This window comes from Gorilla gorilla, chromosome 16 (genome assembly GCF_029281585.2).
Source record: "Gorilla gorilla gorilla isolate KB3781 chromosome 16, NHGRI_mGorGor1-v2.1_pri, whole genome shotgun sequence".
In the NCBI taxonomy this organism is placed as follows: Eukaryota; Metazoa; Chordata; class Mammalia; order Primates; family Hominidae; genus Gorilla; species Gorilla gorilla.
The window spans coordinates 31133028-31236288 of NC_073240.2; the positions used below are offsets into that span (position 1 = coordinate 31133028).

General features: G+C 39.2%; 1 protein-coding gene, 1 long non-coding RNA gene and 1 pseudogene across 3 annotated transcripts; 2 read left to right on the forward strand and 1 right to left on the reverse strand.

Annotated features, from left to right (window-relative positions):
• Positions 1 to 14805: 14805 nt before the first annotated feature.
• On the reverse strand, positions 14806 to 87912 carry LOC129527169 (uncharacterized). Its single transcript, XR_008672143.2, has 6 exons — positions 87772 to 87912; positions 87221 to 87654; positions 71725 to 71829; positions 58204 to 58368; positions 23458 to 23641; positions 14806 to 15384 (listed from the first exon to the last, which is right to left on the reverse strand). It is a non-coding gene; the product is annotated as an uncharacterized lncRNA (long non-coding RNA).
• On the forward strand, positions 26439 to 27955 carry LOC129527168 (serine/threonine-protein kinase 25-like; annotated as a pseudogene).
• Positions 87835 to 93962, forward strand: LOC115933315 (endothelial lipase-like). Of its 2 annotated transcripts, none has more exons than XM_031007062.2 (3): positions 87835 to 87985; positions 91494 to 91642; positions 93641 to 93962. In XM_031007062.2, exons 1-3 carry the CDS (start codon positions 87835 to 87837, stop codon positions 93944 to 93946), a joined length of 606 nt encoding a protein of 201 aa, XP_030862922.2. In that variant the 3' UTR covers positions 93947 to 93962. The 2 variants fall into 2 exon arrangements, with proteins under 2 accessions (XP_030862922.2, XP_055219926.1); XM_055363951.1 differs by having other exon boundaries at positions 91542 to 91642.
• The last annotated feature ends 9299 nt before the right edge of the window (positions 93963 to 103261 follow it).

The window sequence follows — 103261 nt, forward strand, 5'->3', positions numbered from 1 at the left end:
TTGGCAAATGCCCATCTTCTATTGCTTCTCTGGCTCTTAGAGAGAAAAGAATACGTGCACAAATGTAGTGAAAAGAATGGGACTTGTCAAGGTGTTTTCAGACATAGAATGTTGAGAATAAAGATAATGAATTGGAGATATTAAAAAGAGACAGCCTGACTTCTTAGGGAGGGTTTGCAATGTCAATGGGCAATCCAAGGGTCTTTCCTTTCTGAATCCACAAGCTAAACTTGTCAGTGCCCCAGATCTGATGAGCCTCAGGGAACTGACTAATGTTTAGAATAGAGTATCTATTTATTACTTTTCAAGCAAAGCTTTTATTTCCTGTGAACATAATAATGGTGCCCACCACCAAAGAACGTTTTTCTTGGTACTAAGGTAATGTGCTACAGACTTTGTAACCTGAGGTTTCTTAGTGAATAGACTCAGAAGAAATGGAATCGGGTGACCATGTGGGTACTTTCTCCCGTTCACAGAAGAGAGTAGGCCACTTTAGTGACCAGAACATTCTCATGTGATAGATAACTGCTACAACATTGTTGTTCTTTCGTGCCGCTTTCCTAAACTCCACATAGTTCTTACTCCTGTTTTAGATTCATTAATTTAATTGTTTAAACTACTCTTATAAAAATATACCCTCTAGCCACCTTAATTGGATCCCCATAAGCCCTCTTTAGTGTCTAGAATGTGGAAAACTCAAGACCATTAGATACTTACGTCCATTGCCAATCTCCTCCATTAGTATAAATCTCAGGTGCTACACATATTCCCAAGTTTGATGCTATCTTCTCGTAGTCATCGTGTATACCAACTATAGGCACATCAAGCCTCTCTGAACAGTCTGACCTGACAGTCAGCTTTGAAATAAAATTAGGAAACTCATTAGCTAGAGATTGTTTATAGGGAAAGAAAGTTAATATAACACGAAGTTGTGAAACTATTTCTGTAGATAAGAATCAAAGAAGAAATGAAGTATAGAGGGAGAGACTGACATGGCATTTTATTTTGGTCAAGAGAAAACACAGGAAGAAATATTTCCTGGGAGAGAAGCTGTGTTTCTGATGTATCATTTTCATTAAGGATGGCAATAATTTGAAGGACCCATGTAAATTAAGCCTTATTATTTTAAAACCTATTTTAATAATTTATTTTAAATCATCCAAGGGTAATATGGCATGACTGGAATTCTGCTTATCCCAATTATGGTTGTTCTTTATGTTATTAACATATATCTAATGAGCACTCACTATATACAAAATGGGTGTTAGGCCCTATGAATAAACAGAGTAAGATGGTCTATTTTTTATGGGACATTTGCTCTAAACCCTATAATAAAATAGTCACACAGCAGAGGGTGATTTACCACCAAAGGCCATAAGTGGGTAATGCACTCCACTGTTGGGAAGGGTTGTGAAAATATTTTGGAGGTCAGAAGCTGCATAAAGTAACATGAAGTCTGGTTAGGGCAGGTAATCAGTGCTATTTACCTCCTAGAAGGGATGGGGTGTTTTCTTCAGGCACAAGTCCTTGCTAGGGTCCTTAAGTTTCCAATAGGTTCCTATTTTGAATTTGACTACCTGTGCAGGGCCACATGCTCTTCACTCACATGGGCACACAGATGCCTGTGTTCAAGTACTTCCCAGGAGTGCACTCTGGAATTTATAGCTGTCCAATAGTTATTAAAATCATAACTGAGAAAAGCAATATTCAGCATGGATTTCGTAAAGGATATGCAATTAATTTTTTCTTTTGAAATGTAAATATTTTCTTCCAGACCCAAGAGAGGTATGAATCTGGATTGAATAATAATGGTGTCCTCAAAGATTTGTACTATAGGGTGAATCGTGAGCCTATGTTGACAAATATTATGAGAAACAGCATTAGAAACACCTTGTGGGGCTGTGGAGAGAATATGCCTGAGGATGTCTTGTATTGTATGGTGCAAAACATGGAGGAAAAATCTATTGAGCATGTTGCTTCACCAATAGTCTAGCCTTGCTCATTGGACACTATATGTTTAGCTATTTCAGGGTTATTTGTCCCTCCATGATGATATGAGCAGGAGAAGAGAGAGTAATGAAAGGTGAGATCTGCTACTATTGTGAATTGGTCACTATATGAAGGGACATAATCATTAATGACAGAGGACTTGTTTAAGATGAAGAAAATGAATCTAAATGAAATTATTTCTACTTACCAGATGATATGACTTAATTAGTCCAGATCTGCACTGTCCAAAATGATAGCCACTAGCCACATGTGGCTATTTATATTAACATTTCAACAAAGCAAAATGAAGTAAAGTTAAAATTTCAGTGCCTCGGTTATACTGATAATACCGCTGGTGCTCAATTACCACATGTGACTATTTGGCTACCACACTGGATAGCACAGATACAAACATTTCCTTTATTGCATAATGTTATATTGGATAGCACTGGTTGAGATAATAACAAGGAATGAATGACCCAAGCAATTAAATCAATGGTCCATTTTGTAGAACAATTCATCAGGATGTTGTATACCCTATTCCTACTTTGCTCATCTCATTACATTATTATTGCTTTGACTGGAGCTAGTACAAATAGGTCACATTTACTTAATTATTTTAGAATAATATTTCCTCATTAACCAAATACATGAGCTCACATTTATCCTTCCTTCCTTCCTTCTTTCCTTCCTTCCTTCCTTTCCTTCCTTCCTTCTTCCTTCCTTTCTTTCCTCTCTCTTTTTTGCTTGCTTTGCTTCTTTCTTTTATTGGCTTTGTAGAATATCCAAATTTAGTACATCAGCATTGACTCTGCAACAAACTGTAGAAAAATACTAGCTAGAAAAGTTGATTGAAATTAATAGTTGAGGGAGTCTTTTGAATACTTTGCAGACTTAAACTCTTCCTATTCTTTTGTTTTCTATTAGCACAAATAACCAAGAATTAGTTGTAGTTTTTATTAAAGAGAAAAATGAAGTAAGACGCTGACAGATGGAGAGGACAAAGACAGAGGCAAACAGATAAACAGATGTATCAAAGGAGAGACACTTATTGAGGGCATTCTTTGAGTCTATTATTAGACTGGGTTATTCCTTTAATACTTAAAAACCCTTTGAAATAAATTTTGTCCTGATTTTATAGATGAGAAAACAGGCTCGGAGAGGGATTTCACTTGCTTAGTGTTCATATGACTGTAGATGATAGTGCTAAGATTTGAACTCAAACTTTCTTACTTCAAGGATCATGAATATTCTATTCTATCAATCTCTAAGCCATTGTCTTTTTTCCCCTTATCACTGACAGCAAACTCTCCATGTCTTTTTGTTGTCTTATATTTTCTTTTACCTCTTATTTCTTCCTTGAATTGTTTTTATTCAAGAAGTTTTTGTCCTCTTTATTTGAAAATAAAGAGTAATGTGTCAGGAAGATTTTTTACCTGTTTTCTAGAGTAAATCTTTTTCTGAATTGTATTTTACCTACTTTTTGCTCTTATAGCACTTCCAATTTTTATTGGAATATTTATGCAATGGCCCATGCTGTTTTATTTCTAATTGTTACTTATCCTTTTTAGTGGGAGTGATTTTGTTTGTCTTTGATTTGTTCACTTGACATGTGGGAGTGGAATGAGAGGAGGGAACTAAGGCAGCAAGTTACTTCCGTTTGGTCTCCTTGTCTCCAAACTCCTCATTAAATCTGCTGCATTTTCTGTTCTCATGGACACATGTTCTTTCGAATTTTGACATTCTGGTCTTAAAAGTGAGAAGTTTAGTGTAATTTTCAGTGAAGCTGAAATTAAATCTTGTGATTTAGTATGAGCAACATATACATATATACTTAAAAGAATAATGTAATGAAAACAATTGCCCATTACTCAGTTTAAGAAACAATTATTTTCAGAACCTTCAAAGCTCCTAATGACACTTTTAAAAAAATCCCATTTCTTCCTTCCCTCAGAGAACCCAATCCCTTGGATTTTGTGGTTATCATTTCCTTGCTTTTCTTTATATTTTATAATGCATAAATATTTCCCTAAGTAATATATCTATATTTATATATAGGTATATTCCCTAAGTAATATACCTATATCCCTAAGTAATATTTGGTATTGCCTGCTTTGAACTCTATGTAAGTAGACCCATATTAAATATATGCTTCCGTGATTTGCTTCTTTCACTCAACATCATCATTTTGCATTTCCCACATGTCGAGACATAAAACTGTAGTTTAACATTGCACATGTGACTACATTGCATGAATAAATCACTTATTTATTAATTCCAATGTTTTTGTTTGTTTGTTTGTTTTTGTTTTGAGACGGAGTCTCGCTCTGTCTCCCAGGCTGGAGTGCAGTGGCCCGATCTCGGCTCACTGCAAGCTCCGCCTCCCGGGTTCACGCCATTCTCCTGTCTCAGTCTCCCAAGTAGCTGGGACTACAGGCACCCGCCAACAGGCCGGCTAATTTTTTGTATTTTTAGTGGAGAGGGGCTTCACCGTGTTAGCCAGGATGGTCTCGATCTCCTGACCTCGTGATCCGCCCGCCTTGGCCTCCCAAAGTACTGGGATTACAGGCGTGAACCCCCGCGCCAGGCCTCTTTCCACAGTTAATGGACATTTGAAGTGCTTCCAGTGTTTCTCTTTAAACTGTGGACTGTGCTCTTTTGAGTATGTTTTCAGGTCTCTATTTGCAAAAACAATCTCTTGCTAGAGATTTTTTTTGAAATATACTTAAGAGGAGAATCGCTGGGTTGTAGAATGTGCCATCTTCAACTTTATTAGATAATGCTAAACAGTCTTCCAACATAATTGTACTAAACTATAATCTCCGCAGTAGGTGAGAGAGCCTGTTGCTCCACATCTTTGTCAACATTTGGCATTGATAGACTTGTTGAAAATCAATTGACTGAGGGAACTTAAAGGACAGGTCAACAGGTGCAGCAAACCACCGTGGCACACGTATACCTATGCAACAAACCTGCACATTCGGCACAGGTATCCCAGAACTTAAAGTATAAAAATAAAAATAAATCCGGCCAGGCGTGGTGGCTCACGCCTATAATCCTAGTACTTTGGGAGGCCAAGGCAGGCGGATCACGAGGCCAGCAGATTGAGACCATCCTGGCTAACACGGTGAGACCCCGTCTCTACTAAAAAAATAGAAAAAAATTAGCGGGCCTGGTGGCGGGCACCTGTAGTCCCAGCTACTCGGGAGGCTGAGGCAGGAGAATGGCATGAACCCGGGAGGCGGGGCTTGCAGTGAGCGGAGATCGCGCCACTGCACTCCAGCCTGGGCGACAGAGCCAGACAACATCTCAAAAATAAATAAATAAAAAATCCCTTTCTGCTTAAAATATATATAAAAAGAAAATCAGTTGACTGTTAACCAAAGGGTTTATGTCTAGACTCTAAATTCTATCTGATTGAACTATATGACATCTTCTTGGCAGTACCAGGCTATATTTATGACTATAGCTTTGTAGAAACTATTGGCCAGGCGTGGTGGCTCACGCCTGTAATCCCAGCCCTTTGGGAGGCCGAGACCAGTGGATCACGAGGTCAGGAGATCGAGACCATCCTGGCTAGCATGGTGAAGCACCGTCTCTACAAAAAAAAAAAAAAAAAAAAAAAAATTAGCTGGGTGTGGTGGTGGGTGCCTGTAATCCCAGCTACTCGGGAGGTTGAGGCAGGAGAATGGCGTGAACCTGGGAGGCGGAGCTTCCAGTGGGCCGAAATCGTGCCACTGCACTCCAGCCTGGGTGACAGAGCGAGACTACCTCTCAAAAGAAAGGAAAGAAACTGTTGAAATTGGCTCCACCTACTTTGTTCTTCTTTTTAAAGGTTGTTTTGGCTACTCTAAGTCCCTTGACTTTTAGGATCAGTTAGTCAATTTCTGCAAAGAAGTCATCTGGGACTTTAATGAAGATTACATTGAATCTTTTAGATCAATTTTGGGAATATTTATTGCCATCTTAGACAATAGTCTTCTAATCTGTGAACATGGCATGTCTTTCCATTTATTTATTACTTTTTCAGTTTCTTTCAACAGTACTTTTTAGCTTTTAGAGTATAAGTTTTACACTTTTTGTTAAGTGTATTATTTTTATTTTTGATGCTATTGTAAATGAAATTGCTTCTTTATTTCATTTTTGATTGCTCATCGTAAGTGTACAGAGATAGAATTGATTATTGTGTAATGATTTTTTGTCCTGCCTACTTATCAAACACTTTTGTTAGCTCTGGTAATTTTTTAGTGAATTATTTAGGATTTTTTGTAATAAATCATGCCATCTGCAAGTAGAGACAATTTTAATTCTCCCTTCCCAATATGGATGTCTTTTATTTAATTTTTCATCTAATTACACTGGCACTGACCTTCAGTACAATGTTAGATAGATGTTGTAGCAGATTGCTTTTTTTGTTTTTTTGTTTTTTTGTTTTTGTTTTTTTTGAGATGGAGTCTCACTCCGTCGCCCAGGCTGGAGTGCAGTGGTGCAATCTCGGCTCACTGCAAGCTCCGCCTCCCGGGTTCACGCCATTCTCCTGTCTCAGCTTCCCTAGTAGCTGAGATTACAGGCGCCTGCCATCATGCCCAGCTAATTTTTTTTTTTTTTTTTTTTTTTTTTGTATTTTTAGTAGAGACAGGGTTTCACCGTGTTAGCCAGGATGGTCTCGATATCCTCACCTTGTGATCCGCCGGCCTTGGCCTCCCCAGGTGCTGGGATTACAGGCATGAGCCACCGCGCTCGGCCAACTAGCAGTCCCAGTGTTGGCTACCGCCCCTCCTGCAAGAAGCTCAGATGGCTTAGACAGCAGGCAGCCACAGCTGTGGTGATGGCTACCCCTCTGCCCGGGAATGCAACAGGCTTAGATAGATTCTAGCTGAGTGGCTGTTGGGAATTTGTGCGGCTCCATGGTTGGGATCCTAGGCCCTGGTAGTATGGGGTCACGAGTGGGATCTTCTGATCTGTGGGTTGCACAGTTCCATGGAAAAAGCATGGTTTCCCAGGTTGGGTAGCACACTCACTCACCGCCACTCTTGGCTGGGGGCTCCCCTCCCCCATGTGGCTTTCAGGTGGGCCATCTCACCACACTGCTCTTCCTTCCTCTGGGTGGGTCACACCAGCCACCTGGTCAATCCTGATGATAGAACCTGGACACCTCGGTTGCCAGAGTAATTGTATCACAGGTGAAATTTCCTGTGTTCTTCTGTGTCAATAACTTGTGGGATAGGGGTTGATAAAATTCTCTTGCATTTTAATGTCTACATCCTTGTGGATGATTGGATCTCTGAGACATCAGCTATTTGAATATATTTGAAGTGACACTATGTGTGGAAAGCAGGGGTTGGAGTATGGTGGACGGGAGGTGAGGATGGAAAATTTGAGGTGAAAACAAAGAATATGAGATAGAAAATAAAAGATCAAGACTATTTAGGATATTTGCATCATATTAATGATTTTGGATTTTAAATCTGAGAACAATGAAAAGTCACGATTGCAAGTTTTTTGACTTAATTCACATTTTAAATATTGTTCCTTATGCTTTCACCAGTTGGTTTTTATGGCTTTCTTCTTTCATTTCTCTCCATTTGTCCTTGCCCCCATCACTGCTTCATTTCCTAATTTAATCATCACTTAATTGTCTTCTCTAATTTTAGCTCCTTTTCTTTTGCTCGTCATGTTGTTAGTGCTGTTATGTGTTATCTCCTTTGTCAATTCTTAGAGAGAAATAAATCATAAATTATTTGAGAAACACTTGGGTATTTTCTAGGCTTCGTGATTTATATTTTACTTGGTTCAATATCTTTTCCTCAGAAATTTATTTATATCTGTTCTGTGTAGTATATATATTTTTAATAATTGTCATGAGTTTTACGTCATTTAATTAGTCCTCTCTACATTTTATCAGTTTTTACTTTAGTATCTGTGTATTGAATGAATTGGATAAGGTGAAATAAAAAGTTTAGGGAATAGGTGTTATTACTTTATCAATTTGTGCCAGACCTTGCAAAACTGGCATATAAACCTGATTTTTATGAACAATTAATGTTGTTCCCAGATCAAAACTCATTTTAATGTTTAATAAAATTCTTTTTTGGTAATATTCTTTAAAGAGCAGAATACATTCAAGGATAAATAATTCATTATTATAGTAGATTTTTAGAAAGAGTGTTTTCCTAGGCCTTATCTTTTTAATAACCAAAGTCTATACTTGTATGAAATATAGTCTGATTATGCTCAGCATATGAAATCTAATTTTTTTAGCTACTGAGTGTGGAAAAAAACAAAAACATATGCTTATGTAATTTTGTCTACTGGTATCAGAAAGTTGGCCAGTGCTAATATATTGGTTTGATTATATGGATAAGAATGCCATTGACCATTTTTTAAATATCAGAAACATTTATTCAGCTAAGACATGATTCTCTGGATGCAGTGTTAGCACACCATATTAAGAATATTATTTTTATCTCTGATTATTTCGCCCTTATCTACTCATTTAATCTTCAGCCTTGCTGTCTGATTGGTCACTGGCATTCACAGAAGCAAATCACATGCTGTAGAAGAGGAGCTGAAAAACCCCACATTGCTCTATAAGTGGTTAGGTTTTCGACCTCAGTGTCTATTTATAGTCTATCCTTCTCTGACACACTGGGACCCAGGAAAGGGTTGACAATAGCTAGGGTAGTTAACCAATGGTGCAGCCCTTCATATTCCTGTAAAGAACTCAATAAGTCAATGGTTAGGCTCAAACTCATCAACATGAAAAAAATGCTCAATAACCAGCCTGGACTATGATTGTTAATTTAGCAATGATGTTTTGAATAGGAATTTTAATCGTTTTAGTTTTAAGTAGTAGATGAGATGCTTGCCCTTATTAAGCCAGGACTTAAAGATTTGAGAAGTGGTAATGATTGGTTAAAACCTGGCTACTGGTGCAGAATTCGAAGGAAATAAGCTTCAAATGTGAGGCACTAAGAACATAGAGAAAAACTGAGAATGCCATAAAACTATAACAAAGGCAGTATGCAAGGCTAAATAAAGCAAAAAAGCAGAATTGCTTTGGGAAATGAACAAATTTTCTTGGATTTTAAGGAAAAAGTACCATAGATGTTTAAATATTTTAATAAACAGAAAGACAGAAAATAATCAGTACTGATGACTGTATTTTATCCATCTCAGTGATTGAAGTGAAATGCCCACACCATTTGAAGTTACATTTTTTTGTGCACTGATACAATTATAGCTCATTGTAACTCTGAACTCCTGGACTCAAGTGATCCTCCTGCCTCAGCCTCTCGATTAGTTGGGACTACAGGTCTGAGCAAGTACATCCCACCTAAGTGAGTTTTTATGAAGAGCCAGTATGATTAGCAGCAGCCTTTGAAAATGTCATGTCTTCTTTGTAAATTTGGTTTACTTTTTTAATTTTTAGTTTCTGTGGGTACATAGTAGGTATACATATTTATGAGGTACAAGAGATATTTTGATACAGGCATACAATGCATAATAATCACATCAGGGTAAATAGGGGATTCACAGCTTCAAGCACTTATTCTTTCTTTGTGTTACAAACAATCCAATACTCTTTTAGCTATTTTAAAATAGACAATAAATTATTGTTGACTGTAGTCACCCTTCTCTGCTATCACATACTGGATCTTATCCATTCTATCTAGCTTTGTTTCAAGTTTCAAAAACCATATACTTTATCTTTTTCATTTTCTATTTAAAATTTCTTTAAACTTCAGTTTCAAAGAAAATGAAAACTATATTTTATTTAATTTTATTTTCACTTTATTTAATTACTAACACTGCAATATTTAAGCAATGTACTTTTTATCTCTTAAAATTTATGGTATTAGGTTTTGACTAATAGTTGTCAAAACATAAACTATTAACCATTTCTGCTGCTTCATTATTTTATTGAAAGTAAACATTTGAATAGCCACATTAAGATGACATGTTTTCATATGAAACTACAAAGCCATTTTCAAAACTTTATCATGTTTATGTTCTCACTCATATGTGAGAGAGTTAAAAGTTTATCTCATAGAGGTAGAGATTAGAATGCTGGATACCAGAGGCCAAGAAGAGAGGGGGTAGAAGGTGAAGAGAGGGGGTAGAAGGTGAAGAGAGGTTCATTAAGGGGTACAAACATATAGTTAGATAGAAGGAATAAATTCTAGTGTTTTATTGCCCACTAGGGTGACTCTACTTATCAATAATTTGCTGTACATTTCAAAATAGCTAGAAAAGAAGATTTGAAATATTCTCAACACAAATAAATGATCAACATTTGAAGTGATGGATATCCCAATTGCTCTGATTTGATCATTACACATCAAAGTCACCTGTAACCTACAAATATGTACAATTATTACCATAAATAAAATAAAAATAAACAAAAAGACGATCAAATGTTAATGTGAAAATATTTTGCAGTCTTAGGAAATGACTTGTAAATAAGAGCATGATCTTCCATAAGCTGAATTTTCTTTGCAATGCAGTGGCAAGTAGATTGTCAGTGCCAAGATCTTTTGGCATTTAGAAACACAAAAAGTGACTTGAGGGCAAATTGATTAATTTTATCATATAGTTGCTTTCTATTTTTTAATTAAAAGATTTAAAATCTATCTTAAAAATGCAAATCTGAAAAAATTGGTAAAAAGCTAATTTTATAATGATGAAAAATTTAATATCGAAGTAGCTTATAACATATATTAGGGTGTCCATTTATTTTAGAATGAGCGTAGGATAGCTTGCTATTTGTTTGAATATGAGACATTTATTATAAATACTACTTCATAGAAAGTATATTTGATAATATTTATTTATTTATTTATTTTGAGACAAGAGTCTCGCTCTGTCATCCAGGCTGGAGTGCACTAATGCGACCTCGGCTCACTGCAAGCTCCGCCTCCTGGGTTCAAGCGATTCTTCTGCCTCAGCCTCCCGAGTAGCTGGGATTACAGGCTCATGTCACCACGCCCAGCTAATTTTTTTTTTTTTGTATTTTTAGCAGAGACGGGGTTTCACCATATTGGCCAGGCTGGTCTCGAACTCCTGACCTCTTGATCCGCCTGCCTTGGCCTCCCAAAGCGCTGGGATTATAGGTGTGAGCCGTCGTGCCCGGTCGATAATTTCCATTTAGACATAAAAATGATTAATAAAATGATAAAACAATACTCTGTGAGATAAATTCAAAATGTTTTTTTTTGGAAAGTAGTAATATTTTACTTAATATCTACTTAGGACTCTAAATATGAATCGGGGAAAACTAAACACTATTTGTTAGTGAGTCCTTAAATATAAAAGCTGTATTAGTGGGTAAGTGTAAATTAAGACCGATGTTGAAAAATAAAATAAGGTTAGAACCAAAGAAACTTTCAAACAACATTACTTTTCAGAAGTCATGATATTTCAATAACAATAATTTATTTAGACACCAAGAAATCACATAATCACAAGGAAAATGTAAATATACAATTTTCAATACAAAAGAAGTAATGATAGGGCAGAATTACAAAAGTAATATGAGAACTGTTGGAAAAACATTAATTTTGAAATTGTTTGCAGAGGAGTAAAAATTTGTTCTATGGCAAGAGACTAAGACTTAACCAGGCAGAAGGGAGTGTGATGGGGATATTCATTTTAAATATTTATACATTGTGAGCAAAAATGCAGAGAAAGAAGTAAACACGTTCCATTGATTAAGGAAATATTTATACTATCAAAATGTTCATTGTCTGCTGGGTTAGAATATATAACAATTATAAGTCTGAATAATTAGTATATTGCATGTGCATAATAAGAAAACAAATCCAACAGAAGCAGATTCATCTATTCAATGCACATTTATTTATGCAGTAGTTACTGTATTAGACCCTGTGGACACATCTGTCAGCCAAAAAGGCAGGGCCGCAGTCCTTGAAGCATATATATCTATTCTTCAGTGTTTGCTTTTACCAATTTTATGACCAAAAATATGGAATCTGTGACATGTCACGCTGCTGTGTTGGAATCAGGCAATAGCAGCTAAGAACAGTAATTAAGATTTGGTGAACATCAGAAAAATGCAAAGCAACATCACAATGAGATATTACTTCACACCTGTTAGGATGGCTGTTGTCAAAAACAAAACACGTGTTGGAAAGGTTGGAGAAAAATTGCAACCCTTTACACTTTTGGTAGAAATAATTGTAAAATGGCACAAGTAATATGGAAAACATGGAGGTTCTTCAAAAAATGGAAAATAGAACCACCATGTGATTCAGCAGTCCTACTCCTGGGCATATATTAAAAAGATCTGATGTCAGGATCTCAGAGAGATATCTACATTCCTATGTTTATTGCAGCATTATTAACAATAGCCAAGATATGGAAATCACCCAAATGTCCATTGACAGATGAACGGGTAAAGAAAAATGAAAATGTGAAATATATGTGCAATGGAATAAAATTCAGCCTGAAAAAAGGAAATCCTAACATTTGCGACAACATACATGAGTCTGGATGACATTATGTTAAGTGAAATGTCAGTGACAGAAAGACAAATGCTGAATGACTTCCCTTATATGAGATATCTAAAATGGCCAAGGTATAGAAAGGAAAAATAGAATGGTGACTACCAGGAGGTAGGAGGAGGACGCAATGGATTATTGTGGTTCAGTAGGTATAAAGTTACAGTTACACAAAATAAGTAAGTTCTAGATATGTGGTATACAGCATGATGCACATAATTCAAAGAACAGTTTGTGAACTTAAAAATTTGTTAAGAGGATAGAGCTCATGTTAAGTGTTCTTACCAAAAAAAAAAAGGACATGGGAAGACCTTTGGAAGTGACGGATATGTTTACTACCTTAACTGAGGTGATGGTACCATGGGTGTACACTTATATCCAAACTCATCAAATTTTATACATTAAATATGTGTGGTTTTTAAGATATACCAATTTTACATTCATAAATCTGTAAAAAAATATGGTGTAACTTTTTTCTCTGCTCTTTAATTCTGAAGAATATATTACTATATGTAAAGGAATTCACAGAGAAGAATGAAAGGTTATATTTCTCATATGATGATTCCAGCTTAAATAAATAATATGCCAATAGTGACTCTCCCATTCAGCCGTTCTAAAACTTTTTATAAATTGTTTGGCCGCTTTGTGTTTCTTCATATGAAAACAAAAATAATATAGTTGTAAAGGTTATGAAGTAAACCTATGTAACACTTTTACAGCTACGCTTGGCACATAGATGTGTTGGTTATTATGGTAAAAATAATTTGGTGATAATAATTTCGTCGTGGCTTAGTTTGCATTTTCCTGATAAACAATGAGATTGAACCTCTCTTCATACGTTCATTAGTCATTTGTTTATCTTGTTTATTTGAAATGCCTATTTGTTTCTAGTTCATTTTGTTATTACATTTATCGCTTTTATATACTGAAATTTTAAATACATTTGATGTGTGAATCCATTGATCAGTATAAGTATTTCCACTATATTCTTCATGTTTGTGTGGTTTGCCTTTTCAATTTTTTAAAGTTTTTGATTAACAGAAGTTCACAATTATACTGTTTTCCAACTTTCAAATTTTAGGGTTAGTTGTTTTTGCTTTTGTTTTCTTGTATTCATTTTAGAAAATCTTTGCACGCCCTCAGTTCATGATGACATTAATTGGCTTGTCTATCTTTGAGCCAGTACCATACTGTCTTAATTCCTGTGGGCCTAAAAGTCTTGGTATCAAGTAGGGTACTTCTCAATTTCATTCTTCGGATGTTTTAGTTCCTATTGGGCTCTTACTTACTTGTCCATATAAAATTAGAATTATTTTGTCAGTACACACACACATGCACACATACATTATCTTTCTCTCTCTTCTAATATTTTGTTTGGGATTTCCTTGAATGTGTAAACTAATTTGCAGAAAACTGACATTTTTACACTATTGAGTCTTCCAAACCACAAACATCAAATTTAATTTATACCTCTATTTATTTAGGCCTGTTATGATTTTGCTCAGTTAAAATTAGTGTTGTTTTATTCTTGCATAACTCTTCCTAGATTTATCCTAGATGCTTGACTGTTTATAGTAATAATCTTTTGAATGATATATTCTGTTTGTTGGATGCTTTTATATAAAAATTGATATTTGACATGAGTGTGTCTGATAACCTTGCTAAAAGTTCTTATAGATTTCTATAATTTATAGTTTTTCTTGGATTATTCATATAGACCATAATGTTGTATATGGATCAAGACAGACTTATTTCTTTCTTTCCAACTTCCTTTAATTTTTCTTTCTTACTTTATTACTAAGAGCTCCAGGCCAGTTATAAACAGAAATTATAATTCGTGGTCTCAGGGAAAACATTCAGTAAGATCTTTTTTTTTTTTTTTTCCTTGAGACGGAATATCGCTCTGTCGCCCAGGCTGGAGTGCAATGCCACGATCTCGGCTCACTGCAAGCTCCGCCTCCTGGGTTCCCGCCATTCTCCCGCCTCAGCTTCCCGAGTAGCTGGGACTGCAGGCGCCCGCCACCATGCCCAGCTAAGGTTTATTTTTGTATTTTTTAGTAGAGACGGGGTTTCACCGTGTTAGCCAGGATGGTCTCGATCTCCTGACGTCGTGATCCGCCCCCCTCGGCCTCCCAAAGTGCTGCGATTACAGGCGTGAGTAAGATCTATTAATGACTATAGCACATGTAGTGATGTCCCTTTTTCACCTCTGATATTGGTGTATCTTTCTGTTTAATTTTGGTGGAAATTTTTTACAATTATACATTTTCAAATAACAAACATAAGAGTTTAGAAAGATTTTGTACAATTTTAAATTTGATTTCAATATTTCAGTGTGTTCTCAGTCTCATTTATGCTCTTGTTTTTTACGCCTTTCTATTTTTAACACCTTGAGCCGGATAATTAGGCTGTGTCAACGGTTCAATCTTTCCAATTGTTAAGAACTACAATTACATCTTTTCCTCTACATAAGCTTTAGCTGCTAGCATAATTTACAAGATGTTGTATTTTTATCATCTTTAAGTAAGAACACTGACTAAATTTCAAACAGTTTGAGAATTTTCTAAGTTAATTGTTGATATTTAGCTGAATCTCCCTATGACATGGTAACAGCTTCTGTAGGTTTATTCTTGAGATTTGTTGAGACTGGTTCCTCATATTTTAAAATAAATTTGATGGCGTGTTTAAAGACTCTATTTAACAAGCTCATAAGCCTATAGAGCATCTTTTTGAGTCTCATATTGTCTGGCAGTTATTGATTCATTTTATATAATTTTGCTAGTCTCAAACCAGCCATGGTTTAGTGTAGAATTTCTTTCTTTCGTCTTGTACATTCTGTCTTCCAATATAAACTTTCTTCAACATCTGCCACTGACTGTATAATAAGAAATAATAATTTCTGGTAAGATAATTTTAAGATTAGTAGGTTACAAATAAAGAGTTTATCTTATTCATGACCATTTCCTTTTCACAACATATCCCTTTACTTAGAAATGCAGCATTTTAGATCTAGACAAGTATTTGACAAACTATAATTTATCTGTTTAAATGTAAAAGCATTTAAAAGTTTTAAATAAAAGTTACATAGAATCTTAGTACTTGATATGGAAAAACATAAGTGCAGCCACTGTATGTGAAGTGAAGAGAGAGGGTCGAATATTCTGGATGCTGAACCTTCATATTGACCATCCTGAGGTGCCTTTAGAAGCACCTTCCAATAATCTCATTGGAAATCTAAGAAGCAGAGCTGAAAGCGCCCTCATACAGTTCATCTTCCGTTAGCAGAGGATGCAGCCCAGAGAAACTGTTTCCATTGTCTTCTACAGAGTTGGTTTGTGGACCACTTTCATCTAAACTTTATTCTCTTAAATACGTTTATCAAATGTTCCACCATTGTCTAACTGTTTGCAAAGAAATAAGAACATATCATTGAAAAAGCAAAAGAAGTAAATAAATATTGTAATCTATTTTGTTAGAATGGCTTGCTGATCTGGATATAAAATTATCTCTCTTCTACCCCAAATTTCCTTTCCTGAAAAAGGTGACATTACAGAAAAATGTACATTTTGGAATAAAAAGGTTAAGATATTTCTAATAACACTTATGCGTTATGGCAAGGTAAATTGAAATTTTGTTAATTATACCATGTTTTTCAACTTTCTTTACCCAAATCTATTTTGTATTTCAAAGCAGTCAAGTGATGAGTAAAGACAAAGTCAGGCTAGCTTCTAAGGCTGTACTACAATTAATCTAATATTAACTGAATACACAATGCAAATCTTATGCTTCCTGAAAATAAGTAATATAATTTCATATATAGACAATTACAATCAATATAGTGATGCTAAGTTATTAGCCAAAGCTTAATTAATTGAGTTTATTTGTAAACTCTTGTAGTTCATAATGGAATTTTAAAGTTTTGAAAGTAGTTGAAACACTGTGCATAGTTGTCACTTTGAATGTAATCTATTTATACTTCTTCCATTTATTTACCATTATTGAATGTCAAAAAGAAATGTGATAGCACTTTGCTTAGCCAAATAATTTTTGTGCCAAATGTAAGTTATTTGTCAGTAAGTTGTACTAAATTGTCTAATTAATTATGCTTGCGTTGACTCTTTTCCTGGGAGGGGAACAGAAGTGAAAAAAGGTTTAAAGTGTTCAATAGCCAAATCTGTTGGTATTTGGAAAATATTGAAGCTTTTTTTTTCATATAAAGAGGCAGAAAAGATAAAGTAAAAGTAAAGAAAAAGAATGAAGAGGATGAAAATAAAAGAGAAAGGAACAGATATTTTAATTAAAAATTAAATGATATCTAAGGGTATTTTTTATTTGTAGTAAAGCACAGAAGATAAATTAAATGTATGAATTATGCTACATTTATATACTAATTTATCTATGATTTATTGAATAATTACCATGTTCCCGGCACTCTGCAGGTTGATAAGAATGAAAACAGTGCCAACGAGGAGTGCACCTTCTTTTGAGACACTGGCAAGTCAATTGGCAAACATGATACTGTTTAGTGAGGGTTTTAATAAAGGTAAAAGAGAGTACATAAGGGAGATATTCTTAGAGTTCTATAGGTTAGAAGTACTGTATGGGTCATAAAGGGATCTGCAGGGCTCTGTTTCTTTCTGGAAGCTCCTAGAAGAAAATCCATGTCTTTCCTCAACTGTATTATTGCCAGAATTCAATTCCTTGCAGCTGTTGAACTAAGGTCTCTATGTTTCTCCGGTTGTAAATTGTGGACTATTGCCAACTTTTAGAGGCTGCCACATTCCTTGGCTCCTAGCCTACTTCCTTTCCCCCAAAACCAGCAAGGGTGGGTGCAGCCCTTCTCACACCAAATCTCTCTGACTCACTTTTCCGGCTTCCTCTTTTGCTTTTAAAGGCTCACATGATGCGATTGGCCCCACACAGTTAATATGAAATAATATTCCTAAATCAATGTCCTTTGCCTTAATTATATTTTCTTTTTGCAATTTTACATTACATATTTTCAGAGCTGGAGATTGGGAAATCGGCATCTTTGGTTATGAGGGCATTATTCTGCCGATCACAGGTACTTACAAACTAGTGAGAGATGGGCAGACAAGGAAGCAGTGGGTAGGTATCTATACATTAAAGAATAAATTGGTCCCGAGGAAAGAAAAAAATGAGTTTAGCAAGAACATTTTTAAAAAGTGGTTTGTAATTCAGAGAAAAAGAAATGACAATTTTGGAAAAGTGTCTTTCCAAGTGATATCGATGTCATGAAAAGCTGAAGAGATTGTCAGCTGGAATGAAGTGTCTCCTATGCCATGGTTGGGTATTTCAGCTTTATTTTAAATGTAGCAGAAAACCATGGAAACATTTTAAGAGATAAAATGCCATTATATACTCATTGTATAAAAATTACTGACGGCAGCATGGGAAGGAATGGCAGGGGAGGGTCAAAGCTGGAGAAATAAAAGTTAAGAGGATAGTACTATAAATGAGAGGAGAAACAGCCGATCCTGGGCAGTGACAGTAATGACCTTGCAGAGGGGAAGGATTCTAACAATATTCAGGAAATATAAGGGAGAGAACCTGGCAGAAAATTGGATGCGGAGGAGAAAGTTAACAGGGAAGAACAATAATTTCAAGAATTCTAGCTTTGAAAGCTGCAGATGCGAAATCAAAGTGTCAGCTCATGTGCTTTTTAATGTGTGCCTGAAGAATTGTCATAATTAACCCCGAAAAGACTGATGTATTCTGTGATGATCTGGGAGTGGTTGTTCCTCAAGGAAACTTCCATTGAAACTGAGAGTTCGCAGGCAGTAAAAAGATGCGGCTCAGTCCTTATAAAATCTAAACCATTGTTGTTCCCAATTAATATCATAACATCTCTAAATCTAACTGACATAGACCTTCACTGTGCTAAGAGTCTAAAATCTTGAAGTTTAAAAGGTGCAGAGGAGGTACTATCAATAAATGAGAACATCTTTGGTATCCATAACCCCTCACATTGAAAGAAAGCTATAACTAGTGTAATAATGAAAAAATTAATTGGAAATCATGAGTTACACAATACATATTTTCTAACACTATTATTCCTAACCATAACTTTATACTATAACTGCGCTTTTTTCCATGAAAAATTCTCATGAAGGCCCATACAAAACAATCTAGATACTATTTTGTTTCTATTACTAATATCTATTAAAAGTAACTAGTGCTCCTTGAAGCACATTTGATTATGTGCCATGGGACAAGAAAAATAAAGGCTTGGGTCTGGAAACTCTTATAACAGTTCAAATTTTAGGATAGTTTTGAGGTTTTCATACATATTAAAGCCATCTTAAAGGGGCTATTACTGGGCAAGTGGTAATAATTAAGTAGATAATGGAATATTAAAATTATTAATATTTGACCAAATATTAACGTCATTTGAATCAGCTTACAGTGATAAAAATCTACATGTTCAAGAGCATAAAGTGCGAGACAATCTATGTACTTATAAAGGAGAAAAAAGATGACAATGTTAGAATAATTATGTTTTTGAATCGTCTTCATACAAAGTGACATTCTATACATATGCACTTGATTATGGAACATGTAAATATATGCATATATATGTGTATACATATGCACACATATACAAAGGAAACTGTAAAAACATATAAGTACAAACACTACAATTGACAGAAAAAACATCATCAAAAGCTGAAGAAATGCTGCAAGAAAAAGGTTTACAGTGGGTGCAACTGTTGACTTTCACTGGTGGTCACACCAAAAGATCAGTTAATAAAATGGTCAAAAAGTCACTATTCCAAAAACATAAATGTCAAATGTGTCAAAGAATAGACTTGTGACTTGTGTCACACATCCCCTTACTCTAGAATTGAGAAAACTTCAAAATCACTTTATAAGTTTTTTTAAAAAACTGATGTTCCATAATAAATTTCAAATAATACTGAGAAACCTTGTTAGTATATCATTAAAACATGGCCTTATGCTAGTTCCCGGCCAAGGAAAATGTAATTAATACATCATTTTAAGAAAAGATACCAAATTTCAAAATCTACCATTTATATCAAAGACAGAGACATAAAACCCATGATATAAAAACTAAAACTTCATTGCATTAAGAAAAAAAGCTCAGGCTCATATTGAATGCTATAACTTGCAACAGTCTCATTGGACTAAACATCTCTATCTTGGCTTCTACTTAAGGATCTTCCCTCTAGAAATCAAAATTTTATTATTTCGGTATGGTATTATCTTATTGTGTCTTGAAAGACAACTAAGGGTAAATGTAAACATAACATACAGTAGAATAAATGAAACCCTAGGAATATGTAGAAACGGCAAATAAAAGAAGCTGTAACTATACGATACCATCAAGTTGATGTCGTAAGCACTTCATCACTTTGAGCTCCATCTCTGCCTCCTCAGTTCAATAAGAGCATGATCTGCTCAGAATGCGCTTCTCTGCACTGCCATTTGGAAAGTGCCTTCCGGCACTGCCTGCATTTCAACATCCAAACTGTGCCGGTTGGCTAAGTCTAGTCTTAGTTATTTTATCACGTCCAATAGCAGGTGTTTTCTCCAAAACAATTTTCCAAATTATCTAACAGCTTTAGTGCATCAGCTATACTCTCTAAAAGCAGGCCTTTCACTTGTCTGTCTGGATGACACTCTATTCTAGTTTTATTACAAAGTTTGTAGCAAATAGGTCCTAAGGAGAATTTCATCCATGTGTGAGGCAAGGGCACAGATAATATTATTCATTTTAAAAAAATACATTGGAAAGCTCCTTTTTTGTTTATCTACACACTGAGGGTGCAGGTTTTCTTTTTCTCTGCATTTACATACTGGGAGATAATTCTCCATGTGTACCCTCCCTTTTTTTTTTCTTTTTCTTTTCTTTTCTTTTTTCTTTTCTTTTTTTTTTTTGAGACGGAGTATCACTCTGTCACCCAGGCTGGAGTGCAGTGGTGCAATCTCGGCTCACTGCAAGCTATGCCTCCCGGGTTCATTCCATTCTCCTGCCTCAGCCTCCCCAGTAGCTGGGACTACAGGTGCCCGCCACCACGCCTGGCTAATTTTTTTGTATTTTTAGTAGAGAGAGGGTTTCACTGTGTTAGCCAGGATGGTCTCGATCTCCTGACCTCGTGATCTGCCTGCCTTGGCCTCCCAAAGTGCTGGGATGTGTACCCTCCCTTTCTACACATCTGCTAACCAGAGACACTGATTGCTTTTGTTTCAGACTACTTTGCTGTTTGTATAGCAAACAATCTTGGAAGATAGAGATAGTGTTTCCCTCCAGAGCAAGCAACAGGCATGATTCCCTGATTCCCATCCTGTAAAAGATGTGCATTTCCTAAGAAAAGAGTTTCTCCTTTGTAATTGAACCCATTGTGTGTAATTCTCTCTGGGCATCACACTGTAGAAATTTGAGCTTATGGAACAGAAGGCAAGAAGAACCTGCTCTTCTGACTACTGCTGTCAGAGTGACCAACTAATTTACTTGCTTTCATCCAAGAGGGTCATGTCTTCTGACAGCATTCATGAAACTGTGAGGCTAATATTTCAGCTTGAAAATTGGGTAACATCTCAAACTATTCACTGTTCTTGACAGTTTTGTCTGTGAGATGGGGACACTGGCAGAAATATAGCTTTCTAGGAAAGGAAGAATGAGACCTTGTAGGCCAATTAAGAGAGTTTGAGAAAAGTCCCTGTGAATTTGTATTGTGAAGATAGAATAAATCTTGTGGTTATCCACATAATAAATGGTCCTTCACTTTGATGCCTGTTAATGAGGGGGAATTAAAAACAGTAACGATGGGCTGAGTACTGGAAAGTAGATTCAAAGGCAGCTCCTTGAATGGTACCCTGATTGTTGCTAAGCTTCCTCTAAGTAACAGGGCTTTGTCACAAATGTAGCAGTCAGCCCTATGGCTGCCTGGGTGGGCAGAAGTTTCTGATCCGTTTTAGACAACAATTACAGAGAATACACCTACACTAAGAACCAAAAGAGGAAATTTGCAACCATTATGTGTAAACCCAAGTCACTCAACAACTCCAAGGTCCAATAGGCACGGAGAAGGAAATGATACATACAGATATTGAAATAGAGAGATACATAGAGATCATATTTATGCTATTTAAATATATTTTCAAGGGCTTCCCTTAAAGTCTTTCTCACAGAGAACAAAACTATAGTGTGGCTCCTCAAACTGTTGCAAGCTCCCAAATTTTAACTGACCACTCTTTTATTAACTGCCATTCTCTTTTATATGGATTTAGCCATAATTAAATCACCATTTTCCTTAATGTGAAACCGAAGTCTCCCAGAAATCTCAGCAAATGTTCCCAGGTTCTGCTCCTCTCAGACAAATCAACTGTCTACACCTCCATATGTATGTCCAATTCTCTTTCATTTTCCATGGCTCATGGCTCCTGAATGGCATAGATCTTACTTGGGGTGCCCCATCAATTGTGAAGAAAATGTTTTATTCAGGGAGGTCGTATTGGCTATACTCTTCTTGTATCCCTGACTGATGTAGGTTTCCTTTGAGACCCTGACAGTTGTAATGTTTCAGCTGGAAAATCCAAAAATGTAGGAGTCATCAGTGTCTCCTCTTTTACCTCACCAAAATAATCCAAGTTCTAGTAATTTAACCTTATTTATGACCTTAGCCCCTCATTTTACCAAACCTGATGTAGTGTAGCAGCCACCACAGAATTGCCCTTCATGCTTCCAGACTTGCTGCCTAAAGTCTATCCTCCATCGTATCAGTCTTTTCTCACAATGTTATAAAGAACTGCCCAAGAATGGGCAATCTATAAAGAAAGGAGGTCGAATTGACTTATAGTTCCACATGGCTGGGGAGGCCTCACGAAACTTACAATCATAGTGGAAGGGCAAGCAGCCACGTCTTAGATTGGGGCAGGCGAGAGAGACAGTGTGTAAAGGAGCAACTGTCAAATGCTTATAATACTATCAGATTTCATGAGAACTCACTCACTATCACAAGAATAGCAAGGGAGAAACTGCCCCCGTGGTCCAGTCACCTCTCACCAGGTCCCTCTCTTGACACATGGGGTTATGGGGATTATAATTTGAGATGAGATTTGGGTGGGGACAGAGAGCCAAACCATATCATCCACTCTCTACAAACAAAGCAAAATAAAACAAAAAATCCAAAATATAATGAAGCAGAAAAACAGATTTTCCTAACATAAAAATTATTTTTCAGCCTGATGTTTATTAAGAGCCCCAAACATCATTGGGTATAAAGATCTAAATCTCTAGTGCAGTCAACAGCATCTTCCACGACCTGGCATTGATCTTCTTATCCAAGATTCCACTTGTTACACCCAACACCTTCTTTATAAATTCAAGCGCAGGTATATCATGCACTTTGCACTCACTCTTGTGGTTCCCTTGTTTCTGTCTAGTTGTTCTCTCTGCCTAAAATTTTGTTTATTGAATAATCCATAATCTATTTTGCTTTATGGTGTTTATATTGTCTGTGTCTCATTTGGGGTATGACTTCTGCTTGAACTCCTTCCTAGGAATTTGGTTGGTTGCTCACTGATGTTTTCCATGATACACTATAAGTGCTTTTAACATGGTTGCTATCACTCTATATGGCATTATTCTACTTATTTGTTATACCTCTTAATACGTGACAAGATCCATGCAGTCTGAATTTACCTCTGAAAATCACCAACCAACAAATTTCAAACTCAATGTAAATACTCAAAAAATGCTTAATGAATTAATTAACAAGCTATTGTATCTCACATTACTATTTCAATTATGTAGAATTATATGTTTATATGGTCAATTAAAAATAAATATAGTAAATAAATTGTCAGTTTTTGGTGAAGATCATTGAGTTTTGTATTTTATTTTATACTGCTCTTGCTTCAACATTACTTATGCAAAAATTACCTGTAAAAGCATGACGCTAACCTTTTATGAGCATACAAATAATGAATACTTCTTTTACACACAGTTAGCAATTGCATTTTTAGATTAGTTGGCTGTCACGTTGAAAAGAGCACAGATCTCAGATGATGGGATGCTAAGCAGATAAGAAGAAAGGTTGGGCAGATCTTCACAAAACATTACAGATCCAATGGGCTGTACTGGAAACCTAACAGGAAGCAAAGAGTGAAAGAGAAAGGAAAAAAATAGGAGATTAAAAAATGGGTGATGGGAAACATTGTTTACTCTTCTATACCATCTAATTTTTCTCTGTGCTGTGGTGCTTCGGAGAAGACAATTGAAAAGTAATGCGGTTTTAGAAGAGCTGCAGCACCCACTAACTGAGGGAGAAAGTCATAGCCTAATGAAGTAAATGGGTTGGCAAAGAGCTTATTAGAAGAGGGTGAAAATGGAACAATTTTAAAAGCATTTTTAATTAGAAACTAAAGTTACAACATGTATGGATAAAGAGAAAATTCTGAAAATAAATTTAAAACTGTAAATCCATGCAACATTTGCTTTTAATGACTTAATTTTAAGTAATGAATTCACATGCCATTAAAATAGAGCAGAGTAGTAATTTTAATGGATGATCCCAGGAAAAAATAAAAGTGAGTATATCTCTCTGCAAGCAAATGTTAAAATTTCCCCTGAAAATGACAAAGAGAATAGAAAATATTCCCATTTGACCATTTTACATGTTTCTGATTCATTCCTTTGTTATGCTCTATTTTTACATTTACCCAATATGTTTTATCTTTCCTTCACACTCTAACAATAAGATTAATGTTAAGGCTTTAGTTTATGCTGCAGTAGATTTTATACAAGTAACAATGAACAAAACATATTTGAAGGATTTTCCAAACATTGTTTTCCATAATTTTCATCTAAGAACTATAATGTTAAAATTATGCTAAGAAATAGAATCACTTTTAAAATCATTGTAAACTCACTCTTATTCTTTATTCACTGCTTTAGGCTGTTACTATGAATGTCTACAAATTATAAAATTTACCTTTTTAATTTTAAATTATAAGATTATTACATTAATAATCTCCCTTTTTCACATGTATCCTGATCATTATCTACTAGAACAGCAAGAGAAAGTTTGTCTATTTTTACTGTACTGCTTTTATTTTAGTCATTGTATAATGTCAACCATTCTGAAATAGCTAATCTCCCTTCTAAATTTAAATATATTTTTCTCTCTTATTTACTGATGACAGAATATGCATCTATGTCCTTCTCTCAATATTATCTAGATTTTTCAGTCTATCTCCCTCAAAATCTTCCACTTGGGCATTTTGTCATGAGGAACAGATTTAACTCAAGGACATTGACTAACACATGAGAGATGTGGATTTATTTAGTTGATATCCACTGACACCCCACACCCAAACTAAAACAACAACAAAAACAAAAATCAATAGATTGGGAGCACACAACAATGTGAGTATATTGTATAAGGATAAATTCATAATTGTCATTTATTGATGTCATTTATTGATTCATTCAACAAATATTTATCCAAAGTTTAGAATGGCTTTAAGTAGAATGACATTACATAGAATAAATAAAATGGCATTATTCAATTTATTAGTTATACCTCCAAATACACAATAAGCTCCATGCAGTCTGAAGTTACATTTGCAAAGCATCAGCCAATACATTTCAAACTCAATGGAAATACTCAGAAAAATGCTTAATGAATTAACTAACAAATTGTTGGATCTCACATTACTATTCAAATATATATTTGTATATTTATATAGTCAATTATAAATAAATTAAAAATAAAAATAGTAAAAAAAAGTTGATTGTACTTTGGTGTGACATCCTCATGGGGCCATCGCTGTTGCTAGGTACAGAGCTAGCAACTCTGTTGTGCCTATGAGGATGTCAGTCAAAAGTACAATGAACACTAGGATAGAGGAGGTGGGTAATACAAGGACCATCCATAGAAGGGCCAGCATGCCTAGTTGTTGGATCGGAAAAAATTGAAAAGTCCTAGATTATGAGCAGTTGATGGATAGGTCAAATAGGGCAAGAAGAAAGAGAAATATTTTAACCAGAAAGAACATGATTGAAAGTGTAAAAATCAGAAAAAAGAAGTAACCCAGACCATATTTGTGTGGTTGGCTTAGAAACGGTATGACAGTGGTGAGTCTAGGTAGTCTAGTATTACATAATAACAATTTATAGGACTCATTAAACATTAAAGCTTCAACCTAAATTTCACAAGAGGCCAGTGAAGGAGGGCTGACAATTTATATTTTGAAAAAATTCACCCAGGATGCTCTCAGGTAAATGATTGAAGACTGTCACTCATCCGAATGAGACATAACAGTTGCCTGCACTGTACCTGTGGGAACAAGGATGGTAGGAAGAAGTGGAGGATCTGAGAATCTTTAAATGGTGGAGTCAAACTGACTCTAGTGATTTATTGTTTCAGAATGAGAGATGAATAGCTATGCCTTGATTTTGACATTAGCAATTAGATTTACGTGTTGCCAATTACTGTGAAAGGAAACTTAATTGAGGAGTTAAATTTGCTAAGTAAGGCACTGCATTGAATTTAAACAAGAAGGTAGTTTATTGGTATTTAAACTTTTCAAATTGCATTAACATTTTTGCTAATAAATGCCTGTCTAAAACATGTGATGTAACTTTCTCTGATGTCTTCATGACACTTCAGCATTAGAAGACAAAAGCTCTAAAAGCCACCATGTGAATGGTAAGAGTGTCTGGTTAGGGGGGCGGGGACGGGAGGGGCGGCGAGCCCCCGGGTGCCTGGGCCTTAGGCCCGGGCGTGGCCGGGCCCCGGCGGCCTGGGGGTCTCCTGGCCCCTCCCCCCCTCCATGGAGCCCGCTGCCCCGGAGCTCGGTCTCAGATGACTGAACTGGGCACCAAGCGCTCCTGCTGTCCCTCGCAGTGGACTGACGCCGCAGGGGCGAGCTAGCCGGCTCCGCACCTCTCTGCGGCATCCAGACGCCTCCTGGGGCTGCGGGCGGAGGGTCTGAGGCGGCGTGGCCATGGCTCACCTCCGGGGATTTGCCAACCAGCACTCTCGAGTGGACCCTGAAGAGCTCTTCACCAAGCTCGACCGCATTTGGCAAGGGCTCATTTGGGGAGGTCTACAAGGGCATCGACAACCACACGAAGGAGGTGGTGGCCATCAAGATCATCGACCTGGAGGAGGCCGAGGATGAGATCGAGGACATCCAGCAGGAGATCACCGTCCTCAGCCAGTGCGACAGCCCCTACATCACCCGCTACTTTGGCTCCTACCTAAAGAACACCAAGCTATGGATCATCATGGAGTACCTGGGCGGCAGCTCAGCACTGGACTTGCTTCAACCAGGTCCTCTGGAGGAGACGTACATTGCCACGATCCTGCGAGAGATTCTGAAGGGCCTGGATTATCTGCTCTCCGAACTCAAGATCCACCGAGACGTCAAAGCTGCCAACGTGCCACTCTCGGAGCAGGGGGACGTGAAGCTGGCGGACTTTGGGGTAGCAGGGCAGCTCACAGACACGCAGATTAAGAGGAACACGTTCGTGGGCACCCCCTTCTGGATGGCGCCTGAGGTCATCAAGCAGTCGGCCTACGACTTCAAGGCTGACATCTGGTCCCTGGGGATCACGGCCATCGAGCTGGCCAAGGGGGAGCCTCCAAACTCTGACCTCCACCCCATACGCGTCCTGTTCCTGATTCCGAAGAACAGCCCACCCACACTGGAGGGCCAGCACAGCAAGCCCTTCAAGGAGTTCGTGGAGGCCTGCCTCAATAAGGACACCCCGATTCCGGCCCACGGCCAAGGAGCTCCTGAAGCACAAATTCATCACACGCTACACCAAGAAGACCTCCTTCCTCACCGAGCTCATCGACCGCTATAAGCGCTGGAAGTCAGAGGGGCATGGCGAGGAGTCCAGCTCTGAGGACTGACATTGATGGCGAGGCGGAGGACGAGGAGCAGGGCCCCATCTGGACGTTCCCCCCTACCATCCGGCCGAGTCCACACAGCAACCTTCACAGGGGGACGGCCCTGCATGGCTCACAGAAGCCTACGGAGCCCGTCAAGAGGCAGCCGAGGTCCCAGTGCCTGTCCACGCTGGTCCGGCCCGTCTTCGGAGAGCTCAAAGAGAAGCACAAGCAGAGCGTCGGGAGTGTTCGCTGGAGGAGCTGGAGAACGCCTTCGGCCTGGCCAAGGAGTCCTGCCCCGGCATCTCAGACAAGCTGATGGTGCACCTGGTGGAGCGAGTGCAGAGGTTTTCACACAACACAAACCATCTGACATCCACCCGCTGAAGCGTGCTGCTGTTCAGATAGGAGACAGAAGGTCCTTTGTTTTTGTTCTGAGCTCCATAAGAACTGTGCTGACTTGGAAGGTGCCCTGTGCTGTGTCGTGCCTGCAGGGACACGTCAGATCCTGTGGGCCTCACATGTCAGGTCCCCAGGTCACCGCCTCCTTCCACCCCTGCAGTGTGCTGTTCTGCACGTCAGGGACGCCGTTCCATATGCCCACTGCCCTCCTCCCTCTCCTGGCCCAGCAGTAGAGCTCACGGGGCTCCAGCAGCCGGCGTGGCCCTCATGAGCTACGCCTGGGTCTTCTGCAGACTCACGCAGCCCTGTGGCCGCTCAGACCGAGGCGCAGAGCAACTACCAGGGCAGCTCTGCCTCCTCCTCCATGAGGTGGGGAGAGGCAACAGGGCAGCCCCCAGAGGAGTGCCCTGGCCGCTGTTCTCCCGGGGCCCATGATGGCCATAGATTGGCCTTGTGGTGTTGGATCAGGTACTGTGTCTGCTCATAAGTACTTGTGTCATCCAGAATGTTTTGTTTTTTAAGGAAATTGAATTTACTTGTTTCCTGAAATATTCTGAGGTTAATATGCTAGTTTTCATAGAACATTGAGAGGCCCCTGCACTTTCAATAAAGACCTGACATGGAAAAAAAAAGAGTGTCTGGTTAATAAGACTTAAGGGGGATAGATGGGCCTACTTGGCAAATGACACAAAACTAATTTTAATTCATCACATGGTGTGGCCTATAAAAAAAGTCAAAAAAATACGTCCAAAATCTCCAAGAGTAAATATTTAAGTCAGATATAATTTCCAGAATCAAGAACTAAAAGGCCTATCTCAGTTAACCCTAAATACATATATAGTAGTACATGGACACAACTTTAATTGTTAAATCTTTGGACAAAATATAGAGAAAATTAAAATCAGTAAATGAATTGCCTTTGCCCCATCCCAAAAATGGAATAAAATTCTTGATGCAGGATATTTCTCAGCCACTTTGCCAGCCAGAGACCTCCCCAGCTGTTGACACCCCTGCCCAGGCCTTGCTTGGCCCTGGGTTCACCACAGGAGGTGCACCTCCCACTCAGCCCACCAGGCCATGCTTGGCTTGTGCTCTACATGGATACCATGACCACCGTGATGGTGCACTCAGCCCCCGGTGGAGGGTGTGTCTGGATGAGTGAGTGCCAGGTCCGGCTGACCACTCCAAGTGCTGGCACAGGTGCACACTCCATGCAGGGCTTGTGGCTGAACCAGCTGTGTCGCAAGTGACTCCTCCAGGGGACTCCGACATCCATATGAGGGTAAGATGATGGCACCCAAACAACAATTAGGGAAGGGTAGGTATATGTACAATAGGTGAAGTGCGGGGACCAATCAGAGGAAAGCATGTCAAACAGGAAGAGAGGTTCTCAATCCTGTTTATAGATTTTTTTGAGACTTGTAGCTTGGGTTTTAAACTGTCTTTGACTTGAAAGTGGAGTTTTACTGGGGACCCTCCCCTATTTGCCTAGGAATGTTGTTGCCTCCTGCGGCTATCATTCTAACAGTGTTACACATTCTGCTGAAAGAATGTGAACAGGTTGTACAATAGAATTGTTTTCATTGGGAACAATATACTCATATTATTGTTTGTTCTGTATATACTAAACATGCTTCTGAACCACAAACATGTTTGATTACTCAGTATGATTTTAAGAAGAAGTAACTACAGTGTCCTTTATTATCAGCAGAAAGTATTGGAAAATCTCCTATATACTTCAATATAGACAAATGCCATTATCTCAAGAATACAAAATTGGAAATTAACTTGTGACAACTATAAACATATTTCCAAAGAGTTCCAGTGCAAAATACATTGGCACTATTTAAGTTTACCTTGGACCTGCTTCAAGGAGATTAAATATTTTACGTTTAGATTCTAACTATTTAGTGAAAAGCTCCTAAATGTTGTATATAAATCAGCATATACACAAATGTTAGTGTTTACTGAAGCATACCTGTTGCTTAGTCCTCATAACAGTTAAAAATATCTTATGAGTTTATGCCAAGACTTCCTTTAAAATACCTATTGCTTATTAAACTCTGGGGTCGTTTATTTCAAGAAGCAAAGTATGACACACATTTTAAATTTAGACAGACAAACTTCTAACAGACTGTATTTCGTAAGAACAACCTCTGTCTCTCTGTAGATCTCTAGTCTACCCATCAGTGGTAAACTGAATAAAGAAAATGTGGTACACATAAACGTGGAATACTATGCAGCTATGAACAAAATGAGATCATGTTCTTTGCAGGGTTATGGATGGAGCTGGAGGACATTATTCTTAGCAAATTTTCTTCATAAGTGAGAACAAAATGCAGTATTTTGGGAGCTAAATGATGAGAACACACGGTCACAGCAAGGGGAACAACACGCACTGGGGCCTATTGGAGGATGAAGGGTTGGGGGAGGGAGAGCATCAGGGAAAATAATTAATTCATCACCAGGCTTACTACCTGGGTGATGAAAGCGCCATGACACACGTTCGCCTACGTGACACACCTGCACATGCACCCCTAAACCTAACACAAAAGTATTAAAAAACTGTAAAAAAAGTCTTAATGTTTTTCTACAGATGGTTTTCTACAGATTAAAAAATAAATGGTGTTATAGATAGTGAGTCCTGCTTTTGGGTCTTTGATTAGAATACTTAACTGAAAATTTTCAAAAAACCTACATTTATTACAGTAGTATTTCCATGTAAATTTAAGTGTCAAGGAAACTTTCTCAGTTCCAAAAAGATACATTTTTTAAAAAGTAAGTCTTATTTAAAAAGACTTAAATAAGTCAGAAATGAAAGTGGAAACATTACAAGAGATACCTCAAAATAAAGGATTATAGGGAATAATAATGAGCAAATATCTGCCAATAAATTAGATAACTTAGAGGAAATAAATTCCTAGAAAACTTTAAACCCACTAAGATTGACTCAGGAAGAAAGACGAAGCCTGAAAAGACCAATAACAAATAAAGAGATTGAAGTAGTAATTAAAAGCCTCTAAACAAAGAAAACTTCTGGTAACTTCATTGCTGAAGTCTACCAAATGTTCAAGGAAGAATTAACTCAGTCCTTCTTTTTTTTTTTTTCTTTTCTGAGGCCGAGTTTTGCTCTTGTCACCCATGCTGCAGTGCAATGGAGTGATCTCGCCTCACTGCAACCTCCGCCTCCCAGGTTTAAGCTATTCTCCTGCCTCAGCCTCCCGAGTAGCCTGGATTACAGGTGCCCATCACCATGCCCAGCTAATTTTTGTATTTTTAGTAGAGACGAGGTTTCACCATGTTGGCCAGGCTGGTCTTGAACTCCTGACCTCGGATGATCCACCCACCTCGGCCTCTCAAAGTACCAGGACAACACACGTAAGCCACTGAGCCAGGCCAACAGCAATCCTTCTTAAGCTCTTTCACAAATAGAGGTAGAGGGAATACTTCCAAACCCATTTTATGAGGCCAATGTCACCCTGATACCAAAGCCAGACAAAGACATCACAAGGAAGGAAAATTACAGGCTGATATCTCTGATGAATATAGATGCAGAAATGTTTAATAAATTATTAACAATACAAATTGGACGGCTCATCAACAAGATTACATATCAAGACCAAGTGGGATTTATCCCTGACATGCAAGGCTGAATTAACATACAAAAATCAATCAAAGCAATACATCATATTAACAGAATGAAGAATAAACCACAAATGATTATGGCAATTGATGCAGAAAAGCCATTTGACAAAATTTAACATTCTTTTATGATAATACTCAACAAATTAGATAAAGAGGGACATTTTCTCAATGTAATAAAGGTCATTTATGAAAATCCCACAGCTAACATCATAATCAATGGGGAAGAACTAAAAACTTTTCCTCTAAATTCCAATACTAGGCAAGGATATTCACCCTGCCTACATTTAGTCAATATACCATTGGAAGTACTAGCAACAGCAACCAGACAAGAAAAAGAAATAAAAAGCATACAAAAGGAAAAAGAACGAGTAAAATTATCCTTATTTGCAGACGATTACACAATCCTATATGTAGAAAATACTAAAGAATAGACAAAAAATCTGTTAGTATTAGTAAATGAATTTAACTAAGTTGCAGATATAAAATCAATATACAAAAATTAATTTTATTTCTGTACAACAATAACTGTCTATATGACACAGCAGTCCCTTTTCTGAGTATATACCTAAAGGAAATGAAATTACCACATTGTAGAGATACCTGCACTTTCCTTTTTCTTTCTTTTTTTAAAATTATGCTTTAAGTTCTAGGGTACATGTGCACTTTTTATGGCTGTATAATATCCATTATTTTTTCATCCATTCATCCACTGATAGTCACTTAGGTTGTTTCCATATCTTGGCTATTGTGAATAACTTATTTGTGGTATCTATAAAGTTTACACTGTAGAAGCAGAGATTGGAAAGTTGGTTGCCAGGGGCTGGAAAGTGGTAAGGAAAATGGAAAGACTGGTCAAAGGATACACATTTTCTGTTATAAAATTAATAAGTTCTGGAGATCTAATATACATTGTGAATACAGTTAATAATACTGTATTGTGTACTTGAAGTTTGCTCTTTGACGATTTTATATACATATGTAATGTAATGTTCCCAAAATCAAATTAATAGACCCTTCACTACACAGTTGTGTGTGTGTGTGTGTGTGTGTGTGTGTGGTGAGGACATTTACGAGTTGCCCATTGTACTCCTTATATATGTACATTTTTGTATAAAAGACAGGGTCTCACTCTGTTGCCCAGGTTGGAGTGCAGTGACATGAGCATAGCTCGCTTCAGCCGTGAACTCCTGGGCTCAAGTGATCGCTGCACCTCAGGGTCCAGAGTAGCTGGGATTACAGGAATGAGCTACTATGCTCAGCTAATTTAAAAAAAATAGAGATGGGGATCTCACTATGTTGCCCAGGCTGTTTTCAATCTCCTGGCCTCACGCGATCCTCTCGCCTCAACCTCTCAAGTGGTTAAGATTACAGGTGTGAACTACCAATTACAACTCTATACAATTTTTATTTGTCAATTATACTTCGATAAAGCTGGGAAAAAATAAAGGTTAAAAAAAGTAAATGGGAATATATAATATGTACATAATATGTAAACCACAGCTAGAGAAACAGACCATAAGATGTAGTAGTAAAAATGGCAACTATTCTTTCTTTGGCACACTAACATTTCCACACTCAGTCTTGGCAGTTTCAGAGATGGGGTATCAAGTGAGAGAGATACCAAGTTGATTATTTAAAGGAATTTTTATAGCTTTTGAAATTAGTGCCCTACTTTTATGTGACAAGTAAAATATTAGCCCAATGAAAGCAAAGATGAAATTCAAGTGTCCCCAAGAGGGGGATGAGAAACTATTTGAAAGAAAACCAGGTTGGCATCAGACTGCTCATTACTACCACTTGATTTTAGGACCAAAAAAATGATAAAAAATTCAAATTGTTGTGGGAAAATATCATTAATCTAGAATTATTATTTCCAATAAAACTCTGTTAGGAGTGAGAGGAAGATTACAGATTTTTTTAAATTCAGACTACAAAATTCTTTGAATTCATTGATTGAATATATTATCCTCCACTCCCTATAAAAACAGAAAATGTGTATATGTATACGCACACATACACATGGGTCTATTAATTTGATTTTGGTAACATTACATTACATATGTATACATAGATGTGTGTGTATGTATACATATGGTTTAGGAAAAAAATGAAGCTACAATGCACTGAGAGAAACATACTTAATGAGATAATTAATTCCCTACAATAAACAGTGTGATTATGAAACTGGTTTATTGATGCAAATGACAATATTTATTATATTTTATTTTTTCCTGGCCTAAACAGTATTGTTCACTAAAATAAATTTTAGAACATGGTAATTCTAATGACAGGGCCCAGTAACAGTTGTCTTATGGCCTTTATTTACTATCAAATATAATACCCAAACAATGTTTAAATATCATCCTCATTGCCTTAGATTTTCTGCTTGAGACTAGACCCATTAGTAATGTGAATTGTTTGAGTCCTGATGAACATGATCTGTTCTTGAGAGCCAAGCCAGGCTCTGCTGACTCAACCAAATATTACCTATTCACAAAGAAAGGTACATGTTGACTCTTAAAATTTGTTTAAGAAGTCTGAAAATGTGTCAAATGGGATATCCACTTAAACAACTTGTCCACCTATAATTCAAATGGATCTGTTTCTCTTCAATTCATTAATGGAGACCTAGACATGGAGACATATAAAGAACACAGGATTCCCAAAAAATGCAAGTGTCATTTCAAATTAAGAGATGTTTGCCAAGTTCCTTCGGTTTATTTTTTTACCTTTAAAATAATTTTTGATACCTTATATTTGCACATATTTATGGAGTAAGTGTGAAATTTTGTTATGTGCACAGAATGTGCAATGATCCAGTCAGGATATTTAGGATTTCCATCATCTGAGTATGTACCACTTGTATGTGTTGGGCACATTTCAAGTCCTTTTTTCTGACTATTTTAAAAAATATGTATGTTTATTGCGGCACTATTCACAATAGCAAAGACTGGGAACCAACCCAAATGTCCATCCATGATAGACTGGATTAAGAAAATGTGGCACATATACACCATGGAATACTATGCAGCCATAAAAAATGATGAGTTCATGTCCTTTGTAGGGACATAGATGAAGCTGGAAACCATTCTCAGCAAACTATCGCAAGAACAAAAAGCCAAACACAGCATGTTCTCACTCATAGGTGGTAATTGAACAGTGAGAACACTTGGACGCAGGAAGGGGAACATCACACACCAGGGCCTGTTGTGGGGTGGGGGGAGGGGGGAGGGATAGCATTAGGAGATATAACTAATGTAAATGACGAGTTAATGGGTGCAGCACACCAACATGGCACATGTATACATATGTAACAAACCTGCACGTTGTGCACATGTACCCTAGAACTTAAAGTATAATAAAAAATATATATTTATAAAAAAATACAATATGTTGTTAACTATCGTTGCCCTACTCTATCATCAAACATTAGAACTTATTCCTTCCATCTATCTGTATGGTTGCATCCATTAACCAACCTCTTTTCATTCCTGCCACCCTCACCCACAGGCACTCTTGCCAGTCTCTGGTGTCTGTCATTACACTGTCTACTTCCATGTGATAAGTTTTTTTAGGCTTCACATATGAGTAAGAAAATGTGGTATTTGTCTTTCTGTATCTGGCTTCTTTTACCTAAATGATAACCTCCAGTTTCATCCATGTTGCTGCAAATGACATGATTTCATTCTTTTTTATAGGCAAATCGTATTTCATTGTGTATATATGCCATATTTTCTTCATTCATTAATGGACACTTAGGTTGATTTCATATCTTTGCTATTGTGAACAATAGTGCAACAAATATGGGGGTGCAGATGTCTCTTGGATATAGTGACTTCTTTTCCTTTGCATAAATACACCGTAGTAGGACTGCTGGACTGTATGGTTGTTTTATTTTAGGTTTTTTTTTTTTAAATCTCCATACTGTTTTCCATACTGACTGTATTAATTTGCATTCTCACCAACAGTGTATAACATTTCTCTTTTTTCAACATCCTTGTCAACATTTGTTGTTTTGTCTTTTTTTAAACAAGCCATTTTAACTGGAGTAAGATGATATCTTATTGTGGTTTTGAGCTACATTTCTTTTGTGATTAGTGATGTTGAACACTTTTTCATACACTTGGCTATTATGCCTCCTTTTGAAAAATGTCTATTCATGCCCTTTGCCCTTTTTTTTGTTTTTTTTTTGAGACGGAGTCTCGCTCTGTGGCCCAGGCTGGAGTGCAGTGGCGCGATCTCGGCTCACTGCAAGCTCCGCCTCCCGGGTTCACGCCATTCTCCTGCTTCAGCCTCCTGAATAGCTGGGACTACAGGCGCCCGCCCCCACGCCCCGCTAATTTTTTGTATTTTTACTAGAGACGGGGTTTCACTGTGTTAACCAGGATGGCCTAGATCTCCTGACCTCGTGATCCGCCCGCCTCGGCCTCCCAAAATGCTGGGATTACAGGCGTGAGCCACCGCGCCCGGCTGCCCTTTGCCCGTTTATTAATGGGATTATTGGTTTGTTTTTGTTTCTGTTTTTTACTACTGATTTGAGTTCCTTGTATTTTCTGGATATTAATCCCCTGCCAAGTGAGTAGTTTACAAATATTTTCTCCCATTCAAAAGGGTGCCTCGTCACTCTGTTGATTATTTCATTTGCTTTGCAGAAGCATTGATTTTAATATAGTACTATTTGCCTATATTTGTAGCCTGTGATTTTGAGGACTTAGTCATAAAACTTTTGCCTAGACTAATGTCATGAAGAATTTTCGTTACGTTTTCTTCTAATATTTTTAGTAGTTTTGGGCCTATATTCATCTCGAACTGATTTTTCTATATGGTGAGAGATAGAGGTCCAGTTTCATTCTTCTTCTGGTTATCCAGTTTTCCCAGCACCATTTATTGAGGAAGGTATCCTTTCCCCAGTGTTTATTCTTGACAGCTTTCCCAAAGATCAGTTGACTGTAAATATATGGATTTATTTCTAGATTCTCTATTGTGTTCCATTGGTGTATGTGTCTGTTTTTATACCAATACCACGTTTTTTTATTCCCTGTGGCTTTGTAATATATTTTGAAGTCAGGCAGTGCAATGCCTCCAGCTTTGCTGTTTTTGCTCAGTATTCCTTTGGTTAGCCAGGCTCTTTCTTGGTTACATGCAAATTTTAGAATTTTTTTTTCTATTTCTGTAAAAAAAAATTGGTGTTTTGATAGGGATTGCATTGAATCTGTAGATTGCTTTTTGCAGTATGTCCATTTTAATGATATTAAATTGAAGAGGACACAAACAAGTAGAAAGGCATAGCATGCTCCTGGATCAAAAGAATTAATTATTCTTAGTTTAGACATGCAGCTACCTTATGCTAAGGACACAATAAACTTGACTGCCATTACAACAAACCGCAAATCTAGGCTACCAGGGTCTTTAAGACCAAAGGAGTGCTATTCCTTATTATACTCAAAGCCGTGTGAGAGGGAAAACGTGTTGTGTTCTTTATCTCTCACAGTGACTATGGGAAGTCAGTGGGAGTTGTTTCATGTGGATAATTTAAGAAATAAAGCTTTCAGTGGCTATGTACTTAGAAATGGGATTCTGTGATAACACCTAATATTTTACATAGTTAAAACCGTTTTTTTCCTTGGAGAATGGATATTAAAAGTGGAAGAAGGGGTGACTTTTTACTGTTTGTCTTATACTTGCTTGCAGTATGGATTTGATGCCATAAGCTTGTGTTATTTTTTATGTTTATTAATATTGGTATAATAATTTATCATTTCCAGTATTTTCAACAATTCTGTATATCTTCTATAACATGTTTTTATATTGGATCATAAAGCTCTTCAATAACTATATGCACTTTTGTTTATCAATCATTAGCACTTAATTTAAGTACTTGTGTATACAAAAATAACAGAAAAATAAAATTGAAAAAAGGAAGGAGGGGAGATAGAAAGGAAGGGAGGGCTTCTAACCAAATGGCTTTGGAAAGAATAAATCAGTCAGTCCCAAAGTGGTTTCCTATAAATATGTACTTTTCAAACACCATGCTTAAAGCACAATGATTGAGATTACATTAATAAAATGTTGATTTAAAAGTCCTAACAGTTATTTGCATGAAGAAAAGCATTCAAGATGATATATAGTATTTTATGAATTCTGTTGTTGTTTGTTAATGTCTACAATGCTCAAAACATATGATTTCTGATTCACTGGTTGTATTTCTTAATTTACCACACCAGCATCACGTATTACACATTGCAGAGATTAGCAGTGTATTCATTTATAAGAAAATGTTTTCTTGAATGAGAAAAATAGCTATTTTAGCATATTCTAGAAAGTTTAGGGAAACATAAACATTCATCTACCTCTTAATCATAAGCTGCTACAATTTTGGGGAAAAATCTATTTTGGGGAAAAAATAAATTGCTTGTTATTACCATCATAATGTAGTTGATAATATTTTATCCATATAGCATACATCTTCTACATTAAAATTATATTATGCCAACATAAACTATACAAATAATATCATATAAAACTTAAGTGTAATATATATGATATTGTTATACAATTCTTAAAATCGAGTGTGTTCATTTTTTAGTGCAGCCATAAAGAATGGCCACAAATATCGTGTCTTAGCACAACACAAATTTATTACCTTAGAGTTCTGTGGATCAGAAGCCCAACACAGATTTAAGGTGTCAGTAGGGTGCATTTCATTCTGAAGATTCTTGGAAAGGAGAATTTGGTCCCTGCCTCTTCCAGCTTCTAGAGTCCACATATTTTCCTTGGCTCTTGGCCCCTTCCTCCATTTCAAAAATCTGTCGCTTTGAGCCAAGTCCTTCTCATACTGCCATGTCTCTGGTCCTCTCTTCCACCTTTCTGTGCTCTTGTGATTACATTGGACTGAATATAATCATGCTAAGGTCAGCTGATTAGCAACTTTAATTTCATCTATATATCCTTATTTCCTCTTTGCCATTTAACAAAACATTAGTAGGTTTCAAACATTAGAATATGAAAATCTTTGAGGGGCCATTCTTCTGTCTATGACACCAAGATATATGGGTATGCAGTTGAAAATATTAACTGCAAAAAATAATTATTTCATATTAAATTATTTTATAAGGTCTTTTTCAAAATGTAGCCTTACTGTCTTAAAAATGAGACTATATGTAATGCATTTGAATAAATATGCAAATTATATATTTCATAAACTGAATAAAAACTAAAGTGCACAAAAGCACATTACTGAAAGTTTTCTCTATCTTCTATTATTATTCCAGCTATTATATTTGAAATTAAGAATTTACTTTGGTTTATAAATTTATATACGATATTATTGAGTAAGGAATTTAACCAAGCCATTTGCAGATGCAACTTTAATCATTATGTTATACAATTATTTAGTTTCTAAGAAACTTTGACTTAAAAATACATATTATTTAGTAAGTATTGTATCACTTTGAAGAGTTTCTCATAAAATGTTAGAAAGAAAAGCACTTCAATACACAGTAATTACAAATCATTTAATTTACCAATAATCTCAATATTAGCCTCAAAATACTAAACTCTCTCTCTTTCTTTCTTTTCTCTCTCTCACAGACACATACACACAAACACACTCACATACACACACAGAATGTTCAAATATGTAAAGATACTAAGAATAGAGAGCCAGATTCACTCTTAATTGAGGAAAGAATTTACAAATTTGAAGGGGTAAAAACTTGTGTGGCTGGATCAGAATTAGAAATGAGAAATAACAAACACATATTTAATATGCAGACTTCTCATCACCTCTGTCCCTTTCTTGATGCACTGATGCTTCTTCCCTGCATCGAGATCCTCCCTCCCTTGTCCAGATTTCCCCATAATGCGCAGACAATTATTTACAAGAAAGCCCTTCTTGAGCTGGTTAGACTTGAACCTTCCAGCCCGGGTGTCCCGTAACAGAATGTTCTCTTCCTGCTCAACTTCTAACACCCCACGCCAGGCTGCGCACACATTTCTAGGCCCCTCTTGGACTCTGATTTCCATGCTTGAATGCCATGTCGTTTCTCACCTACAACACTTTTCTACCCAGCCTGGACTCTGACAACATGCCCTCTGTTTTGTTTCCCCCTTCTTTGCACAGAGACACTTTCCTAATCTACCTCATGTTGGTGTGTCCATCTCTTGTAGAAACAAGCCTCACCCTGCTTTCGCTCTGAAATGATGTCCTGGGTCACCATCCTACTCATGACTTTCTCACACTACTCGAAACACACCACTAAGAATCTGCCCCCACGGCACTCTTGTCCTCTCCCTCCCACTCCTCTGTCACCTCTTCTGGAACACTATCTTCCCCATCCTTAACATAATACTGCCGTGTTTGGCCCTACCTAGGAATAGAGTAGTTGAAGAAGAGAAAGGAATAAAAGGGAGGGAAAAGATGAAGTGGTTGTTTAAAAGAAAGATGATGAGGAAAATGAACAGCCCAATATAATCCTGAAAGTCATCAACATTAGTGTTTATTTCAGGTTAAATTTTTAAATGAAGTATTTTTATAACTTTGATGAAGTAGATACATCCAATGTACAGTATTCAGCTCAGGGTTTTATATGAAAAAGAAATGTTTACTAATGAAGATCTAAAAAACTGTGACCAGGAAGATCAAGTGTGAAGAAAATCATGTCATAGAAATATCTAAAGGCACAAGATGTGGCATAGACAAGTGAAGTCTTTGGAACATGAATGTATGATGATCTGAGTATTAACAGGAATGCCATATGCAAAGCTGCTATATTTATTCTGTGTGGTTTTGAAGGGATAACTGGGTAAAGCATACATTGAAAAACCTAACCTAGCCTTTCTAAATATAAGAGCCATTAAAAAATAAGAAAGGCTTTTTTTAAAAATATGGAGGTATGAGCACATGCTTCTAACATTTTCCTCACTAGATATGCCCTCCATCATACCTAACAAAAATATCTGATTAGCCAAAAAGTATGTGGACACATTGGAAAAACTGGATGTATGCTGGTGATTTTAGAAGTGTCTATCTTCAAATTCAAATTATGTGAGCATTCTTTTAGATACTGTACCAATGGATCAAGATGAATAGAAATCAGCAAAGATCAGATAAAAACTTGAGTTCCTGAAACAGGTCCTCCATGTAATGAGAATTAAAAATAAATAATATTAACAGAACTCTACCAGTAACTTCTGAGAGAGAGAATGACAGCTCCACTGGGCACGTGACCGCTCCGTAATCACATCTGCTTTGTTTGGTGTGACATCAGATAGAAAGCCTGCAGCATGGTGGCCTTACTTGTCAGGGCTTTCTCTGATGCTGACCATTTCTCCATACTTCTCACCCCTGTGAATTTGGAAAACCCACTTACATTTTGTGAGAAAATAAATGGAAGTAACTATTGAATTGGGTAAATACAGCGAATTGGCATTTAAAGCCATTAAAAGTTTAATTAACTGAAAACTGTCTAATTAAAACTCAAAACGGGATTCCATTTATTTTTCTTTTTCCCAAATGCTCACATTTACCTTCACTTTGACCCCTTGTTTAAACTTTTTTTTTTCTATTTGTTTGCTTGTTTTTGTCTGTCTTTGGCTAGTAAATGGAATGAATAGGGGGATAAAAGTGAAATAAGATGGAAGAGAAAGGAGAATAAAGAGAAGAAATGAGAAAAAACTTTTCTAAGTTTAGATATATAAAGTGAGCACTGATACGTCTAAGTACTAGGAACAAACTACAGAGAATGCTCCAATGTGTGAAAAGATTTTAATGTGGTGTTAAAGGAAATGTGTAAGACTGAGTTAAAAATGGGATGCCATGCACACAGTCTTTATTTGGTGTGGGATCTGGGGCAGGACAGGTAACCACATACAGCCCTTTCTTATGTCAGTGATTACAGTATCAGCTGATGGAAGAGGTAATAAGGAAAGTAATTTAGTCTCTGTACTTGAAGTCGTGAAACATAAGGAGAGAGAAAGATATGGTATGGACCTGACATAATACTTTTTCTAAAAACTTCTAAAGGTATGAGTTATTAATAAAGAAATAAGGATTTATAGAATTTAAATCAATTAATTTATAGCTGGAAAGAGCTAATATGCCTTATGTATCTTGTTATTTTGTACAAGCCAAGCTAATAAATTTATCTTGGTAGGTTTTCAAATAAGAGACCTATTGTGTACATTTTAAAACCAATTCTGATACCTCATGAACTGTAATTCCCAACAGCATACTTTTCCTAATTATATATTCTTTAAGAAAATTTACGATGAGTGTAACACCTTAAAATCTATTAACATAACCTTTCAGATCCTCTCAACACACACTCAAAGCTAAAATATTTAAAAGTAACATGTTATGACATAGCTGGATTAGAGCTATTTGACATGACACCTTTTAAAACACCCGTGTTTGAAAGTCTAGTAGTAGGCTCAGTTGGAAGATATAAAGCTGAAAAGAATACTTAGCACAGGGAGAGGGTTTTACAAACCGGAACTGCTCATGAAAGTATAGTTCACGTGGGTATTACAGTAATAATACAATTTCTCTTTAGCTTGAAATCCACTATGCATTGCTCACATTCTTTGATAAAGAGGTTTGAGTTTCAATAACCCAGTCTCTTCTGTCATCTCTTTGAGATAGTTCAATTGAATAGCAGGTAGTTTTCTCAGTGGGTGTCTTTACCTGAGTCCTTAATAACTCAGTACCTGCGTTGGTCCACAAGGTGAGATTTTGACTTAAAAACTACATGAAGGGTGTCGCTATGCTGAAATTTGTATAATGCCAAATTAAATTTAGTAGTGATTTTAAACTAAATTTAACAATGACTTTTTTCGGTCTTATAGTGGCGGAAATGTCAACAGGGCATTGTGATGTTGTGTCAGCATTACCTTGAATACTGTCATAATCACTGGCACAGCATACACAATGTGCTCATGAATTAAAAATAGGCAGTAGTTTGATTTAGTTTTTATAATAATATATTAATCATAAACAATTTTATATTCTACTCTACAGAAATTACAAGCAGAAAGGGGAAATATTTATGTAGTGAGTCAAATATTTTTACCAAAGCAAAAGGTATTCATAAAACACTAGGTAATGAAGAAAATAAATTATGCTTTTTGGCTCCCTTAATAATGCTAGGATGTTAGGAATTCAGTATAATTACACACATAAATGGAGAGTCAGTATTAGAATTAAAATGTAAGGGAAATACATTAGTGACTCTGTCAGCACAACACAACTAATTTAAGAGAAAAAATGCAAGAACGCATTTATAAACATTTCAGATTTTCATGAGTTTCAGAAAATAACATGGTACATAGTCATTTGTACTAATATAAAGTAAATATAAAAACTAATAGAATGTGAATAAAACATGCAAAAGCTTACAATAATGTACCTTTTACAAATAAGTAGCATATATTTGCTGTTCAACTTGTGCCTCGTGTTTATGTACAAAAACAAAAACAAAAACTCATATTTTAAATTATTAAATTTTATTTTTATCTGGATTGAAATACACGCATTATAAATTAATAATTATTCCCTAATTTGCAAATGTCATGCAATTACCCAAACTTTGGTTAATAGGTGGTTGTGGTAATGAAGAATGAGAAACAAAAGGTCTCCTTCTTCCTTTTATGAAAGTAAATAATTTATTTAATGTATCACTCTTAAGAACTTATGTATTCATAAGTCTTCCAATTGTTGTTTTTTGCATTCCAAAACAAAACTACTGTCTAAGATATTTTTAGCCAATGTGAGTGATTTTCCTTATTCATAATCATTTTGTTCTATTGTGGTGAATGGGTACATTTATAAGGTGAAGAGGTGATTGTAAGGTGCCATCTGTTATGCTACATAATAGTCTTTTTGTTTGATGTGCTGTATAATGATCAGACCCTCAAACTTGACCTCATCAGCATCATGATCTAGATAATGGATGTAGTTAGTAAACGTATAACTCATTCATATTCTATTGTGAAACACATTGGAGTCTCAACTCATTTGATTAAATTTCCATTAATCATTATTAAAGATTCCTCTGTGCAAATGAAATGGCATTTAGTTCATTTAACATATAATTGAGTTCTAATGGAGCAGCAACTGTTTCACAGAATTGTTAAGTACTTTTTGAATGTAAAATAACACAGGTACCAATTTGTAGGTAGTTTTCTGTATCAGTGTTTTCCCATGAACTTCAATTTCCATATACTGGACCAATAGTTATTGGTTCATCTCGCCCATCACGGTCCTCATTCCTCACTCAGTTATGTGGTATCATACTCTTAATGAAATAAGTTACACCTTTGGATATCTTTCTAAATGAAATATTTTTAGTTTTATATGGAGAGATAAATGTCCTTATCGTGAAAAGAAAGTGTAAGCATGCACTCTTCTGTTAGGGAAAACCTCATATTTAAGAGGATGCTATCTGTAGTTTGTGAGTAATTCCTTCAAACAGAATTAAAAGTATCTTATTTACCCTAATCAAAATTATAAATCAGGGCCGGGCATGGTGGCTGAGACCTGTAATCCCACTGCTTTTGGAAGCCGAGGTGGGTGGATCACTTGAGGACAGGAGTTCGAGACTAGCCAGGACAAAATGGCCAAACCCGGTCTCTACTAAAAATAAAAAATTTAGCCCGTCTCAGCTGCTTGGGAAGCTGAGGCATGAGAATTTCTTGAACCCATTAGACAGAGGCTGCAGTGAGCCAGGGTCGCACCATGGCACTCCAGCCTGGGCAACAGAGCAAGACCCTGTCTCAAAAGAAAAGAAACAATCTTAATCAAATGTTTTCTTCTTAATTTTTTGCAATTTTTTTCCCAATTTGAGAATTCAGTCCTCTAAACAAACCATTTTTGTTCATCTTTACATTCATAACTCTGTAAGTTTAAGACCTAGTTTTATTTTTTCTTAATTTTTAATATCATTTGATCCTCATTAATCATGGATCCTATGGAAATTTTTCTACTTCATAAAATTTATTTGTAACCTCAAAATTAATACTAGTGGCACTTTTGTGGTCACTTGTGGACAAGTGGTGAGTGGCAAAAACTTTCATTCACATTGTGTGCAGGTTCCCAGCTAAAATTAAACGAGCCAAAGCTGTTTGTTTCAACTCTATACTGTAAAGAAATGGCCCTTTCATGGTCTAATTGGTGCCATATTTTTCACAACTTTGTCCTTTTTGTTGGTGATTTCACTATTTAAATATCTCCCAAAGATAATGCTGAAGTGCTGTATGGTTTTTCTGAGGGAAAAACAGCTGATATGTCTTAGGAAGAAAATCTATGAATTAGCCAAGTTTTGTTCAGACATAATTTATATAGTGCTGTTGGCTGAGTTCATGTAAATAAATCTGTATTTTAACACAGATTAAATAACATGTCTTTAAACAGAAATACACATAAAACTACGATATGTGTTGATTGCTTGGTAAAAAGTTTTGTGACCAGAGACTCACAGAAATCTAAGCCTGTATTTCTTCCAGGAGTAAGCCTTCAGCATTTGTTAATTCAGTGTTATCTGTGAATTTATAGAACATAGCAACTGCATATAATGAAAAATGCCTGCATGTGAGAGAGTAAGCTGGAAGAATTTGGAAAATAATATTTTTATTAATCTTAATAGTTCTAATTCTCAAAAAGCTTATAATTTCACTTATGAGACCTAATGTAATCAAACTCATAGAAGCAGAGAGTATATTGGTGGTTTCCAGGAGCTGAGAGAAAGAAATACAGAGCTGTTGTTCAATGGGTATGAAGTTTCAGTTACGCAAGATGAGTAAGTACTAGCCATCTTCCATACAACATAGTATCCCAAATTGACAACGCTGTATTGTGCGCTTAAAGAATTTTTGAGAGGGTAGATCTCATATTGTGTTCTTAACACACACACACACACACACACACGCACAAACACGCACACACAGACACCAAAACCAAAACAACAACAGCAATCAAGAAAACAAAGGAGCCTGAGGAAGCTTTTGGAGGTGATGGATATGCTTATATCCCTGACTGTGGTGGTGATTTCATGGGTGTATGCAAGTGTCCAAACTCATCACATTGTACACATTAAATATGTGCAGCTTTTTGATATATCTATTATGCCTCAATGAAGCTGTTACAATCACTAATCAAGACAGAGAATATTTCAATATATTTTAAAAATCAAAATTAATCCAACAAAGCTATGTTGACCAACATATAAAAATTTAAAACATGAAATCTAACTCTGCAAATAAAGAAAGAAAATACAACTATTTTCAAACTAATTTCAGTGTTTCCCGTATGACTCTGAATTTCTCGATCACTCGCTACACAAAATAAAAATTTGTGTATATATTTGACCCTTTCTATCTATGACCTTCTGCATCCGTGAATTAAACCAACCACAGAGCAAAAATATTTTTTTAAAAAACAAAAAATAACAATACAGTAAAAAATACAGATAAAAATACAGTATGCTATTTACATGCATTTATATTGAAGTAGGTATCATAAGTAAAGATGATGTAATGCATATGGGAGAATGTACGTAGGTTATATGAAAATACTATGTCATTTTATTTATCTATTTATTTATTTATTTATTTTTTGAGACGGAGTCTCGCTCTGTCGCCCATGCTGGAGTGCAGTGGTGCAATCTCGGCTCACTGCAAGCTCCGCCTCCTGGGTTCACGCCATTCTCCTGCCTCAGCCTCCCGAGTAGCTGGGACTACAGGCACCCGCCACCACGCCCGGCTAAATTTTTGTATTTTTAGTAGAGACGGGGTTTCACCGTGTTAGCCAGGATGATCTGGATCTCCTGACCTCGTGATCCACCCGCCTCGGCCTCGCAAAGTGCTTTGATTACAGGCGTGAGCCGCTGCGCCCGGCCAATACTATGTCGTTTTATATAAGGAACTTGAGCATCCATGGGTCTTAGTATCCAAAGGAGTCCTGAAACCAATTCCCTATGGATACCAAGGGAGGACTATACATTGTTCTAACATTCACCTTCATTTTCTTCCTATTCTGAACTGTACCATATCTATTATAAACATATGAATGTGTATTCATTTATTGTAAGCATTTTTTTCTGTAAATTGATGCAAAATATTTTTAGTGATCTTGATTCTGTAAATACATAAATAGGAAGCCAATTAGCATTTTAGGTTCACATTTGCTTTTGAAATGCCAAGTCATCATTTTTGAGTTATTCATAGTGTCATGTACAATTGGGGTTGTTTTTATTTTCACTTCAATTGTTAATAATGTTTTAACTTACTCTGTGTTTTGTTCATGACTCTGCCACAACCTTCTGTTGCAGCTTTGTCTTATGTTTTCTAGTTACGATCTTTCTTGTTGAAGCACAACATGTAGCTGTTTCACTATAGACCTTTCTGTTCCTTATTTTTTCTGTTTTACATACCTTCTCATATTTTTATATTTTTAGAGAATTTCCTTTAGTACTACTCTCATTTCACATTAGTTTGTATTTTAAATCATAGTTTTAATTTCTCAGAGATGCATAGTTTCTATTTTTTATGGCATTTCTATCTTTTTATATACAGTATCTTCTCCAATATCACTGAGAAAATAAATTAGTAATTTCTTAAATATTATCCATTGTGCCCTGATTTACTTCTGCTTTATCCTTAACTTTCTAAATATATTGACCTCCCTCTCTTCTTCCTAGATGCTGGTTTTCTTCATATAACTATTGATCTGTGGCTATCTGTTCATGGTTTAAGAAATAACTAGTGGCCGGGCGCGGTGGCTCACGCCTGTAATCCCAGCACTTTGGGAGGCTGAGGCGGGCGGATCACGAGGTCAGGAGATCGAGACCATCCTGGCTAAGACGGTGAAACCCCGTCTCTACTAAAAATACAAAAAATTAGTCGGGCGCGGTGGCGGGCGCCTGCAGTTCCAGCTACTCGGGAGGCTGAGGCAGGAGAATGGCGTGAACCCGGGAGGCGGAGCTTGCAGTGAACCGAGATGGAGATGCACTCCAGCCTGGGAGACAGAGCGAGACTCCGTTTCCAAAATAAAAAAAAAAAGAAAGAAAGAACTGGATAGCTCCTTCCATGAAGGACTGACTTTTATGAGATTTGCCCTCCTGCTAAATACAACTAGAACCTTTCCCCCAAAAAAATGTAAAACGATTTACTTTAAGGCAAGGAACATTAGGTAGCACAGGACTGTGATACCTGAGAGAAGGAAAACAGAGTAAGTTCAAAATCATTGTCAGGCCTCAGAACAAGCAGGGAGAACCTAGGAGGAGCAGTGTTCTCCTGCTTAAATGTGGAGATAAGGGCACTAAGTTCAGGAAGGCATAGATGGCTGGACTGCCAGGTAGGGTACTAAGAGGAAGAAGCTGATACAGACAGAGTGACAGCTCAAGGGGTGTGCTGAGGCATTTCCCTGAATCAGACCAAGGAGTGATGTACACGTGTGAGGAATCTCCCCAGGATAATGGAAAGACACACCTTGAAGCACACAGCAAACCAACTGGAGCTTCCAGAGGGCTAGGAAACATTTTGTTTCCACCAGCTAGGATGGAGAAACCTTGTAATAATTCACAGGGCATAAGGAATAATTATGAGGAAGGTCATGTTGTAGAAGGGGGCTGCATTTGTACCAAGTAAAGAAAGGCTGTTATGGTTGCATTTGTACCAAGTAAAGAAAAACAAAGTCTGAAGTAGACTTCAGATAAAATACTATTTCTAGAGATAAGGAGAAATATTCCAAACTATAAATGGTGTAAATTCATTAAGAAAACATAGCAATCTTAAATGTATATGTTCCTAACAACAGAGCATCAACAAATATGAAATACAAATATGAAGTAAAAACTGAAAAGAAAAATCCTGATTTTTATCAAGTAGCTTAAATTCTCATATTATATATTTATTATTTATATTATATATTTCTCCAGTCTCAACTCTGAGTGAAAGTTTTTGTCTGCTTTTTTCTCAAAACCTATCTGTGGAAAAAGAAATAAAATGGTATTTTGAAGGAAATTTTGCCCCCAAGGTTTGCCATTTTATGTTTGTCCCATCTTTACTTGCTTGAAACCTTCCTATTGCATTGTATGTCTTTAGCACCATTCTAAATTGTTTTTAGATTTTCAAGGATGGTTTTAAATTCCTAAAATTTGCCTTGTCCCAAATATTTATCTCAGAATTTTTGAGACCTGGGAATTTTAGGTGTCTAAAGCGCAGAAAGGCTTTTACCTCACATGTTGAGATACCGTAAGAAACTTAGGCTGTGGTGCTTTTCTCTGAATTATCAGTTACCACCTTTCCATCTGCCTTCTATCTTCCAGAAATGTATTGTTATCTCCCTGCTACTAATTGTCCTAGTTTTATAAATGTGCTTGGTTTAAATTGCTAATGTTCTTTTGAAATAAATTTAATGTGGTCTTTTGAAAAGGAGGAGATTAATATATGTAGAGAGGCAGCTATAATAATTCCAAACATTACCATGTTTAATATATTTTTATGTGATTTAGTCTTTTTCTTATTTATTTATAAACATCTATTTTTTAATTGACAAAATTGTATATATCATGTACAATGTGTTTTGTAGTATGTTTACATCATAAAATTGCTACATACAGCCAAGTAACATATACACTACCTCATATACTTTTGATGGTGAGAACACTTAACATCTCTTTTCTTAGCAATTTCCAAGAATTCAAGGCATTGTTTTTAACTATAGACGTATGTTGTACAAAACATCTCTTGAACTTATTCCTTCTAGCTAACTGAAATTTTGTATCCTTTGATTAACATCACACCAACACTCATCCACGCCCCCATCCGTAGCCCCTGGACACCATCATTCTATTATCTAATTCTATGAGTTCAACTTTTTTAGATTCCAAATATAAATGAGATCATGTGGTCTTTGTCTTTCTGGGCCTGGTTTATTTAACTTAACATAATGTCTTTCAGGTTCACTGTGTGTCACAAATGACGAGGTTTCGTTTTTTAAAAAAAAGGTTGAATCATATTCCATTGATTAAATATACCACATTTTATTTATTCATTTATTAACAAACAATTATGTTGATTCTATATCATAGCTAGTGTGAATGATGTTGCAATTAACATGGGAGTGTAAATATCTTTTGACATACTGATATCATTTTCTTTGGATATATACCCAGTAGTGGGGTGGTATGATATGATAGCCCTATTTTAAAATTAAAAAAAAATTTCCATTCTGTTTTCCATTATGTCTATAGTAATTTGCATTCCCACCAACAGTATACAAAGGGTCCCTTTTCCCCATACCTTTGCCAATGTTTGTTATCTCTTGATATTTTGATCCTAAAGAGTATGAGGTGATATCACATACTTATTTTGAATGCATGTCCCTGATGATTAATGATATCGAGCAGCTTATTATATACTTGTTGGCCATTTTTATATCTTCTCTGGAGAAATGTCTCTTTAGGCCCCTTGCCTATTTGTTAATTGAGTATTTGTCTTTCTGAGTTGTATGAATTATTTATAAATTTTAGGTATTAACCCTTTTTCAGATATGTGGTTTACAAATATTTTCCAAATCCCTAGCTTCCATTTTATTTTGTTGTTTCCTTTGCTTTGAAGAAACTTTTTTAGTTTGATGTTTTATTTTTATAGCATTGCTTATTGGTATGGTTTGGCTGTGTCTCCACCCAAATCCCATCTTGAATTGTAGTTCCCATAATCCCCACATGCCATGGGAGGGACCCGGTGGGAGGTAATTGAATCATGGGGGTGGTTACCCCCATGCTGTTTTTCTGATAGTGAGTGAGTTCTCATGAGATCTGATGGTTTTATGAGGGGCTTCTCCCCCTCTGCTCAGCACTTCTTTCTCCTGCCCCAACGTGAAGGAGGACGTGTTGCTTCCCCTTCCACCATGGTTGTAAATTTCCCAGGATCTCCCCAGCCCTGCAGAACTTTGAGTCAATTAAAACTCTTTCTGTTGTAAATTACCCAGTCTCGGGTATTCCTTCACAGCAGTGTGAGAACGGACTAATACACTTATGTAGCCTGAGCTTTTGATATGATATCCGAAGAAACAAACAAAAAAATCATTGCCAAGGGTGCTGACAAGGAACTTTTTCTCTCTGTTCTCATCCAAACGTCCTATGGTTTCTGGTTTTACATTTAGATCTTTTGTCCTTTTTAACTTTTTTTGTGTTTTGTATAATAAATGGGTCCAATTTTACTTGTTTCCATGTGGAAATCCAGTTTTCCCAGAACCATGTATTGAAGAGACTATTTTTTACCTATTGTAACCTCTTACTGCCCTTGTCAAAAGTTACTTGACCATAGAAGTTTGGGTTTATTTCTGTGGTCTGTATCATATTCTACTGGTCCATGCGTTTGTGAGGGAAATAGATTATTGGAAATCAAATTTGAGCAACCATTAAATGTGTTTTCTTCTTCCTTGTGTTTTAGTATTGAAGCTTTTCATTTTTAAGTAATTATACGTGCATAAGAAGTTGCAGAAAAAGAACACAGAGGCCCCATGCCCCCTTCATTCACTGAAGAGGATGAAAGTCCCACCTTTCCACTAACCTTCCTACACCACCACCACAGAGGGCAGCAGAAGTTTCTCATTGCCTCCCGGTGATGGTAGAAGTCCAGGTACCTAGTGCCTCTGAAGACACTACAAGGTTAGGGGGTGGGGTAGGAGATGTTATTTTTTGGTGTTGGTGAAATTTCTGGTTTTCCAATAATCCCCTTCTCACACTACCCGAGGAAGGAATGGGACAGGCAGCTCTTATAGTCATGCAAAGCTGGAAGTATTCGCTTTCCACTCAGGGTTTGCTGATGTGTGTGTAGATGGAGACACAGGTTTAGGTTTTTCTCATGGCTAGGGTAGGAGTAGAGAAGCATCATTATTGAAAACTTTTACCTCTTGCTAGGATCTTCCTTTCATGGCTCTTTGTCTAGAGAGGACAAGCTTTTCTTTTTTCTTGGTGTGACCCTTTGCTGTTTCTAGGTTGTAAGTTTCTCCAGTATCCAGTCCAGTTAAAATGAAGCGAAAAGAAACCCCAGTGGAACTCACCTTCATGTAATTCTTCTGGCGCAAGGCCTTTAGCTTGTCTGCCTTCTTCTCTCCATGTTTTTATGTCGTTTTACAATTTTAGCTGTACGTAGCATGAAGAATACTGAGAAGTATTTCTGTTACATCTTTCCTAAAACTTGGAATCTCTTTCCCTTTTTGAAGCATGTTCTGTATATAAAAATTAACTTTAAAAATGTTAACTAAGCTCAAATGCATATTTACTTTAAAATAAAATTCTTCACCTTGCACAGTAATTCACTTTGGAATTTCAATAATCTCTCAAATATAATACATGGTACAATTCCTTTGAATGTAAAAATTTACAGGACTTTTCAGGTACACGTCATTCTATAAAAGGATGCATATTTGTATTGAAAATTCTAAGACTGGCACTGGGAAGATGATTTTAGATACAATCTTTATTTATTTTTCTTTGAATTTGTATTAATAGTAGAAATTCGCAAGTGCCTCACATTCATTACAGTGTTCTTTGTGCTTTGATCTATAGTTGTAACCTTCCCAGGCGCTGGAGGCAATGTTGTTTACTCAACATGAAAAAGTAAGTGTTAAACAGCTTTGCTTGCATTTTCAGCCTGAATATGCTGAGAATATTCTTATAAGATTCTTGGATCATTATTACATCCATTATGCACATAGCTGTTACACTAAATCTAATTTGAACTTTGTTTTCAATTATGCAAATATCCCTGAGTCTGTAGTTAAGCCAGCATACTCTGAGTGAGTGTAGAGATAAAACCCATTATTGGAAAAAATACATTCTTACTACTAAGAGGTCACAATGTTCCCAGACTCCAGAAAAAGGTGAAAAAAATACTCGTCTTTTCCCATGAAGTGCTGTTTGTCCAGCTTTGATGGTGATGCCAGGCCAGAGCCCCTTCTTCCATTATCTTCTTCTGTCTTCTTTGCTTTAGTCTTTTATCTTCTCTGCCCTGACCCAGACTCCTCACTTCAATACTTTGAGGTCCTTGTAATCTTCATCACCGTTTTGACTTCAGGTTGGAAGACTGACAGCAGTTATTATTCTGCTTCATTTGGGAGGACTTCACCATTTTGGTTTCATCTTGGAGCACTGACAGCAGTTTTCTACTAAGTCCCACTCTGTGCTATTTCAACTTTGAGGTTCTTTAAGTAGAGCTTTTAAAAATAAATAAACGTTTATCATGTATACAATATAATGTCTTCGCTATATATAAAATATATATAATATTTAAAATATTGAGCACATTGATAGCAAAACTTGATGCATCATGCTCACAGAGTCTTTGTCTTTACGCCTCTCAAAGTCAAGCAGAAACAGAAAAAGAGATGAGGTAGAATGAAAATCTTGCTTTGCCATATGAGGTTTAGAATATTTAACTTAGTCTTAAATTTATTTCTCTTACAAGTAGTTGGAAAGATTAGAAATAGGATTTTCAATGTCAGTAAAAATTAAGCATGCTGATATCATATTTATATTTCTGATTGTTTTATGTATGTAAACACATATATTGGAAATACATAATATATAGAAATACAGTTGACCCTTGAACAACATGGGTTTGAGCTGCACAGTTTCACTTATACATACATATTTTTTCAATAAATATATTGGACAATGTTTTGAAAATTTGCAACACTTCGAAAAAATTGCAGACAAACTGCACAAAATATAATTTATCAATACAACTTAGGAAAAGTTAGGTAGGTCATGAATGCATAAAATATATGTAGATACTAGTCAATTTTATTTACTATCATGAAATATACACAAATTTATTATCAAAAGTCAAAATGTATACAAAACTTACAGACCATACATGGCACCATTCACAAGGAAGAGAAATGAAAACAAACATAAAGATCCAGTATTAAAACATAATTCATAAAATTGTAGTACATTTTGTACTACTGTAGTGATTTTGTAGCCACCTCCTGTTGCTATGTTGGTGAGTTTGTTTTGCAAGCATCCACTAAAAACATGGTGTGGCTCTAGTCATCTTCGAGTGAAGAGCTCATCTCTTCAGTAAATTGTGTATTCAAGTAAAAAGTGTTCTCTCACAGTTCTCATGTTATTTTTCACTGTGTTTAGTGCAATATCATAGACCTTGAATAACACAGGGGACCTATATGCAGTGCCACCATTGATGCTGGAAGTGCTCCAGAGAAGCATGGAAAAGCCATGGCATTACAAGAAAAAGTCGAATTGCTTGGTACATACCAAAGATTGAGGTCTGCAGCTGCAGTTGCCCATCATTTCAAATAAATGAAACTAGTGTAAGCACCATTGTCAATGTAAGAAAAAAAATTGCTGCAGCTATGCTAGCAGGTACAGAAACCTTGCACTTTTCATGAAATACATTTTTTATCTCATACCCTTATGCTAGTATAGAAAAATGCAGCTCTTATGTTAGCATAGGATTGTTATAAGGAAAACATACCAATAGATTCTGATATAATTCAAGAAAAAACTAAACCATTATTTGGAACTTAAATCAAAAGGAAGATGAAGTATCAAAGCTGGATAATTTATTGCCAGCAAAGGATGGTTTGATAATTTTAGAAAAAAAAGTTTGGCCTAAAAATGTCTAGGTAACAGGAGAAGCAGCTTCTATCAACCAAAAGGCAGCAGATGAGTACCCAGATGCCATTAAAAAATAATTGAAAAGAAAAGGTATCTGCCTGAACAGGTTTTTAATGCAGATGAAAGTGCCCTATCAGAGGGTCATAAGGACCTTTAGGGCTCATTATGCATGGTCGTCTATGGAAATACTGTTCAACTCCATGGAAGAGAACCCTGATACAACATCTGGAAGAATTACACTGTTAAATTTGCCATCATTGTCACAGAAAAGCAGTGAAAACCATCAAGCTTAAAACAATAAATTGCTGCTGGAGAAAACTGCATCCAGAAAACTGTGCTTGACTACACAGGATTTCTGACAGAGCCAATCGAGGACATAATAAAAGAGATTGTGGATATAGCAAAAAAGGTGAAGTATGAAGGGTTTCAAGGTATGAGTCTTGGAGAAATTCAAGAGTTAACAGACACCACACAAGAGGAATTAACAGAAGATTACTTGATAGAGATGAGTGTTTCCAAACTAGAGCCAGATAATGATGACGGGGAAGATGTAAAATAAGCAATGCCAGAAAACAAGTTGACTTTTGACAATCAGTCAAAAGGTTTCCAATTATTCAAGACTGCTTTTGACTTCTCTTACTACAAGGAATCTTCTTTGATATGGCACTGAAACATGGTGGAAGAAAGATTTTTACTATATAGGAACATTTTTAGAGAAATTAAGAAGCAAAAAGTCAGAAATTATTATGTATTTTCATAAAGTTGGGCCAACTATGCCTGCTTCTCCTGACTTCCCTTCTATAACCTCCACAAATCTGCCTCTGCTCCCCATGAGATAGCAAGGCCAGCCACTCCCCTTCCTCCACCTCAGCCTACTCAATGAGAAGATAAGAATTAATAAATTATGATGACCGACTTCCACTTAATAAATAGGAAATATATTTTATCTTCCCTATAATTTTCTTAATAATTTTATATTCTTGAGCTTAATTTACTGTTGGAATACAGTACATAATGCATATAACATTTAAAAGACATGTTAATCAAATGTTTATGTTACTGGTAAGGCTTCTGGTAAACAGTAGGCTATTAGTTACGTTTTTCGGGAGTCAAGAATTATACACAGATTTTTGCCTTTGTGGGAAGTCAGCACCCCTAATCCCCACATTGTTCAAGGGTCAACTGTAATACATAACACATATAAATATATATATTATATACATCATAATCCGGTATTCAAAAATAATAACCAGGAAAACACACCTTTTCTGAGAAATTAATCTTTTATTAAATTGAAAATATATTGTGTTTTCATCAGTTTTCATTAGTGACTCCTTTTTGTGAGGTCATAATAAAATCCAAAATAAGGTCCATGTGGAAGTGGAACCAGCAATAAAAAATATTTGAATAGCTAGATGAGCACTGAAATATGACACCCAGAAAATATTGGACAGACAATAGCTGGATGTAGAGCGTAGAAAGCAGTCAAGGAGGTGACAGATGACATAGTGGAATTTGGGTAGATTTGGGTGGATGACCAGAAGACTGGAAGACACAATATAGGGAAGTTAAGGCAGACTGTTGAGACAGAAAAACAATAGCTGAAGGTGTCATTCCTACCATGATCATTTAAACTGTAGCAGTGGATTTAAAGCAGCTGTGGTGATTCATGTGGCCACATGAATAATAAAATCCCCTGGGTAACCACATCAAACATACTCCTACACTCTAGGGAACATACGGGGAAGGAAGCTGACGGACAGCAAATCCCTACAGAGGTTATACAGTAGGCTTGTGGAAAGAACAGAGGATTCTTTTGTTCAAGACAGAATTACTCCTTTATAGTTTTGCTTTTCTGCACAACAAGAACATTATTTAGCTACTATGTATAAGCAGTTAAATTAGATTTCTTTGGTTTATAATAAGCATGGTGCGTTTTTGTAATCCTAACCCAGTATTTTAAAGATTATTAAAATTATTATCACAGTGGTGATTGCGCATCCCATTTCACTTTTTTATCCCGATACCTACATTCTGACCTCAAGTTTCAGTTTTTTTATAAAACTAGGTTTCTTCTTTGCTCTGGTTCTCTATGTTGCTATTTGGATAATGTGTCCCTTGCATGATTTTGCCTTCTAACTAGAACCTTAAATGGATCTTGGCATAGAAACATTCGACAGTTTCTCACTGTTATCAGAGAGTACATCCTCATAATTCTGTGTTTCTACAATTCGAAGAGTCATCAGCCTCACTAGTCTCCATTATTTTTTTTCATATAACTCCAGCAATTTCCTGCCCTTGATATTGAATCACTGATGTCTTGCTGGAATATAACCTGCTTGATACCACCACGTAAATACCATGAGCTTACTGATTAACTCAGATTTCCCGTAAGTCCCCATGCATGTCATACCTCAATGATTAGGTCAGGTTCAAAAAGAGTACATATTTTTTTCTGCCAAATTCTCCTTAATTGGTACAGGTTTGGTTATAGCTTCTGGTTTTAGCAGGCAGTTACAGCTGCTGGAATGCAGATTTTAAAATATCCTCTCTGGGATATGTTATGTTTGGATTCATTCCTTTTTCAGATGCCATTCTTGAAATCTATAAAAAAGCTGACTTAGAGATGACTGATTTTATCTATTATGCTGCTCCAGTTTTTGTCATGCAGAGGAAGTGTGGCCATGTGCTTGCTCATATCTTGACTTTCACTGTGTTATTTTATTTGTCTTTTTTTGTTTGTTTTTTGTTTTTGTTTTTTTTGTAATTGAGTAACTGGATGAGGGTTGAGGACTTCTATGAAGGTCTAGAAATGGCTATCTTCTTTTTTTCAGATAAAACTGGATGTGCGAGTTCAAAGGTCTACATTTTGCACTAGGAGGTAGGATGTTAGTGTTAACTTTGTTACCAAGGCATATTTTACTTTTCCATTTTTGAGACAGGGTCTTACTCATTGCCCAGGCTGGAGTGCAGTGGTGGATTACGGCTCAGGCTCACTGAAGCCTCAATCTTCTGGGCTGAAGTGATCCTCTCACCTCAGCGTCCCAAGTAGCTGGGACCACAGGCGTGTGTCACCACGCCTGATTATTTTTTGTATTTTTTGTAGAGATGGGGTTTCACCATTTGCCAAGGCTAGCCTCGGACTCCTAGGTTCAAGCAATCTGCCCACTCCGCCTTCCAAAATGGTGGGATTACAGGTGTAAATTACCCTAAGGCATATTTTTCAATCAAGCTTTTACTTCAGTTTTGCTCTTGGTCTAAAGTTTGTGTTATCTCAATATGCTCTTGTTTGAGAACCCTTGTAGGAGATGAATCCTATTTGGCACATAAACCCCAAAACAAAGTAATCTTTAGCAAGGCTGCTATAGACAGAACACAGCTCTGTGATTGATAGTAATGACACTCAGCAAGCACAAAGTCAAAATGCAGATATAAAAGTAGCAGTTACTAGTATTGGGGTTGATATTTTTGATAGAAGAATGTATCAGAGGCCAAGACTCCGTCTCAAAAAAAAATACAACACTTTTAGTCTCCACAGTTTAACACTATAGGACAAGATCTTCATCGTTAAAATTTAATTTCATGAGAGAATGGTGGTGGTTTTGTAAAAGCATCTACAAGGGACCCCGGTAGGGAGAGGAGTGATAATGAAAAGAAGATTGGAGCCCAGCGCGGTGGCTCATGCCTGTAATCCCAGCACTTTGGGAGGCCGAGGTAGGCGGATCACGAGGTCAGGAGATGGAGACCATCCTGGCTAACACGGTGAAACCCCGCCTCTACTAAAAATATAAAAAAATTAGCCAGGCGTGGTGGTGGGAGCCTGTAGTCCCAGCTCCTCAGGTGGCTGAGGCAGGAGAATGGCGTGAATCCAGGAGAGGGAGCTTGCAGTGAGCCGAGATCGTGCCACTGCACTCCAGCCTGGGCGACAGAGCGAGACTCCGTCTCAACAAAAAAAAAAAAAAAAAGAAAAGAAAAAGAAAAAAGAAAAGAAGATTGGGAAACACTGGGCACAATCATCATCCCAGTTGCCCTCAATATATTTGGAAAGCTCTGTACCAATACACGTTGTTCTTTTTTTCTATCCAAGATGACTTCCTTCAACACTTGGTGACTTACCTTTAGAAAATCCTCCATTCTTCTAGATGCAGCTCAAATGTGAACTCTTGTAGCTTTTGTGGATACAATCACTCCACCTGCACCAGGCAGAAAACTTCTTTTTACATGTGTTCCCACATTTTCCACGTACTTGGCACGCTATGGACCAAATGTTTCTGGCTCTCCCTGCAATTTACACATCGAAACCCTAATTTCAGTATGAAAATTTTTGGAGGTGAAGCCCTTGAGAAGTAATTAGGTCAGGAGGATGAAAGCCCTCGTGAATGGGATTGGTGCCCATATGAGAAGAGGAGAGAGAGCTAACAAGTACTCTCTCCGCCAGGTAAGGGCGCATTGAGGAGGTGACTCTCTGCAACCCAGAAGGGAGTCCTCACCAGAACCTGATCATGCTGGCAACCTGGCTACCAGAACTATAAGAAAGACAATTCTGGGGCAGGGGCAGTGGCTCACTCCTGTAATCCCGGCACTTTGGGAGGCCGAGGTGGACGGATCACTTGATATCAGGAGTTCGAGACCAGCCTGGCCAACAAGGAGAAACCCCATCTCTACTAAAAATACAAAAATTAGCCAGGCGTGGTGGTGGACACCTGTAACCCCAGCTATTCGTGAGAGAGCCTGAGGCAGGAGAATCACTTGAACCTGGGCGGAGGAAGTTACAGAGATTGCGCCATTGTGCTCCAGCCTGGGCGACAGAATGAAAAAAAAAAAAATCTCGTTTTCACTGTCTCCTAGGCTGCAGCCTCAAACTCGTGGGCTCAAGAGATCCTCCTGCCTCAGCCTCTCGAGTAGCTAGGACTACAGGCACGTGCCACCACACCCGGCTAATGTTTTTATTTTTATTTTTGTAGAGATGGGGTCTTTCCCAGACTGGTCTCGAACTTCTGGCCTCAAGCAATCCTTCCACCCTGGCCTCCCAAAGTGCTACCATTACAGACATGAGCATTTCTGTTGTTTATAAACCACACAGGCTATAATATTTTGTTATAGCAGCACCAACTAATACATGTCATCACTGTATATCCATTTATTTATATATTGTTCTTCCCTGTGATAATATGTCTTCATATTTAAGTCCAAACTATCTACATCTTTATAAGCCTCAGTAACACAGAGTTGTTACCAGACTAAGGAAGATGATTTAAACATTAGGAAAGTAAAAGCCTTTGGATAAAAAAGTAACTGAAATATTATTGTTTTGATGTAGAGAAAGAACAGGTAAAGATATAATCCTGCTTAATTTCAGATCAACTATAGGCTATTCTGCTTACCTAGTATGAAACAGGATTATCAAGGCCAAAATTAGGTTTTTAAAATAGAGCCATAAAGTGAGTATGTGCTTTACAAATTATATTAGCATCATAGTGGTCCCCATAATGAGTATAAATATAAGACCATGTAGATGACAACAAAAAGTGCTAGATGAAAGAAATATATGTAATCTATACCCATTTGTCTGTATTTATTTATATCTCTAACCTTTTGAGCAATTTATATTTACTTATATAATATAGTAATATAATTACATAATATACTATATAAATTTACTGTACATCTATGGTTAATATGTTTATTAAATATATTTATATATTATATACACATAATTTTTATCTTAATTAGAGACAGAGTCTTGCTGTATAGCCCAGGCTAGAATATTGTTGCTTTTCATAAGTGCAATCATTGCACACTACAGCCTCAAATTCCTGGACTCAACCAAGCCTCCCACCTCAGCCTCCGCAAGTAGCCAGGACTATAGATATCCACTACTGTGCCTGGCTCTATATTATATACTCATGTATAAATATTTTATAGTTAATATCAATGAGAAATTATGGTATGTTACATAATATAATAATATAATGTATTGCAGCCGGGCGCAGTGGCTCATGCCTGTGTTCCCAGCACTTTGGGAGGCCGAGGCGGGTGGATCACGTGGTCAGGAGATGGAGATCATCCTGGCTAACACGGTGAAACCCCGTCTCTACTAAAAAATACAAAAAATTAGCTGGGGTGGTGGCGGGCGCCTGTAGTCCCTGCTACGCGGGAGGCTGAGGCAGGAGAATGGCGTGAACCTGGGAGGCAGAGCTTGCAGTGAGCCGAGATGGTGCCACTGCACTCCAACCTAGGCGACAGAGCGAGACTCCATCTCAAATAATAATAATAATATTAATAATAATAATATAATGTATTTTATTAGTCATCAAATAAATCTTCTAGTTTTAGAAGAAATTTAACTTAGAGGAGCTACTGCTTTATCTCCCAAGTGTTAAAGAAAATATAAAGTGAACACATTTGTTAGTAAGGAAGGTCAAATTATAAATCAGGCCTGCTTCAGTCTTTTTTCCAAGTTAATTTATAAATGGCATTTAAAAAAATTTAAATGCATTAAGTAGAATTTTAAAAGTAGTCAAAGAGGAAGTTTAAGATAGCAACAAAAGGAAATATTGGATATTTACTTAAATCGCAAAGGCAGACAGATGTAATTTTAAAAGTCCATGAAGAAATTTAACATAAAAACAAAATAATAAAAATGTTAAAACGAATCAAAATGCTTACTGAATGCTAGAGAGTTGAAGGTCCTTTATTAACACTCTTCATATTGGCCTATTTTACAGAAGGGATGAGATTATAAAACTACAAGAAACCAATATGTGTAAAAAAAAAGAAAAGAAAAGATTGTCATATATATACAATATATAGAGTATGTATATAGTTAATCTCGGCTCACTGCAACCTCTGCCTCCTCAGTTAAAATGATTCTCCTGCCTCACCCTCCCAAGTAGCTGGGACAACAGGCACATGCCACTATGCCCAGCTAATTTTTTTTTGTATTTTTAGTAGAGATGGGGTTTCACCATGTTGGCCAGGCTGTGTTATTAATATTTATATCTGATACCATGGTATTGGACATTTCTTGTCTTGATAGTATAGATTTCTGGGACTCAGAAGGCAATAACCCAAAGCACATAGCCTTGCCATGCTGAGTACCTTGAACAGGAGGACACTGGAAGACTTCAGAAACAAGATCGCACCTTCTCCTGTCCTCCTGTTTCCTGCCCCTCCTTCTACCCTGAAGTGAGTCATGGAAACCAGAATTCTTCATAAAATTGGTCATAGAAACTAGAACCCATCTCCTGCAAACTAAGCCATAAAACTTAGAAAGTTCACTCCTTCCCTTCTCCCTTAAAGATCCTCATTCCAGAGGGTCCTACCCTGTACCTAAGAGTAAGAAATGCCACCCAGAGAGGCCTGGAAAATCTCAACAGACAGGCCTCTCTGGGCTTCCCCACTTAGTCTATCACTATTAGTCCTACCCTTTGTCCAGTCACATTTCTACACAATTGTCCATTCTTCATCAAACCTAATCATACAACAGACAGTTTTCTCTGGATCTTTGGGTCTTCATTTTCTGAAGACCCCCGTGTCACATAAATCTTTGATTAAACAAACTTGCTATGCTTTTCTCCTGTTGTAGGAGTGTCAATTGTGATCCTTATAATGAGAGAAAACTGCCATAACTTTCCATCCTTACAAGATTCTCACATTTCAAAACATTCTTCAGTTTCTAGCATAAGCATAAGTTATAATGAAATTAAAGAACATATCTCTGTCTAGTTGAAAATAATATAAATGCCCTTTTTTGGCTGAAAAGGAAAAGGCCCAACACACGGTGGCACAGTGGAATTCTAGATAAATCAGGGTTAGAGATCAAATAAATAAACTTAGAACAGTTAGTTCAATATGCATTCTCAGTAGGTGCACTGTTCCTTATTGAATAAAAATGCTAAAGATCACCTCAATTCTTTGCATTTGTTAAGAATTGCATTACTACATATACAAAGTGTTCTTCTATTTTGATCATTAACACATTTCTTGGCAGCAGCTCAATAAGAAAAACAGTTTCTTCCTTTGTTGTGCTGTGGACTTAATCTCAACAGGGTGTCTCTCCCTGCCCACCCTAATTAAGAAAACTGGCATATAAAACTTTCTGCAGATGGATCAACAGCAGGAGCTGCCTAGATTTTCTTCATGAGCTTAAGAGTTCTACCAGCAGCCCACGTCACTTGAAAATCAGTAGTGCTATCTATACTCCATAGGCCTTCAGAGCATCCAAGCTCCCTGCCAATGCTTCCTCTACGATTACTACTAGATTCCTCTCAAGGTTCTCCAGAACAGTCTTCTACATGTTAGTTTTTTTCCTGAAACTATTTTCTCTGTTTTTTTTTTCCTGGCTCTCACACTGTGTAACTCTTGCCAAGAGATTATTCCTGCCATCTTAATAGTCACACATCAGAATTCGAGAAAGAGAGGCCACAAGACTGAAGAAGATAATGAGCAAAAGGAAGTAGCTTCTGGCTTAAAAAATTCACCTCGTTCACCTTATTTTTCAGTCTTTATATATATCATATCATATCATTTTGTCAAGTTTAACCCACAGGAGTAGTCCTGGCTTAGTTACACCTAAATTTATACTTGTCTTTTAGGAGAAATAGCAAGACAAAACCAAGTATCTCAATTTTATCCCAGCTGCTGCCATTTGGATAGCTCATCTTTCTTTCTGTCCTCCTTCTGTTTGTGTGAAGAAACGACTAATGCATTCCCGCTCTGGTTCTCTTACTTCATTCTAGAGTTGGTCAAAGATGGAACTTGTTGTAGAAGCTCCATCTTAAAATAGTGCTTAGAATATAAATGCTTAGAATAAGCTATTTATTGCCTCTGTGCTACCTAGTTTTCACTTACAATCTCTAGTATGAAGACAGATTAAGGGAAACACAATATGAAGACTGTTTGTTGCTGCTCCCTATTTTCATAGCAACAATCCTTAGAAAATCTTAAAAGGCATCTGCATGCAATATCTGATGAGACATTCTAATTTTCAGTTATGATAAAAAATCATGTAAAAATTTATAATAAATTAAGAAAATATAAGTTGATATCAGCCAGAGATATTATTTGCATAAAATATAACCTGTTTTGATTAGTAAATCAAAAGACATGTGACTCAGCCTTTTAAGTATCACAATCTCCAGAGCCAGAACACTAGGCTTGGAGGATACACAGCCAGAAAGGACATCCAAACCACACAGTAGACTTTTTGCTTTGGTGCCTTGTTTGGAATTTCCTCCCAAGACTAAGATGCCAGAAGTCTTGGATGTTGAAGGCTCAAGGCTGAGTCTATCTCAAGAAATTGCCCTCAACTAAAAGAAGGTGCCTCATCTAAGATTCTGCCCCGTCTTTAGAACCAACCCACATCTGATGACTGGTTAAGATGGATACAAAGTCTGGGCTCCTTTTCTCAATTTGGAAAAACAATGAATTGCTATCCCAGCTCTTGAGTGTCCCATGGGATAGGCTGAATACTCTGCTGCAACTTGAAGAAAGCACAACTTCTCTTTCTGTCCAATCCTGTGTCCTTGATGCTTTTATAAATGGGTCTCTTGAAGTATTCCCAGGTAAACTCTAGTGGGTATATCTGTATCTCAGAATTTGTTTATCAGGGAGTCCCACCAAAGGCATGGAAGGATTCTCTCAGCAGTGACCCCACTCATGATGCTATGGTAAGAGACACAATGTCTGGCAGCACTAAACAGAGCACTGGATTCCAGAAACTCCCACTGACACCAAAAAGCCATCCTTTCCACTAAAAAATGCAATGCATGTCACCTGTATCTTCCAAGTGAAAGTCTCTACCAAAATTGTAAACATTGCCTAGTCTACTCCTTGGGTGGGCCTTGGGAGCAGCCATGTATCACAGGTTGCCAATATCTTTAAACACACTTTCTTTACTGTGGAGCTCATTACAATATGAATCCTTCTCCAAAATATAAATAAGAAACTTAGTTTTCTGATTTCTTTTCCTGTTAAGGTTACAGACATACAATCTATGCAGCACCCATAGCATATACTCGAAAGATATTTTCTTTCAAAAGAAAATATAGCACAAATTCTAAATTACAAACATTCAAATTAAAATTTGAGAAACATTCATTTGTAAAGTTGAGTTTCTTATATAGTTTAAATTGTGTTCTGTTTAATGAGAACAAGAATTTTGATAAAATCAGATCATTATTTGTCTGAATTCCTGTATACAGCAAAATACTAAATAAGGAAACCTTATCTGTCCTTTATTTGGAGAGTTTTTCTTAATGGAATTATTGTAGAAATGAAACATTCATATTAGAACAAAGTAGAGACAATGAAATTCTGGTACTTTTTTTAAAAATCTATTTCTGTTTGTTAACGTCATATAAATTTAAAGTTACCCTGAGTTATAGAGTGGCACAGATAATCTTCATTTAGCCAAATTAACCAAATGCTTTAGTTTTTGTTTTGTTTTCTGAATAAAATAATATCACATAAAACCACAAGTGTTTCTCACAGACACTCCTACCAGGCATTAATAGTAATTATGTAATATAAGAGACATTTTAAGAGATCAGAGTTGAGTAAGAGGTCTTATTCAAAGCTGTTAACCAACTACAAGTAAATAAAGTCTTGATTCTGGATCCACTTATTCTCTGGTAGAATGTGCGTTGTTGATTACATAATGTCTGTGGATGGCTCTGTTTCTAATATTCTGCCATGCTATGATTCCAGATAATGTTGTTTAAATCAATTATGATAAAGTTCAGGTAGAACATTAATGTAAACAAATCTTCAGTTTGGCAGCCAACAGAAGATATGATTCTTTCAAGACAAAAGGAGAAACCAGCAGTCTTTACACAGTGAATATTGACAAATTTAGTAAGCAACAAGAGGGGCTGGAGGCAACGTTGGAGGATCGGCAACATCTGTCGGTGGCACCCCTCCAGTTCTTCAGTTTTCTCTCATCAGCTCCGGTCATCTTGGCCCATAGAATCTTTCCAGCTCCAGGATTAATCATGTTCATGTATCTGAGTATATTTTGACTGTGGGAAATCATAATTGTATCCAAGAAACTGTCTCGTGACTTTGTACCTTGTCTGGACCCCAAATCTATGTTATCCAATGTGGATTTCTGGTTTCCAACATTGTTTCTTTATTGCCATAAACCAAGGAGTGATAACCATAAACCAAGAGCCTCCAATTTCATTCCTGTAACACTGAAGTTATTCCTTTCAAGTCTTCCCTATCATTTCTCAGAGGGTGTGTTTTCCCTATTTTTCTTCCTCTTATTTTTCCCCAGCACAAGCAAATAAGTAGCTTTCTATTCTCTATTGAAACTACTGAATACTTAAAATATGAAATATATTTTAATATTCATTTTTATATCATATCTTATTTAACCATCACAACTCTACTGTGATATATACAGTTTGTTCTCATTAAACAGTTGATAAATATCCTCAGTGAAATGAAGTAAATAATCCAAGAACATACTGCTATATAATGTTAGAACTTGGATATACAGATCTCTAAACTTGAATATAGGTAGATAGATACATCTATAGACACATATCTCCACTATATGTATATGTGTGTGTGTGTGTGTATGTGTATATATATAAATATATATATAAATATATAAATATATATATAACTGATTCCAAAACTTTGCTCTTGAAATATACAGTTATGAGGCAATTACCGAATCTTATTTTTCTCCCCAATTTAGACAAATTACATTAATTTTGATTGAGATCTCTATGCTTTTGGATGTATGTGGCCTAACACATCTCAGGTAGGCAGCCTCCATAGCTCATCTATTCCCTCAGTAACTATGCTGCCGAAATCTTGAACTTCCAGACTTCTCCATCACAACCCAGAGCACACATACACACACAAAGTGTATGCTTAGTCTCAGTCTATGTCCTAGTCATGGAACAGCCTCCGAGCCATTGTTGCTACCTAGAGCCTTCTGACATATTTGAGTCTTGAACTTTGTCAGCTGGTTGACATACCACACCTCACTTCCCATGTCATTTAACACCTTCCCTTCCCAGGTAGCAAACTCCCTCTTGCTACTCCTTGCTCCTCTTATTATTAAAGAAATATATTGAATTATTTTATAGGATTTATAGTGAAATATTTGTATTTCCTATAATGTAAATACTGTGTACACTTTCCTTTCCTTTTTTAAAAAATGCTAATATTGACAGTGGGTTCAAGTGTTAGCCTAATCTTCTGCAGCATTTCTCGTAATTTTGGGCAGCCATTGATAATAATTTTTTGTGTCTACAATTTCATTCGTGGTTGCAATATGTTGATACTACAATTCTATTAATCTTTTTTTCTTTATCAGCTGGAATTCTTAATTTAAAAAATATTTCATCAATTATTTAGTTGCAGTTGTATAAGAATATTAGGATGAATGCTGGAGTTCTTCCCTTTCTTCTCAGTTTACAGAATGCATTGGTTACCTAGTATTCACCAAATGTGATTAAGGAATTTTTATTAAGTAAAAAAATTTTCATTTTTTATCACTAATTAATGTCAATCAATTTTTCAGTAACTTCCACTTATTTTGCTACTAAAATTGCCTCGTCCTAACAATAGAATCCTCTTCCAATTGTACCATGAGAATTTTTGATATGTAGTTGTTGAAATCTTCCTTACATTTTTAGGATAATAAGTTGCTTCAGACCAATTCTGTACATTTTTTTGCACCATATCCAGATTTAATCATTTATTTGGGTCCCCTGATTTGTTTGAATGTAAAATGCTACATAAGAGGCTATAGTCTGCTTGCTAACGTCAACAGTATTACTGGGCTTGTCATCGTTTTTAGGCTTTTTAGAATCTGAGGCTTGGAAACATATATGAATATAAAAGATAAAATATTTTATGTGTATAATAATATTTTTTATTGCCAAAGCCAAACTAACAAAATATTACCACCAACAGATGTACTATGGACATTGAAATAGTGATATTTAGTGGTAAGATTTGTTTTTCCTTTTGAACCAAGCACTTTTACCCACTTCTCCAAAGTCAATCTTTAAACCATTCATTTCCAACATGGGAAAAATTATATTTCTTTTCATTGATATGACAGTGTTATGATGACACATTTATAAAAATGTGAAAACGTTTTAAAAATTAAAATGTTGTAGTCAGCTTTTAATTATCAGAAAGCAGCTTCTTCTTTGGTATATCCTACCTTTGAGAATTATTGAGGAAACTTCTAAATGATTTATTTTATTGGCAAAACTTTCTGAAAATGACACACACACACACACAAATAAACAAAATCTTTAAACAGAGTTAGTAACCAAGGAGTGTGCATGACAACCAAAGTCAGTGCACTCCCTGACAGGCCCTTTGTCCAAGCGTGAAGGGAATAATTAAGGTGCGTATTGATTTCATTGCAAAAAGCAGAATACTATTTTGTGCATCAGACTGCAGCATAAGACTCAGGACCCATAAAGACCACGTGGAACAATGGGACCATCTGTAGATGAGTGTTTGATGACATTTTTGAAGCACCTGTGATGACATGGGTCATTCACCCAGACTTCAACTATCTCACACCCTCACTGGGGTTCAGCTGAGTAACCTTGAAGCAACCCAATGAATAGCTACTATTGACATTTTCTAAAAATAAGATGTGAGAAAGGAAAGTTTCAACAAACATCTTCCATTCATTTCAACTCAGTAAACATTTCTGAAGGCTCACTAATGTGCACTGTCTTTGCTGCTCTATGCATCTCTCTCATCTATTAAATGTTCATCCTGCTTCAGATCCCTGTCAGATCTATCTTTCACTGCTGCTGATACAAGAATCTCTTTCAGACATACTCCTGGTAGGGTCACTTCTCCACCTAAAATCCCCAGGATAAAATTCCATAACTTTAGCAAGATATAAAATGTCATTAATGATTTGTTCCCTCCATCTCCTCTCATCATATCTCCTACTTATCCCCATGCCCCTGACATGCAAAACTATTTATATGTCTTCTGGTGTTATTCTCACCTGAGCCATTTGTGCAATGCTTATGTTATATCTCTTCCTGAAATGGTCATTCTGTCTTAAATGGATTATATGCTAATTGGCTTTTTGATAACTCACACATTGCCTTCTACACAGTCTTCCATGATTTTTCAAGCTTGCTTAAATGTCTGTGGGTTCTTTCCATTAGAATGTGAGTGATTAAAAGGCAGGAGGCCAGCTCATAAGTCTCTTTGTATAACCACCCCCTACTTCTGCAACAGTACTAGGTAAAATAAAATGTAAAGAAAAAATGATGTTTTATTTAATTACTCAACCAACCCTACCATATATCAAACAGCTGCCATTCCATTAGAGCCCTGGGTATCTCAAAGACTTACTCAGCATCTCTGCTTCACGCGGATGTGAAAGAGAACATTTCTTAGTAGAAAGCTTTGTAACTATTTGAAAAGCAAACAAAGAAAATGAAGCATGAAATGGATTACATGGAGTAGTTTTATACTTGTCAGAAAGAAGATTGATTTCTGAATCTTCAGAGTGTCAGTTCATTATTTTATTGATTTCTAGTATAAGTGAGATATCCAAATATAAAAGCAAATAACAAAGGGATTCCATAAGCAGATAAATATTATATTTGCATTGACAGTCTTCATTGTCTCATTGCTTTTGAGGGTGCCAAGATATAATCCAGGCTGTCTTCCTACTCAAGCCACTGGAAAAGCACTAGACCTGGAGATGTAGGTGACTTCCAAAGTGAAATAGCTGAATAGTAGCAGAAACTGAAAACATGCCTCGGTTTCTGAACTATTAATCCACTGTGCTTTTTACTAGAGTAAGGGCCACCAAATTATAAATAATATATATCACAGTAAAACACCTTCATTAAATATTTCGTTTCACAATAAAAAATTCATTATTGACCAGCATTTAATTTTAGACTCAAAATTCACAAAAATATTAGGTTATACTTTTCTTTTCTGGATATATATTTAATACCTATTTTTAATTTTTTTCAAATTGAATTATGTTTTAGACCTTATATGAGCAGCTTTATATTTCTTTACAAGAGGTAGTCTATTTGATGGTCCAGTTAAGAAAGTTGCGTTTATCTTACAGCACTGAGTAAGGTTAGTATGTTACAAACAAAATTAATGAGGGGAGAATGGAGCAACCAACTTTTTATATAAGAAAATAGGATTATTTGAAGAGAAGTGAAAAATCAAATACAAATGATCAAAAATGTCACAGTAAAGAAGATTTGAGACAGAAGAAAATAGAAATGAGTTAGAGGCATTATGATGTTCAATACTGCTTATAAATATTAAGTAGAAAAGATACAAAAAATGATATTGACATATATACTATGGCCTGAATGTTTGTGCTCCCTCAAGTTTCATATTAAGTGTAAATTAGGTACTAAAACTCATATAGGTATGGTATTAGGAGGTGAGGTCTTTGGGAGGTGAAAGAACCTTTTATGTAATTAGTGCACTTATAAAACAGGCCCAGGAAAGATCCTTTGTTCCTTCTACCCCATGAGGACACAGGGAGAAGGCATTATCTGTGAGAAAATGGGCCCTCACCAGACGCTGCACGTGCCTGCGCCTTGATTTTGGATTTCCCAGCTCCCAGGACTGTGAGAAATACATTCCTGCCATTTATAAGCAACCCAGTCACCCAGCTGATGTATTTTGTTACAGCAGCTTGACTAGGCTGCAACAATCTGGTAAAAACATAAGAAATTATTTTTATCTCTGAAGGAACTTTTTTTTTTTTTTGAGACGGAGTCTCGCTCTGTTGCCCAGGCTGGAGTGCAGTGGTGCGATCTCAGCTCACTGCAAGCTCCGCTCGCTCGGTTCACGCCATTCTCCTGCCTCAGCCTCCCGAGTAGCTGGGACTACAGGCGCCCGCCACTACGCCTGGCTAATTTTTTGTGTACTTAGTAGAGACGGGATTTCACCGTGTTAGCCAGGATGGTCTCCATCTCCTGACCTCGTGACCTACCCGCCTCGGCCTCCCAAAGTGCTGGGATTACAGGCGTGAGCCACTGCGCCCGGCCTGAAGGTATTTTTTTGAAAATACTAATTCAATGATATGGTGAGTGTCAGGGCTTGGTAGTTTCTAAAATATCAAATAATGTTAAATGTTTACACTGTGTATAAAAAGTGGTTGCAGAATCCCTGAAGGATTTTAGTAAATTTTAGATTAACACTCATATGCCTGAAATGCAGAGACGCAAACATGGTTGCAGCATGTGGGCAAAACTGCGAGACCTCTCACACGTAATTCTTTACTAAGTAGACATGGGTAAAGGAAATAAGTTGACATAATAATAATATAATATATAATATAATAAATATAATTAAAGCGATGTTTCAAACTTATGAACATATTCACATGATGTTATAGATTATTGGATATATGTAATATAAGAAAAAAGCATTATCGGAGAACGTCCTTCAATGTTACTTCCTTTCTTTTCTAACTAGCTATTCATATCTATATATTTGAGGGCTTTTTTCTCCACTTGTAATTATGCTGTTTTTGTGAGTTAATTCTATCATAAAAATGGCCTATTAAATAATATTATTCTATATTGTGTCCCATTTAGGATATGGCTCTAATGGCTCTCCTGTCCATTCATCTTGCAAAATAATCAGTAAGTTTAAAATCGCTTTCTCTCTTCCATTACATAGTTTTCCCCATCTTTGAAGCACTCACACCAGATGCCTTAAATTAGCAATTCTCTTCCCATGATTTCTGTGACTGCTGGTTTGTTACAAAGGCTGCTAAATCTTCTTTGCTCCCTTCCAATTATGTTTAATAATATCCCTAATGTCAAGCAAGTCCTCCTAATAGGAGGATGTTTTACTCACTATACTCTACTATGAAGTAATATAAAAAATCTTATTAATCTGAATAACTTCCCTTTCTTTAGTATGTTGGAAAATGACATTAAAACTAGATTTTTAAAATATTAGAGTTAATATAATGTACCTCATAATAAATTTCCTAAATTTAATTAATACAATCTAGAAAGACCGAAGTGTGCTTTAATATTAAAAATTCCCCTTAGCAAGATCTACCTCATTTTGAAGCCAGGTTCTGGGATTGAGCAGATGTCAGATGTAAAAATTCATGAACCTTCAAATGTTTAAGTTAACTTTGCAGGATAAATAAAAATAAAAAGTTTCCATTTGACTTTTTAAAGAAATATGCAACACTAAAAAATAAAATATTTTTTCCCATGTAGATATAAAAGTGACTCTATTCAGTACTAGTTATATGATTATACATTTCCTCAATTTTTATACTTATTTTTCTGCATTGAAATTAATTTAAAAAATTTTATAAATGAGAAATTTACCAAGGCTATCATGAGAAATTTGGTCTTTTTGGAAAGAGGCGTTTATGACTTTTAGTAGGAGTGATGGAGAAATTGATGGTAAGGTTGTAAACACATTTTTTTTCAAAATTTGAATACAATAAATATGTTATAAATGACATGCATTATCTACTATATTTAAATAAGATAATATAATAAAAATTAACATATCCATGCATCATTGCTAAGACATTTCTTCTTTTTGTATTGGACTTATAAATGTAGGCACCTTCACCTCTATATTATTGAGACATTTAAAAAAAATACTGACCTTTTATTTGATGTTCAATCTTTCATCTTATTCTACAAACTCAGGAATCAGCTCTATCAAGCCAGGGGTTTCTGATGTGTTGTTTCACTACCATATCACCAGCACCTAGAAAAGTGTCAAGTGCACAACAGGGGGTCAATATGTATTTGTAGAATGAATACGAGTTAATGAATGAGTAGATATTGGTTTCCAAGGAAATTAATATACACATACAATTCAATTTTCAAAATTGTGTGTTTCCATAACAAGCATACCACCTGATTATTTCCCTAAAGTTCTAAAATCTTAAAATTCATAAAGATGCATTCACATGGAGACTCCAGTATTCGGTTCAGTGAAGAGTTACCAATTTTCAGTTGAAAACAAACATGAAACCACACCTATTCAGGACACAGACCATACTCAATTACAGTTCTGATATCCACCAGGACCCAGTCTGTTTTTACTAGAAACTTGAAGACCATAGAAAGCCCACTCCACTTTCCAGTACACCTGTGCCACACAGGAAGTTCCTAGTCTCCTATTTCCTCCCACAGACACTGTTTTCATGTTATTTGGTATGTCCTCAATTCCACATTTTTTTTTCCACTGGCAACTTTCCTCTTGAAATCTCTCTGCTCCATCTTCTGAAATCATATTTTCCATTTTAAAGGAAAGACTCTGAATCTCTTCTGGAAGCCTATCTCGTTTACCAGTTTGCCTTCCAAGGACGTGGCAACCTTTGGACCCTTTGTGTAGAACAATCATCAATTTTAGAAAAATTTGCACTAGGTCATGTCATGAAAGTAAGAGTTGGCTGCTGTGAGATTCTCTGAAATTAATATCACTGAGGAGTGATTTCATACTTTAGTTACTGTAGATTGAGTTAGGAGCACAAGAAATACTTCAAAACCATCCTTTCTCACATTATTGATTCTTCAGTTTTAGGATTTTATCAATTGATTGTCTTTCCTTAATTCCCCTTCAGCCCGTTGCATAGTTGTTCATCATTGTCCCAGGAACTCCCTTTTCTCCTTATTGGATCATATCTGTATCACTAGGGTCAGGTCAGGAAAAGAGAAATCACTGTAATTATTTCACTGAGAGTGACATTAATACCAGGGATTGGATTCAAAAGTGATGGAAAAGCTGAAGAACAACCAGGGAAAGGTGAAGCAACCAGGCTTTAGCAACATCCAAAAACCTCTGCCACTTTCAAAATCCTCTGCCACTTTATTTTGCTGATAAGATCATGAAAGAAGATAGTTTTATTTGTGCTTGGAAACCAAGGCATTCCAAGAGTGGCTAGAGCCTTGTGAAAGTGGGATATAAAGAGCCTTCCTATAGAAATTATGATCACAGAGAAAGAAACTATCTTTTCGAATTTAGCATCACAAAGAAACAGAGTCTCTGCTGGACATATCACCACAGAGAGAACAAGAGACAGAAATGTTCAGGCTTCTTGGTCTTCCTGGACTCCGAATTTCTGCAAGGCACGACCTCTGCCTGCACCGACAAGGAAGGAGTTTTCATGGAAACCTGAAAATTGTAGATCCTGCTATATAGAACCAATCAGAAAATTGACAAGAAAGACACGTGAGCGCAAAGACATAAATGAACAGTAAAATAGGCTTGCTACATAATGATTTTTTTTTTTGAGGCAGAGTCTCGCTCTCTTGTCCAGGCTGGGGTGCAGTGGCGCGATCTCGGCTTACTGCAACCTCCGCCTCCTGGGTTCACGCCATTCTCCCGCCTCAGCCTCCCGAGTAGCTGAGACTACAGGCACCCGCCACGTCCGGCTAAGGTTTTGTTTTGTTTTGTTTTGTTTTGTTTTGTTTTTATTTTTTATTTTTAGTAGAGACTGGGTTTCACCGTGTTAGCCAGGATGGTCTCCATCTCCTGACCTTGTGATCCGCCCGCCTCGGCCTCCCAAAGTGCTGGGATTACAGGCGTGAGCCACCACGCCTGGCTGATAATGAATGTTTTTTCTGCATTCTTTTTACAGAATCTTTTGTTATTTATTTAGTTTTTGTATTTATTTAGTCTTAATGCATTGGTTCATACTACCATTTCAATATTGAACACAAATGGCAATAATAGATACTCATATTTTACTTCTGACTTCAAAGAGAATGATTCAAATATTTCTCCTTTAATATTAAAGTAGGGTTATTTTTGTAGATACCCTATGTTAATTTAAACGAGTTACCTTCCATTTTTAGTACGCTAAGAATAGTTTTGACAGTTACTGAATGTTTATGTTTTAAAAGTGTTGTGTTTTAAGTTTATGTTTAAAAGCTTATATGATGCATCAATAGAAATGTTTATATAATTTTCCCTTTAATCTGTTATTGTGGTAAATTATATTTCTGTTGTTTAATCAACCTGGTATTTTTAAGGCAAATTAGATTTGTTCGTATTATACACTTTTATGTGCTACATAATTTAATACTAATTGTAATATATTTTAAAAGTTTTTTCATCTTTGTTTATTGATCTGTATATTCTTGTACTCTTGTCAGGTATAGCATTAAGTTTAAAGAATTAACAGAATGACTTGCAGAATACTCTTCATCTCTGTCGTCTACTTTTCTATAGTTTTGGAATGGTCTTACTGAGAATTTTATAGAGTTAATCTATAAAACCGGCTAGTGCTACTTGTTTTTTTATTTGCTACTACACCAATTACTTAATACTTAAATGATTATTCAGGATTTTTATTTATTCTTGATTAAATGCTGGTAAGTAATATTTTTCTAGATAGTTGTGTATTTCTGCTTATGCTTTAAATTTACTCAAAGTAATTAATAGTGTGCCCTCATTTTCTTTCTAATCACTAAGTATGCCACTAAACACATTTTTATTCTGAATATTTATTTTCCATGTAACATTTGTTGTTCCTTGACAAGCCTGAAGAGGTTGATAAATGTTATCACTAATTTTAGAAAACCAATTTTTGGCTTTGGTGATCCTCTTTGTTGGCCTAGTTTTCATTTTATGAATGTATTTTCTTATTATTTACCTACAATCACTGGGTTTATTCTTTTGCTGATTTTCTAAATTAATTAGAGTTCAACTTTCTTCTTTTCTAATTTATGCATTTAAGGCTATAATTATTCCTTTGCATGGAATATGTGTTGTGTCTCCCACATCTTGATACGTACTATTTAATTATCTTCAGGTGTTAAGAAACTTGCATATTTTCATTACATATGGTCATACAATTGATTTTTCTACAAAAATGAAAATATTATATAATCTGCACTATCCAGTAAGATAGTGACTAGTGGCTACTGAGTACTTAAAATGTGCAACTGAGAAAATGAATATTTAATTATATTTACTTTAATTTAAATATAAATAGCCATATGAGTAATGCCCACCTCATTAGACATCTCAAAATAAAAAAGAAATGAAACATGAGCTGATAGAGGACATTTATATAATAAACATGTTTTGATGCAGGATTTGTACCATAATGGCTGTATATTTTTAAGCTGATTTATATAACCTAGCAGAGAAGCAGATCTAAATTATCTAAAAGAGGACAGAATCACAGGAGCTATATCCATGTAGACCAAATGTGAATGTGGGTATGGGATATAGTATAAAAGGGGAAGTCTTAGCATAATATAGAAGCCTAAACATTCATTCATAATAGCAGAAGATGAAGCACAGTGTGTGAGTACACACGGGTATGTGATGGGAACATGTTGTATTTTCAGTATGTTGTTTCCCCTTCCTAATTATTGAATGATCCTTGTATTACTGAAGTGTGCCAATATTTCCAGCTAAAAAAAATTAATTGTCATAGCCATTCTTGCAATAGCTTTGGCCAGTGAGAATAGGCATGATTCATTGTCTGTAAGCAGTAAATCAAGAGATAAAAGTCAACCATTCTTCTGTTGACTTCTTTAGAATGAGGAAGAGTAGGCTGAAGTCCAACCAGCAATCTTCTATTTCTGATATCCTGAGAATGGGAGACAATCATCATTTGTTTAATGAGTATGAAGCCACCAGAAGCAGCCATGAACTGTCTTCCTCCAGATATGTTTTAAGGTTATACTTTTTTATGTGTTTACTAAACACAATTCTTGAAAGAGGCATAATTTAGAAGTGAGGTGTTGATAGTAATGCAAACTAAAATGTAGCTGAACAAGGTAGTCAGAAAGTAGTTGGATAAGTTTCATATGGTACAAGACAGAGCTGGCATTAAGAAATAATAATAACCATTTGGTTAAACCATCATTTGATGTATAGTTAAAAATGAACTATATGCCTAATGAGACTGTAAAACTAAAGAAAATGGCTGAAAATGTTGAAAACATTACATGCAGTAATAAGTGGCTCTTACTGCTACTTTTAGCAAAGTCCTGCAAGAAGATGAACTCAGATAAAGCTATGTGGGCTGCTTTGCAGTTTCTATGTTCCTTCTCTTCAGAAAAACAATATCCGGATGAGGTAGGAATACACATGATCCAGAGACCTCAGATTCCAGGTCAATATTTTGAACAGCAGGACACTGTCATAAGGATTATCAGTTGCCTATCCAATAATCCCTCTCCCCATCTTCCATTGACATTGAATCACTCTGCTATTAGGAATGCCCTATGCTCAGGCACTCATGAAGATGGAGAGATGATAAATAGTAAAAGAGGAAATGAGTTGGCTGGGCACGGTGGCTCACGCCTGTAATCCCAGCACTTTGGGAGGCTAAGGCGGACGGATCATGAGGCCCGGAGATCAAGACCATCCTGGCTAACACGGTGAAACCCCGTCTCTACTAAAAATACAAAAGCTTAGCAGGCGTGGTGGCGGGCACCTGGAGTCCCAGCTACTCAGGAGGCTGAGGCAGGAGAATGCCGTGAACCCGGGAGGCGGAGCTCGCAGTGAGCCGAGATCGCACCACTGCACTCCAGCCTGGGAGACAGAGCGAGACTCTGTCTCAAAAAAAAAAAAAAAAAAAAAAAGGTCTGAGAACAACATACAGATGGCTTTGAAAACATGAGTAGATGAGATTATCAAATGAGTGGCTTTAGGTAAACAAAAACGAAGAGGTCTATGGACTGAACCCCAGGCTCTCCAGCAACAAGGAATCGGTGAACAGAGGAGACTGAGATGAGGGACCAGGGAGAGAGGAGGGAAACCAGAAGGGGCTTCATGGAGGAGGGAGTGGTCCAGGAGCAGGGGGTGAGAGCGGTGGATTGTGGCTTGGTGGAGGCCAAGGGTGACCTTGATGAGAGCGGTTGGGGTGGGGGGCAAAGCTGGCTGGAGCCTAATAGGAAGTAATAGGCAAGAATTGGAACGAGGGAGCACAGAGGACTCTTTAAAGGAATTTTACTGGAAAGGGGAGCAGGGAATAGGGTGAGTCTAGAGAGGGAAGTGGAGTTAACTGCGTTTTTTAAAGACAGAGAAATTATAACTGACTTGTATGCTGATGGGAATGATCCAGCAGAGAGCAAAAGATGGTTGGAGTGCTGTCCTTGCGTAAGTAAGAGGGGATGGAATCTGGTGTGTAAATGGAGGGGGTGTGAGTTTAGATAGAAGCACAGACAGTCTGAACAGGAAGGGAGGCTGAGGACATGGTACAGGTACAAATAGGTGGATGGGTGTGATAGAGGAGGGGCTCATGGATGTTGTCTTCTGGTTGCTTTTATTTTTCTAATGCAATATGAAGTCAGGTCATCAGCTGAGGGTGAGGATGGGAGAGATGATGGACGTTTGAGGAGAAAGATGTGAGAGGGTTGTCTAGAAGGAGGGGTAAATGGAGTACATGGTCCAGGGAAATAGAATTTTATTGCTGGGCAGAATTAAAAGACCTGTTGAGGGCCGGGCGTGGTGGCTCACGCCTGTAATCCCAGAACTTTGAGAGGCCGAGGCGGGCAGATCACGAGGACAGGAGATCGAGACCATCCTGGCTAACCCCCGTCTCCACTAAAAATATAAAAATATTAGCTGGGCATGGTGGCGGGCACCTGTAGTCCCAGCTACTCAGGAGGCTGAGACTGAAGAATGGTGTGAACCTGGGAGGCGGAGCTTGCAGTGAGCTGAGATGGCGCGGCTGGGCGACAGAGCAAGATGCTGTTTCAAAAAAAAAAAAAAAAAAAGTGGGGGGCCGGGCGCGGTGGCTGAAGCCTGTAATCCCAGCATTTTGGGAGGCTGAGGTGGGCGGATGACAAGGTCAGGAGATCGAGACCATCCTGGCTAACACGGTGAAAACCCGTCTCCACTAAAAATATTAAAAAATTAGGTGTGGTGGCAGGCACCTGTAGTCCCAGCTACTCGGGAGGCTGAGGCAGGAGAATGGCGTGAACCCGGGAGGAGGAGCTTGCAGTGAGCCAAGATCACATCACTGCACTCCAGCCTGGGCGACAGAGCAAGACTCCATCTCAAAAAACAAACAAAAAAGGACTTGTTGAGGTTAGTGGTCATTAATTGAATTTAGCAGTGCTTTTTTGTAGTTTGTTCTGCTGTGGTGGTATAGGTACAAGAATAGGTGAAAAATTGGATTTAACCAAGAGTTTGGTGGTTTAAGGAAACTAATCTGAGGAACCACATGCCCTTGACATTTTGGGGTGGGAAGTTCGATAGGATAGTCATTTTTATTAATTGTTTTCTTGTGTTTATTGGTCCATTTATTCTATATCTTCTAGGATCAGTTCTTTATCACATATTTTGCTAGAAAATGGACCATTTTGGATCAGGTTTTGTTTTGTTTTGTTTTTCCCCCCTACAGAACTTTGGAGATGCTCAAAGCATTTAAAATTGAACTTCACTTGGTGATCTAGGCTTCCAGTCTGCCATTTGCCCTGCCCTCTTCCAGTCTGTGGAAGTGGTGGGAGAGAGAAGCGTGCCTGCAGGTGGGCTGCATGGTTTGCTCAGCTGTGTTTCATCAGTGCTGGCTACAGTTCTGACCCTGGGAGTGAGGCAGGATAGGTAGTCAAGGAAGCGGCCGTGTTCTTGGGAGGCAGCAACTGCAATGACCGTAGAGTCAACACAAGCCTCAGCATTCGCATTACAACTGAGCTCATTCAAGCAAAGCTATCTTCAGTAGGGACTTTCCCCTCTAGAGAGCATGTACATTTTCATTTTACCTGTCCTCAGACTGACCCTTTTCTCATTATAATAGTAAAAGACACACCCCTTGGAGATTTAAGATGCTCACGAGACATGTGACGTATGAACAAACGTGTGGCTACTGCATATGTGCATCCAGAGGACCTCCCAGAACACGCTTACTAGCAACACCTCTTCCCACCTTCTTATGAATAATCAGGTAAGACTTCCGGAAAGGGAGTCCCCTAGTGCCAGGTTTTGCTGTCTCATCCTTACACACAGCCTGCTCTGAACTCTCTCAGGGAGTACTGTTCTATTAGTCCATCCTAACGCTGCTATGAAGAAATACCCGAGACTGGGTAATTTATAAAGAAAAGAGATTTAATTGACTCACAGTTCTGCATGGCAGGGAGGCCTCAGAAAACTTACAATCATGGCAGAAGGCACCTCTTCACAGGATGGCAGGAGAGAGAGTGAGAGCCAGCAGAGGAAATGCCAGACACATAAAACCATCAGATCTCGTGAGAACTCACTCACTATCATGAGAACAGCATGGGGGAAACCACCCCCAGGATTCAATTGCCTCCACCTGGTCCTGCCCTTGACACGTGGGGATTATAGGGATTACAATTCAAGGTGAGATTTGGATGGAGACACAGAGCCAAACCATATCAACTGTCTATTCTGCACCTAACTTTCAAAATAGTATTTTTCTTTTGCAATAAATTACTCTATGCTACACCTCCTTTGCTGTGTGTGTTTCCTGTTTAAATTATTTTAAGCCAAGAAGACAAGAACCAACAGGAGCTGCTGATCTCTAGGCTTGCTCAGAGTCATGAAGTTCTTGGCTGATCTCATAAGTGGTCATTTAGCTTTTGTGTACGGGACAAGTAGGAGAAGATTATTAATCTGGTAAATTAAATAACACTCTCGGCTGGATGCGGTGACTCATGCCTGTAATCCCAGCATTTTGGGAGGCCAAGGTGGGAGGCTCACCTCAGGTCAGGAGTTCAAGACCAGCCTGGTCAACATGGCGAAACCCTGTCTCTACTAAAAATACAAAAATTAGCCAGGTGTGGTGGCACACACCTGTAATCCCAGCTACTTGGGAACCTGAGGTGGGAGAATTGCTTGAACCTGGGAGGCGGAGGTTACAGTGAGCCGAGATCGTGTGGGCAACAGAGGCAACAAAGGGAGACTCCGTCTCTAAATTAATTAATTAACACTCTGAGCTGAACCACTCTGGTATTTTTTTGTTTTTTATAGGAGTGGGAAGGGTGGGGTGAGTGGAGCTTCACAACCATTCCCTGAGTCTCTCATAATTTGGCCAATTACCATGCACAACCTCTCCAAAAAGAAATGTGCCAGGCCTAGTGGGTTTCTTAAGTAAATCCCTTTGAACTCCCCAAAATGCTGGTTAAACCTAATTTTTCACCTGCTCCTTGTCTATATAAATGCAGCAGAAAAACACACAAAACAATGTATGAACAGCATGCATGAAGTTGCATGCAAATAAATTATTCAGCTTCCCCTAGATGTTTTGGAAGACTTCAAGAAATTGGAGCTCATGATTTGCAAGGGAGAGGAAACGTAAAAAGTAAGGAAACCAGGCAAGGCATAGTGGCTCACACCTGTAATTCCAGCACTTTGGGGAGCCAAGGTTAGGAAATCCCTTCAGCTCAGGAGTTTGAGGCCAGCCTGGGCAACCTGGTGAAACCACGTCTCTACAATGAAAAAAAAAAAAAAGCCGAGTGTGGCAGAGTGAAACCCTGTCAAACAGACAAAAAGGAAGAAACCAAAATACACCCATCAGAAGCTACCTTCAGCATTCAGGAGAGCTGAGGTCATACTACAAGGGGAAATTTCAATTTAGGCTCAATCACCTTCTTCTGTAGTCTCTCACCCGATGCTTCCCAGACTGTGTTCCTGGAGAATTCTGATCCCTCACGTTAAAAGAAAAACTCCAGCCAAGTTAAATTTAAAGGAGTTTAATTGAGCAATGCACGATTCGTGAATCGGGCAGCCCTCAGAATCACAGCAGATTCAGAGAGGCTCTAGGGATGCCTTGTGGTCAGAACAAATTTACAGGCAAAAAAAAGGAAAGTGATGTACAGAAATCGGAGGTGAGGTACAGAAACAACTGCGTTAGTTACAGGTTGGCATCTGCCTTATTTGAACAAGGTTTGAACACTCAGCAGTCTATGAGTGGTTGAAGTGTGGCTGCTGACTTTGGCCAAGACTCAGCTATTGTTGCAGGCGCATACTCCTAAATTAGGTTTTCAATCTCGTCTACCAGTTACGTTAGGTTATGGTTTGTCCACAAGGACTCACATATAGAAGTAGGGGTCCTTCTCAGGTGACTTTTAGTTTGCTTTAACACTCATTAAACTCTTTGTGGGCTGAGGGTTCTATGGTCAGATTGATTTGTAAAAGCTGAAAACTCTGTCCCTTTCTTGGAGATTCACAACACACTTCACTTGTGTAATCATGTAATAAGCCCTTTCTGTGTGCCAGGCTTTATTCTGGGCTCTGGGAGAATGGTAATAAGGACAGCAAACCCAACTGCTGCTTTCGTGGATCTTTTACCCTAATGGGGAGATGGACATTAGTCAAATAGCCAAACAAATACTGATTAATTACAAACCAAGGTAAGTTCTACAAAAGAAAGGAACATGCTTATAGGAAACCTAGGCAAGGGGTCAGGGAAAGTGGCTTTGGGGAAAGGATGAAAACAGATATCTGAAGCTTGCAGAGTTAGCATTAACTAGGCCAACGGCCAGATCTTGAGGCTTTAGGATGTCCAATAAAAATACTCTGTGATCCACATAATGTAATTACAATTTCTCCAGCAACCACGTTACAAAAAGTAAAAAGAAGTCAGTGAAAATAATTTTAATAATATATTTTACCTAACTCAGTCTGTCCAAAATATTGTTATTTCAATATGCATTCAACATAAAAATTATTAATGTGAGAATTTACATTCTTTTTTTAGTCTTAAGTCTTTAAAATCTGGTGGGTATTTTCTGCTTCCAGCACATCTCAGTGTAGACTAGCCATGTCTCAAGTGCTCAGTAGCCACAAGTGGCCTGTGGATGCTGCCCTTGATGACACGGATCTAGAGGAAGTGACGGCAGGGCCAGTGTGTCACGAGGGCAGAGGGACAAGGGTGTGAGCTGAGGTGCTGCCATTCACCTGGGCCAGTCCATGGAAGGCGGTATAGGCACTTTAAGGATCTTGATCTTGAAGCTAAGCCATTGATGGCATAAAACATATTAAAAGTGCTGAGAATCTCTGCAGTGAAAAAGCCTGTTCTTGCTTGTTTAACTCAGTGTTCCCATTTTTATTCCATGTAACACCTAACAATGTCCTAGGGCCACACATTGGGAAATGCTGCTCTATTGACTATACTTAGAGGAAGTCTTGCTGCTAATATAAACTGAAGCAAGGGTTGGGGACTGTGGCTCACACTTGTAGTCTCAGTTACCGGGGAGGTTGAGGCAGGAGGATGGCTTGAGGCCAGGAGTTCCAGACCAGCCTGGACAACATAGTGAGACTCTGTCTCTATAAAAAACAAAGCAAAACAAAAATTAGCTGGGCGTGGCAGCATGCATCTCTGTTTCCAGCTACTTGGGAAGTTGAGGCGGGAGGACTGCTTGAGCTCAGAAGTTCAAGGCTGCAGTGAGCTATGATCAAGCCACTGCACTCCAGCCTGGCCGACAGAATGAGATGCTTCTCAAAACAAAACAAAACAAAACAAAACAAAACAAAACAAAACAGAAAAACCCCCGAAAAACCTTTAAGCAGTTGGAGGTTTCAGGCCTCTTAACTTATTGAGGTGATAGCCAGGCTACATGGCTACAGAACTAAGACCAGGTAAGCATAGAGATGCTGCTCCCTTGGTGGAAGCCTGGCACTCCCTTTCTAAACTGTGTAGGTGGCAAATAACTCAGGAGGATCCAAGTGCTAGCCAAGAGCCAAAACGGAAAGACTTTTCATCCTTTACGGTCTTCCCAAGTCTTACCTTCAGCCAATGGTCTGTCCTATCAATTTGCTTCACTTGTACTTTTTCTCTTCTCTGCACTTAGAATTCAGAGTGTGAGTAAGCCGTGCATTCATTTATATTTGTCATTTCTTTTTCAGTTTCCTACAGCAGCTAGCACAATACCAGGAATAAGGTAGGTGTTTAGTAAGTATATGAAGGGGTCATGTTTGTATTCTTTTTTTTGAGGCAATGGTATGTCTTTATTTCAGGTCTTCCACTAAGTCTGGTTTTCTCAGTCCTTCATCATCTCTTCTGTCTTTTTTTTTTTTTTTTTTTTGAGACAGAGTCTCGCTCTGTTGCCCAGGCTGGAGTGCAGTGGCGCGATCTCCGCTCACTGCAAGCTCCGCCTCCCGGGTTCACGCCATTTTCCTGCTTCAGCCTCCCGAGTAGCTGGGACTACAGGCGCCCGCCACCATGCCCGGCTAATTTTTTTTTTTTGTATTTTTAGTAGAGACGGGGTTTCACTGTGTCAGCCAGGATGGTCTCGATCTCCTGACCTCGTGATCCGCCCGCCTCGGCCTCCCAAAGTGCTGGGATTACAGGCGTGAGCCACCACACCCAGCCACCTTTTCTGTCTTTGAATGGGGAGGGGCCATGGGAAAAGCACCGATCTTGGAATTAGAGGTGAGGTGCCATGGCTTAGGCCTGTAATCCCAGCACTTTGGGAGGCCCAGTCAGGAGGATCGCTTGAGCCCAGGAGTTTGACACCAGCCTGGGCAACACAGTGAGAGCCTGTCTCTGCAAAAACATAAAAGAAAATAAATAGCTGGGCATGGCAGCAGGCACTAGGAGTCTAGCCACTTGGGAGGCTGAGGTGGGAAGATCACTTGAGCTCAAGAATTTGAGGCTGCAGTGAGCCATGACTGTGTCACTGCACTCGGTCGGGGTGACAGAGTGAGACACTGTCTCTAAAAAAAAAAAAGGAATTAGTAATTCAAGTTTGTGCTCCATCTCTGCCTTTTTACCAACTGTGTGCTCTTGAGCAAGTCAGTTAATGTGGCTGGGTCTTGGGATCATTATCTGTAAAGTGAGATGGTTGTACTAAATAATCTCTAAGGTTTGTTTTAGTTTTAACACTGTAGAACTATGCTGTCCAATATGGTAGCGAGCAGCTACTTGTGGCTACTGAGCACTTGAATATGGCTAGTCCGAACTGATATGTGCTATAAGTGTAAAATACACACTGGAATTCAAAACAAGAATGTAACATATCTCAATAATTTTTTATATTGGCAACATGTTGAAATGATAATATTTTGGATATGTTGGGTTTAAGTAAAATATATTATTAATAATTATTTCTTTTTAAAAATGTTTTTACTTATTTATTTGGGTAGAGATGACGTCTCCGTATCTTGTCCAGGCTGGTCTCAAACCCCTGGCCTCAAGCCATCCTCCCTTGTTGGCCTCCAAAAGTGCCAGGATTACAGGCGTGAGCCACCACACTCAGCCACTTAATTTTAATTACATGTGTTTCTTTTTACCTTTATAATATGGCTATTAGAAAACATAAAATTATATATGTGCTGCTATGGACTGAATTGGGACCCCCTCAAATTCCTGTGTTGAAGCCCTAACTCCCTATGATGGTATTTGGAGATGGGGCCTGTAGGAGATCATTAGGTTTAGATTAGGTTATGAGATGAGGCAGCATGATGAGATTAGAGTTGTTATTGGAAGAGACATCAGCATTCTCTCTCCCTCTCTCTCTCTCTCTCTCTCTGCCATGTGAGGACACAGTGGGAAGGCAGCCATCTAGAAGCCGGAAAGAGGGCCCTCACCAGAAACCAACTATGTTGATACCCTGATGTTGAACTTCTAGCCTCCAGAACTATGAGAAAATAAATCTCTGTGCTTTTAAGGCACTAAGTCTATGGTATTTGGTTCTGGCAGCCCAAGCTGACCAAGACGTGCAGTTTGTATTAAATATTTCTGTTGCACAGCATTGGTCCAGATATCTGGGAACTCCTACATACCAGCCAGCCTTCTGGTACTTATGACTTTCTGCATTGTGTCTGTGAGAGCACAGGGATGGTCTCTAGGCCAGTTTTTCTTCCCTAGTAGCTGCTCAATAAGCATCTGGCAATTAAGTCATTTTCTGAGTTGCAAGAATATAAACAGTCTCTGGATAATGTATGTAAAAGAGGACCTCATTAAAAGAATATTGGGTAACAGTTAGAATCTCTGCAGGGCAGAAGAACCAGGCTTGGAGGATATACTCAGGCAGATAGCAATGTCCCAAATCCCACTGCAGTCTAGTCTGGGGGTGACTCCACTGCTGCCTCAGAGAACCAGAGCTGGCTGCCCGTTGGCAGAGTAGAGTGGGTATGTGCTTCCAGTCTCATTAGCTTCCAATTCAGAGCTCAAAATGATTGAGTTCGAATTGGGGACTCTAACTGCAAGGGAGGCTGGGAAAGTGAGCAATTGCTTTTGAGCTATTTTTAGTGGAAAGTGGGCTCTTATTATAAGCAGAAGATTTATTCCTTTAACATAGGAAGGGTCTTTAGATGCTGGGCTGCCAAATAAGAATGACTGGAACCCTTTCCTTGTGTTGCCTGAGACCTTGAGATTTTGACTGCAATGCAGCATAAGTTTCCACTGAGACTCCTCAGCTGCAACTCCTTCAGGCGGGAGGCTCTTCAGATCTCCTTGTTCTTCTGGGAAGTATAAAGCAGAACAGTTGATGTCATGCATTCTAATGCTACAATTATAATTTCTTTTTTGTTGCTGTTTTGAGACTGAGTTTCACTCTTGTTGCCCAGGCTGGAGTGCAATGGCACGATTTCAGCTCACCGCAACCTCCGCCTCCTGGGTTCAAGCGATTCTCCTGCCTCAGTCTCCCAAGTAGCTGGGATTACAGGCATGTGCCACCAGACCTGGCTAATTTCGTATTTTTAGTAGAGACAGGATTTCTCCATGTTGGTCAGGCTGGTCTCAAACTCCCGACCTGAGGTGATCCGCCCTCCTTGGCCTCCCAAAGTGCCACAATTATAATTTCATGATGTTCTTTGAAAGTTCTTGCATGATATTTTAATCTGGAGACACAGGAGGGCACTCTAACCAACTAGCAATAAAACCTAAATAGTTTCATAGCCTTGGCAGCTAAAAAATGGATGTTGATCTTGCTGAATCTGTAAAACACAGGTTTTTCTTTTTTTCTAGTCAGGATAACCAACTTTGCGGGACTGCCTTGCAAAAATACCCTGCAAAATACCCTCGCTTCCATGGGGGTATCTCACCTATGACAAAGGCTCTCAAGACACACCCTCCACACTATCCAGTTAATGTTCTAGGGACCATGGCTGTGAGCAACTCAGGACAGGGGAGTTTTTTTTGTTCCTTCTGTTGTCCAAGCTGGAGTGCAGAGGTGTGATCATGGTACACTGCAGCCCTGAACACCTGAACTCCTGCGCTCAAGGACTCCTTCCACCTCAGCCTCCCAAGTATTAATAGCTTGCACTACAGGTGTACCACCTTGCCTGGCTAATTTTTTTGATTTTTTTTTTTTTTTTTTTTGGTAGAGATGAGTGTCTCTCTATGTTGCCAGCGCTAGGGAAGAGGATTTTTGACTACAGCTTACTCCCTGGCTCACGCACTAAAGAGATGGAGACCAGGTTGCCAAGGGCTCATATTTAAAGGTCAATTGGCCAAATCAAACCTAGAGCAGAGGAGAGAGACCTGGTTGTCCCGAGCCTTTCTTCAAATCTGCAGCCTGTCCCCATGACTCAGTTTTCCCGTCTGTAAAATGGAGATAACATCAGACCTATGTAGGTATAGTTTGCCAGTGGAGAGAGAGAGAGTGGGAACAACTTATCTAGGGGTGGCATTTACCATCGCATACAGACCATTGAGTTCTATACTCAAAAACTAAAGCCAGCCTGCGTCTTGTTAATGAATGATAGCACACGGGAGGGACAAAGCTGCTCTACTGGCAGCTGGAGTAGCAAAATTAAGGAGGGGAGGTGGGAACAGGATCTGCTGCCTCCGGCTCCGTTTCCGCACACAGGTCTCTCTCCAGCTGGAGCCCCGACGCTAGGGAGGAAGGGGCGCGGGGCTGTTGCAGGGGGAGTTGCTTCCCCAGGCAGGGACAGGACCTGTTCAGGGCGACTGCAGGGTTACTCATGGTCAAGGGTGTCGCCTTGAAGAGCCGGCTTCTCCGGGCTGGAGCCAGGCTGGATGGCTGGGCGCAGTCTCTCAGCCTCTCCCACCGGCTCTGCGACCGCAGTGGCTGTTGGCACAGCCGCCCCGCCAGTGTACCGGGCTCAGTCCCCGCTCCCCAGCGCCAGACGCAGATTCTGGGCTAAGTTCTCTCTCCGCTGGCTGCTTTCTGCCCCAGGACCCCGATCAAAAAAGGGAAGGAGAGCCGGGGGAAAATGATGGAGAAAAGAGAGAAAGCAGGTCCTTGATTCCACTCACCAAGGAGTTACTGCGCATGCGCCGACACTGGCAGCTGGCCTCCGGTGTTAGACCCCAAATCTTGACTCCCTGATCCCTTTGAGGAGGTCGCCTGGTGTTCCTCTTAGCCCTCCACCCCACCGGAGGAGAGCGCCTGCCAGGAGTCCCCCGCCGCGCTAGGTGCTTTGCTACCTGAACTCCTAGTTTTCCCAACTTCCCAATGTTGGCGGATACGTTAACCGCCAAACCTTATCCGCCAATACGTCATCACCGTATTGTGGAGTAGAGAGACGCCTCCGAGAAGCTGGCTGACTCCCCTGGAGTTTTGCAGTTAGTGGCGGAGCAAGGACCCTCAGCAGGGACTGTGCGATCCTCCAGCGCCGGCCACAGCCCACAGCCCCTTAGCTTCGCCAGGTTATAGTGCGGCCTCACCGGTGCACCTGTTGTAGCCCTCCCTGGGTGGGAGGGGTGGGAGAAGAGAAAGACCAAGGGATTGCCGGGTGGCTCTCCAGGAACGGACTCCCGGCCCGGGGCGCGGATAGACCACTTCCATAGAGATTGTGGCTTTGCACCTTGGAGAGGGTGACCTCCTTCTCCAGGGATCGCGTCCCCAGTGGGCGCAGGATTTGGGGGAAATGTCCACCCCTGCCACTTGGGGTGGCAGGGGCGAGAGGAGGATCTGGGGGCCCAGGGAAGGGCAGTGGGAGAAAGATGGTGTTGCTGGAGTCGCAGCTGCCTGCGGAGCGGCCCGGGAGGAAGCGAGGCCGAGCGTGCAGCGTCCACGCGGTGAGTGTGTAGCGTTTTCATTCAAACTTTCTCCAGTCTGGGTGTCAGCGAAGGTGTGACCAATCAGAGATCAGAGACAGGAATAAATTATGCAAATCACCATCTGACAATGGATCTGATGACTCCCATATTTTAAAAAACTACCTCTACAGGAGTGTGACAGCAGCAAGCCCTTGCCTCTTGGCGGCTCAGGACAGAGCCTGGTTCTGGTGGAAGCCGTTCATACTCGCTCCCTGCCACCGCCAGCGGCTCCGTGGCCAAGTTTTCATTTTCCACCTTCTCGGCGTCTAGCCCCGCCAGCCCCTGGCGGAGAGAAGGCTGCCCACTTCTGGTCTTACGGCCCAGACTGCTGGAAGCATGGAGAGGTGTTTTTTGTCTTTTAAAACTCCTGTTTCAGGGGAGGGGCTGTGGAGGTGCAGGAGAAGAAACTCCTTTCCTCTGCTGTGTTTCTGGAGCCTCTACTGTTGTTTTGCTGCGGGGACCCCCGCATCTTTTGATCCAGAGGGATGGCTGGAAGGTAACGTGCATTTATTTTTATTCCCCCCAGCCACTTCTCGTCCGTGCTGGGTCTCCTGTGTCTTGCTGACTCTTCAATCCCTCCTTGTTCCTCTGCAATTCTTCCTTTCCCCCTGCGCTGCCCATTTTCTTCTCCAATCCACCTTGGCGTCCACTTGTCTGTCTGCGCTTCTGATGGGGGCATCCCCACCAGACATGCAAGAGGCAGAGGCTGGCAGGGTGCGCTGGCTCTTGCCAGCCCTCTCCTTCCCTCGGCCCGTGCTGGTGCTGTCCAGCCAGCCCAGTGGCCTGCCAGCAGCTCTGAAACCTTGTCCTCATGCCTGAACCTGGAGGTTTGAGAGTCAAGGAAAGTTGTTAGAAAGAGCTCTGTCTCCTGGAGCTGCCTTTTAATCTTGGTGTAGGTGTCTTGGAAGTTCAGGTGGCGGGGTAGCTGGCTTTGGTTTGATTCATGCTTGCAAGGAGTGTCCGGTGGGTCACTTGTGCTTAGAAGCTGCAGGGCTTATTCCCCCAGGTTGCCAGCCTTTTCCTCTTCAACACTCTCGTGCTGTCCCCGCTCTTCTTCTTCCCATTCCTCCTGCCTTTCCTCCTCCTGGCTTCTAGCTTTTCTTCCTCTTGGGTTCTGTATTGCAGCCTTTTCCAGTGGAGGCAGCCTGCCCTGAGGGAGCCCGAGTCGGTCAGCCAGAGCGAGAACTAAGTCAGCTGGTGAAGCAGTGGAGGGCTGAGGAGCCCCTAAACTGAACCCCATCATCTTCTAGTCTGCTGAGGTGGTGGCAAATAGTCTGTGTCCCCTATGCATGTGTGGGAGGGTTACTGTGAATGAATGGAAAACCTTGCTTTACTCAACATGCTTCCGACTCTGGTGCTAACTAGAGAAGCATTGCCTGGGGGCAGGTCTCATCTCTGGCTCCTTACCTGTAAAATGCTAAAGTTCCTTCTATCTTCTGTGTTCCCTGCCTCTGAGTGTGTGTGAGTCATTTCGTTCATTCCAAAAAGTATTTACTGCAGGCCTACTTAGTGCCAGGCACTATTCTGGGAGCAGGGGAGGCAGCAGTGAACAAAACAGATGGCAATCTCTGCCCTCGTGACGCTTACATTTCAGTGGTTGGAAGACAGATGGTGCACTGATTAAAACATCAATGGTGCTCAGTATTATGGAGAAAAGTCAAGCAGAGAAGGAAGGTGTGGCATGCTGGTGGGGGAAGGTGGCATGATTTTACAATGTGGTCAGGGAAGGCCTAATGGAGAAGTTGACCATTGAGCAAAGAGCTGAAGGGGGTGAGAGAAGGAGGCATGAGGACATCTGGGTGAAGAACAATCAGAAAGTCTCAGAGGCTGAAGTGACCCAGGGCAAAAGTAGTAGGAATGCAGCTAGAGAACTTTGGGGTCAGAGGGGGTCAGAGGCCAAGGGGAAGAGTCTTTGTCTCTATGTGGGTTTATCCACAGGTCTGTCTCAGGAAGCCAGCAACCTCCTTTTCTCCCAGACTTCCTCATCTGGTCTCTGCATGAGTGGCTATCTGGGTAGAAGGTGGGGAGTTGTTGAACTTGTTATGCCCGCGGTTCACATTTCTGCTGGTTGGGGCTTTTGTTCATTACTTTCATAACAGTTAACCTGATTTCTACTCATGTGCATTCAGCAGCATTTTCTGGAACCTTATCCCTCTTACATCTGCTGCCTTCTTCTCCCTCTCCCCCTCCTTTCCCTCCACCCTCTCCACTGCTATATCTTTTTCCTTTTGGTATCTTTTTCCTTTTGCTTCTTAACTCTCAGATAAATTAACTCCAAGATGGTCATTTGGCATCTTTCCCTGCTGGGTTATAGAAGAGTTTGATACTCTAACTTCCTGGTGAGTTATCCAGTGATGCATCCCAGGATGACTGAAAGAGTGCTGGGTGGGGTCCATTTATGACTTTCTGAAACCGTGTCATGATGACGGCCCCTACATAGTGTTAAGCCACAGGGGCCATCAGTGACATGAGCTGCACTGTGGGAGCAGGGCTATCTCCTAGGTGGCCTGTACATGATCAGTGAAGCTGGGAGGGGGGATTTTGTTGCTCTTAGGAGTTTCTCCATGGTTTTAGTCATTCACTTAACAAACTGGATGAATGCCTGGCACATGCCGCCACTGGAAAGAGTGCTGAGGATGCCTGAGGTTCCCTAGATGGGAACATTGGGGAAGCCTATTTTCCAACAGGTCATCAGCCTCTTGCCTCCAGTTCCAAAATCCACAATCTCTCAAAATTGGAAAATGTGTTTGGTAACTTGTTTGGCAGCAAGACCTGGCCTTACCTGATCTGAACTCATTTGGCAGCAAAAACCGGCCTGAGATGACAGGAGGCTATTGATTATCTTTATGTTTGCCCTCAAATGTGAGTGGTTACATATTTCTCTGCAGAAATATTAGGGTGTTTGATCCAGGGGAGATAGCTCAGACCCCAATGGCAGCATTATATAATATATGGTGTATGCTCCATAATGTCTTTCTAAAATCTGAAAACTTCTGAATTCTGAAACTCACCTGGTCCCAAGCATTTCAGAAAAAGAACCGAGGACCCGTACTCTAAAAGTAGGAAGGGGCTGGGCGTGGTGGCTCATGCCTCTAATCCCAGCATTTTGGGAGGTCAAGGCAGGTGGATCACCTGAAGTCGGGAGTTTGAGACCAGTCTAACCAACGTGGAGAAACCCGGTCTCTACTAAAAATACAAAATTAGCTGGGTGTGGTGGTGCATGCCTGTAATCCCAGCTACTTGGGAGGCTGAGGCAGAAGAATTGCTTGAACCCAGGAGGCGAAGGTTGCAGCAGGCTGAGATCATGCCATTGCACTCCAACCTGGGCAACAAGAGTGAAACTCCGTATCAAAAAAAAAAAAAAAAAGGTAGGATGGAGGGAGAACTCGTTTTGATAGGAAAGAAGAGGGAAACCAAGAGAGAGACCTATTTATTTTAGAGTGACAGTAATTAATACTAGTGACTAATTAATACTCATTAAGTATAGATGAGATGTCCGGGCTGAGGTCAAACCCTCTGTGGGGTTTAACCTCAGAGCACGAAGGATGCTACCTCTCCCTCGGCCACAGCCAGTCCTTGGAAGACAGCAGTTTCAACATGACAACTAAAACCCTTTTCATCATTCACAGATGGACGGTGAGCCTGGGGAGGGAGTTCTGTGGCTTTACACAAGATTTGATTCCCTTTGTTTTGGTCAATTAGAAAAAATTCTGGTGTTTCCGGATTCCAAACCCTCTTCCCCCTTTTCCTTGTGTGCTGCTTATATTTCAGACTGCCGTGAAGAATGTAACAGACATTCACTAAGGGGCAATCTGGACTCCAGCAGGGTGGTATTAATGCTGGCACAAAATGGGCTTTCAGAAAGTTACTCTCCTGGGGGCAAAGCGCAGCTCCACTGTCTCTTAAGGACCCCTCTAATTACACTTAATTACGCTGGTCAACCACTGCCTGGAGGGGGCTGTCCTGCAGTAAGAGCTGAACTTAACTAAAGCAACTTGACTGGCTCCAAGAACCTATGAGTTGGCAGCTGGCCTGGATTTCCGGCTGCCCTTGGCACAGTGCCCTCCTGTGTGTATAGAGATAGCCCCGTTTAAAGGCACTGGGGCTCTTTATGTGGCCTGGCTGAGCAATTCACATTGAAAAGCCTATGACAAACTTCAACCAAAAAGACCTTTAGCACTCAGCTTCAGAAGCTTTTGACCAGCCAGGGATTTATTCATTCATATAATGACAGTCTGTAGGAAAATGGCACTATGAAGTCAGCAGATTTCTGCCTGGGCTAATTGGAAGGGGACAGTCCTCCTCTTAATAGTGAGAAATTCATATCTGCTACATGCTTTTGGGGCTTTTAGATCTATCATCCAGGGTTGAGGTCAAGGGCAGGAGAAGGCAGGTGCCTACCTACCTAGTTGAATGAAGAGATGATTAAGAGCCTGTCTATCCCTGCTCATCACAGGGAGCAGAATCATACATTGGAATCTTTTTAAGGCCCCCTGTCAAAATGCAAATACAAGTTGCCTGCGACTTACAAATGGGTTGCATTCCAGAAAGTTCTTTTGTAATCTGTTTGGAACTTGGATCAGCAGTTTCCCATAGAAGCAAGATTGTAAATGGTGTTTGGTTTCCCAGGCTAGGCACAGAAAATCTGTTTATTGATAATGTGCTTGTGGGTAGGTTTACAACTGGACCTAGTCACCATTTATAACTTTGTTTCTGTGGGAAAATATGTTCCGAGTTGTAATTTGGGATTCCTGGGACAGATTTTCCCTAATCTGGGGTCAAGAGGGATGGCAGAGATGGGGTGTGGGAAAGGACCATTTGTTAACTCTGCATTCACCTAGGAGAAAGCATCTCCCTGCATTTCTAAAAGAGAACCTGATTCTTCAGGGCAACCCTCTCCAAGTGTCTTTGAAGGATGGACCAGGCCACTTGCCTGCCTGTAACAGGGACTCGGACCAGTCTTATGCCAGTATCACCCTTAACACATATCTCATAGTGGCCCTAGCAGACAGTGGGGCAACAGTATAGGGCATTAGCTGGGAAAGTTTTGATGGGAAATACTGGGGATGTAAAGAGCAACAGAAGACAATATCTGCAGAGCGATCCTGCCTGTGCTGGTCCCTTCCGCCCGTGCTGGTCCTTTCTGCCCGTGCTGGTCCTTTCTGCCCATGCTGGTCCTGCTCATGCGCAAATGTTTGGTCCCTGGGCAGCCAGTGTGCAAGTTCTAAAATTGTCTGGGGGCTGGGTGTCGTGGTTCAGGCCTGTAATCCCAGCACTCTGGAAGGCCAAGATGGGAGGATCACTTGAGCCCAGGAGTGTGAGATCAGCCTGGGCAACATAGTGAGACCCTGTTGCTACAAAAAACTTAAAAATTACCCAGGCATGGTGGTGTGTGCCTGTAGCCCCAGCTACTCTGGAGGCTGAGGTGGGAGGATTGCCTCAGCCCAGGAGTTTGAGGCTGTCATGAGCTGAGATTGTTGTCAGTGCACTCCAACCTGGGCAACAGAGTGAGACCCTGACTCCAAAAACAAACACAAAAAAATTAGCTGAGAGAGGGTCATATAGAATGGAATTCCGTATTTTTCAGGATTTCTGAAACCAAGAATAAAAACTAAATTCCACTTTTCTCTGCAGATGAGCAGTATCTTTGAAAACTGGCTGTACAAACTCGTGTCAGCCCTGCATACAAGAGAGAAAGAGGCCATTGTAGTTGTGGTTGACTGGCTCCCCCTGGCCCACCAGCTTTACATGGATGCCGTCAATAACACCAGGGTGGTGGGGCACAGCACTGCCAGGATGCTCCACTGGCTGCAGGTACCGGGGGATGAGAGGGAGTCTCCTGTCGCCAGCAGGACCTCAAACCCCAATCCTCTTAAGAAATACACATTGTACATCTGTTGCCATAAACTTCTGGAGTCCGATAAAAATCTTTGGGATTAAAAGTTTTCTTGAATTAGGTATTGCTTGGAATACTTGAAAGCTGGCTGTTTTCGAGAGCCTTTCAATTATTGATAGGTCTCTGGATTTTTCCTGTTACTTAAATTGCTGAAAATTGGCCTTATGGGTTGTTCCTTCTTGACCTTAGAAACAGATGCCCTTAGGTTGGTTGGGATGGCCAGGAACCAGGCCAGGCTTGTGATCTGAAGTTCCTACAAAGACTGCGCTCGCCTCTGAAGCATGGCTGTGCTCAGGGTGGGGAGGGGGTTATTTTAAAAATGCAGCCTAATACCTCTTTTAAACTATGAAGTGTGGAAAACCGATCTTGAAGTCATATTTACTTTATTTATTTATTTATATTTATTTATTTTCGAGACTGAACCTCACTGTCACCCAGGCTGGAATGCAGTGGCATGATCTCGGCTCACTGCAAGCTCCGCCTCCTGGGTTCAAGTGATTCTCCTGCCTCAGCCTCCCAAGTTGCTGGGATTACAGATGTGAGCCACCATGCCTGACTAATTTTTGTATTTTTAGTAGAGACGGGGTTTCACCATGTTGGCCAGGCTGATCTCGAAATCCTGACCTCAGGTGATCCACTTGCCTCGGCCTCCCAAAGTGCTGGGATTATAGGCATGAGCCACCACACCCGGCCTATTTACTTTTAATAGGTGAATAATTTGCCTGAGATCAATGGACTTAGCTGGGAGAAGGCAGGGCAGGGTACACTGTCAAAGCAGCACCATATCTGGGCAGTTCCACCCTGGCCTTCCTTGTTCCCATGGAATGGGATGAATTCTGGCAGAATTCTGGTCAGGATTCACAAGCAGTCCCTCTGTCCTCTGCTTAAGCTATTCTATAGTTTGGTTCCTGAGCCGCGGGGTTACCTCCTTACCCGCCAAATGAGTGCTCTGACAGGGTAGAGTGCTTCAAGTCTGGGGTCTCAGGTGGGCTTGTGGGGAGGAGGTCGGCAGCTCCTGGAGCTGGGTGGAGGTCAGGCCTCAGAGGGCAGGCAGAGGGCGTTCTGCTGAGGGCTGTGGCTGGCACTGGCGTCTCCAGTGAGTACCGCAGCTTTGACCTCCTCACCACCACCCTCCCCTCTCTTAGATACTGCCAGAAAAGAAAAAACAGAAAACATGTAGGGAACAGCCACGTATGCAGCCTCCAGTCATACCCTCCACCCTGTCTCTGTGCTTGGCATTTGCAGTGCCATCAAATCCTTTTGGCCTCCCCTAAGCTGGCTGTGACCCACGCATGTGGCATCACCAGCAAAGCCAGCGGGGCCCTGGGGAGTCTCTGTGCCCACAGGCTCCGCATCTCCTGCACCGTGACTCAGTTGTTCAACTACTGGTGACTCTGGGCGCTCCCGACCCTGCTCTTCTGCTCACATACTTTGGTGACTTTCTGCAGAGAAGGATGATTTTTCTCTCGGGAATGTCCACTTGATTGGCTGCAGCCTCACATCACACATGATCCTTAGCCTGAGCCTTGTAAGGGGATACCTGAACCCCAATCTTGCTTGGGCCAGAGGGTGTGGATAGGGGTTAGCTAGAGTTTTACCCTCTTAGGCTTCTGAGAGAAATCTGTGATATACTAGAAAAGAGGTCATATATTTGTAATTGAATCTGTGTCTTGTTTGCTATAAACAGGTAAGCAAACAGATGAATTTATTCAAAAAATGTGAATTCAATGTCTACTCTGTGTAGGCTAGATGCTAGCTAATGTCAAATACCTCATATATGACAGCTACTTTGTGCTATCTCTGAGCCAGGTAGCAACCCTGGACATTCTACAGATGGGGAAACTAGGATTCAGTGATTAAGCAAAGGGCCCAATATCCTGGGCCCTGTAAGTAGCAGAGCTGGGACTCAAACCCATGCTGTCAGATTCCAGATCCCATGCACCTCACTGCTATGCCATGCCACCTCTCTTCTGTAGGTAAAGTAGCCAGGCATGGTGGTGCATGCCTGTAATCCTAGCTACTCCAGAGGCTGAGGTGGGAGGATCACCTGAGCCCAGGAGGCAGAGGTTACGGTGAGCCAAGATTGTGCCACTGCATTCCAGCCTGGGCAACAGAGTGAGAGACTGTCAAAAAAAAAAAAAAAAAAAAAAAAGTAGCTGTTGAACTACAGCAGGCCCTGCCCTGCCAGGCCAGAATGCACAGCCCTGGAAGTTTTGCATGCATGCATGTGTGTGTGCTCCATTTGCTGGACAAAGCAACTTTGGAGCAGACTATGACTGAATAGAAGAAGTGGAGGTTCCCTATCTCCCCTTTATTTTAAGGGGGCAGTTCTGCCTCTCATTCATCCCTAGTTAAAAAAGTTAAATGTGCCACTGTGCCCCTGAATCTGTGGGCCACAGATATGTGTCAGGGACAGTCAGAGCAGGGCAGGCAGGTTCTAGCTGGGTAGGTGAAGGCCAAGCCTTGCCTGCCAGCCAGCCTGTGAAGCCCCGTCAACCGCCTGCATTCCTCCAGCACAGCCTGGTTTCCACGACAAAGAGCCTCTCTCGTACTGATTGCAAAGCAGAATGTTGCTCTGTCTTTCCCTTTTCTCCAGGGGACATGGTGAGAGGCAGGGAGAGGACTCTGTGTCAGTACCATGGTCCTTGCAGCCTCTGAGATGGGTTGTCATGGGCTATTCTGGGAGGACACTGCTTTTCCGCCGTCTTTCTTTTGGGTCCTGGGCTAGGGACGAACCCTCAAGCAGCCTGGGCTCCCTTTCTCTCTTGGTTGCAAATAAAGTTATCTAAATTTTTGGAAACTATTTAGCGTTTCAGCCTCTACCAGTTCTCATGAGTCATGAGTTCTGCAAATTGACTGTCCACTCTAGACTGTAGCTCTGCCTCTTGTTTATCCTGAAATTACCCTCTCAAGTCTCCTGGTTCTAATGTGCCCCTGGTGAACACGGTTCAGTTACCCATTTGCTCTTTTCAGGACTCTTATTGGTCACATCTCTGCCCAGCCTTGGTGTTTTGAGGCCTGGGTTTCTCAGCCTATGAACCATTGACATTTGGGGCCAGGTAAGGTTGTGGTGTGGGCTGTGTGTGTGTGTGTGTGTGTGTCGGGGGGACTGACTCGTGCACTGTGGGATGTTTAGCTGTTTCCTGCCCTGGCCCTGCTACATGCTAGCAACTCTCTCCATCAGAATGGGGGCAACCAAAAGCTTTCCAAGCATTGCCAGATGTCCCCTGGGGGGCAAAACCACTTATGGTGGTGAACCACTGTTCTAGAGGCCCTTCCTTTCTGGCACATTTCATCTCTTAACTTTCTCCAGGTCCTTCCTGTGTGTCTGTGGGGCAAAGAGCCGTTCTGGTTGCGATAAATCTGGTTCCCATAATCACTTGGGCTTGGTAACAGTAGATAATACTGACGGGCACTCAAACTCTTAAGATCTTACATGGACTGTATGACTTAAGGTATAAATTCAGGTTCCATTTTATAAATGATAGTGAAGCACAGGGAAGTTTTTCGATATTTGGTCCACAGAATACCTACTTTTAGGATCATCTGGGGAATGAATATCTATTTCTAGGCTCTATAATTCATATCTACCCACCAGAATCTCTACGAAGTCAGGGACTTGGGAATCTGCATTGTACAGTTTACAAGTTCTTTTTTGGAATGGTTTTACATTAATGCGTTTTTCAAATCAAAAGATGGTGAAAAGTCTCTCTTATTGTTCTCTCTACCTGTCCAGTGCCCTTGCCCACCCTCTCCCCTAACACACATGCATACAGGTAACTAGTTGCTTGTGTGTCCTTCCAGAATTTTCTGTAGCTGTATGGTGGAATTTAAATTTAACAAGCTCCCAGTGCTATTTGTGCAGTTTCAAATATGAGAACCAGTGCTCTCAACAGTGCCAGTTGCCTGCTCAACACAAAATGTTTGGAGGCAGAAAGGTTTTCGTACTGTGACTGCGAAATAGAGGAATTCTGGGGGCCTGATGTATGGATTCTCAGTGTATTGGATGTCCTCTTCTCTCTCAACATTTCACCCCTGGGCCTGACTCATAACTAAGGGAAGGGGAAGAATAAGTCCAAATACAAATAGCTCAGTCTGGGGAGACTGGGTTCTCCTTCCAGAAGGATGTAGGCAGCTTAGTTATTCTGTAAAAATTCTGCTAAAATTAAGGACGTGAAAGGTACTCAGTGGCAGAATGAATGGGACAAATGGCTTAGTTTCAGGCAGTCTGAGTTCTTTCTAGAACTGCTTCAGTTTTAACAGGAGCAGTTCCTCGGTGGCAGCGTGAACCTTGTGGCTAGTTTACAGGGTTTGGCTGAGGTGTCGGGATACATGGAGGCTTCAGAAGAAAGTATAAATTCCATAGCAATAGAATTTAATTTCCACAATGATGTCTTGGGGTCAATTGCATATGGAAATGGGTTTCTCATTTTCTTCCATGCTTTCCATGTCTTGATACTCCAGGCTGGGCTCAGAAGGCATCTTCATTCTGCGCACTCAGACTTAACTTATAATCAGGACTCACTGACTTGGTGCACCTGACATAGCTAGTTTGGGGCCCCCTTCTGCTGCAGGTTGGGATCCTGCTGGGCCCATGTTTGAAGGGGCGGATATCCACCAGAGGCTGTCCCCTGACGATGCAGATTTTGTGGATGTCCCCCACACCTGCACGCGTTCCTTCAGCTTGAGCACTGGTATTTACATGCCCAGGGGCCACACTGACATCTATCCCAGTGGGGGTGACTTCCAGCCAGGCTCTAGACTCAATGATGTCCTGAGATCAATTGCATATGGAAGTGAGTTCCGTCTTTTCTGCTTTGTGTTTGACTCAGTTTATCCCATTTCCTTCTAAATCCCCCAGAGCCTTTAGTGCTGCAGGCACTATTTGTTCATTATTCCCACCTCTCACCACAGTGGCCCTCCAACACTGTGTTTAATGTATATCGTTGTCCTCCAAGACTAACTGACCCAGTGGTTCCTGCTCTGGTTTCTCATGCTTTAAGGTTGCAGTTGTTATTAATTGTTTTCTTTCTTTCTTTCCTTTTTTTTTTTTTTTTTTTTTTTAGAGAGAGTTTTGCTCTTTTTGCCCAGGCTGGAGTGCAATGGTACAATCCCAGCTCACTGCAACCTCCACCTCCCTGGTTCAAGCGATTCTCTTGCCTCAGCCTCCCAAGTAGCTGGGACTACAGGCACGTGCCACCATGCCCAGCAAATTTTGTATTTTTAGTAGAGATGGGGTTTCACCATGTTGGCCAGGCTGCTTTCAAACTCCAGACCTCAGGTGATCTTCCCACCTCAGCCTCCCAAAGTGCTGAGATTATAGGCATGAGCCACTGTGCCTGGCCAATTAATTTCTTTTTATGACAAAAGGAATACACACATTTGTTGAAAGAGAAATCAAGCATTATAGACTTGCATAAAGCAAAAGTGCACTCCCACTCCCACCTCTGCTTCCACTCTTCAGATGTAGCCAGTATGAATGCTTTTGCGTGTATCCTTCTAGTCTTTTTTCTTTGCAAATTTATTTGCATGCAAATTTTCGCCCAAATCACATTGTTCTGCAACTTTATTTTAATTTTTTTCAGCTTAATTTTTTGTCTTTAATAAGAAATTATGGATACTCTTTTTCTTTTCTTTTTTTAAAACAGACTCTTTTCTTGTTGTTGTTGTTGTTTTGTTTTTGTTTTTGTTTTGTTTTGAGACAGAGTTTCACTCGTTGCCCAGGCTGGAGTGCAATGGTGCGATCTCGGCTAACTGCAACCTCTGCCTCCCAGGTTCAAGCAATTCTCTTCCCTCAGCCTCTTGAGTAGCTGGGATTATAGGCACCCACCACCACACCTGGCAAATCCCAAAGTGCTGGGATTACAGGCGTGAGCCACCATGCCTGGCCACATCCTCTTTCTTAAGACAGGGTCTTGCTCTGTCACCCAAGCTGGAGAACAGTGGCACAATCATAGCTCACTGCAGCCTCGACCTCACGGACCCAAACGATCCTCCCACTTCAGTCTCCCAAGTAGCAGAGACCATAGGTGTGCGCCATCATGTCTGGCTAAATTTTTTATTTTTGTAGAGATGTGATCTCACTATGTTGCCCAGCCTGGTCTCAAACTCCTGAGCTCAAGCCATCTTCTCATCTGGGCCTCCCAAAGTGCTGGGATTACAGGTGTGAGCCACCGTGCCTGGTCTTGCTATTCTTAATAATATGTCTTGGAGATTGTTTCATATCATTATATTTAGAGCTACCTCAGTCTTTCAACAACTACATATAATTTAATTGCATGAATGTATCATAATTTATCTGGTCCTTATAAGTGGACATTTAGGGTTTTAAAAAATCTTTTTCAGTTATGAACAGTGCTACAGTGAATGCCTTGTCATATTTTTCAGATGAGTTTTAGAGCCAATGTACTAGAAGATGGAAGGAAGCATGTTTCTCACCCATTCCATTTCAGGCTGCATTTTTAGGGGAAATTGTGCTATTTGGAGAACCACATTTGGCTCAGAGGTTTAGGAGTACTTGGATCCTACCCTGGTCTAACTCTTCCCTCCCCTACATCTGGGCCAATGAGAGATGGAGAAAAAAAAGCAAGAACCCTCATTTTCAGAGGGGCTGAAAGCCTAAAGCCATGCTCTCTGGAGGATGCCCCTTCCCCTAAGCCAGGGCTTCTCTTTGACATTTGGGACTAGAGAGACCTTTGTTCTGAGGGCTTCCCGTGCATTGGAGCATGTTTAGTAGCATCTCTGGTCTCAACTCACTAGATACCAGCAGCACCTTCTCCCTAGTTGTGACAGTGTCTCCTGGCTGAGACCTACTGCTCTAACCCAATGTGGACCTCAGAATCCTACCACCCACAGGCTGGCACAGGGGCAGGAGCCTGAGGCACCAGAAGTGCTTCACCCAGAATAGGAGTGGAAGCGAGATGACCAGGCTTAGCACAGCAGCATCAGCCTGTCCTGCCAAAGGAGGCTCGTGGAGACAGGGCTACCCCTGAGGGCCCCAAGTGCAGAGCCTTTTCATAGTAGTGCCCCTGCCCATTGGCAAACATGGCCCCACAACACCCTGGAATCTATCCAAACATATAGTGACCTCTGCAGGAAGGATGGGGTGGGAAGCTGGGGAAGATCTTGAGGCTATATTCATGCATGCGCAGAGCGAACCAATGCACCTGCCAACCACAGGTGGCCTCCATCAGAATGGAGACAGTAGATGTGAACTTTGCTTCCACCTCATGGTCTGAGGACAAAGCTGCTGGAGCTGGCATTTTCCCCCCCGCACTTCTGGATCAGGCTGTATTTGAGTCCATGATCAGCCTGCATTTCTTCAATTAACTTGAACCAGGGGTGATAGATAATCTAAACCCTTTCTCCTTGGATGGTTGGTCTTCACTTTTCCCCTGGTTGGCTCATAGGAATTATGTAATTTTTTGTATTCATCTGATTTGTTGCTGCAGGACACCAAAAGGGAGGAACCTGGCACTCAGACATCAAGGTGAATGTCACAAACAGAGGCCAGTGGAGGGTGGGAGGCTCCCAGGGGAGGCACGGGGTACAGATCACAATGTCAGGCTTAGGCTTTCTAATGAAGCTCCCAGTTGTCTTGTGATGGGGGAGGGGAGAGCTCAAATCAGGATTGTGAGCTGTGACTGAAATGTCTGCAGCAGCTCCAGGTAAAAGAGGCCCAAGACCTAGGATGGCGACAACATCTCCCAAGATCTAGCCAGCCAAGCAAGCCTCTACTTTCTTCATGTTCTTCCCAACCCATAAAGATCACAGTTTTTGCCAGCCATTACCCCCGCCTATAATCCCAGCACTTTGGGAGGCCAAGGCAGGAGGATTGCTGGAGCCAGGAGTTTGAGACCAACCTGAGTAAGATGCAAGACCCCATCTCTACAATAAAAAATACAAAAATTCGCTGGGCGTGGTGGCATGCACCTATACTGAGGTGGGAGGATTGCTCGAGCCCAGGAGGCAGAGGTTGCAGTGAACTGAGATCACACAACTGCACTCCAGCCTGGGTGGCAGAGCGAGACCCTGTCAAAAAACAAGCAAACAAACAAACAACAACAACAAAAAAACCCCACAGCATACATCTTTTAAAAAGAGATGGAGTGATGAAGATCACAGAACAAAGAGTTAACAAAAGAGCCGGGTTGTAGGGCTGGGCAGCAATTGAAGCTGTTTTTCCTCCCAGATGATTGCACGCCTCACCTTTTAGGGGTGAGGGGTCCTCAGGGGCGGGGTCTGGGTGGGAGTAGGAGAGAAGCCTCCTTCAAAACCAGCTTTCAGAGAGTTGGACGCTTTTTGGAGATGACTGAATTTGGATTAGGCATTCACATTTATTAATGCCCTTACGTGTTAAAGAAGGTGAAACAGGCCAGGTGCGGTGGCTCACACCTGTAATCCCAGCACTTTGGGAGGCCAAGATGGGTGGATCATTTGAGGTCAGGAGTTTGAGATCAGCCTGGCCAACATAGTAAACCCCGTCTCTACTAAAAATACGAAAATCAGCTGGGCATGGTTGTGCACCCCTGTAATCTCAGCTACTCAGGAGGCTGAGGCAGGAGAATCACTTGAGCCTGGGAGGTGGAAGTTACAGTGAGTCAAGATCGCACCACTGTACTGCAGCCTGGGCAACAGAGCGAGAATCTGTTTCTAAAAAAAAAACATAGAGGGCAACATTGATAGCATCCTTTAAGAAACAGTACATTTTGAGATAAGATAAAGCAATTGAGAGGTTGGGGTACATATATAACTAATCAAGTCAGCAAACAAAGCCACACTTATTTACTCAACCACCACCCCGCAAAAAAAGTCATTTCGCAGGGAAGGGAATTATAGTGTATTACAGGACCCTGCCATAATCATACATGTGATAATAACAGAATGTAATAATATAAACACCCAATATCCATCTAATCAAAGGTATTATGCTTGAAGGATGGGAAGAAGGGAATTGGGTGAGTGTGTGAGAGAACACACTGGGAGTGAGGAAGACACTGAAAGAGACAAATGTCATCTCCCATAGTGAGGAGCCAATAGAGAATAAAAAGAACCAAAAAATCAAACAGTAATAGAAGCATATTATTTAGTGATACGAAGATAAATACTAAAGGAAGCAGTTACTATATTGTAAAGGTATTGTCTGGAGAGGGGAGAAAGGGAGAAGGGGGTGTGGAGGGGTGGTACTGGAAGATTGCCTTTCTTTCATTAAAAGTCTCTTTTTTTTTTTTTTTAAATGGAGTCTCTGTCTCCCAGGCTGGAGTGCAATGGCACAATCTCGGCTCACTGCAATCTCCACCTCTACGGTTCAAGCAATTCTCCTGCCTCAGCTTCCTGAGTAGCTGGAACTACAGGCATGT

Coding starts and splice junctions, on each gene's coding strand:
- LOC115933315 (XM_031007062.2), top strand. CDS start 87,835: ATGTCCACCCCTGCCACTTGGGGTGGCAGGGGCGAGAGGAGGATCTGG. Junction 87,986..91,493: donor GAGCGTGCAGCGTCCACGCG/GTGAGTGTGTAG, acceptor CATTAAGTATAG/ATGAGATGTCCGGGCTGAGG. Junction 91,643..93,640: donor TCATCATTCACAGATGGACG/GTGAGCCTGGGG, acceptor TTTTCTCTGCAG/ATGAGCAGTATCTTTGAAAA.